At 40.5% G+C, this 144,179-nt stretch overlaps 1 pseudogene; it reads left to right on the top strand.

The window, feature by feature from the left end:
• Window positions 1–77,468: 77,468 nt before the first annotated feature.
• LOC103287497 (pre-mRNA-splicing factor SYF1-like) lies at window positions 77,469–143,899 on the top strand (annotated as a pseudogene).
• The last annotated feature ends 280 nt before the right edge of the window (window positions 143,900–144,179 follow it).

Raw genomic sequence — 144,179 nt, 5'->3', positions numbered from 1 at the left:
GGCACGGAGTGGCCAGGCCCCGCAGAGAGCTACTGGCACACCGATTTGTGCACAGGGCTACTAGTTATACAATATTTGACTTTTGTGACTGGCTTATTTCACTTAGCATAATGCTCTTAAAGTTTATCCATGTTGTAGCATTTGTATAAATGTCCTTCCTTTCTTAAGGGTAAATAATATTCCATTGTATGGATACACCCCATTTTGCTTATCCATTCACCCATCAGTGGACATTTGGGTTACTTTTACATTTTAGCTATTGTAAATATTCTGCTATGAACATGGGTGGACAAATATCTCTTCAAGACCCTGCTTTCAATTCTTTTGAACAAAAGTGGAATTGCTGGATCATGTAGTATTTCTATGTTTAATTTTAAGGAACTGACATATTGTTTTCCAATGGTTGTCTCATTGTACACCCCACCAAGTGTACAAATCCATGTCAACACTTGTTATTTGCTATTAGTATTTTTAATATAGTAGCCATCCTAATAGATGTAAAGTGGTGTGATTTTTTTATGATTTTGATTTTCATTTCCCTAATAAATAGTTATGTTGAGCACCTTTTCATGTGCTTATTGGCCATTTTTATTGTTTATACAGCCATATCTTCTTTGAAGAAATATTTATTCGAGTCCTTTACCCATTTTTGAATCAGGTTATTTGCTCTTTAGTTTTTGAGTTTTAGGAATTCTTGACATATTTGGAATATTAATTGTTTATCATATATATACATATATATATTGCAAATATTTATTTCCATTTTCTTAATTGCATTTTATTCTGTTAATATATTTAATGCACAATTATTTTTAATTTTCATGAAGTCAAATATGTCTATTTTTTTTTTGCCATGCCTTTGTTATTACACTCAAGGAATCATTAACAAATTTAATGCTGTAAAGGTTCTAAACCATGTTTTTTCCTAAAAGTTTCATAGTTTAAATTCTTTTATGTTTAGATTTTTGACCCATTTTAGCTAATTTTTTTATATGGTGTTAGGTAAGGGTCCAACTTCATTCATTCTTTTGCATGTGGGTAATCAGTTTTCCCAGCCCATTTGTTGAAAATAAAAATGACCTTTCTCCATTGAATGATCTTGGCATCCTTGTTGAAAATCATTTAAACACATATGCAAGGATTTATTTCTGGGCTCTCTATTCTGATCCATTTGTCTATGTGCATGTCCTTATCCTAGTACCACACTGTCTTAATAGCATATTGTGTAACTTTATAGTAAGTATTGACATCGGGGAATGTTAGTCCTACTTTTTTCTTCTTTTTATTTAAGATTATTTTGACTATCCACTGTTCTTTGAGATTATATATAAATTTTTGAATGGGTTTTTGTGGGGTTTTTTTGCAAAACAAAAAATAAAAAGTCATTGGGATCTTGAATTTTGGTAGGAGTTGCATTGAAGTTGTAGATCGCTATGGGTAATATTGACATCTTAATATTATGTTTTTTCAGTTTATGAACATGAGATGTTTTTCCATTTAATTATGTCTTCTTTAATTTCATCCAGCAATGTTTTGTAGCTTTTATTATTAAAGTCTTTCACCTCCTTGGTTAACTCCTAAGCATTTTATTCTTTTTAATGCTACTATAAATAAAATTATTTTCCTAATTTTCTTTCCAACTGTTCATTGTTAGTATCTACATGTGCAATTAATTTTGCATGTTGATTTTGTATTCTGCTACTTTGCTGAATTTGCTTATTAGTTCTAACAGGTTTTTTAGTGACATCTTTAGGGGTGTGTGTGTGTGTGTGTGTGTGTAAAATCTATGAACAGAGATATTTTTACTTCTTCCTTTCCCATTTGGATGCCTTTTATTACTTTTTTTTCCTAATTACTCTGGCTAAAATATTCAGCACTGTATTGAATGGAAGTGTGAAAGCCAGCATCCTTCCCTTGTTCCTGATTTTTGAGAAAAGGCTTTCAGTCTTTCACCTCAGATGTTTTTATATATGGCTTTTAATTATGTTGAGGTACTTTCCTCCTATTTCTAGTTTGCTGAGTGTTTTTATCATGAAAGAATGTTGAATTTTGTGAAATGCTTTTTCCGTATCAATTCTGTTACTGTGGTGTAATACATTGATCAATTTTCATTTCAACCATGTTTGCATTCCCAGAATAAATCCCACTTGGTCATGGTGCATCAGTCTTTTAAAATGCTGCTGAACTTGATTTTCCAGTATTTTATTGAGAAATTTTGCATCAAAATTTATAAGGAAATTTGTCTCTAGTTTTCTTATAGTGCCTTTGCCTGGTGTTGATATCAGGGAAATGCTGGCCTCATAGAGTGAGTTAAGAAGTGTTCCCTCCTCTTCATTTTTTTTGAAAAGTGGGACTAATTAGTGTTAGTTCTTTAAAGGTTAAATTTCACCAGTGAAGCCATAAGGTCCAGGGCTTTTCTTTGTTGGGAGATTTGTGATTACTAATTCAGTCTCCATACTTGTTATAAATCTGTTACATAGACTAGGTTTTCTACCCTTTTTCATGATCCAGTCTTGACAGATTTTGTATTTCTAGGATTTGTCCATTTCATCCAAGTTATCTAATTTGTTGATGTACGAAAGTTTATAACACTCTGTTCTTTTTTTTTAAATATATTTTATTGATTTTTTACAGAGAGGAAGGGAGAGTGATAGAGAGTTAGAAACATCGATGAGAGAGAAGCATCGATCAGCTGCCTCCTGCACACCTCCCAATGGGGATGTGCCCACAACCAAGGTATATGCCCTTGACCGGAATCAAACCCGGGACCCCTCCAGTCCACAGGCCAATGCTCTATTCACTGAGCCAAACCGGTCAGGGCTATAACACTCTCTTCTAATACTTTTTAAATTCTGTAGCATTGGTAATAATGCCCCCACTTTTATTTCTGACTTTAGTTATTTAATCCTTCTCTTTTTTTTTCAGTCATCTAACTAAAGTTTTGTCAATTTGTTTATCTTTTCCAAGAACTAACTTTTGATTTATCTTGCTGTTCTCTATTTATCTGTGTTCTAATCCTAATTTAACTCTAAATCTACACATATCAGGTGACTCACTCAGCTTCTTGTCATACTTAAGTTTGACAAATGGCCTTCTACAGAGGACAGCACCTCAATATGTCCCTAGAAACTCTCCCCAGAATGGCATCAGCCCATATTCAACCACAAGAAGCTCTTTCAATGTGGAACTCCAGATATATTGATGTCTACAGCTGTAGGAGCAAGACTGGTATGGGAAAGAGTAAAGGGAATGTGTTAAGGTAATAGTGATGGGTGGCAAGAAACTGTTCTATACATTTTCCTATCACTTCAGTAGCTCATCAAAGAGAGGAAAATGTTAGCACATCTGAGAGTGGTACTAGATCTTGAAAAGCAACAGCTCTCCCTATCTCCATTTATCAGAGCCCTCTCCTGAGATGCTTACCAGCCAATTTAGAAATGAGGAACGTCCGGGAAGCAGGCCTTCCCTTCACCAGGGATCTTGGTGCCAGTGGCATGGGAAAGGCCACTATGGAGGTAAAAAAAATTTCTCTTTGCCAGCCACTCCCCCACCATGCTATTAGGACTACAGCCATAGTCAATAAAGTGTTTCTAATTGTTCTCTTCTTTCCCCTTCATTCACCCAAAAGAGTCAAAGGGGGGCGAAAAAGTGATTTGATAAAATTATTTTACACCTTACAACCAGATTTTATTTCTCTTCCTTTTCTTTGATACAGCCCACACCCCTTGGGCAATAAAGGTCAGAAAGTTGCCTCAATAACAGCTCCTGGCATTTCTCAGAGTCCAAATCAGCTGATTCCAAATGAGGGGTCTGATTTCCACTCTGCCTAGTACAAAGCTGCTCTATGAATCTTCCACTGTCATGTTCCTGCATGCAGTTCAGTCATTTTATAAAAGCAGATTCTTGAGAGCAGTATCACACTGCTGAAAAAAATATATTTTTATCTCTATGTTGCTCTGCGATGACTCAGAAAAGATATAAGACATAGGCAAGAAGATACCAAAATCACGTTTCCAGAGACATGGTGTTGGCCTGTTATGCAAGCCAAGGAAAAGTCTCTATCCACTTTATCCACAGGGTGGTGCTAGCCTCAAAAAAATTACCCAAAAAGGAAATGAAAACAGTTTCACTTTCCTCTCACTAAAGATAAAATTTAACACTGTGGTCAAGAAATCACTCACCTAAGGGGACTATACATTAATTCTGCGAATAAGCACCTAAAAAATTTGACTTCATGCTAATCTTCAGCCTCACTCTACTTGGCAGTGGTAATAAAAGGAGCCAAATCACCGTTCTCTTCAACTCACTGATTGTATTTTTACCAATCCTTGGGGCAGAAGAGTGACTCCCGCTGTGCTGTTATATGTGTGCAGTCCTGGCACAGAACCTTACTATGCCTGACAGGGAGCTGGTCAACTAACCATCTAGGGCTCCTCAGCAGGTTCTTGTAAGTGCTGCTGGCAGTAGGAGAAGATGCGAGCAGCAGACATCTCACTGGTGTTGCTGAATAAAAGAAGGCTGGTTCAATGTGATGCCTTCCAAGTCGATAGGCAGAAAAGACTAGAAAGTCTGTTTTGAGCTTCTCAACCCAAAAATATGCTTTCAACCTGTCATACGACCAAGTCTCACCAGCTGCCTCTTCTTTTCATGGGATCTAAATCTTCCATTTAAAGGTTTTTAGAGCTCAGGAGAATCTTGTTAAATATGCTAAATAGTGCTTAGGCGATGTAGAAGATGCCAAATAGAACCAATTACTGGGTGTATAAACAAATGATTTTTTTTAAAACATGGTACCTGTCAACACCAAAAAGTTCCCTCAACTTTGGAAAGGGAGAGCTGACAAAAGTCCTCTATAAATCAGCCCTTACCAGATGCTGATACTGATAACAATACAACCATGAGCACAATGATACTGGTCCAAAGGGTTTTCAGACCTGGCCCTAGACACTGGCAGCTTGCTGGTTTGGGAGGCAGGACAAAGTGTCACTTGCAATATACCCAAATATCCCTTTCTGGCCTGCCATAGATTTCTGACCCTTTTACATGTTTAAAATCCTCAACTTTAGTGAAGAATTGCTAAGAATATTATCTATATATCTTCATTCATAAAATATACTTTTTAACAGAGAAGGAAGGAAAGACCCTAGGAAAAATTCCCATTAGAATAAATGAGTTCATTAGTTTGGTTAATTCACCTTTAGAATAGCAAGAAGCTGGATTCTGAGAAGATGGTGTATGGGAAAATTAAGTGCCAACAAAGGCCAAAAAGTTTGGCAGTCCTAAGTTCTAAAGTCAATAAATAAATTGAGGTACAAGCAAGGATAAGTGTGCAAGAATTTTTCCATTTATCACAGATCATACTTAGCACAGTGATGGCTTATAGGCTCCATCAAATTCACAGTTACATTTTGTTTGGCTCATACAGTTCTGTTTTGTTTCTTAATTTGCATTCGTTGCAAATATTTAAAATTCTGGAGATGCCATCTAAAAGTCTAGATTTTGGACTTCTCTTCAAAAAAATGAAAAATTTTGTCACCACTGGACAGAATTTTCATGTGACATTAATTACTCAAAGCTGAGAAATAGCAGCTAAGTCACCAGAGTATATAGTCACTTGTTCACCATAGTTCCCATCACCCTTACTGTGTCCTACTTGGTCTGCCATCAGTGCCACCACCATTCCCCTGTAAGTCCTTACTGATCTTGATTTCTAAGGGCCACATAGAGACAGAATCCTTAAAAGGAAGATGATGATGCCAACAGTGTGGGGAGGTACCAGAAGACAGACAACTTTCTGAAAAGGACATGGTCATACTTGACAGAACTAAAGAAAACACCTAGAAAAGTTAATATAGCATAGCTCACACGGGGGTAAATAGAAAACATGAGGGACTCGGAGCAGTGAAAAGAGGAGAGACAACTGGAAAACCATCTGATGTGATGAGAAAGCTTTCCTGAATCTCAGCTTTCAATTTATGAGGAGGCAAACCACAAGACTTACTAACAAGTCATATGAAATGGTCCAAGGCTCCCTGTGCGGCAAGGGTACAGCCTATGTGTTCCTTTCCCACAGCTCGTAGATGAGGAGTGATGGAACTGAGCTGCAATAAAGGAGGCGTGACTTAGGCTGAACATCAGGAACAAGTCATGTTCTAGGATTATACACATTAAATTCTTAGACAATTGCACAGAACTAGAAATCATTTGTGCTTAAACAGTTGGTGCCTGAGTCTGAGTTTACAGAGGTGACTAAGTGACGACACGAAGAGGTGAGTGCCACTGAAAGAAAAGTGTGTTGTTACTCACAGTCCCGTAGGAATGAGAGTCATGGAACACCAGGCAGGGCCACTGGGAAGCACCACAGCGGAGCAGGAGGCGGAAGCAGGAGAGAGGAGACAGCATGGTCTACAGCTTGTTAGTCATGGAAGAGGAAAGGCGGGGAAGGAAAAGTAGCTTAGGATTGGCAAGTTTGAATAATGTTGGCAGCCTTTGGGTTATAAGAGGTGATCTCTAGTTGTCTGGTACCTGGCCCTGGGTGATTAGGAAGGGGAAATGTTGCTTTGGTGAGAGTTAAAGGAGTTGATTGGGGATAGGTTGGAGAATTTGTAATATAATTTTTGCACACCTGCAAAAACCGGATTGCATGGGAGCTATAAAAAAAACTCTGGCCATTAGTTTGACCCTGTGATTGATTAGTGAGTGCTAAATAGGCAAATACAGAAAACAGTTAAAACATTAATAGAGTTTAAGAAGCCTCAGTCCAGTCCCTCCATTTTATAAATAAGGACACTGATATTTAAAGATGCAGTATCATTTGTCCAAAATCCACAGAAGCTTGTTAGCAGTGCTTCATGGAATAGAATTCCCAAGCATTACTCCCAACTCTCTGACTTATCCGCTACCATCTATTGACTGATGCTGATATGCATATGGACTTATGCAATTCTTTTCATGTTTTTAAGAATCTAAATCAGGGACTGGCCAACTTTTTCTGTAAAGGATCAGCCAGTAAATATCTTAGGCTTGTGGATCATACAGTATCTGTTACAACTACTCAGCTCTGCCATTGCTGCTATAGACAATGCATAAACAAATGGGTGTATCTGTGTTCCAATAAAACTTTATTTATAGACACTAAAGTTGGAATTTCACATTGACTTTCATTTGTTATGAAATACTATTTTTTTAAAAAATGTTTTTCAACCATTTACAAATGTAAAACTGTTCTTACTTTGCATGCTATAAAAAATAGACAGCAGGCTGAGTTTTGCCCATAAGCCATAGTTACTTATCCTTGGGCTAAATAAAGTCTGCATACTTCCTATGAAATCTCAGATGTTTGAACCAGATGACAGTTCACCACTCTAGGTCTTAGTTTCTCCATTGATAAAATGAGTAACTCAACTTGCAGACTACTGACCTTGGGGTTTTGCCAAGGGTAAACAAAAATAAGTTCTGAAAGGGAATCTGTGGACTCTCCCTATTAAGAAACATCTCTCTCAGATAGCTCCAGGATCCAAAGTAATCCAGGAATTACATTGTGAAGAATATTAGATACACAGAATTTTAAAGTAAAAAGAAATATCCATGGAGTAAATTTAGGAAACAGGATTAAATGAATTTCTCTACTCCAGGACTTCTCAAACCTATGTATTAGGACTATCCACAGGAGGGGTCTTCCAAAAGCCAACTCTCAGACAAAAATTTGAGTGTAGGCAGTTTTGGTCAGAGGCAAAAACAGGGAACACAAGCGACACAGGGAAAATTGAGATAGGGAAATGTGAACAGTCATATAGCTTATGTTAAGGAACAAGCTACTATGTGAGTAACTGGAGCTCAATTCTACCGGTAATTCTCTGAGAAACTATAATGTGGCTTCAAAATTACTCCACAGAGGATGACCTCTCAGTGGTTGAGAGCTGTCTTGAGGGCACAAATAATCCCACACTTACGTTGCACCTGCAGGAGCCCAGAGAAGCTCCCATAGTGCTGAAGGAAGTCCTTGGGTAAAGAAGAGAGCTTACGGTGGGAAGCTACCAATGTGCCAGAAACATCTACCAAGGCTATATTCAAAGAGGTGATGAAGAGAGAAAGTATGAGTGTCCACATGTTGGCTACAGAGGTAATGGGGATGTCAACATTCTCTACTTCATTTGCCCTCAAAACACTTTCTACCAGGAAGCATCCCAACTCACTTGACTCTAGAATTCCTTTATCTATGAAGCACCTGTCCTTGGAGAGAGACTGCTCTGAGGTAAATAGAATAGTGCCAGCGACTGAGTAATCTCAACACAATTAGAGGATCTCTTCAGGCATTAATTTCTAAAATCAATATGGCAAAGCATACACTAAGTACCAAAAAGCCTCTGTCATCCCTGGGGCAGAAAGCAGGCCAATGCATTTCACACAGTGCCAGGCATGAGGTCAACTCCAACATGAAAAAAAAAAAAAACACAAAAAAAAACCAACAGCAAAGAACAATTCACCTCCAAATGAGGTTGCCATCTGAAGTGATGTAAGTCTGAGGGGGAACAGAATGTTCAAAGTGTGGTTGGAAGCATGACAAGGCATCACCATCTGCCATCTGAGTTCCATCTCCCTACTCCTTTAACCATCTGTACACCTGCTCAGGCATGTCACATGGAGGAAGGGGTGGTCATGCCATCATCAATGCAGTAGCAATGAAAGCAAAAGCTCAAGACTTGCTCGAAGGCCTCCAACACCATTACTTCCTTAAATTTGGGATCTACTTCCATAAAGAAACATATGGAAAAGCGATTCATAAGCCTAAAGCTTAAATCTACACAGGGCTGGAGTTTCTGTGTGATCTGGAATCTTTAGACTACCAGGTCATACATAGAAAATCAGCAAATTGTTGGAATAACATAACAAATGTTAAGCAGAACCTAATCTGGAATCCATTACGTACATTCTCATTTTGAACATTGATCAATGCAAGCATAACCTCTTCATCTTCTTTTTTCCATTCATATTTCATCTCTGGACCCACTATCCTCAGGAAAGATAAAAATAAATCCGCCAAAAACTAATGATGGAGAAGTGCTTGTAAGTGCTCAAAGCAATCAGTTTTCCTAGAGAGCCTTGCACAAAAGAATGAGGTTTGGGCTACTCCAGCTCTTTAGATCCTCCACCACAGAGACTGTTCTCTGTGGCACATCCAAGGAGGAATAGGCCTCGTTCAGGATCCATTCTGTATGAAAGCAGAGTTACTTGGTCAATCTTCAATAGGCAACAGGATTTTTATTCTGAATGTTAAGTAAGGTCCTCTCAGTTCAGGTGTCTCTCCTTAAGAATAATTGAAAGGGTTCTTTTACCTTAAGGATTTAAGATAGCAAAAGACACAATGTTAATAAGAAGTCACTGAATACATTGCATGCAGTAAAATATATAGTATTCCCTTTTCTAATTAGTTGGGTTAAGCATATGAACCTATAGGGAGGCAATACAACATAGCAGTTAGATGTACAAGCTCGGAGGTCAGACTGCTTGGGTGCCCCTGGCTTCACTGCTTATTAGCTGTGTGACACAGTTAAAGTCATGAAACTCTCTGAGACTCAGCTCCTTTGTACATAAATGAGGAGTGATAACTCATGTAAATAAAATGCATGTAAATAAAAATACATGTAAAGTATTTACAATGGAATCTAGAGCATAATAGGAGTTTTTAAATGTTAGCTATTTGTGGTAGGCTGAAAATGGCCCCACAAAAGATATCCATGTCCAAAATCCCAGAACTTATAAATGTTACCTTACCTGGAACAAGCATTTTTGGAGATGTTATTAAGTTAAGGAGCTTGAGACAGGGAGAATATCTGGATTATCTGAGGAGTCCCTAAATGCAACCCAGGCATCCTTATCAAAGAAGGCAGAGGGAGATTTCTCTCTCTCTCTCTCTCTCTCTCTCTTTCTCTCTCTCTCTCTCTCTCTCTCTCTCTCTCTCTCTCTCTCTCTCACACACACACACACACACACACACACACACACACACAGGCACAGATAAAGCCAATTTGAAGATGAAGCAGAGAGAGATCTAAAGGAGCTGGCCTTGAAGACTGGAGTGATGTGGTCAAAAGACAAAGAATGTCGGCAGCCACCAGGAACTGGAAGAGAAGAGGATTGTCCCCAGAGCTTCTGGAGGGAGTGCAGCCCTGCCCACACCTTGATTTCAGCCCAGTGATAAAGATTTCACTCTTCTGGCCTCCAGAACTGTGAGAGAATAAATTCCTGTTGTTCTAAGCCACCAAGTTTGTGGCAATTTGTTAGAGCAGCCATAGTAAACTAACACGCTATTTTTAGACATGGATATTAATTCTCTATTGCTGCATAACCTAACTTAGTGGCTTAAAACTACAAGCATGTATTTTGTCTCAGTTTCTGTGGGTCAGGAATCTTGGCACAACTCAGCTAGGCATCCCTGCTTCAGAGGCTCTTAAAAAGCTGCGACCAAGGTGTGGGCTGTGGTCTCATCATTACACTTGAGTGAGAAAAACATGCAGGACTTGCATTCAGGGTTGCATGAGCCTCTCGGCCTTGGATTCTCACCGAATGTTGGGCAGAAGCTGCCCTCGGTTCCTCGTCCCACGTGCTTCTCCATAGGGCAGCCCACGCAGCTGCTGACTTCCTAGAGCGAGCAGGAGAGAGACGGAGAGAGGGAGAAGATAGAAGCCAACGTCTTTTTTAACCTCCTCTCAGACGTGATAGCCCACCCTGTTTTCTTCTTTGTCTTGGTTAGAAGTGATTCTCTAGGCCCAAGACCATTAACTAACCAGAATAATTACTGCACACAATCTTCTTATTTGATAGTTCTCCTGGCTTTTCTTCATAATCAGCTGAATTTTTAAAAAAATATTGAACTAATCTCACTCACATTGATCTGCTTATTGTAAAATGCAGGACTGTTAAAAAAAAAAAATCCCAGTCTTTCAATCTGCAAATGCTTAACTCAGACTTTAAAATAAAGAAGTATCAACAATACTCATGTAACGTTACACCTGTTTCCATGTGTTTTTGTATAACCACTCCAACTCGAAACAAAATGTTGGCTATGTAGCTGCCTAGAAATGGCTTCTATCTGTCACTGTTGTGATGAGAGGACTTTTCTAGATTTCCCTGCCTTTGGCCCAATGAGAATAACTTGCAGCTTACAACATCTCTTCTCATTCTCTTTTTTAAAACATATTTTTTATTGATTTTTAGAGAGAGAGGAAGGGAGAAGAGGAGAGAGAGAAACTTCGATGTGAGAGCAAAACAGCCATCTGCTGCCTCCTGCACACCCACTACTGGGGATCAAGCCCACAACCGTGGCACGTGCCCTGACCGGGAATCAGACTAGCAAACTTTCAGCACACAGGAGAAGGCCCAACCAACTGAGCCGCACCAGCCAGGGCTCATCTCATTCCCAATGGTTATGCTCTATGTCTCAGGGTCACACGTGTCTCTCTCCACCCCAGGATCTATGCTTCAAAACTTTCAGCAACATTTTATTGTTTGAATGTTCATACCACTTAGATCAAATTTCATAGAACCTTTGAGCAGAAAATATCTTAACTCTGTCTAATCAAACTCTGTAAGAGAAAAGCTCAGAGTGATTTCTCTCTGACACTCTCTTTTACTCTCAGAGTCAGGGTCAGAGTTGAGTCTAGAGCCTATTATCTCATTCCTGATGAAATTAGTGTGTGTGTGTGTGTGTGTGTGTGTGTGTGTGTGTTCATGTGCGTGCATGCACTGTTCATTAGGCACTGCTTTTAGATACTCTGATTAGTTCTCAAGTACACAAAATGTACTCAGGAAATGTTTGTAAGCAACATCAAACCCCAAGCCAGAACAAAAAATACATATCCGAAAGAAACAACACTGTGATGAGGATTCTGAAAGGAAGTGCAGTTAATGTGTGAACTTAGCCCCACGTGGAACACTATCTAATTCTTTCCTTGGCTTCATGTCCTAATATCAAAGGCCAGTCAAGATGCAGAAACCCCATAGTAATTTGAATAGGAAAGTTTTAACATGGAGAATTATGAACTATTTCCAGGGGATCAGCTACCAAACAGGGATGAAAGCGAACTCTAAAGATCACCCTAGGTCTGAGTGAGAGAACCCAAAGAAGGAAGGGGCCCCTCCCCAAGGCTGGTTAGCAGACCTGGTTAGAGGCTGTGGGGTAGCCTATGGGATGCAAGAGAAGTTGCTGGACTGCCTGAGGCCATAGCTGTTCTTCAGTCAGAGGGCCAAGGCTGGGGTGCAGGGAACCACCCCTGGGTGCCAATGGCAGCCGCCAGCAGAGGCGGCTGTGACAGTCACTGGGAAGCTGTCAGAGGCACCCACAGGCCTCACCTGGAAGCCACTCATAGGGATGCTGCTTACCTCACAGAGAAGCTGCCTGCCGTTGGGACCACAGAAACATGCTGGCCCATCAGTCTTTTCCCCCAGTTCCTGACACAAAAATTTCTGAAACCCTTGAAAATTTGCTGAGTGACAGGAGTAAAAGGATATCGTTTGTTACTCATAATAAGCCCACTGCAGCCATACCTGAGTGTATGCTAACACGGGGGCTCTTGTTGGGCTCCTGGAGAGCTCAGGTTCCTTGTGGAGCCTCTGTGGCAGAACCCTTTTTCTTTTCAGCATTCCAGGGGCAAGCTGCTTTCCTCGGCTCATGGCCGCTTCCTCTATCTTCAAAGCCAGCAGTGTACGGCCCTCTTTCCTCTTCTCTGACCACTGCTCCTGTCCCCACAGTTTCTGCTTGATTATCCCTCTTGCCTCCCTTTTTCAAGGACTCTTGTGATTATGTTGGTCCCACCACGATAATCTCCCCACCTGAAGGTTGCTAATTTAATCATATTTTCAAAATCTTTTGCTATGGAAGGCAACATAGTCACAGGTTCTAGAGATGAATGTACGTATATCTTCAGGAGACCATTGTTCTGTCTATCATACAGTCCTTCCTAAACTTTAAGTCTCTTGAGTGTAACCTGGCTTTTGCTTCATGTATATTTTCTCATATAAAAGGGTCTCTAAACTTTCCTACCTAGTTCTCAAAATGCCATAATGGGTCACCAGATACCTTTCGTTTCTCTTCAGGTCCACTATTCTTAATCTTTCTAAGAAATTTTTATTTAACCAACTTCCTCCTTGTAATTCCTTTTTATTAAACAATAAAATAGATAATACTTTAGGTTATAAATTTACTAGACATAATGACTCAAGAGCCTCCCACATACCACTAAATTACTCTATCAACCTTTCTGTATGTTCTTGAATTGTCTTGAACTGTCAAGAATTGGAGAGATTTCTGGATTACTAAACAGAAGGGAAAATGGCCTATTTAGTGTAAGAACATGTGCATGCCCACACACAAAAAAGTCCTGCCCCACAACCCTGAAACTGCTTATTTTATTTCCATCTCTGTTCCAAGTTCTCTTTACTCTCATTCTGCTTCTCAATATATATATGGCAGTAGAGGAAATGGAAAGCATAATTAATTCTATGGTATTTAAAGATTCTCTAAGCAAAGATATTTTTAGACCATGTCAAAATGGGATTAGGAAACAACAGTGAGATACTACACACCTATTAGAATGGTTAACATATAAACGCTGACAACACTAAATGCCGGTGAAGACGTCGAGCAACAGGTCCTCTCGGTCATTGGTGGTAGGAATGCCAAATGGTACAGCCACTTTGAAGGCAGTTGGCAGTTTCTTACAAAACTAAATCTGCTCTTACTAGATGATGTGGTTATCTACCTAGAAAATCCAAAGCATTCATCAGGGCAGGGTAAGCTGCCCTCACAAATAAATGACAAAATTTCAGTTGCTTGAAGGACAAGAAGTTTATTTGGGTTTAGAGGAAGTGCTGTTGGTCAGCAGGTAACTCTCTAGGATGACGTACAGCAACTCAGGGTACATCCACATTGTGGTCCACCACCCCAGGGACAATATTATATGCGTGGAAATACTGGCAACACATAAAGAAGTGTTGGTCTCCAAAATATTCCAAAAATGACTACAAACCAATAAAAGTCTTTCAGAGAGCTAAATGGAACCTCCTTAGAAAACAATTCAGAGACTATTATATCTAAATCAGGTTCATTTGGAGGTACACCCCCCCCACCTTAAAAGTCTTACCAAATATATTCACCAACACAGTTGCTTTCAAGAGTTTTGACAAGAGTCTCTGTAAGACATAGCTAATGGAGGTATAAATTAGTGACATTTAAAAGGCGCATGGCTTTTGACCCCGCTATGACACATCTAAGAATCTATTTTATGTGAATATTAACCCAAGGACATAAAGAGAATCACTACTGGTCTCTGCCTGAAACATATTCTCTTCAGGCATTTGTTGCCTCTGTCCCGTCACCTCCTTAACTTCCCTAGACCACCTTGTTTAATATTGCAACACCTTTCCCCACTCTATTTTTCTTTGTAGCACTTACCCTCATCTGATATTCTATATAATTTAATTATTTTTATGGCCCGACTTGTCCCAGTGGCACGTACACTCCATTTTTTGCTGTCATTGTTCATTGCTTGTATTTCCAGTGACAAAATAATTCCTGGAACAGTGGGTGCTCAGTAAGTATATGTTTAATAAAAGGGTACTTTTCAACATTGTTTATAATAGTGAAAAAACTTAGAAACAACCTTAATGTTAGCTAAATAAATAACAGTAACTCTATTACTAAAAAAAAAAAAAAAAAAAGGTTACCATTTAAAATATGTTGTATGTCTATGTACAACAGCTGATAAGCATATCCATGACATCTTTAGAATAACAAAAAGCAATTGTTGAACAATAAATGGAAGAATGCTTCATCCATCTACATTGGTTACCTCTGGAGGATGAAACTGGAGAGGAGGAAGAAGGGTAAAGGAATGGCTCTAACCATGTCACTGCCTTCTGCCACATGCTGCGCTTTATTCAGGCCAAAAGACCTCAAGAACATCACTTCACCTTGACTCGAACCCAGTGCCACCCTCAGACTCAGGCCCCTGAGTCCAGAACTGTGTCTGTCATTTGGATGGCCCCTTTCTGACCATCATCTGGTTGTGCCCTTTCCAAGGGGCAAGGGGTTCATGAGAACGTGCCAATCTGATGCCCATACTCACCCCTATCTAGACAAGAGTCTAGGTGCCCAGAACCTCAGAATTCCTTGCCCAACCAATAGCCTGGAACTCATTTCAAAGCCTGCCTGGACTTTTTCCCAGAACAGTCCTCCTGAGCAAGGGCTGGGCCAACAGTGTCCTCTCCCCTAGACCTGAATGGCTGCCAAGAGGCAGCTGCCAGGATTTAGTGGACAAAGCTTGGATGTGTGGGCTGGGGAATCCCCAGGACTCCTCTTGTTACAGAACAAAGCCAGGGCTGTGAAGACAAGGGGGTGAAACACAGCCTGGGACCTTCATTTGTCCTTTTGCTCCAGGTCCCACGAATGTTAGAGGTAGGCCTGCCTGAACCTGACCACATCAACCTTCTCTACCAAAACCCTAGTCTTGCCAATGCTGGAAATTCTTTCCAACCTCATCCTTTGGATTGGACTTTACTGAACAGAAACCAACTGCTTTCTGAAGGCTGCGCTGCAATCACTGACCAGGACACAAACAACATATGTCATCCTGTCTCAGACATCACCAGGACCTAATGGCTCTGCCAGTCTAAAAGCCAGTTGATTCAACCATGGCCAGTTAATTCAACCATGCCTGTCACTGACTGTCATCCTTCACCACTTTCCAAAATGTAAGCCCTTCTGGTCATGTGTCTTTTCTTCTATTTTCACCCCATTCGGTTCTGTGTCTCTGCCCCCAAATCTACCTACCATCCTTTCCATTATTGACAAATCCTTTAGCCCTTCTCATGTTACTCTCTAGGATCCTCGTTCTTTGTAAGCTATCCTTGATTTTCTACCTTTCCCCCAGACACTCCCTCTACTTGCTTGTTTCCACCTCCCAATCCTAAATTACTCATTGCCTCACTGCTCATATGATAAGAGGGATAAAAATCCCATTTTTCTTGCTCAATATTGCTGCCTTCAGATTACTACCCCTCCTGCTTTGTAGAAAAACACCTCCTTTAAGGGTTATAGCACCTATCTGTAACTCCCACTCTTTCCATTGTCATTGTTATTATTGACTTTCCAGTTACTAGTCACATTTATTACGTATTTGGGCACCTGGCTCATGTTTATTGCCCTCCTTTCTTCTCTAGATCTGCCATCATTCCAGGTTCCAGATGAACCTGATGTCCAAGTGCACTACCTAGCTGACCACAGTCCTTTGACTCTCCACTCTATTTCATCAATTTACTCTTATTCCAAATCCAGTTCTTTGCTATTTTCTAAAACTATTCTACCTCTTAAAGTAAAATCCTGATATCTACCCCCAAAGTGCATCTTCCTACCCTTTCTTACTCTTTATTCTCACTATCCCTCTTCTTATACCTTATCAACACCTCCAAACATTTAATCTCACATTCCCCCCCGGCTGCCAGCTCCTGTCTATTGACTGGGTTTCTAGTCATACTCCAGTTATCACTACAAACAAAAATCTGATTGTATCACTCTGCTACTTAAAATTCCTCAAGTGTTCTGGTTAAGTTTTAAAATTTTCAAATTCCTTAAAATATGACTTTTATAATTTGGCCTTGATTGACCCCTCCAACCTTATTCCCCACTCAACACGCACCCTTCACTCCAGCTTTGCTGTCGTAGTTTCAGTTCATTTTTCACCTACCTGGAATGCCTTTCTCCCCTATCATCCCTAGGATAACTCAATCTTAAAAACAGTTTAATTTTTTTAATTAAAATCTTACTTTTGATAATTATATAGTCACACGTAGTTGTAAGACATAATAAGGAGATAAGAGATAATCCATGTACCCTTTACCTGGTTTTCCTAATGGTATCATCTTAGAAAACCATAGTATAATACCAGAGCCTATTGATATTGATATAGTCAAGATATAGAAGAGTTCCATCACAAGGATTCCTCATATTTTCCTATAATAGCCATTCACTTCCTTCCTACCCATATACCCTTCTTAACCCCCAGCAACCACTAATCTCTTCTCCCTTTCTATAATTTTATTTCAAGATTGTTATTTAAACTATGTTGTAAGTGTATAACCTTTGGAAATTGACTTTTTTTCATTCAGCATAATTCTCTGGTAAATCACCCATGTTGTTGCATATATCAACAGTTCAATTTTTTATTGCTGATAATACTCCATGGAATGAATGCACCATGGTTTGTTCAATCACTTACTTATTAAAACCATCTGGATTGTTCAGAGTTTTTTGTGTTGTTTTTTTTTTATGAATAAAGTTACTATAAATATTCATTTAAAGATTTTTGAATGAAAATAACATTTCTATTCTTTGGGATAAAAATTTGAGAAAATATAATGGCTGGACCATATGGTTGCTGCATGTTTAGTTTTTGTTTTAGGAAGCTGCCAAAACATTTTCCAGAATGGCTATGATTTTTCACATTCCTACAAGCAATGTATGAATAATTCAATCCAGTTTCTCTGCATCCTCACCAGCACTAGGTGTTTTTGTTTTTGTGGCTGTTGTTGTTTTAGGTGTGGAGTGATAGCCCATTGTGGTTATAATTTACATTTTCCTAATGGCTATTAATATTGAACATCCCATGTGTTTACTTTCCACCTGTATATCCTCTTTTGTGAAATATCTTTTCATGGATTTTTCTCATTGGATTTTTTAAGTAGTTGAGTTTTAAGCGATTTTTATATTTTTTAGGTATTGGTCCTTTGTCAGATATGTGGTTTGCAAATATTTTCTCCCAGTCAGTAGCTTGCCAATGAATTTATTTTTAATTTTTGTCAAAAATAAATTGGGCATGCCTGTCCAGTGTGGCTCAATAGATTGAATGTCATCCTATGCACCAAGTGATCACTGTTCAATTCACAGTCAAGGCACATGCCCAGGGTTGCCAGCTCAATCCCTGGTAGGAACCATGCAGGAAGCAGCTGATCAATATTGCTCTCTCATCAATGTCTCTCTCTCTCTCTCTCTCTCTCTCTCTCTCTCTCTCTCTCTCTCTCTCGTCAATCCTATATAATAAAAGCCTAATATGCTAAGTGCCCAGTCAGCTGGTCAGCCGTTCAACCAATCAAAGTATAATATGTTAATGATATGCTAAGGCCGCTCAACAGCTACTATGAAGTGCACTGACTACCAGGGGGCAGACACTCAATGCAGGAGCTGCCCCCTGGTGATCAGTGTGCTCCCACAGGGGGAGTGCTGCTCAACCAGAAGCCAGGATCACGGCTGGTGAGCGCAGTGGTGGTGGCGGGAGCCTCTACCGCCTCCATGGCAGCACTAAGGATGTCCGACCACCAGCTTAGGCCCATTCCCCCATGCACCGGGCCTCTAGTAAAAACATATTTAAAAAAATAAGTTGGGCATATCCGTGTGTATCTATTTTTAGGTTCTCAACTCTATTCTATTCCATTGATTATGTGTCTATCCCTCCACCAATAACACACAATCTTGATTACTGTAACTCAATAAGTCTTGAAATCAGGTAGACTGGTTCCTCCAACTATTTTTGCTTTTTTCAAAATTGTTTTATTGATCTAGTTCTTTTGCCTTACCTCATAAATTTTAGAATAGTCTAATCTATATCTACATAAACATCTTACTGGTATATTGATATGGAGTACATTAAATCTGCATATCAATTTAGGGAGATTGCATCTTTACACTCTTGAGTCTTCCAATCAACGAAGACAGTATATCACTCCATGTAGGTAATCTTCTTTGATTTCTTTCATCAGCATGTTATAGTTTTCGCACACATGTCCTGGACCTGTTTTGTTAGATATATATCTTCAGTATTTTATTTTTTGAGTGATTATAAACAGTAATAGTATTTTATAGATGCCTGTCTACTTGTCTGTCTCCATTAAACTGCAAACTTGGTAATAATGCAGACACTGTCTTACTTGATGTTGAATCCCTACACTAGAATAGTATCTGACATATAAATGTCAATAAATATATATGGAAAGCTATCATTTTGCCACCAAAAATTTTGAGGAGCTTGTTAGTAACTTTCATAGGGAAATTCACACTCAGTTTATTATTGAAAACTCTGCAGTCAGGCTTACTAAGGCCTACAAGGCACTACCCTATATAAATACTTTCTTCAACCAAAGTAGTCATCTTGTCTCCAGAACCCACCTACTTGCCTGAAGAAGAAGCCAAGTGGAAAAGTTATTTGGCTCTTTGTGTTTGACATCATTTTAACTCTTCACCCCCAATGTCAATTAGATCTCAATTGGGGATATTATGTATATAGTATCTACACACACACACACACACACACAGTGGTTGCTGCTAATATTTCACTATTCTAAGAAGTGGGATTTGGGATATCAGTATTATAAAGTGGATTTCATCACTAATTCAATTCTCTTAGAACTGAGAAGCTTAAAGAGAAAGTATGAAAAGGATATTATGCCTTATTTCCACCTTTTCTAGTTTTTCCTAACCACCCTGACATCGTTTTTCATTTTATTTGTGAATTGGAATGATCTGGACATATACTGACTTTTTTATTTCTACTAGTAAGTATACCGTTATCTCCAGTACCTTCATATCTACAAGGTACATGCAAGTCAGATCTGTGTGTTTTGTCATTAACATATGGCATAGTTCCTTGCGTCTCTTCTAAACACTTGTTGTTGAAGAAAAAGAAAAATTAAAATTTGGAGTGTTTTAAGAGGATCTAATATTAAGCCACAAATTAAGAGAATTGGCTTCTCTGTCTTGCTCAGTTCCTTACTCGCTGTAACATAGTAACTAGATACAGTCACCTAACCCCTAGTCTTTACTCTCTTCGTCATTACAATGGGAATAACACTTGATTATATGTAGAGACCTGAAAAGATAATTGAGGTTGGTGGTGATTATGTTCAAGTAGTGCTTAATAGAATTGTTTTTGTCTGGGCACTTGTTACAGATAGCACAAATGACCAGTCTCACAGGTAACAGGCTGAGAAATGAGTTCAAGAGTTCAGGAATGAGCTGCTAGATCCACATTCATTTATCTTGTCCCATGCCTCACTATATGGCAGCTGCCCCATGGGACAAACCTCTGATTTGGGTGTCTGGCTCAGCCAGTGCTGATGTTCCATTCAATAATTCTCTGCTAATGCAGCTATGTGTGCAAACTCACTTTTGCTCCAATTGATTTCTCTATGAAATGTCTCAAACACAAATATTTTGGAAGTGAATACAGCACAGGTTCTGCTTGCAGAGTCATTTTTTGAAAAATAAAAAAGTCAAGTTAATTGTGGTTGCATAAAGGGTTCCCAGCATTAACAATCAATGGGAGAGAGTCCACAGAGCTGCAATGGGAGAAGGTGAGAGGGACAGAGCAGCAAACAACTTAAGAAAGCTGCTTTTGCTGCCAGAAAAAAGGTCTCCAGCTTACTTGGTGCAGCATAGTGAGTCCTAATGGACCCCAAAAACTTCTTCCATAAGGTCATAAAATGGACCACACAACCAAGAAAGTCAGCAAAGTCATCCCAAATGCAGACTTATCTTTGAGCCTATTTTCAATGGAGCCTAAAGGTGGAGCTTGGGATTCTAGAGAAATGCTGTTATAACTCAGTAGAAAATAATTTTAGCAGTTTCTGTAGGAGGAAAGGAGGAAAGAGAAGCAGATGAATCAGACTAGCTTGGGTGTATAAAGGTACCAGTAAGGGTAGTAATGATCTGGGATAAAGTGGAGAGAAGAAAGAGCCAAATGGAAAGTTATTTGGCTCTCTGTGTTTAACATAATTTTAACTCTTGACACCCAATGTCAAATATGTCTCAATTGGGGCTGTTGTGTATATAGTATCTACACACACACACACACACACACACACACACACACACACACACACAGTGGTTGCTGCTAATATTTCACTATTCTAAGAAGTACAATTTGGAATATCGGTATTGTAAAGTGGATTTCATCACTAATTCAACTCTCTTAGAACTGAGAAGCTTAAAGAGAAAGTATGAACAACTGATGTACATTTATGAGCAAGAGGCTTTTATCCTAGTAAAAAGGTTACAGTTTCTTATTGGAGGCAAATTTTCTGATATAGAATTTTTATGTTAACCCTCGCCTAAGGATATTTTTCCATTGATTTTTAGAGAGAGTGGAAGGGAGAGACAGAGACAGAGAGAGAGAGAGAGAGAGAGAGAGAGAGAGATCGATTTGTTGCCTCCCTGACCAGGTCCTGTGATCAAACCTGAAACTGAGGTACGTCCCCTTGACTGGAATTGACCCCAGGACCCTTCAGTCTGTGAGCTGATGCTCTATCAACAGAGCAAAACCAATGAGGGCTATGTTTTTGATAAAAATATCTCAGATAAGAATTCACTTTTCTTTTGCACCATGTAAAGTCTCATGGGATTCACCCCATTGTCTTCTGGGGTATATCAACATTCTTTATTGCTTTTCCCTCAAGTTGAAGAAAAATCTTTAAACTCTTATAAACTGCTTTGTTTTCTGCCCTCTGACCCCCACGGTAAGAGGAACTACTTCACATTTGCAGGCTCCCCTCTTCCCAGGGTATGGGACATAACGTTCAGAAGACTTAAAATAAGGCCATACTTACTGATGATCTCCTTCTGCCCCTGTAGCTGAATCCTAGCAACTGATCAGTTAACATGTACCTCAGTTCTGATGACCTATCCCTTCCTGTCTTCTTCTGTGCTAGTCTTAGTCACTGCTTGGAACTCAGAAGGTTAAGCCGTGATGCTGGGCACTACCCTAGACTTCCTCTTCCTCACCTCCCAACTGAATAATCATCAGATTCTAACAACTTTACCTCCTAAATAGCTCTTAACTCCAATTTTCACTAACCTCAGTATGGGCCACCATCAATTCATACCTGCATTATTATTATCATGACCTCTGAATTCCTTTCCAAGCCTCCAAATTTTCTGCTCTCACATTATTCTCCACGTTGCAACCAGAGTAATTATTCTAACGTCTATTTTCAACTTAAAGCTTTGTAATAACTTCCTCTTACTCCCTAAATAAAGTCAAAACTCCTTAACAGGAATAAAGAGCTCATCCTGGCATAACCCCATTTACCACACTGACTTTGTATTGCTCACTCCTCCACCCACACTCACCTCCAATCTAGAATCCAGACACATTCAACTACTTTCAGTTCCCCCAAACAAGCCATTCTCTTTCTCATTTCCTGGCCTATGTTCATACATGGAACATTACCCTTTGCCTACTCATCCTTCAGGTCCCTGTTTAGATGATACCTCCTCCAGAAATCCTTTCCTGACTCCCCAAAATGAGTTATATTCCCTTCCCAGTGTTGTCATAGAAACCTGTACTTTACCCTATTATAGAAGTTCTTGTGCTGAAGTATAACTGCCCACTTACTAATCTCTATTTTCTCTTGGATTGTAAGCCCCAGGAGGTCAGGGTATGAATAGGTCTTATCATCTCTGCATTCTCACATCTGGTACATAGCCTGGCACATCCATGCTCCACAATAAATGTTGGCTGAGTGAACTAATGCACACCCAGGCCCTGGGAATGAGGTCCTGCCACTTACTCCCTTACACTCTCCAGGATAGTAATCTTGCCCTTAAATCTCCAGTCCTGTAGCTGGATTCTACTTAAAATTCTTCCAAGTCTTTTCACTGTTCTTAAAATAAAGTCTAAAAACCATAATATGATCTAAGCACCCTACTCCATCTAGCCTCTATTTCATTACCATTTGCAATGATCCCAGCCTCCTGGTGTTAACATTCTTGTGAAGTATGCCCTGTGTTGCATCAATATTAGTCTGGGAGGCCAATAGCATATAGTAAAGGTGATGACATCTCACTTTTGAGACTAGATCATAAAAATCATTACATCCTCTGCCTCTCTCTAACTCTTTTGGGGTCACTTACTCTGGAAAAAGTTAGCTGCCCTGTTGTGAGCCACTCTATGGACCCTGTGGTGAGAAAACAAGGTCCCTGGCCTACAACCAGGGGAGAACTGAAGAATGCAGCCAACAGCCATATGCGAAAGCCTGCTTGGAAGCAAATGCTCCAACCCCAGTCAATCCTTCAGATGACTGCTGCCACAACCAATATTTTTATTACAACCTCATGAGAGATTATGAGCCAGAATCATCATCTCAGCTGCTCCTGGATACCTGACTCACAAAAACTATAAGATCATAAATGTTTGTTGTTTTAACCCACTACATTCTAAAGTCTGTTAAGTAGCAATAGACAACTAATATAACACTCTGGCTTCCACCATTGCCCACTGCTCCTTGCTAGACTTCTCTCACTTCCAGAGCCATGGTAGGTTCCCTCTTACCGGTGGGTCTTCTCCCATGCTGCTCCTTTCCTCTCATTACCACAATTGCTGCATATATCAGCTTAAATAGCATTTCCTTAGGAGCCTTTTCTGTCCCCCAGACCAGGTTTGGCCATCTTTCTTATGCTTTCAGAACATCTGGCAATGGTCCTTCTTAGCATTTCTTACATCTATTATATCACTTAGTAACTATTTGTGGATTTGCCAAATATTTGCCAAATGCTGTACTATGTAAGGGGCAAAACAAGTATGATTCTGCCCTCATAAAGTTTGTAATATAGAGTAATTATTTAATTATTCATACCTAATCATATACTTGAATAATACATCCTATCTAATAAAAGAGTAATATGCAAATCATCACTCTGCTACACTCACAAGCCACGCCCACCAGCCAATCAGAAGTGATATGCAAATACACTCAACCAAGATGGCTGCAGCCTCAGAGAGTGGCCATGGTCAGAACTGGGCGATTGGAGCCAAAGATCAGAGGGGAAGATTGGAGCCAGCTGGGGTCCCCCGCAAGCGATCAGAGCCAGCTGGGGTCCCCTGCAGGCGATCTGAGCCAGGTGGGGGTCCCTGCCCAGGGCCCGAGCCTCAAACAGAGGCTTTAGGCCTTGGCTGGGGGTGGAGCCGGGCGATCAGAGATATCTGGGGATCCCTGCCCAGAGCCCGAGCCTTGGCCAGAGGCTTGAGGCCTTGGCTGGGGGTGGAGCGAGGCGATCAGAGCCAGCTGGGGGTCCCTGCCCAGAGCCCAGGCCTCTGCCAGAGGCTTTCAGCCTTGGCCATGGGTGGAGCTGGGCGATTGAGCCAGCTGGGGTCCCTGCCCAGGGCCTGAGCCTCAAACAGAGGCTTTAGGCCTTGGCTGGGGGTGGAGCCAGGCGAGCGTAGCCAGCTGGGGTTCCCTGCAGGCGATCAGAGCCAGCTGGGGGTCCCTGCCCAGGGCCCGAGCCTTGGCCAGAGGCTTGCAGCCTTAGCTGGGGGTGGAGCCAGGCGATTGAGCCAGCTGGGGGGTCCCTGCCCAGGGCCCGAGCCTTGGCCAGAGGCTTTCGGCCTTGGCTGGGAGTGGAGCCTGGCCATCGGAGCCAGCTGGGGTCCCCTGTGGGCTATTGGAGTGAGCTGGGGGTCCCCTGCCAAGGGCTGGAGGCTTTAGGCCTTGGCAGGGGCAGAGTCAGAGATCAGAGGAGATAGGTGTGAACTACAGAGGAAACACCTTTTCTGACTGCTCATTGGCTAAGCTCCCTGTATGCCACTGGTAATATTCTTAGTAACTTGGGTATAAGAATCCAAAAGGTGATCTAGGGTTTTTCCACCACACTCGTGGGGAAAAAAATGAAGGTCCACTGCTGGAGGGCTAAGAAATGTCATAACCTGCCCTACACGGTTTGGCTCAGTGGATAATGCCTAGGTTTGCCAACCGCAGAGTCCAGGTTAGATTCTGATTAAGGGCATGCACCTAAGTTGCAGGCTCCTCCCTGGCTGGGGCCCAGGTCAGGGCTCATGCAGGAGGCAACCAATCAAAGTATTCCTCTCACTTTGATGTTTCTCTCTGTCTTTCCCTTTCTCTTCCACATTCTCTAAAAGTCAATGGAAACATATACTCAGGTAAGGATAAAAAAGAAAGAAAGAAAGAAAGAAAGAAAGAAAGAAAGAAAGAAAGAAAGAAAGAAAGAAAGAAAGAAAGAAAGAAAGAAAGAAATGTCATATCCTATGAAAGACACATCTTGAAAATGCCTAAGAAAGTTGTCATTTTTTTCTTGGTGAAGGGACTGGAGTCCGTGTTGATGAAAACACCTTGGTGGCTGTGGTGACTGGCAGTGGCTGCAGCAGCGGGGTGATGGGGCTGGTGCCTTTCCCTGATCAGCCTGGTTGTCTCCCACAAAGGCAAGCCATCAGTAGGACATCCCCTGAGGGCTCCCAGTATGTGAGAGGTGGCAGGCTGGGCTGAGGAGATCCCCCCCCACAGTGCACGAATTTCTTGCACCGGGCCCCTAGTTTGATATTTATAATTACTTGTTAATTTCTGTCTTTTCCCCTGGTATAAAATCCCATGGGGACTCTGGCTCCATGTTCCCAGGGTTGCCCTAGTACCTGGCCATGCATTATTCACTTAGAGCCTGGTTACGATAGAGCCATGACAGTAATCATCAGAGGACTGTACAGCAAGCCACAAGTAGAACTGTTAGTAAATCACAACACAAAAAAAAAAATCATTCTCGCTTACTTTCCTAACAGATTCTTGTCACACCTTTCATGTGCTCATCTTCCTTTTATTTCCCCCCTCTCTCTAGGGACATCAAGTGTCCTTACAGCCTAAAGGGCTGTAATAGCAGAAGCAGATTAAGTCAATGGACCAAAGGTTAGGGCCCATCTTTGCCACTAAATAGTTGTAAAATTTAAGGTAAGTTCCTCACCCTTCTTGCATCCTCTCTTCTTTATTTGGGAAATAGATGAGTCAGATAAAATGAGCACTAACGCCCTTTCAGAGCACTGAGCTCCTATTTGAGATTCTTCCAAATGAAATCATTAGAATCAGCCAATACACTGCATCTGTATAGAACATTTAATTTTTGCCAATGGGCTTTCCTATGTATTATTTTACCTGACTTTCACAACGAACTAATGATGATGTTATTAACCCCATATCACAGTTAAGGACATGGATACCTAGAGACATCTGAGAGCTTACAATCTGAGGGATTTCTTCCTTGATCCCATGATATTTTTTCTAAGTATTATATTAATGCTTCGAAAGGCACTATACATTTCCCTAGGTAAGACTTTGTTTCATGTGGACATTGGACACTAGAGTCCTCAAAATCCCAGACAGCTTGGCGAGCATAATGTGACCAGTGATATAATAAGAGTCTACATACTTAGAACATTGAGTGAGCTCAAGGAGAAAACACTTTGACTATCATGCTGCTTTAGGGATTAATTTATATTTGCCTTTTGGGTTTAGAAAAATAAAATTTCTTCCAATGTCACGATGAAACACTGACTCACTCCAAGAGGCTGTTGCTCCTTTGCCTCTTCTCCTGGTTTTGCCTCCCCAGCCACCCCTAGTGTTCTGTTCTTAGACCTTCTCTGCTCATTCTACCTCATCTTCCTGGTTGAGTCCATGTACTCCCACTATTCAATGACAATCCATAGACTGCCAACTCCCAGATATTTATATCAAGTTCCAACTTCTCCAAGCCCCAGATTCATGTTACTAATCACCTACCAGACAGACAGCTCCATCAGGGTGCGTCATGGCCGCACCCATAAACATCACCAAGAGGGCCTCATGAGCAGCGATTTTCAAGTGGTGTGCTGCAAGAATTTTTAAAACATGCAATAACTGACTATTTAGTCAGGGACACTGACCTCTTTTCCCTTAGATTGTCAAATAAAAAATAACAACAGCCACCACAATAACCATCCAGTGTGAATGAATCAAAATGATACCTATTTTTCTTTTGTCAGATAGACAAAAAATACAACCACTGGTGTGCTGCAGAATTTTAGTGATTAGTCTATGTGTGTCATGAGATGAAAAAGTTGAAAGTCACTAGCTTAAATGACTTCACTGTGGCTCTCCTCTATGACTGTCACCACAGGCTGAGGATTCTTCTGGCCAGTGGGACCTACCCACCCAGAGTCCATGCCCCCACATCTGAAACATGCTCCAGGTACCCAAGACCCACTTCCAAAGTGTTCAAAGTCCTCTTTCCCAGGTTGATTCTCGTGAGGGCAAGCTGTACCACTTTGTAGACATCCCTAGGTTTGAGGGTGGCTTCTTGTTGGGAGTGTGGACAGAACTTGCAGGCTGGAGGGGCCACACACAGTGTGTAACAGGAACAGAGGTGGAAAGAGAAGGGGGTGAGCTATGGGCCTGTGCATTCTTACATAGCCACATTCCAGCATGGAGCTCAGAGGAGTCCAAGAATTCTACGTTTGGACATATGCAGGTATATAAGAGAATATAACATTTTATTTAATAATGTGTTAGCTTGATTTATAACTTTTAAATATTTAGACATATGGAATGTAAACCTCCATTCATACCCCTTAATAAAGCCCCAAAGATACAAGCAGAGGGTCTGGCCACCATATACTTAAACTCATCTAAAATCAAACCAACCTTTGCCTCTCCACCTGTCTTGCTTAGGTTGCTTGAAAAGTTCCGCCTAAAATAAGAACTTACTTGCAAGTAGTTTACATGAGAGGTGATTGATCCCTAAGGAGCAGGAATGTAGGAGTGGAAAGGGCAAGACAGGTGGGGGAAGCCAACATAAAAGTGTGTTATTGAGGTTCCACTATGAGCATCAGGGCTTGATTCTGGCAGACACTTCTAGAAAAGAACAGAATGCCTCCCAAAGGAGAGAAGTGGAAGCATTTATCCTTTGAATCCCTTCCACATTGATTTGTGATTGTATTCTGAGTGTTACTCCCTCAAAATTTACGTGCCTGGACTCAGGGAGCACCAGGGCAGAAAGTGAAGACTAGAGAACTGCAGGAGGCAAGATCCTCTCAGCACAAGAGAAGCTGCCCTGTAATGGTCTATCCCAACCAAGGTCAAGAACAGAGGGGCCCTGACCAGTGTGACTCAGTTGGTTCGGTGTCATCCTGTGCACCAAATGGTCACTGGTTCCATTCCAGGTCAGGGCACAGGCCCAGGTTGCAGACTTACTCCCCAGTAGGGGGCATGTGGGACACAGCTGATTGATGTTTCTCTCTCACATCGATGATTCTCTCTCTTTTCCCCTCTTCCTTTCTCTCTCTCTAAAGTCAATAAAAACATATTTTTAAAAAGAAGGGAAACCAGGAATATTGAATATGCTTGCTATACCACCCTACCTTCTTTCCCCCCTCCAAGCCTAAACTTCTGTCCTTCTCCCGTAGTCTATTTTTATTAATAACTAGAGGTCCGGTGCATGAAATTTGTGTATTGGGGGGGGGAGGGGTCCCTCAGCCCAGCCTATGCCCTCTCGCAGTCCAGGACCCCTCGGGGGATGTCCTACTGCCAGCTTACTTGGGGATTGGGCCTAAGCCGGCAGTCGGACATCTCTCTTGCAGTCTGGGATCCCTCTCACAGTCTGGGACCCCTCACTCCTTACCGCCCACCTGCTTGCTGTTTCTTACTGCTTGGCTCGCTGCTCCTTAGTGCTTCCATGGAGGCAGGAGAGGCTCCCACCACCACTGCTGTGCTTGCCAGCAGTGAACCCGGCTTCTGGCTGAGTGGCACTCGCCCTGTGGGAGCACATTGACCACCAGGGACAGCTTCTGCATTGAGCATCTGCCCCCTGGTGGTCAGTGTGCATCATAGCGACCAGTCATTCCACCAGTCATTCTGCTGTTCAGTCAATTTGCATATTAGGGTTTTATTATAAAGGATTCCACTAGCCAAAGAGTCTGCCAAGGAGAGAATTCTGGAGTCACCCTCACTTCCCCTCTCTCATCCTACTCACCCCATCAGTCACAATAGCTTGACAATTCTACCTCTGAAATATCTCTCAGCTAGAGCCCCTTCCTCTGCATTCCTCTCCACTTAATTTAATTAAGCCCCAGCCCAACTGCAAGAGCCTCATACCCAGATCTACTGGTGGAGGACACCATGGCAGCGGCCTCCTGTAGGCAGCATTAACGGACTTTTTCTAGGGCCTCCCTCTGACCCATCTCTCCCCACTCTGGCCTCATCTATGCACCTCTATGTGTACTATCATGTAACTACTCTGTTTTAGCATTTCACTATCCCCCAATGCTACAGAAGCAAATCAGAATTCCACACCTTGCCTACAAATACCCTTTCTCTTTCCAAATTGCCCCCATCCTCAGCTCTTCTCCCAGAGGCCCATCACACACACACACACACACACACACACACACACACACACACACACCTTATGCTCCAGTCACACCCAACTTCTCACTTTTCTCCAAGCCAACCTTGTCCTTTCATGCCTCCACATTATTATTCATGCTCTTTCCTCAGTCTAGAAATCACTTCTGCAGCTGCCACCCCCTCAGACCTACACATCTGCTAAATCCTTGGGCATCTGTCAGGACCCAACTGAAATGTTACCTCCTCTGATTCCTCCAGGCTGATTCAGTGCTCCTAGTCCTGCTGGGGCACTTAAATCATTTCATAATGATGTGCTTCATGACTCTCTCCATCTTTGGAAGTTCTTTCAAGTCAGAAAATTAGGTTTTATTCATCTTTGTATTCTTAGCACCCAGCACAATGGTTGGCACAAAACAAAGTGACCTGATTGTTAGAATGAACAATTCTAAGTAAAACAAGACAACTCCTTTACACACCTCTAGTTTAAGAGACACTCAAAAGGTGAATTCAGAAGGCAAACAGTGCTGAGCAGAGTTGATGCCCATAAAGGCTGAAGAGGTGAAGTCGGCTGGTGTTCAGCAAGCTGAGTCATTGTTGTTTCTTATGGAAGCAGCAAACAAGCATTAATGTGGTACTTAACACATGAGCAGGGAGTAACAGCAAAGAATGAAATGGGATAGGTAGGGCTAATGATAGGAAAATTACCTAGCACAGCCTTATATTTAGGAGGAAGAGAAAAACAGTAAAATATTTAGAATTAGCTCTACCTCAGTTTAATCCTTATGACAAGGTATGCCCTTTACACTTAATTTAAAGCCTTGCTTTACAGAACATTTTGCAATTTGTGAGTGTAATGTAAAATTAGCTAATTTCTGTTTGAATCCAAATTAACAAGTATATGCCTTTATAAAAAGGATCTATCTGTGAAGTATTTGGAATTACAAATATGGGGGGTGGGGTCTTGGCAGAGGGATAGTCCCAACTCAAGAGGGCCAAGGACCTAAGCACTAGAAAGAGCAGCCAAAATAGTAATTGCCATCCAGAAAATTCCCACCAGCTGCCAAGAGAAGTAAATGCAGAACAGCAAGTAGAGACTGGAGAACATTTAGAGTTGGAGATATGGGTAATGGAACAAGGAAGTAGGGCAACATCACAGCATAGTGTCCCAGCATTGCAGTATGGTAAGAATGTGTGGGGGTTTTTTACAACCGTAAATGAAAATAATTGTCAAATAAATAAAATCAGCTACATAATTGTAAACATTATCCTCATCTGTTCTGTAAAAGTGTAATCTACACTTTATCAATATAGAAAATAAAAACAAAGAGCAAGAATGAGACCCTGTTCAGGGAAAGAGCTACCCCTACCTCCCATGTCCAAGTAATCTTTGCTTATTTCCCAGCTAACTTGTTCTATGATATATATCACTGAAGGAATGATTCCATCCCTTCTATCTCTGTTCCCTGTGACTGGAAGATGGATGGCACTGCTGTGAACATAAGGAGAAACACAGTTGATTCCATCTTTAACAAAATGATGCTTTGCTTTTTTATGAGACAAGTGGTATGAGACATAAGGAAAATGGAAATTTCAATGATGATTGAATCTTCCACTCTGCTGGGAATCAGACATTCATTTCCTACCACTTTCAACTGCTTTGTTCCCCTACCTAGGAAACTTCAAAGCCAATTGCGGTACATCAAGTTAGTTATTTAGCTGTATGTTATAAGCAGCATGACTTTTCATATTAGTTACTACACGTTGAGTCATCTCTACACGTTTGAAATTAAAATCAGGTCACAGAGGAAGTAAAAAGGCCATCCACATGTGTTTCTGTGCTAAAGGGTAAAATCCAGTTCACTCTCCTCACTTAAGTCAGTCAGTAATTAAATGCAGCAAAACAAAATGGTATCACAAAGATAGGAGATTCACATAATCAGCAGTACCTGCCTGTTTGGACATAGGTATGAAAGAAGGCAGGCTTTAGCTGAAGAATAAGGGATTTATGTGAACTATAAGTTAAAAATTCTGAATGTAAGAGTTGTTAAATATGGAAATGAATGGCTAAAAAATATGAGATAGTCCTAGATGGGTTTAAAAATAGAAGTGGTATTCACAAGCTGGGATTGCTTGGTTTTTATGTGGCTAATGAAGTGTAAGGGAAAGCTAGCATCAGGTTCAAGCTTATGTCTGCATAGAGGACTAGGCAATAAGAACTATTCTAAACTCTATGAGGGCACAGTCTTAGCTTCATGTGTATCCTCTTACCCTTGAAGGCCCTAACATATGGTACTATCCTATATAATAAAGAGGTAATATGCAAATTGACCATCACTCCAAACACAAGATGGCTTCCCCCATGTGGTCAAAGATGGCCAACTGGGGAGGGCAGTTGTGGGCAATCAGGCCAGCGGGAGAGGGCAGTTGGGAGGGCAGTTGGGGTGATCAGGCCTGCAGGGGAGGGCAGTTGGGGGGGACCAGGCCTGAAGGGGAGGGCAGTTGGGGGGGACCAGGCCTGAAGGGGAGGGCAGTTGGGGGGGACCAGGCCTGCAAGGGAGGGCAGTTGGGGGCGACCAGGCTGGCAGGGGAGGGCAGTTAGGGGCAATCAGGTCAGCAGGGTAGGGCAGATAGGGGCAATCGGGCCAGCAGGGGAGCAGTTAGATGTCATTCAGACTGGCAGGGGAGTGGTTAGGGGGTGATCAGGCTGGCAGGCAGAAGTGGTTAGGGGCAATCAGGCAGGTAGGCAGGCAGGCAAGCGGTTGGGAGCCAGCAGTCCCGAATTATGACAGGGATGTCCCAGATTAGAGAGGGTGCAGGCTGGGCTGAGGGACGCGCCCCCCCCCCTCCCCACCCCACCCCCGTGCACAAATTTCATGCACCAGGCCTCTAGTTCATTATATAAATTAACATTCCTCTTTCATTCTGATTATTGTGTGTTTTTTCTTGGAACAGAGTTTCTAGAGATGCATGTGTCCCCATAGCGGAGTAGAACACTATTTCTTACACTGCCATTCTCCTCTTCCCATTCTACAAACTATTCCCCAGGTATAGATGACTTCACAACCACAAAGTACATAATTGAGCTTTTATGGAAGTTTATTCTTTTATGGTCAGCATACTAGTACTGGTAAATAAAGGGAATATTTATCTTTACAAGTAAACTCAGTAGTGCCCAGCTCAGATAATATAATGGAAACAAATCCCAGATTCTGAATTAATGTTGCATAACAAATTACCACTTAGCTGCACTCAACACCACATATTTATTATCTCATTTTCCATGGATCAGGAGTCTGGGTACAACTTAGCTGGGTCGTCCGCTCAGGGTCTCACAAGGCTGCAATCAAGATATTAGCTGGGCTACAGTCTCATCAAAGGCTCAACTGGGGAAGAATCTACTTCCAAGTTTACTCCAATCATTGGCAGAATGAGTCTCCTTGCAGTTATGACTCAGGCCCCAGCTTTTCGCTGACTGCTGTCCTCAGGCCCTAGGGGCCACCTGCCACTCCTCGCTACATGGGTTTACCAAGCCTAGCTGCTTACTTCATCAAGTTCTCAAGGAGAGTCTCCAGTCTACTAAAATAGAGTCTTAGATATTATAACAGAATCACCGAAGTGACATCCCATTACCATTGTCATATTCTATTGATTAGAAGCAAGTCACAGTTCCCACCGAAATCAAAGAGCAGACATTCCAAAAAGATGTGAACATCAGGTGGTAGGGATAACTATGGGTCACCTCAGGGTCTGTCTGCCACAACTTCTGTAGTGACATCTTGACAACAAGGGCTACATGACCACTGAAGAGGTCACCAGGCTGCAAGTCCTGGCATTCTCTAGGAACCACAACCTACTCCTCTACAAGCAAATAGAGTTACCATGTGACCCAGCAAGTCCGCTCCCAGTTATATTCCCTGAGAGAACTGAAAGCATGTCCACACAAAATCTTATACATAAACACTCATAGCAGCATTATTCAGAATAGCCAAAAAGCAGAAATTCGCAGAATGTCCTTCAACTGATGAGTAGATGAATAAAAGGTAGGATAGCCATACAATGGGATATTATTCAGAAATAAAAAGAAATTAGACATGTTACAGCATGGACAAACTTCAAATACATTATACCTGGAGAAACAAATCCACTCACAATATACCACATATTGTATAATTCCACTTATATGAAATGTCCAGAATAGGCAAATCCATAAAGACTAAAAGTAGATTAGTAGTTACCAGGGGCTTGAAGGGAGGGGAGATGGAGAATAACTGCTAATGGATTTCTTTATGGGATAATAAAATGTTCTAAGTTAAGATTGCAATAATGATTACACAATTCTGTAAAAATCCTACAAACTTTAAGTGGGTAAATATTGTGGTGTGTGAATTACATATCAATAAAGCTATCTGTGTGTGTGCGTATATATATATATATATATATATATATATATATATATGACTAAGTGACCGTCTGACTGTCCGACTGGTAGCTATGACATGCAATGACCACCAGGGAGGCAGATGCTCAACACAGACCAGAGAAGAGGGAGCCCAATTCCAAGGTGCATCACCTAAGAACAACCCTCTCGCAATCTGGGATCCCTCTGGAGATGTCAGAGAGGCAGTTTTGTCCCAATCCCCACAGGCCAGACTGAGGGACCCGACCTGCCGGAGGGACCCTGCTCACTCCGCAGCTGCCCCAGGTGCAGCTGGCCAGGGAGGGGCCATGGGAGGTTGGCTCCAGAGTGTGTCAGGCCTGTCTTGCCCAGTCCCACCCCGCTGGCCACCTTCTAATTAATTTCCTTTCAATGTGCACGAATCCATGCACCAGGGCACTAGTTTTAAAGAAAAAGGCCCAGAAGAGTGTCATTTAAATAAGCAACCTAAGATGTATTAGTTAGATAATAAAATATCAAAATATTGGCATTTCTCAGACACTATAAATATTCAAATTAGGACCATTTCAGAAAATCTATGCTGTAATAAGAGCTTTCCAAAGTACAGGTATAAAAAGTGAAAACAATGCACACAGATGGCAAGTGGTTTCCCAACAGCCCAACAAAAGTAGTGCGGTTTTTCCAGTCTGTGCCAGAATCTGCCTCCACATTCTTTGATGTAGATCTTTTCTTTCTCCCTTATTAACTCAAATACTGAAAAGACACTAGTATAGCTCTGACCTGGTGACTCAGTTGGTTGGCGCATTATCCCATAAACTGAAAGGTTTCGGGTTTGATTCCCTATCAGAGCACATACTTGATCCCAGGTTGGGGTGAATATGAGAAGGTAACCAATCAATGTTTCTCTCTCGCATCTATGTCTCTCTCTCTCTCTCTCTCTCTCTCTCTCTCTCTCTCTCTCTTCTTCTTCCTCTCTCTCAAATCAATAAGAATGGCATTGGGTGAGGATTTAAAAAATAATAATTTTAAAAATAAAATGAAAAGGAAGGACACTCATATAGCTTAAGAAAAATAGTAATTTCCCAAAGATATTTTACTGTGTTTCAGAATATGAAAATTTAAGAGTGTAAATATATCAAAACACCAAGTTTTACACCTCATATATATATAATTTTTGTTAATTATACCTCAAAAAATGAAAAACAGAAAAGAAAATCCAAGGGAATAAATGAAGAAACAGTGCTAAGGTTGTCCTCTCCTCACACAAAACAATAGGCACCAGCTCCAGGTACCTGTGTGCAGGAAGCATACCATAGTCCCCCTATCTGCGGGGGATACATCCCAAGACCCCCAGTTGATTCCTGAAACCAATAATAGTTCCAAACCCAATATACTATCTTTTTTCCTATACATACATACACCTATGATAAAGTTTAATTTATAAATTAGGCACAGTAATAGATTAACAACAATAACTAATAATAACATAGAACAATTATAACAATACTAGAGGCCTGGTGCACAAAATTCGTGCATGGAGGGGGGTCCCTCAGCCCAGCCTGCACCCTTTCCAATCCAGGACCCCTTGGGGGATGTCCAACTGCTGGTTTAGGACAGTCTGACATCCCTCTCACAATCCTGGACCGCTGGCTCCTAATCGCTCACCTGCCTGCCTGCCTGGTCGCCCTCACTGCCTCTGCGTGCCAGCCTGATTGCCCCTAACTGCCCCCCTGCCAGCCTGGTTGCTCCTAACTGCCCCGCTCGCTGGCCTGGTTTCCTCTTACTGCCCCCCTGCCTGCCTGGTCGCCCCCAACTGCCTCCCCCAGCGGCCTAGTCACCCCTCACTGCCCCCCCTGCCAGCCTAATTGCCCCCAACTGCACCCCCTGCTGGCCTGGTCGCCCCCAACTGCCCCTCCTGCCAGCCTGGTCACCCCTCACTAACCCCCCTGCCAGCCTGGTCATAGACAGCCATCTTGTGAGAGCATGAGGGTTAATTTGCATATTACCTCTTGATTATATAGGATGCTGTAACAAAAGTTATATGAATATAGTGTCTCTCTCTCAAAATACATCATTGTACTGTATGTACTCACCCTTCTTGTGATGATATGAGATGATACAGTGCCTATGAGATGAGATGTGTTTGCAGTTAGAAGTGTGACAGCAAAATTAGCACAGATTTCTTTTGCCTTCCTCACAATTTCACAGATAGAAGATTCCTTCTTACCATAGATCTTAGCAACTTCAGATATGTTTGTTTTTTCTTTCCTTATCAAGTGGAGAACTTTCACCTTTTCACTTAAAGGATGACCTTTATGGCTTCTCTTTGGCATATCTGAATTGCCAGCATCACTACTCTTGCACTTTGGGATCATTAAGTAAAACAAGGGTTACTTGAACAAGTATGGCAATACCGTGGCACTCAATCTGATAACCTAGTTGGCTACTATGTGACTAGCAGGCGGAGAGCAGATTCAATCTGGAGATGCTGAACGGAAGGATGATTCATGTTTGGGGTAGGACAGAGCGGGATGGCACGAGATTTCACTGTGCTACTCAGAACAGCATGCAATTTAAAATGTACAAATTGTTTATTCTGGAATTTTCCATTTAATATTTTCAGACTGTGATTGACCGTGGGCAATTCAAACTGCAGAAAGTGAAGCTGCAGATGACAGGGACAATAATACCTGCTTTTCAAGGTGCCAGTTCCAGCAGGGATCTAGAAAACTTACAGTGCCAGAAACCTTAGTCAGCCGGCACACCTGCTCATACCCCCTTAGAGATAAGTTTAAACTGATACCAATTTAGAGGTGTATTTAACACACTTATGGACTTGTACATTCACAAGCTCCCTCTCCATGGAGCTGAGCTAACACTTCCATCTGCCCTTTTGTCCAGATCCACATGGGAAAAGACCTCCTGAGAAGCTGTAGTTAACCAGAGGCTTTATATATTTGAGTGGCCAAACTGCTGTAGATGTGCTACAGTCTCACAAAGCAGTGATATTATCCTAACTTCCTCACTGTCTCACACCGTTATCCCCTTATGGAAGCAGGAAGAAAATGAAAGGATGTTATATCTCCTGAAGCCATCTAGCCTTTCAAAGATAACAATACAGCTTTTCATGCGAAGCTGTTACCTAATACCTAGGTAGTTTTCTAAGGTTGTTCCAGAGAAAACGATACAAGTTTTTCTGAGCTGCATTAAATCCTTCAGGAAACATCACCATTTTAGAATGGATTCAGCCCTATGTCAAGACTCCACAACACTTGACGATTCCCAGCAGTCATCTAAACATGGGCTTTCAACCATCTTCTTAGCCCTTCAGGGAGAAATTAAAGGGCATGTCATTCTGCCCCCGCCCCCCCGTCCCCCCCCCCCCCGCCCTGTCTCCAGCAAGGACTGCACCACAGCCACCTCTGATATGTCCTCATCCATTTTCTAAAAAACTTATAGTAAAGGGGCTTTCTCCAATCATGTACCCATGATGCCAATCTATACATTTACCATCTAGAATTGAATCCTTTGGCTTTTCTTTCAGACCCAGCAAGGTCCCTCAGTGCCATCACTTGGTTGTGTGAAAACTCTCCTCCAACCTCTAGGTGGGAAGTGAAAGAGTGAGTATCGACCCATGAACCAAGAGTGCACCAGTTCAATTCCCTGTCAGGACATATGCTCAGAGGCTGTGGGCTTGATCCCCAGGAGGGGGTGTGCAGGAAGCAGCTGATCTATGTTGATGCTTGTCTCCCATCAATGTTTCTACCTCTCTCCCCCTTCCTTCCTCTCTCTCTCAAAATTAAAAAACAACAGCACATATTTTTTTTAAAAAGTATTTTTTCCAGATTTCACTAAAAATCACTTGGAATTTTGACAATGTTCAGGTGTTTTTAAAATTCCGGGAGATAAAACCAAATATTTATGGGGTCCTTTTCATAATTCTATATCATGATCTTACTATTTAACCTCATATGCATACCCAGAAAAAAAGAGACATTTCCCTGGTGTCGACTATCTCCTCCTGAAAAAGCTTGCTGCCCCAGCATTGACACGTGGCGGGGAACAATGGGGACAGGGGAGAAGCTGAGGCCAAGAGAAAGCATCTAAGAAAGTTTGAAAACCAGAACCACAAAGCACAGCTCTACAGAGCACCCTGAAGTGATCACTGTGACCCCTGCACCCCGAAGGCCCTGTTCCCTCCACTCCTGGCTGCAAGCTCCAGGGATGCTGGCCTTCAACAGTCTCAGGGAATCTCACCCCCAACATGCTGTCCCCACTTCCGCTTTATTGTTCCTCTCAAGCTGGCTGCTTAGAAAAATTTGTTTGTTCTTCTACTTCCTTTGTCAATGCTTCCCCCAGCAGCCAAAACAAACACTCAGCAAAGCGGCAACACACCAATCCCAGAACCAGAAAAAAAGAAAGAGGAAGAAAACGAAAACCTCACTGCACACATGTGGCACAGGAACACAAGAGCTGGATTTCTGGGAGAAAAGAAAACAGCTCTGTATCCCAGTTTTTCTCCCCTCCTCCCCCACCCCCATCTCCCATCCCCATCCCACACCAAGAAAGCCAGAGGGTTTCTTCAGCCCGGGAGTTTTGCCAGAGGGTCAAGGACACTAGCTGCTCCAAACTCACAGCCCTTCCGGCCCTGCTCCACCATTCACATTTGTTCCCGTGGGGCTGGGCGGTGGGGCTCAAGGTCAGCCACACGAGAGCGTGTGTGTTCCGGCGCTGGGAGCGTAGCTCTTCGCTTCCAGAAGCCTGGCTCATCCAAGGTCTGCCCTTTCCTCACAATGGCTCCACTGACGGCGCTTCAGAAACGGGGATGTGCCGTTTGGGAAGGAACACGCCGTGCCAGGAAAAGGCCCTTACTGAGAGGAAGTTGACTTCAATGCTGGTCAGTGGCCATCACCAGTCTCTCTTCAGCCCACCTGGGGGAGGTTGGGCAGATCACTGGAACCAGGAGGCTTTTCCTATAATTTGGGAAACCAAATCCTGACATGACAAAAAACAAAGCCAGGGCTCAGTGACATCTGGAAGTCCCTTCTGGCTCCAGTATCAATGGCTTCATAACCTAGACCAGGGATGGCAAACTAAACTAAGTTGGTAACACAAATAGATGATACCAGCTGGAGGAGGCATTGCTATGTCTAAAGGGACAACCACTATTTAGCTCCAACCAAGTTTGGGCATTCAAGACTGTGGGCTTGATTTTGCCAGAAATTCTGTATTTCAGCCCTGGCCAGGTAGCTCTGTTGGTTAGAGCGTCATCCCAATACACCAAGGTTGAGGGTTTGATCCCAGGTCAGGACACATACAAGAATCAACCCATGAATGCATAAATAAGTGGAACAACAAGTCCATGTTTCTCTCTCTCTCTCTCTCTCTCTCTCTCTCTCTCCCTCTCTCTTTCTAAAATAAAAAAAAAAACAATCAATAAAAATTTTTAAAAAGAAATTCTGTATTTCAAGAAAAAGTAGAAGTATGATTTTGTGTGTATAAAATCTTCTGATTTCAAAATTCTACACCTAATTTTAAGACTTCACAATTCTGTGAAAGCCAAACAAAACATCTTCTAGCCATTTCTACTCCCACAGTTTTTAAACTTCAGTCTCAAAAGTCTCTCAACTAGAAATGATCCAGTTGGGGGTGATGTGGGAGGGTCGCCTCATATCAACTAACCAAGTGCCTACTTGCAATATACTTTGAGGCATATATTTCCCCTGCCCAGTACTTGCTTTTGCCCTTAACAATTATTGCATGACATAATGGGAGTGTACTTACTATACATGTAAATGTGGCAACAGCAAAAGATTGACAATTACTAGAAAAGAAGTGCTTATATTCATTTGGACTGTACTGTTTTGCACAGTGTTTTCATGATCTCTTTCACATAATCAACTCTTTTCTTAAAGGAAAGAAAGAAAATCGAAATTAATAGCTCAGATTAATTAAGTCACTTGCCCAAGGTCAAATAACTGACAAGTGATAAACATGGAATTTGATCCAAAGTCTTCCAACTTGGGTCTCTTGAGAGGCCCCTTAGTACCCATCTGCATCAAACCTCTAGAAAGCATGTCCCCTTCTTCCAGAGCCTGGCCTGGCCTTGCTGTCCTGGTGTTCTTCCCAACCCTGATGTCATTCCTCATCATCCAAAACTTTTGGACCTAATGACACAACCACCCTGACCACAGCTGATTGGAATAATATGTACCATCGCCAGACCATTACCTGTAGTAAGGACAGTGGCTTCCCCAAATGAAATGAATGTTCCCACTATGAATCATCCTATATAATAAAAGCCTAATATGCAAATTGTCCCCTCCACTGGGAGTTCAACCAGGAGTTCAACCGCTCGCTATGATGTGTGGTGACCACCACGGGGCGGCACAGAACATGGTGGGCATCGGCAATGCGGTGCTGGCAGCAGGTGGCAGTAGAGGCACTGCCGGCCCCAACGGGCCCTGATAAGAGTGGGACCACGGTGGGATGGTGGAGCAGGTGAGCGGGCGGCGCCAAGCCAAGGCGGGTGCGAGCGGGGTCCTATCACCCTGCCGATCGCCCCACAGACGGCAACCAGTAGCAGTGGCATGGCCACCACCTGGCTCCCAGGTGCTGAGGGAGCAGGGTGGGGGCCCAATGCCTCAGGCAGAAGGGGGCACGCAGGGGCCCAAGGGCCCAGGTGCTGCCCAGGGCCCAGAGGTCAGCTGGGACCTACCCTTCCCCACCAGACACTCGCGCTTTGATCACTAGCCAGGCCTAGGGACCGCACCCATGCACAAATTTCGTGCACCAGGCCTCCAGTCTTTTATAAGAAAGGATGCAGGAAAGAAAGGAGAAAATGCCCTCTATCTTTGGCGGATTGAAGAGTAGGAACATATTTTGGATATAAGGAGGAAGTCAAGGATTTTACCACTGGGGTAAGGTGAATTGGCCTTTCCATATGATGTGGCTCAGGCTGAAAAGGAAGACAGAGACAAACTCCCCATACAAGGCCTGGCCAATGGGCTCTGAATCTGGGAAAGCTATTTTGAGGTTTTAAGTTTGCTTTTTCTTCAATGTAAACCCATCTGGTATCCTCAAGCTTTCAGTAAAAATTTTAAATGCCAAAATCATGCCTTATTTGCATTGCTTACATTTTAAAGAATCACAAAAGGAGCAACTGTCCACACTTGGAATGAAGTAATTCGGGGAAAATGGAAAACATAATGCTGCATATCTTCTGATTGCCCCTCTGGATCTGCTCTCCATCCTTCTCTAACCCATTCTCTACCCTGAGGCTGAGCTGTACAAACTAAATCTATGGGCTTCCTTGCTCTTAGGCTTCTGGCTGGGTTTGTTCAAGGAGGAAATTAGAGGTAGGGAAGGAGGAGTCTGAGATTAAGGTATTTATTCCCCCAGTTCCCTCACCATAGGGTTAAGATTTACTGGCTGCATCCCTTGATCCAAGGTCCCAGCATCTGCCAAAATGGTCTCCATTTGGCACATTTTGGTACATTCTGATAACAGGCCCCCTTCCTTGCCTCTTTATTATGGAAATGGCAATGGGAATCCAGATTCCAGACCTGGGCTGCTATACCTTATTGACCCTTTTGTAAGTTGGTCTTTTATTAAACTCTCTTCAAATAGCCCAGTGGAGTGTTTACCTGCTTCCGGCTGGGAACCTGATTAACACGACCACTTCGTTTTAGTTGTTGTTAAGTGATCAGATCGAGGAATAATTTCCATAGATAAAATCATATAGACCTTAAGAATCCACTTCAGTAACTGTTGTCCATGAGCACACCTCAAGTAACCAAGACCCTGATGCAAATAAATGAAATTTTCATCACCCAAAAAGTACTCTCATGTTCCTTTCAGAGCCACTTCTCCCAACCCCAAAGAGGCAACCCCTGGATTAAACCACTTTTCACAAAATGGAAAGAGGAAAACCAAGTACAAGTTTGGGCTGACTAAAACTAAATGGAACAAACAGAAAGGACTCATAGAATTAATAACTATTTGTATTACTTATTAGTAATAAGTACTTATTGGTAATATAATACCAGAAAAATGGGAGAGGGAAAGTTGATAAATGACTTGACTTTCTAAAATCATCTAAAAAAAAAAAAAAGGAGATATATGTAGTACTTTAAACAATAAAAAAATAATTAAAAATAAATAAATAAATAAATAAATAAATAAAATCATCTGGAATACAAGGCTCAGAGTTATTTTTAGTTTGGCATAGTAGGTTCGGGTAAACCTGAGGGCTGGAGGGCTTTATTTAATGTATACACATATTACACATTGTTTACCACAGGACTTTGTCATCCTGAAGATAGATGATTGAACTAGAGAAAGGTGCCTGGTATCTCTAATTATCAGTGATCTGGTCTGGCATGGGGCTTCTAACCAATGAAGGCACCCCAACCATGGAAAGATCCTGGAGGATCATTTCAAATAAACACTCTTTCTTGGAAATTTTAAAGGGAAATTTCAGTGCAACTCACTAGATAGAAGAATGGCACAGAGACTTTAGGTAGTGGAAACTATAACGACTAAACAGAAGCCATGAGTTAAGCAGTAGAGAAAGAGGTTATGTGGTAGAGGAGCCATATTAGAAAATGGCTTAACCACAATGGTTAAGCACCAGGCCAAGAGCATTGGTTAAGAGCAATGGTTAAGCACCAGGCCATGCCTATTTCTAAGGATATGAAATATAGAAATTGCTTCAGAGTAACACGGGATACTGATGGATCATGAGAGCTATTGCTACTGTTTTATCCTGAACAACACCCCCATTCTCTGTGAGGCTTGGATGGGTGGGGGCTAAGATTTTTTTTATATATAATAATCTCCCAATAATTGAGGAAACTTGAGTTTAATCTCTATTCCTAACCAACTGAAAGAGCCTAGCAAACTACAAGGAAGATTTATAAGATTAAGAGAGATCTAAGACATAGGCCCAGGAGTCTTCAAATCTGTTTGGGAGAAACTAGTGTTATTTCCCTAATGTCTTCAAATAAGTCTGAATGGGGAAAACTCCAATAAAGAGATTGCTGAATCATTGGTTGGTTTTGATTTCTAGCCATGACCCCCTCGCAAACAGGAACACTCGGCAGCCTATGCAAGGAGTTGCATGGGGTTCATGGAGAGGACCTGAACCTATGCCTGAGTCTAGAGTGTGGGTAGTGGTACTAATAATTTTAAAGGGGGTAACACACAAGACTTTGAAGAGAGAAGGTGACACAGGCTAGAAACAAGATTTGAAGGGGAGACATAAACTGCCTTGAATGAATAAACGGTCATTCATTCAAACATTGACAAACACTGTGCTATGAGATACGAAACAAAACAAAACGATATGATTCTGCTCTTAGGGAGCTCATAGAGTAATCTGATAATTCTGCACTGATTTTACTATTAGCAACCACTGCAGCAAGGAAGCCCACAGATGTAGTTTGTACAGCTCAGCCTCTGGGTAGTTATCAGGGTAGAAAAGGATGGAGAGCAGATCTAGAGGGGCAATCAGAGGATATCCTATCTAATAATAGAGTAACATGTAAATTACCATCACTCTGCTACACCCACATTGGGCGGCGGGAGGCTGGGGGGCAGGACTCCGGGTGGCCTATCCGGCCATTGAGAGGCACGGATCCACTGCCACTGAGGGGGGCTACCCTGCAGTTGAGAGGCACAGGGGGCGGGAGTCCCGCCCCCTGTGCCTCTCAACGACCAGATCCGCTGCCGCTGAGGGAGCCTGCCACGGACACCCAGCTGCACCTCTCAACAGCAGGGTAGCCAGATGTCCGAGGCAGCCCGCCTCAGTGGCCATTGAGAGGCGCAGGGGGCGGGAGTCCCGCCCCCTGCGCCTCTCAACAGCAGGGTAGCGCCCCTCAGTGGCCATGGACCATCAAAAGTGGGGGAGCTGGGTGCCTGTCTGCTCCAGCACCAGGCCTTTCAGAAGCCTCCGCCGAGCCGGAGGCTTCTGAAAGACCTGGTGCACCAGCGGACAGGCACCCAGCTCCACCACGAAAAGCGAAAGCGTGTAGGGGACCCTACACGTGCATGATTCAATCATGCACTGGGCCTCTAGTATAGCATAATGTGTGTGTGTGTGTGTGAATTAGATAAACCATTCAACAGTTACACATGCTATGTAAGTACTCAGCAAATTCGAGTAGTTATTAATGCAATTATTATCTTATTATAGACCATTTTGATTTTTGTTGTTCCTTTGTCCCCCTCTCCTTGAGAGAATTCCCCTCTGGCAGATATTACTGGCTAGTTACCTGGTAGCCATCTCCCTCTTCCTTGTAGGCTAACAGAAGTCTTAATTTTTTTCTGAGGCAGAAACATATCAGGATTGATCCTCCAAAACAAAGCCTTCCTAGTCATCCTCTTAACCTTTGTAACTTTTCAGTTTCCCAAGATCCTTTGCAGTCAGTAGTTACCATGTAACTCAAGTCTAGCCAGTGATATGGCAGAGCATGTCTGCTGAGAGCAATCTTTTTCTTCCTGGATAAAAGAGAAACTTGAGAGAAAAAGACTTTTGCTCTGTCCCCTTACAGGTATTAGGGGTTGATATCAGGAGCTGCTATAGGTACTTTATGACCATGAGATGAGAAGCACAAAGAAGGATGACCCATGAGGTAAAAGGCTGGGAAGATCCTGGATCTCTGATGACATTTTTAATACTCTGAACAACCCCCTACCTCCAGGATCCTTGTTAAGTAAATAACAAATACCCTTTCATTTCAAGCCTTCTTTAATAGGTTATTTGGTCATTTACAGCTGATAACAAATTTTCATGATTTTTAAGAGATAATTTCCCTGCATTGATAACATCTTTTATCTAGTGCTGCACAGTCCAATCCAGGAAGCACTAAACACGTGACTATTGAGCAACTGAAATGGGCTTGGTTCAAACTGATGTGTCCTATAAGTATAAAATATATGCCTGGTTTCAAAAACTTAGCACGTAAGAAAAAGAAAAATATTTTGTAAATGGTTTGGTATTAATTAAATAATATTTTAATATATTTGATTAAATGAAATATAATTAAAATTAATTTTATCTGTTTCTTTCTGCTTTTATAATGTAACTACAAGAAAAGTTAAAAATATGCATTTGACATATTCCTATTGGACAGCATTATCTAGAATACAAAGGCAGAGCCACTAAATGTTTAGTTGTGTTAGGAAAGTAGAAGAGGAAACTACAGATAACTGGCGGTAGTGACTCGCTCCATGAGATGGCACCATTTGAAATGTCTTTGTATTCTCTGTATTTCTAGATTAACTTTTATTTGTATGTATTTGGAGAACAACAACAACAAAATCAAAACTTGTACTTCATAATGTACATAACAGGTTTGTCTCACTTTGGTTCTTTCTATAACTTCACCAACATTTACAGTATTGTTCCTCTTAGTATTGTTCCTCTTCTCCATCTTGATGCTACATTAGGCTTCCAGTTCAGAATTACACCAATGAAGAAGTGCAGGGTCTTCCCATCTCCATCTCCCAACTCTCCTCCTTGGTCTCCTGACTCTCTCTGCATTCCTGAAGACTGGTGGTATCCTACCCTAGGCCTGACCCCACATCAAGTTCCAAGTTTATTTCATCAGAATTTTATCTCTTCACTGCAGCTGATTTCAGTTAAGTATACAAAAGAGATAACCAACTCAGGGTGCCTCTAGGCACTAAAATTTCCTTCAGGAATGTTTGCATTTTGCATTTTTAAAAGATCTCCATTTAACCCTCCTGATTTATTCATTGTTCATGTCATAGCTAAAATGAATCCAAGCAGTAGAGTGGAAATGGTTTGGTGGAGCAGGTCATGTCCATTAGCTGAGATGAGATTAGCTCTTACCAATAGGCCTATGTATGCATGATGCTGTTCCTGCCAATGAAAATGCGTGCATCCACTTAATGCCCCTCTCAGTCCATTCAGGCTGCATTCATAGACTGGGTAGCTTATAAGCAACACAGTTTTATTTCTGACCATTCTGGGGGCTGGGAAATCCGAGATCAAGGCACCAACAGATTTAATGTCTGACGAGGGCCTGCTTCCTAGTTCACAGACTTCTACCTTCCTGCTGTGTCTGCACAGGGAAGGAGGGCAGGGGAGCTCTGGGTTTTCTTTTAAAGGGCCCTAGTCCCAAAGGCCCCATCTCCAAATACCATCACAATGGCGATTAGGTTCCAACATACGAATTTGGGGTGGGGAGATGAACATTAAGACTGTAGTACCCTACAAGCCACAGGCCTATATGACAAAGGAATAGGTACTGGTCCTTTTTATATCATTTGGGTCCATGAACAATCTCCAAGCAACCCTTACCAATACACACAGAAAAATAAGTTGATTAAATGTTTATAAAATTAGTGGGGCCATGGGGAGAGTAATGAGAAAGCAACTGAAAACTAGGTTTAAGGTTTGAATAGGAAAAACATAAAATTTAATAGCTTCCTAAGAAAGACAAGGAGGGAACAAATGGGTGGGAAATTTTTCCAAAAGATATAGATAGTGTTCAATTTTAGATCGTGTGCTACTCCTATCAACAACATAAAATCAAGTTGAACATTTCAGCAGCATATACAATTCAGTTAATGAGAAAAATATGCAAGCAGTTGAGCAGCTGTCTTCTAGACACATTTTAATGTATGGATCTGGAAGTCATCCCAAATTCTGAGGCAAAACCAAATCAATCAAAAAGCCATTAGGGTTATCTTCCCATACATCAACAAGGCAGTCCTATTTTCAAAAAGGAGCATCCTTAGGATCCAAAAGAAGGTCTCTTGTGTTTTCCTTTATTGTAAGAGAAAAGCCACTGGACTTAGAATCTTGATTCAGCCATCTCACTAACTCCATTGGTACTGAATAAATCACTTCACCTTTCTAAAAATATAGTTCAAGGTCTCATCTAAGCCGAACCTTAATGATATGATTTTCCTGATAAGTCTTCTAATTTGTGCTAATAGCTATTATACATTTTTAATTGTATAATTAAAAGGATATGAGGGGAAGGATAAAGGAAAAGTAAGTTAACATTTTTATGCCTAATCTATCTAAGATCTATCTAGAAGAATCTATGCCAAAATGTTTAAAGTGTTACTATCAAATTGGTGGAACTGAGAATGAATTTGTTCTTCCCAGGTGTGAGAAAGTCTTTACTGAAGGATGGGATGATAAAAGGAATTTATTCCTGTGTAGTAAAGTATTTGGTCTTGCTCAAAGAAAACATCTGACCTATGCCCTTGGCTTCTGAAGATAATCTTTGGACACTCCAGATAGGAGTGTCTTGTCTGGAGTTATCAAGTCATACTGGATAGTCTAACAATGCAGTTTAGGCTAGGGCATGACCATGTAGTCTTTGAGGAAGGAGGAGGGGAAATGGCAAAACCAGCAATATAATTTAGAGTGGGGACTGTAGGTCATGCAGTATCAGTTGACCTGGAGATTGCGGTCCATCATGTGGGCAATGAATGAATCATACCCATGTAATGGAGGCCCAATAAGAACTCTGGACATTAAGGTCCAGATGAACTGTTCTGATGGGCAGTATTCCATGCATAGTGTCACACATTGAATCCAGCAGACTAATGTGTCCTGACTCTACAAGGAGAGGACAATGGAAACTCGCTGTGTGTAGTATCTGCCATATAAGCTCCTTCTCTTGGCTGATTTTAATCTGTATCCTTTTCTTATAATAAATCATAACTGTGAGTATAATAACTTTCAGTAAGTTCTATGAGTCCCTCTAGTGAATTATCAAATCTGGGGATGGTTTATTGGACCCTCCAAACTTGCAATTGATATCAGATGTGAGGACAGCCCTCTGCTTTTGACCTAAACTATCTGCAACATTATAGCAATACATTTTTTAAAAATTAAAATTTAAGCTGGATATTCTTTCTAAAAATCTTTGACCACTTTCCACACAGCAGACAACAGCCTCCCAAAATGCTCTTTATTTGTTCTTCCTCGTTCTCTTCTATCACTCTACTTTGTGTCTACTCTTCTCCCCCAAAGGAATTCTTATCTATTTGTAATGAGAGTCATTTTTTCTATTTCTCTTAATTTTTGACTCCTACATGTCCATTTCACTGGAATCTTATTTTTTTAAGAGTTATCTAAATCTATTCTAGTTTTTTATGTGTATATTCAAATTTTTCTATCATGAATATATATATTTTAACAAAAAGGTAACCTCCTCAAAACCTGTCCCACATATTTTCTAATCTTGACACAAATTCACACATAAAAATATAACTATCCAATCAGAACAATTAAAGGAGTTTATATTTGACAGTTTTTAAAATTCTTTTTAAATTTTGATGTTACTGCTATAGCTTACATTCCAACTTCTAATCCCCTTGCTTTTGAAATTCTCTTTAAACTTTGCCTGAGAAACTCTTCACATCTTGCCACCTCTATCTTTCTTCTCTACATCTACTGTCTTCTTTTCTACTAGTTATTCTCTGTCCTTTTCTAAGTAAATCCTGCTTTCCTATTTATCTTCTTTTCCTTCTCACAAAATGCCTCCAATATGTCTTATAAGTGAAAACCAAAACCATCTACACCCACACAGCTTACTGACTATATTAACAAGACTTAACTATTTCAATATGTTTAACAACATATTGGAACATATTCTAGGAAATCTGTCCAAAATAATAAAAGCTACAAATAACTACTCTTCATTTCAGTAACCTTCTGAAATATCAATGAATTCTTCAATAGAAAGTGTCAAAAGATAGTATATACCCTAAGACTCTTGGACTCCCTCTTCAATATCCTCACCTTGCTATGTCTACCAATCCTAGACTATTATATCATGACTCTTATCTAATCCAAACCAAGCCCCTGTAATGAAAGACCCACCTTCATCTAGGTAGGTCTTCAAAATGTCTTTACCCTCCCTCTTTTGAGGTTCTATTTTGACTATCAAGGCTAAGTTCTCCCTTATCCTGGTAAGAACAAACTCAGTTTTGTAATATCACAGATAATTTTGGTAACATTTTAGGAAACTAGCCTTTGACATATGGCCCAAGAGTAAACACAAAATAGCCAGCCATAATTTTTCCTTGTGATTAAGTATTTATATGTGTGCTTTTGGTAGACAGAGCAGCAGGACATGTGTTTCAGGATGATAGGAAAGAGAAAGAAATATACAGATGTATCCTTCTTTAAACTTTATGAGGCTTCTATGCCAACATATTACTTGACTCTTGTGCCAATGTTCTGTGGCAGACAGAGCATATATTGGGGTCCTTATTTTAAAGATGGAAACACTAGACCCATAGAGGTTAAGTAAGCTTAAGATTTGGGACACATAACATGAAACAGCTAGAGGAAAATTCTAAAGCTGGAGTCAGCAAACTGCATCCTGTAAGCTAAATCTGGCCCCATGGCCTGTTTGTGTAAATAAAATTGTATTGGAACATAGCCACATCCATTTGTTTGCACAACCGTCTATGGCTGTGTTAATGCTACAACAGCATTGTTGAGCAATGCTGACAGAAACCATATGGCTACCAAGCCTAAAATACTTATTAACTGGCCCTTCACATAAAAGTTTTACCAATCTCTGTTCTAAAGAAGACATAAAGTTAACTCCCAAATAAATGGAATAAAATGATTAAACTCTAATGGCCTTAAAGATATTAATCAGATAGTCTTTCATAGGTCAAAAGGATATTTGATCAAATGAAGCAAAAAAAGAAAAAAACAAAACTGCCAGGTTCTAAGGTTTCTAAAAATAATAGGAAAGTAGTTCTCAACCCAGATACCAAGTGCATTGATATTGCAAATTTAAATTGTGTTGGTAAAGAATGATCATTCAGCCAGCACTGCAGGCATCATCTATACAGCAACAAATAGAAACATAAATAAATATAGTAATAAAAATATTGTTGATGAAATTTGAACTTTAAAGGCTTAGAGCATCAAAAAATATTAAGTAAATTCTATAATTGCTGAATCAGCAGTAGCTGAGAAAGAAAAGCAGTCTGACATGAGCAGGCATGGATTATCAGGAAACACATCAGTAGCGTAGTGGATAACAGAGACAGCTTTCCTGGAACTCACAGAATGAGTTATGTCTGATTTTCCACTTTCCTTCTGCAGCCTGAAGTCAGGCCTCTGCATGGAAGAGCCTGCCTCCGGGCTTGCTCCTCCAGAGTCTCCTCTCCAAACAAAGTGATTCTTTTACAATAGCACATGCTCAGAACCCTCCAATGAGCTAACCAAGCTCCAAATTCAGGGCCCCCTCACTTACACTGGGCCTTTCCAAGCCCCTGGGGGAGGTCTGGCAATATATTCACGTGGTCATTTTGTTTTCTTCATTTGCATATTGGAGATATTTTAAACATACTGTCCATTTTTTAGTTCTCTGTTACAATTCTCTTTGAGTCATGTGGTGTTAGAATAGGCCCAGGCACTTTGGGATTTAGTTAAGAAGTTGAATTAGCCAAGCATTTGGTTTGAGCTAGTGGGATATGTTATTGTGGTTCACAGTTAATTCGAGGTAAAATTTTTGCTGGTATGTGAATGGTTGCCAGGAATATTTCTACTATCCTCCATACCAGCATCCATTGTGACATTAAGTATTATTATGTATGACCTCTGGGCTAGAGGTCATAGACAGGAACTTGTCTTTATCACACCAGAAATACATCGCTCAGCGGAGAAGAAAGGGTTCTATATGGAGCCTGAAGCTAGTCTGTGGAAAATTCTTACAAATCTTGCTTATGTAAGAAATAAACTTTAAAAAAGGTTTCCCAAATTTGACACAATCCTAAAAATGTATATGGCACTACCAATAATAAGTTGTGAAAGTAAAGGAAAATTTCCTATGCTATAAATAAAATATAAATTTTGACCAAACTAAAAGAAAGACTGAATTATTGTGCTATTCTTCCTATAGAAAATAACATTACAAAATAAAATTTAAAGAGGCAATCAAAGAGATTTTACCTAAAAATAATGAAGGGAAAAAATAAAGCAGAGGGGTGGCACAGTGGTTATTTTTATTTTGTGATGTGTGTGATGTAGAGGAGGGGGGAAAACTCTTTTCCTTTACCCTTCTATGTTCTGCCCCTTGGGCCCTGGAAATTAAACGGACAAAAGACAGAGTAACAAGAGAAAAAGTGCTTAGTAACAGGAGCAATGCAATGCTCACAAAAGAAACGCAGTGATGAGTTATTTCAAAGAGGTGGTTAGAACCTGGGCCTTATATGGCATCTTAACAAAGAACAATAAATTTGTAGAAAAGTGACAAGGCAAAGGAAAAAGGGATGTTGGCTCTTAGGGGTGGCAAACTCGGGGAGATAAAAATATAGGGGAAAGTAATGGAAAATAAGAGTTGTTTTAGTGAGGTTTGCTATTTTGATTCCTCTCTATCTCTGGGCTAATAAGAGTCTCTTATGTTTGAGAGTAATTTTGCTCTTCCTGGTAAGAGAGCAGGGATTCAGAGAGCTTTCCTCTCTCTCTCTCTCTCTCTCTCTCTCTCTCTCTCTCTCTCTCTCTCTCTTTTTTTCATCTGCTGTTTCTCATTGTCTTCAGCTCAAAATAATTTTTATGCCCAATGTGGGAATATACTGATCCCCTGCATTGGTATTTGTCACTATTTAAAATTGATTATTACTTGTGATTTTTAACTATCTAGGTTTGTAGCTAATTTTGTGTAGAAAGCCCTGCCCCGCCCCCCCCCAGGCCTAAAATTTCAAATCCCACAAATCCTGGATGCACCTTTAAATCCTAGAGTTAAATACAATCCTATATAATAAAAGCCTAATAGGCAGGGGCTGGGGCCAGCCAAGGCAGGTGCCAGCAGGCAGAGGGAGGGGATGGTGATGGGGGGGGGGGGGGCAGCGGCAACCAGTGGCAGCAGAGGGGTGTTTGGAGGGTGGGGCTGACCGTTCTCTTGCCAACACCATCCCCCAATTGGCCCACTGGTTGCCTCCCACAGAGAGAGGCCACGGGCAGCAGCGGCAGGGCGATGGCCCCCAATCTGCCTGCCAGTTGCCTCCTGCAGAGGGAGGCCAGACTGTGGCTTAGGCCTGCTCCCCAGTGGGCCTAAGCCATCAGTCAGACATCCCCCGAGGGCTCCCGGACTGCAAGAGGGCGCAGGCCAGGCTGAAGGACCTCTACCCCCACACCCCCCTGCCCCGCAGTGTATGGATTTTTGTGCACCAGGCCTCTAGTGACCTTATAATTAGCCTGGCTAGCCTTACAAAACAGGGTCCTGCTACTCTCTGTCTTCTCTCCAACACACCCACCCTCCCTCACTCCATTCAAGTTGTTTCAGATACTTGCTATGACTTTTCTCTTACTCTCTTCATGCCTCTGCTTAACAGAGGCCTGGTTACCATTGGTTACCATTGTAAAAGAACACTGCCCTCCACCTCCCATCACTTTCTGTCATCTTAATTTCCTTACCAATCAGCACTCGATACATTAAGAGTTATTTGTTTATCACAACTTCCCCAAGGAGAATGTAAGCTTCAATGAGGGAGAGACTGTTCACTGCTATATCCTAGGACCTAGAGCAATTCCTGGCTTATATTTGATTCTTTCAAATTATTTGTTGAGTGAATGAATACGTGAACAAAAGAGTGGATGAATGAATGGAGTTATTAATTCCTGAATTTAAAGGGATTAGTAGATCACCCCTAGGTTCATTGCAGTTTTATTTACAATAGCCAAGATATGGAAGAAACCTAAGTAGCCCATCAATAGACAATTGTATAAAGAAGATGTGGTACACATATAATGAAATATTACTAAGCCATAAAAAAGAATAAAATCTTACCATTTGCAACAGGGATGAATTAAAAGATATTATGCTAAGTGAAATAAGTCAGACAAAGATAAATACCATATGATTTTACTTATATGTGGGATCTAAAATTAATAAATGAACAAACAAAGCAGAAACAGACTTATAGATATATAGAATAAACTGATGGTTGCCAGATGGGAGGGGGGTTCGGAAGGTGAGTGAAAAACATGAAGGAAGTAAGAAGTAGAAATTGGTAGTCACAAAATAGTCATGGGAATATAAAGTACAGCCTATGGAATATAGTCCACAACAATATAATAACTATGTATGGTGCCAGGTGGATACTAGACCTAAGGGGGGGATCACTTCATAAATTATATAAATGTCTAACCACTATCTTATACACCTGAAACTAATATAAAATAATATTTAATGCCAACTCTAATTGAAAAACAATTTTAAAACAGTTTAAAAATAAAGGTATTAGTAATAAATGCAAGACCAGATTGTGGCCAGACCTTATTTTATTGCAATTTGCTATGCATGATTATATACTTTAATAAACTATAATTTATTGCAGAGCAAAGATTTAGTTCTTTTTTAGGAAACATAATTTCATATATAGAGGCCAAAGTAAACATCCTTTCAAGTATCACCGAGAACTATGTAGACTCAGTTATGACTTTCTGAGAGGGTAAACCAGGTGAGCAGTATTTTTACCAAATAACCAAGTAGCACCTGATTGAAGCCCATTCCTTTGGGTGATCACACCCATTTTACAGTATCTTAATCTTGTAGTACAAACTGCATTTGCAAATGTTCTTAAAACTATGACTTATTTCTCATGTAATTAAATGTAAGACCTCACAGCCTACAAACTGGAAGCGGTTTCAGAGATCACCAGGCCTGATGGTTCCCATGACAGCTGTGTATTTAGAGGACACAGGAAGCAGTGCGTCTGCGTTTGGTGGGGGAGCACACATAGCTACACTCCCCTTTGAATGCCATGCAGCCTTCCTGGCTCCCCAGTGCTTGGAAAATACGGAGCTTGTCTGCTCCTCTTATTTGTGTTTCACAAATAGTGAAGCTAATGTATATAAATTTAGATGGGAAATGGAGAAAAAGAATCCAATGTCATATGAGACAGAACACATAAAATCACCTGGAAAACTTTGATTCCAATAGCTAAGCTGCTAATTAATTAAATCAGAATATCTGGGTGAGACCTGTGGTATTGCTGTTTTTTATAAACGCCATATTGAGTCTAATGTGTGGCCAGGATTGAGTAACCCTGACCTAGAAAAGAATTTCAAGAAACAGATAAATTATTATTGTTCTCCTCTTAGGCACTTCCTAGTTTCTGCATCTCAAATATTGCCACAAAGCAACTTGGAGACATCCCATTCTACTGACATACTATAGCTGAGAATCTTGGGTTGTAGAGAGAAGCTTGCCCAAGGTCAAATAATTAGAGGAAGATTTAGAACCCAAACCCAGGTATATCATTTTGAGAGCTGGTGCCACTTTTACTACATCAAAACCTTCTAATTCATTGTACTTCACTCCATAAGCAAGTCTCTAGTGAACTGATAGACTCTTATTCAATCTCCTGGTCATACTAGGTCTTCTGCCATGAATCACAGACAGAACCAGCTACAGATCCGATTAAAGGGTGGGCTAGCTAAGCAGCTCCAGGATATCAATCTACAGTAATATTCCCAAACTTGCCTGGTCAGGAAATGTTAAGAATGCAGATTCGCAGGTCTCTCCACTGAAGATTCTGACTCGGTAACTCAGCACGAGACCTTGGAATATGTAAGTTTAACCAGGGTTGCAGCTCATTGATATGCTCCTCTCCAACACACCCTTGGGATAGATGATATTTTATCCTACTTAACCCTGATTTCCACATTAGGACTCTACATGAGCAGTCATCAAACTTTTCCCATATCAGGTCTGATAGAAACAGTTTAGGCGTAGCAGACCATGTGGTCTCATTATTACTCAACTTGCCTTTGTAGTGTGAAAGCAGCCATACCTAATACAGTGAATGGGAGTGGCTATATTCCAATACAACTATTTACAAAAACAGGTGAGGTGATGGATTTGGTCCATACATTATAAATTTCCTGCTTTATAACTACCAAAATGTAAGTTTATAATTATATAATTTAGACATATTTACTTACAAAAAATAAAAGCAAACAAAAATTAACAGTGACTCAAACAAATGAGGATTTATTTTATGTCACGTAACAAATTTAGACTTAAATGTTTGCTCATGCTAGTTTAGCGACTTAATATCTTGGAAGTGGCAGGTTCTGTCTTCAGAAATCTCTAGAAGAAATCTCTTTATACATTGGCTAGATTTACCTACACTAGGTTCTTGACTAAATTTACTATCTCTGAAACGAAGGGAACTCTGCCCAAAATATGTGTGTGTGTTGGGGTGAGAGGATGGTACAGAGACCTAATAACAAGGAATAAAGCTGGGTAAGTAATGCTTTTACTAACCAACTAACAGTATCTGCCACAGCCCACCTATTTGGCAGTCTAATTTACACCCACAACCTCTTTTTCTACAAATGCAGTTTATGTAAGTAAACTCACCTCCTCCTCCTCGAGAGAAAAACCACCAATTCACATCTAGCTACTATCTCCAGGTGCAAATCTAGGATCTCTAGATGATGCTCAATTTTCTTCATTTGGTCCAGAGATATCTTCTTAGAGATCTGGAAGTTTCCTCTAAAGAATAAGTTATCTGCCTCCAACACATCTAATATACAAATGGTGGGAAAAGACTAAATAAATAGTTAACATTTACTATCAGAGGCTCTGTCCTGTTAGAAAGGAATATTGATAAATGCCTGTCCTCTCAATGGAGAAATTTCCTTGGTTAGTCAATCTGACAGCTCCTAGTTCTGTCTTTCTTCCAATAGCAAAATATTCTTTAACCCTTTGCACTCGCTTGCTTTTTTCTCGATTCCTTTATTCTAATCGGGATTTAATTTTTTAAAAACCCCAGATTTTACAAAGCGCAGCAGTAGAATAAAAAACTGGAGTTTCTTTTCATACAAACTTATTTATTTGGATTTTTTTATATTTCAACTTATTGATACATTCAAAGAGTATAAAAAGAGCTGCTACCGATGCTAACCGTGTCGAGTCACACTCAACATCCGAGTGCAAAAGGTTAATCATTATTTTCAATGCCTATATCTGAGATGAGCATTCAGGAGAAAGTTCTTTTCTAATTTAAGCAACCTCGGCATGTTGTACAAGTTTAAACACCGAGCGATTGCCTTTGAGGTTCAACAATTATATGCGGTTTTTGGTGAGGCTTTCATTATTTTTAACAAAGTTTCTCTCAGAAATGTAGTTGATTCAGTCCATTTGCTTCTGGTCAATTCCTTGCATTAGTAACCACAGCTAAAGTTTTTGCCTAGACATAATCTTTGACTAAGAATTCTTCTTTCTCTGCTGCCAGATCCCCAGATCCTCTGGCGCAGAACATACACAATCAGGTCTTTGTGGTAGGACGCTCCAGTTTTGCCAGTCTTTAGGGGGCCACTTCCTCACCTGTGCTTATTTTACCTTGGGTACCAAACACAATTTTTCCAACCTTGCATGAGTATAAATTATGGGACTCCGTTCATTTAGATTGGAGGTCACAATGAGAGTAGCTTTCTTAGCAAAATCATACTTCCTTTCCTCTGCTTAGAGATTACCTATCTAGCTTAACTTTGCCTCTCCTAATAGGATTTCTTTGCTTATAGCCACTAAAGTAAGCCAACACACATAAACATCCTATGTTTTTCCTTCCATTTCCCATGCCACTGCAACCTCTGTCAACATGTGGTCTGAGTTCCAAGATATATCAGGCAACTGGTTATTTAAATGTTTTGCCATCTCCAAGGTTTCCAGCCTAAGATAATCCAGTCCACAGTGCCTACTCTGACCTACCTCTTAAAGTATGTTACTTACAGCATTCCACTTTCAAGGCCCAAATTCTATATCAGTTAGATACTATTTCCATTGTAAATTATTAAAACTCAGTTAACCATAGTTTAAACTATGGTTATTTTTTTTAATATGCTATTTAAAAAAATTTTTTTATCTCACATGATCAATCTAGATGTGAGCATTGGCATTGGTTCAAAGACATTAAGGCCTTGGATCAGCATCTCTGTGATCCTTTTCACCTTTTCCTCATGTTTACAAAATGGCTGCAGACATCATCACACCACATCCAAAGACAGGAAACAGATAGCACTGTCATGCAGAGCATTTTCCCTCAATTTCTGTTGCTTATATCAAGAAGCAAAATCCGCCCTAGCTAGTTTGGATAGAGCACCAGCCCACAGATTAAAGGGTCTCGGGTTCGATTCCAGTCAAGGGCATGTACCTTAGTTGCAGGCTTGATTCCCAGTCAGGGTGGGTGCAGGAGGCAATCAGTCAATGTGTCTCTCTCACATCAATGTTTCTCTCTGTCTCTACTCTTCCCTTCCACTCTCTCTAAAAATCAATGGAAAAATATCTGGTGGGGATTAAAAAACAGAAGAAGAGGAGCAAAATTCTTCCCAAAACCTCCCAGCAGACTCTTAGTTAAATCTCATGGGCCAGGATTGGACCATAAGCCTGATTGCCCCTCAATCTGTGGCTGGGCCTAATTCCATAAAATTAAAGAATCTCTATTGGAAAAAAATTGAGGTTCTGTTAGAAAAAAAAAAAAAAGAGGGAAGGTAATATCTTTGGGTTGTCAGCCAATAGTGTCTGCCATAGCACTGTTCCCTACAAAGTTGGCAGGAGCTTCAAGTGAAAATTTTTAAAAATAAAAATAAATTAAACCTCCTCATAAACCTTTTCTCATGCACTGCAAAATGCTCAGTGCCACTATAGACTGACCCAAAACAAGCTTATTAGTTTTCTATTGCTGCATAACAAATTACCACAAATTTAGCAGCTTAACACAACACCCATTTATTATCTCAGAGTTCTGGAGGTCAGAAGTCCAGGTGGTCTTCTCTGCATAGGGTCTCAGGATGCTGAAATCAAGGTTGGGCTCTGAAGGAGAATCCACTTACACGTTCATTCAGATGGTTGGCAGAATTCAGATCTTTATGATTATAGGACTAAGGTTTTACCTTGCTGCTGTCAGCTGGGGGTTTCTCACAAACTAAGGGCTGATATCTGGTCCTTGTATGTGGCCTCTTCCATCTTCAAAGCCAGCAATGATATATGTCAAATCCTTATCGTGCTTCCAATTTCTTCCTTTCTTTTTCTTTTTTTTTTTTTTTCCTTAGAGAGAAGAAGGGAGAGAGAAAGAAACATCAATCAGCTGCTTCCTGTACACACCCTGACCAGGGATCGAATCCGCAACCTGGATATATGCCCTGACCAAGAATTGAACCGGCGACCCTTCGGTACACAGGATGATACTCCAACCAACTGAGCCACAGTGGCCAGGGTTGTGCTTTCAGTTTTTGATTTTTTTTTTCTGCAACCATCTGGAGAAAACTGGTAAATGGTAATAGGTTAGATCAGGTTCACCCTGATAATCTCTCTATTTTACAGCCTATTGATTAATCACCTTAATTCCATCTGCAAAATTCCTTTTTGCCATGTAAAGTAGCATAATCACCAGGGCAACTCCAGAAATTCAAAGGTGATGAGGGACATCTTGGAATTCAACTTACCACACAAGCTCTTACAGCTAAAATTCTGAAAACAAATCATTTCTGATTACTGCCATCTACTAGGAATTATCAAATTATTTTATTATCCAATTTTAAAATTATTAAATTATCTCTAAAGAAGGTATCTGTTTTTGAAAATTACAAAAGAAAGCTAAAGAAAGAATAATGTTTCTGCAAACAAGAACTATTTTAACATAAAGAAGTTAGAGAATAAACATAAGTTAAAAAGGACTTGGTAACTATTTCCACATAAGTTGAATCTTTTGTCAGAGTAATACCCAGCTATGAGAAGCACAAATTATAAAATGAAAGATAATTTACAATATATTTAAAAGCTGTTTATTACATAGATAAACATCCCCTATTTTGAAGGGAAAGAGATACACAAGGTTTATGAACAGAAGATCAGATGTCTCCCTGATTCTAATTAAAGAAATGTAAACAAATATTTAAAGATTTTCAATCTAAAGTCACCAGAACAGACTGGTTCATTTCCTAATTCAGGTACTGTGGTTAGCATAGCATACAAATACAGGTGCTGAGAGAAAAAATGTGGATCACTTATCAAGTGAAGCTGGCACACGGGCTAAGACTGCCCCCTAAGATAGCATGGCATGGTGGGCTTGTCCTCTGTGTTTCATGAAGCTATAGATTTATAGGATCCAGGGGCCAAAACCACAGATCTGAGGGTTAGAGAGACAAAGTAGAAAAGGAGATGCCTGGGGGAAAATAGGAAAGTTGCCCAAAAGACCAGAGCCAAGAGGAGATGCACACTCTCTGAGTGTCTATATACCAGTATTTCCAATGGCCCTAATAGTCACCCTTTCCCCAATTCCTAAAGCAAGCGTAGAGGTTGCTTTTTCTCCACATTCCTCAGCCTGCATTTTGCCTTTGGGGGCCCTCTTTCTTTTTCATAGCTGCACTTTGAATTACTAAATCGAACTAGATTCACTGTCTGGGCTTTTCTCTCAACTATTACTTCTGTAAGAACTGATCAACATGCAAGTCATTTTCCAAATACTCCTCTTAAAAGTTATTACCATCTTCTCTCCCAATCCCCTGTAAACCCACCACACACACACACACACACACACACACACACACACACACACACACTTCCCCCTCCCAACCCAGACCTAAAAAAAAAATGCCTTTACAGCTGGTTTTTACATATAGATTCCACAATGTGGAGGGAATTTCTTGACTTAACTTTTTACAATTTTGAAAAATTCATAACCACTAACATGTTGGCAAAAAAGCTGAAAATTCATATCCCTCTTGAATTTTTTCTCACTCACAGCCCCCATGTTATCTTGCTCTGAAATTTCCAGGGATGTCCATAAGTCTGTTGCCTTGAACCTCCTGGGGGATGCTTTACAAATAGACAATATAGCTCATGTACTGTTTATTACAAGTCAGGAAGAGGTTAATGAAACTATATTGATTGTATAGCAGAGTGAAGTAAAAGGAAACTAGTGGAGGCATTTGGTATTGGGGGGCTAACCAAAATGTTTGAATCCAACAACCCAATCAGTTATCTGAGGTAAAAAGGACCAAGACACAGGACTGGCAGCCTATGGCAAGGATCAGTACTTTACCTTAGAGGGGTGTTTTACAAAACCAAAATCTCTTCCTCAGGACACACACAAAAACACATGAATTCCATTCCATTCAGCTTGGTTCCACCTAGCAGTGAGTCAGCTCTAGAGTTCTGTTTTAATTGCAAGATATATAGATTTTGTATCATTAAGACTTCCAGGTACCTTAGAGGTCAAGGGCATTTATATCTAATGTGCATGTCTCTGTAGACCATCTAGTCCTTTTTCAGGAATTCTTAAATAAAGGTTGGCGCCAGAGTTATTTATTTTCTTTACTAACCCCTGCATTAAAAGATGACCCAGAAAAATCACAGAGCAAACATATATGTAATACTGGGTAAAGGGGGGAGAGGATGTAGATTTTCAAAACTCTAAAGAAAACAAAACTAGGTGAAAACTACTGTTAGACCTAATCTAATGAGTAAAAATAGACATGAGTAAAAATGGATCAAAATGGTAGAGTTGTAGCTTTTTATTCTTATTTTAGAAGAAAAATCTTTTTGCAAACATATTTTCACAAGGAAACTCAAATACAAAAGGGATGAAAGTAAAGATCCTCTGGTTGAAATAAGACTATAAAACCCATAGCCCCATCCAATGTCTGAATTCATTGAACCTCTAAGTTGGTCCTCACATACCTCCATGGAAGCTGAAAAGATCCTTGAAGCATAGTTTGAAAATCATAGCTCAAAAACACACAACCATCTTATGAGTAAATTACCTAAACATTTGATCCCATGTAAGTTACTTAATTTTGATTGGCAACTGGGGAGTATGAGGGACAGCTAGAAGTGTTTTGCGAAGGTCTTTTCTGCTCCAATACTCATTATTTGCCCAAGTGACATGGATGCTGGAATATCAGCCACAATAGAATAGAGTAAGTGACCAGCACTTTAGCAAAGCTATATTTGGCATAAATTTAGGAAAATCTGCAGTAACACACACACACACACACACACACACACACACACACACACACACGAGTAACTTTTCCTTTACAAGACAAGAAGAAAAAAAATGAAAACTTCCCCTGATTGCCTCATTTATTATTTTATACTATTGAATAACACATGTATATTTATATGCTTATATAAAGGTCTGGGCAAAAATAGGTTTATAGTTGTGAGTAACCAAAACAGAATTTATTTTTGTATTATTATTTTTAATTGATTTTAGAGAGGGGGAGAAGGAGAGAGAAAGAAAAATTGATCCATTACCACTCTTATGAGCCCCGACTCAGGTCAAACCCCGCAACCTAAGTATGTGCCCTGACAGGTAATTGAACCCAAGACCTTTTTTGGTGTACAGAATGACAATCCAACCAACTCAGCCACCAGGGCTGTTCCACTTATTTCTGTATTCATTGTTGGCTGCTACTGTATGTGCTTTGACTCAAGATTGAGCCCACAACCTGGGCATATCGGGGCAACGCTCTAACCAACTGAGGGTGTATTATTATTTATTAATTATTGTATTATTTGTTTATAAACTGTAAGTTGACTTTTGCCCACCCCTGTATTTGCAAACCACCTCAAGTTCTTTTTGTGAAGAGATGAAAAGAGTAGCAAAGGGGGGATTCCGAGTAGCAAATCCAACTTTTCTTCCCAGTCTAAACAGTACCAGGAAGTCCAAAGAAGTTACTAGGACAAGTCAGCAATCTAGTGGAATTTGATGCAGGTTGCAATGCCTCTTTGCTTTAGAATTTAAAATCTAGAGGTAAGAAAGGTTAAGGTAATGATTAGCCTCTGACTCACTCAATGGTGGAACATGAATTGTACAGCACTTGTGCTGCAAAAAGGGCATCTGGCCCACTACTAGGTGTACCAGTTAATAATGTGGATTTTTTTCAATAGATGGAGTTACACATATGTTGATATATATGTGATTTGATATGTATGCTATTTTGTTGTATTGACAGCAAGCTTCAAAACTTCATATGTCAAATTTGCTGAAGGTGTTAACATCATAGATATTTTTACGCTTAAAAATGTCGAGTTTCATGCCAAAAAAAAGAGCATTTGAGCAAAGTTCTAATTCATTACTTTATTTTGAAGAAAAGTGCTGCTGAAAGTTATCGTATACTTCAGGAAGCTTATGGTGAACATGCTCTATGTCAAGATACTTGTGAACGCTGGTTTAAACGCTTTAAAAGTGATGCTTTCGATGTGAAAGACAAAGAACGTCAACCGAAAAAGTTGGAAGACCAACAATTACAAGCATTATTTGATGAAGATGCATGTCAAACTCAAAAACAACTTGCAGAAAGATTAAACGTTGCTCAGCACAAAATTTCCGATTGTTTATAAGCAATGGGAAAGATTTTAAAGGAAGGAAAATGGGTGCCACATCAACTGAACGAAAGACAAATGGAAAACCAAAAAGTCATCAGTAAAATGTTGCTTCAATGGCACGAAAGAAAGTCTTTTTTTCATCGAATTGTGACTGGCGATGAAAGATGGATTTATTTCGATAATCCCAATGCACAAAATCATGGGTTGATCCAGGTCAACCATCAACATCAACTGCAAGGTCAAATCACTTCGGAAAGAAGACAATGCTCTGGGTTTGGTGGGATCAGGAAGGTATGGTGTATTATGAGCTTCTAAAACCAGGTGAAACCATTAATACTGATCACTACCAACAACAAATAATCAATTTGAACCATGCTTTGATGGTGAAATGACCAGAATGTGCCAGAAGACATGGCAAAGTAATTTTGCTTCATGATGATGCACCATCACACACTTCAAAACCAGTTAAAGACATGTTAAAAGATCTTGCCTGAGAAGTATTAACCCACCCACCATATACACCAGACCTTGCTCCTTCAGATTAGCACTTGTTCCGATCGATGGCGCACTCACTTTCTGAGCAGCACTTCAAAACGTACGAAGAAGTGGAAAATTGGATCTCTGAATGGTTTGCCTCAAAACAAGAAAAGTTCTATTGGGATGGTATCCACAAATTACCTGAAATATGGGGAAATGTGTAGCTAGCGATGGACATTACTTTGAATAAAGCACTTTTGATGTTGCTCTTGAAATTATCGTGTTTTCTTTTATTTCAAAATCCACCATTATTAACCAGTACACCTAGTAACAATCTCAGGCTCCAGATTTGCTGTTCTATTCGGCCTTTCCTGACAGAGGAACTGTGAACAGAGAAAAAGCAGTTTTCTTCACTAACTACTCAGCATAAAGAGCAATGTGCCTTAAGACTGAAGCAAGTTTAAAGACCCAACTTATGTGTAGACCCACAAAGAAAAGAACATAAACCCAAGAGCTTTACATTCTGATGTTTTAACCCTTTTTAAGTAATGTCAACAATTGCCAAGCATGTTTCCAAAGTGTAGCGTTTCCTTCCCATGATTTATCATCTGGGGGCAGATGATAAATGTGATAAATATACTCAAAACATCATTATTTAAACACCTTTAAATACACTTAAAGAAGTATGTGAAGTATTCCATGGGAAAGTATAGCATTGTTGCTAAGTTCATGGTCTCTGAAATTAGACCTCCTTGGTTTAAGTTCTAGCTTCATCCCACCTCCCTATATAGCTGTAGTAAAGAACTACAACTCTCTAAACCATAGTTTTCTGAGCTGAAAAATGAGACTAATGATAATAGTAACCACCTCACAGGGTTGTGGTGAGGATTAAATGAGATGATCTGTGCAACAACCTACCAATAAATCAATGTAACGAACTCAATAAATCAACTGTTTTTATCCTCACTTCATTCCTGATATTGTCATTCTAAATTGATGGTGGAAAGAGAGACTTGTGAAAGTGCTTGGGTCTTAATACACTTGCACTCTGAATCTATTTTGACTTCCTCGTGTTAATGGCAACAGAACAACTCTTTATTTTACTCCTGGTATTAGAAAGCACTCAGCAACAAATTGCCTTAGAGATTGCATGGAGAAAGTGTGCATGTATGCAAGAATATTTGAGAGAAGGAATAAAAAAGAGAAATAAAAATCAAAGGGATACAAAACAATTGAAAAGTGGCAATGTATTTAGGATGGTCTTCCAATTATCCATAAGGATCATTAAATAAGGGAAAGAAGAGTCAGCTGGCTAGCACAGCCCCAGATTACAGTCACCCTGCCTCTCCACAGGTTTGAAGTACTCTAGGATCGCAAATTAATGTGTCACCCTTACCTGATTAGCACAAGGTCTGAACCACGCTACCAACAACATTGACCCAGGTTTACTTGGATCTCCATAAGGCCAGCTAACTCATCTAGGCAGTCTAGAGTCTAGGTAGGGAATAGATGCATTAAGATTTTTTTTTAAGGGATGGGGAGGGGTTATTGTTTGGGAAGAGTAAAAAAGAGTAAATAGAAATTGAAACTCCTATTCCTGAACCTCAGTCAATGGTAAATAGTTGGCTGCTGATTACTGTCCTTGATTTTAACTTTTTTTCTTTTCTAGTGAAAAAAGGTGTCCCCTGATGAAGAAATGACTTGTAATATAAGGAAATACTTGATTAATAACCATCATTCTGTCTCCAGCTGTGTAGCCGACTCATCTTAAAAAACCCTTGGGAGGTTCTACTTGAAGCTGTGGTTTATTTCAAAGGAAACCAAAAAGTGGGGGTGGAGGAGTGAGAGACTATAGGAAAATCTCTTCCCTATGTCTTTAGACTCTTCTAAAAGGCAGCACAAAAAAGAAAATACACAAGTAAATAGGTTCAAGCATGATAAGAATCATGGTTTCTAAAGAATAGTGAAAGGTCAATTGTTTGAGAGTCAAACCTATTTCTGATGTTTACTTCAGCTGTGACTCATTATGAGGCATTGGTGAGGGTTACAGAAACGTTCAGTTCTCGGTTTCCCCATCTGTAAAATGAAGATTTGAGTAATTGGCCAATCCGCATTGCATCTGATGTGCTTTCAGAGACTCAGAATGAAAATTATGAACATGTATTAATACAAAGACAAGGGATTCCCTGCTGAGAAAGAATAGAGGAGAGAGAAAAATAAACATTTACCTTTGGATGCTAATTGGTTGTCCCAGATTGAAGGGATTTATTAAACATTTTTGGGAAGAAAATTTTGGTGATAAAAAGAGAGGATTTCTATAAGAAGAGACAGACAAAATTGTAGAGATTTAGTTACTCTCATTTACTTGGTAGAATTAAAATGCTTCCTCTTCATCCTGTAAGGGAAATCCTTGAGAAGTTTGCGGACTGTCACCATCTGTTCAGCAAAACATGCATCAACATAATATTTTCCACATGTTACTTTTTTTTAATTTTGAAAACAAATTAATCTTTTCCTAGCCAAAATGTTTTACTGTAACTATTGTCAAAGGAAATTCGGTAGAAAGTCTCTGTTTTGATTCTACTCCCTCTCCCTACCCACTCCCACCATCAAACCATTTGCAGTTTCTATGGCAATGTATGGCTTACAGCTGAGAAGAAACTAATAATTGGCTCCTTTTCAAATCAGAACAAGTCTATATTTCCTAAGTTTGTAAAATACCGGCCCTGAAACCCTTATTTGCAAAGTCATCTCTCTCCATTTCCATCATCAAATCTCCATAGTGACTTCCACCAACAACTTGCTCAAGGCCCAGAAGACCATCAGAACCTGGATGTTCACTCTTGGCTGTGCCATGGTCAACCATTCCTTTCCCTGCTATCCTCCTCCCACCACCACTCTTCTAACTGATGCACTCAGCAACCAGGCCTGGAAGTCAACACTGTGGGCCAACTACAACTTACCAAGTCCGCTCTGCACCCAGCACTGTGGGCCAACTACTGCTAACCAAGCCCAGCTCTGCACCCAGGCACAAAAGGACATGAATAAACAGCGATAGACATAGTACTTCCTGCCCACAAAGTGCTCACAAACTTGTTGAAAAGAAGACAGAATCATTAGAGGATAAGATGGTAAAAACATTCAATGTGACAAGGTAAAAATGATGATGACAACAATGATAATGGTGATGATGAGGATGATTGGGTAAGGTCTCAAATATAACTTATTTATTTCATCTGTATCTTCTCTTCCAAGTTTCCAAACATTGGTTGGACAGAAGGAAATTAACTTTTAATCTTGTCTGGTTTAAATTTTAGTCTGACCCAATAATTCTGATAGTCCTATTTGGTAATATTCAGCTGTTAGACACGCATTTTCCAAAAACGGTAAAATCTTAGAAAACAGTTATCCTGCTCATTTAGGTGGTATTGTGTAACTCTAAACTAAGGTGACCAGATGTCCCGCTTTTGGCAGGACAGTCCCGATTTTTAACAATTTGTCCCGCGTCCCACGGCGTTTTAAAAAAGTCCCGATTTTTGGAAAGAATGCACGACAAGCTAGGGAACAGCGGGAGAATGGGAAGGGAATATACGGTTTTCGTCGGCTATGTGGCTATTTAGCCAGGATATGAGTTTTATATTATTTTTGTTGATTTTATAATGTTAAACTTTAATAATAACAAATAATTGTTGAGAACTGATTATCGAGAACTGCTTATCAAAGTTCGCATTGTTGATCAGTTGTTAGAATTCGACCACCATTGTTTGGACTTAATGAACAATGGCATTTCTGGGGATTGGCAACGACGAAAACATTTTGTAACTGTCTCTCAGATGATACACATTGTACTGCTAGTTTAACTAGTAAGCTCGTTAAACAAGTGATGTCATTACAAATCAGCTATTCAGATAATTTAGGTAAGTAATTTATTTATTTATTTCATAAATACATAAATTTTCTTGAATTTAGCAGACAGTACTCATATTATTCATATTTTATAGTGGCGGCAAAAAGTCTAGCGCCGGCCTTGAAAGTGACACTTATGACTTACGTTACGGCAAATTCAGAGGAAAAATAATACAAGTTAGTATTGTTATTATTTAGAAAGAAATATAGGATTAAAATAATTTTTAAAATATAGTTACTTTATAACAATCAAATTAATTTAATTTGTAAACTAACAATAAAATATGTTCATGTAATTATGTACCTACTTACTGTGTTTTTAAGCAATATGTATATAATAATTTATAATATAATTTTAAATTATTTTTTTTAGATTTTTAACATAATGAGTAAGAAAAGAGGATGCAAATTCAACGATGATCTAAGAAGTGAATTTCCTTTTATTAAAAAAACCAAAAGCGATTACAATATAGACCAAATTTTTAATCAAGAATCTCCCCCACGCCCAGTGCCGAAACCGGTTTGGCTCAGTGGATAGAGCGTCGGCCTGCGGACTCAAGGGTCCCAGGTTCGATTCCGGTCAAGGGCATGCACCTTGGTTGCGGGCACATCCCCAGTAGAAGGTGTGCAAGAGGCAGGTAATCGATGTTTCTCTCTCATTGATGTTTCTAACTCTCTATCCCTCTCTGTAAAAAATCAATAAAATATATATTTTTAAGAAAGAACCCCCGCCCCGGTCAATGGTGTCCCGCTTTACCAATGTTAAAATCTGGTCACCTTACTCTAAACATATTTTGGAACATCTATGACCTTTGAAAATATTTGTGTCACTCTAGAAAATAGATGTATTGATATTTAACTGCAATTGTCATTCAAAAATTAGATTTAGCCCTAACTGGTTTGGCTCGGTAGATAGAGCATTGGCCTGCGGACTGAAGGGTCCCAGCTTAGACTCCAGTCAAGGGCATGTACCTTGGTTGCGGGCACCTCCCCAGTGGGAGGTGTGTAGGAGGCAGCTGATCGATGTTTCTCTCCCATCGATGTTTCTAACTCTCTATCCCTCTCTTCCTCTCTGTAAAAAATCAATAAGATATATTTTTTGAAAAACTAGATTTATTTCTATCTAGCTTCAGTATGCATAAAGAAAACAGTAGTATGTTTATAATAGGTATATAGAGCAGGCACTATTATTATTTTTAAACAAGTAAACTGAGACCCAAAAAGATCAGCAATACTTTGGAATAATTGTTATGGACTGAACTGTGTCCCCCAAAATTCATGTTGATGTCCTAACACCCAGTAACTCAAAATGTGACGATATTTGGAGATAGAGTCTTTAAAGAGGTAATGAAATTAAAATGAGGTCATTCAGATATCACAGTGTCCTAATAAGAAGAGAAAATTTGGACACAGACTGGCATTGCCAGTAGGCAATGATAAGACACAGGGGGAAGATTGCCATTTACAAGCCAAAGAGAGAAACCACAAACAAAACCATCTCAGATGTACAAACCACCTAGATCTCAGACTGCTGGCCTCCAAAATTGTGTTTAAGCCACCCAGTTTGTTGTAATTTGTCATGGCAGCTCTGGCAAACTAATACAATGGGAAACCTCTAAAAACATCTTCCTGTGAACAGTACAACCAAAAGACATGGTTTCTGTCTGTTTTTTAACTGCTATTAGCTATTTTGCACACTTCAACCATGTCTGTGTCTGGCACAATACATGTTCAAAAATATTTGTTGAATTAATAAATGAACTTTATTATTTTACTTAATGCAAGATATTACTTTAATACATTTTATCAATCCAAATAGAAAATCAAACTGAAAATGTAACTTCTTCCAGTTATAAAAATAGTTACAGCGATGTAAAGTACAGCATAGGGAATATAGTAAATAATACTGTAATAACTATGTGATTGTCAGATGGGTACTAGACTTATTGGGGTGATCACTTTATAAGTTATATAAATATCTAATCATTATGCTGTATACCTGAAACTAATATAATATTGTATATCAACTGTAACTGAAAAATGCATTTTAAAAATCATAAAGAAAGCCCTTGCTGGGTAGCACAGTTGGTTGGAGCATCGTCTGGATATGCCAAGAAGCAACTAATGAATGCATAGATAAGTGGAACAACAAATCAATGTATTTCTCTCTCTCTCTCTCTCTCTCTCTCTCTCAAATAAATACATAATAAATAAATAAAAATCATTTAAAAAGTTACTTCCTCATTTTAAAAATTCTACATTTATATTCAAGGTAATTTATAATAATTGTTCAATAAAAATGTTAATGTCAAAATAGCAGCATGCCACAAAAGTCATCATTTCTACAAATGTTAATAAGTTACTTCCTTGAGATAAAAGACTCAAATTATAGAGAGGTGACTGATGAAAGTATTTTATTTGAATTTTCATGTCTATTTCTATAGCCAGAGTCCTCCTAAGAATCAATGCCTTGCTTTACTTCTATCATCTCATTGATCTCTTCCAAATCTTTCTGAAGTTGTTAGAAGTACACGTATCTCCAATTGATAAATGGAGAAAGTTAACTGGCAAGTCAAAGAATATTTTTCAATATTAGAGAGCAGGCTCATAAGGAAGGTAGTTAAACAGGATGAAGACAGTTAAATATATGCACTTGGGAGAGAGGGAAGGATAGTCTTTGAGGGGAGCATAGTCTTTGAGCCCCTGCCTCAATGAGTTTGATCATATCTAGAGCTCAGAAGTGACCATGAGAATGTAAACTCCACAGGAATTTGGAGAAAGCTTAGAGAGGACTTTGGGTTTCTATACTTTAGATAATCCTACCTAGTGCTTGGACCTCTGAATGACAATATTAGTAATAATGACAACAGCATTGGTGTGTGTGTGTGTGTGTGTGTGTGTGTGTGTGTGTGTGTGTGTGTGTTGGTGGTGGAGGGAAGTGGACATTATAGCAACCTTACACAATGGTGGGAACTGGTTAAACAGTCTCTGAGGCTGGAGCTTGAAGTCCATAGGGCAGGTCATCAGGAAGAGAAGGTATAAAGTGAGCAAGTACAATCTGGAACCCACAAGTCAGGGACAGACTGAAAACTTCACTATCAGTTATAGTGGCCTCTAACTTCGATGCTGTCCAGGGCCCTTTGTCACAGAACTATATGTAGATGTGGAGGAGGAGGATCCCAGGGAAGATGGCTGGTGTCCTGTGCCAATGAGGCAAACCAACAGGTAGCCATAATGTCTGTCAGCGCAAGCTACAAGAGCACCTGCCCCGACTTTCCTAAGCATCAAACCCAAAATGGTTGCTGTTTCATTTTCAACTTCCAAATCTATTGCAAACATGTCTCTTATGGCCCACCCAAATCAGACACATTCAGTGAAGGAATTTCTAGGAAACAAAATTCAACCTAGCCAAGTTGACATATTACAAGGCCACCACACAAATAAATCTCACTATCATCTGAGCTAGGTATTTCATATTCATTTGCAATTAGGAAAAAAATGAAGCTTGGATGAGGGTAGATAACTGGAGTTACAGAGCTAATAAGTGGTAGAGCCAAAATTCCAAATGCCTCTACTTTGTCTAATTAGGCATATTAACTATCAAGGGTCTAAATGGAAATAGTGATTTAATAGGTATCCCCCAAAAAACCTCTAATATTGTTAATTTTTATGATCATAAGCCCTTACAAATGTAAAACACTTTGTAGTTTTCCATATGTTTTCTTATAAACTTCTCCTCTGAATTCTCAGAACAATGCTGTGAAAAAAGTAGGTGAGTTTATCTACATTGTACAGATGAGGAAACTAATTCTTATTTATACTTTCCTAAAACCCACAGCCAGTGGAAGAACCAACTCTGGAATCCAAGTCTCCTAATTTAGCCCATTATCCAGAGCCCTTTTAAATTAAAGTAGCTGGCCAGAGTTGACAAATTATCCAAGAAGGAGAGGAAAGGTGATAAAAGACCATAAACAGTAGTAGATCTGGTGGCGATTGTGCCGCAGATCTCCTCCTAGCCTAGCAAGTGAATTTACTCACCTCATCCTACCCTCATCCCTGTGAGAACTGGAACAATTCCCTGTTATCTGACCTGGTTTTCCATGTCCAACCACTAGGTTCTGAGTCTTCCTGGGTTCTGAGGATAGCATCTAGGCACTGAGTTCATCCATTTAAGGAGAAAAAGGTTGTTATGTGTGAAAGGAATAGAAGATCTCATCTTGTTTTATAAAAACAACACAACACAAACAAACAAAAAAACGAAGTTATCTCTTCTCTAGACTTCAAGAGAAGTTTATTTTCAGTTGTAGCTAGAATTTATTCATTCCTTCTATCATGGGCAAACACTCTTGGACACAACATGAATCAATGTAGATTCCACCCTCAAGGAACTTACAGGAAATAAATCGGTGAGGCATGAAGATAAATCTATGTACCTTGAGATGCCATGAGAAAAAGTATAAATCAAGTGCTATGGGGGTTCAGTTAGAGATAATTACTTCTGGTTAGGGATAAAAAGGGAAGGTTTTATGGAGCTAGAACTTGAAGATAGTGTCTAAATAAAGCAGCTATGAAAACAGAGCTGTTTAAATTGGCTGGAGCATAGGGCATGTGAGGTGAACAAAGTGGGAAATAGAGTTAGAAGGGTAGATTGGGAGTAGTAGAAAATAAAGTTAGAAGGGTAATTGAAGCCAGATTGTGGTAGGCCTTGAAAGTATTGATAAGGAATTCAAAATCTATGTGTGGACAACTGAAGTTCTGAGAATTTGGGGGCAACTTGAGACACTTGTGTTAACTATAGTTTGCAAAGTTTGAAGAAAAGCAAATCTCAACTAATTTACATTTAACCCTCTTCAATCCTAATTAAATGTCATGGAATAAATAGAGATTTACTCATTCCTTTTAATCAAAGATAATTTCTTTACTCTAGCAATTATCCTTCCTAACTAGTCTCTTATCCTCGATGAGGGGTTTGACTAGAGAAGTCAGAAAAGTCAAGGAAGGAAAATGTCCTTTTGTTGACTAGATCCAATGCTCAGCTCAACTTGTTCAAGGCCCAAGAGAATATGGTTTCTTTGTCTGCAATTCTTGTCTTCTGTCATCTGGCGGACCTTCGTTGGAAAATCCCTAGCCCATCTGCAAGTTCTAGTACAGAAAAAATAAAAACAGGCAAATCGGTACCTAAATTCGTGATGGCGAGAACCCATTACGAGAATGGTTGCCTCTGAAAGTATCTCCACAGGAGTCACATCACGTCTTTTCATTTCAATGATGAGGAAAATGAATACACTTAGGCCAGCCGGCTCATGAAATTATCCATCCCTGCATCATCCAGCAGTCATATGATAATGTCCCACGCTCTGGTGACTGTACAATGCTCACATGAAACTTCGTTCTCATGGGAGAAAAGAAATCAAGTCATGATACTGGCACCGTTTCTTAGAGATTTCACAGCATGAGACTGTGAAAGAATAGGGAAAATAAAATACACAAATATATATTGTTTTAATATGTTAAGTTAATATTATAATTTCACTTTATTATTATATTATTCTTAATTAAAATAATTCCAGCTTTTTCCTGAAAAGTGAGAAAATTACCCACTCTCAATAACATGTTCCAAAGACCAATGGGTAAATATGTAATTATCTTAGTTGCTCATTTTTTCTAGAAAAATATAGAGATTATAACAGAAACTCACTGTCCCCTTCCAGTCAGTTACAATGTAAGTAGATGATGATATCTAGCATTTATTTAACTATACATTTTCATACAGTTAGTTACTGATTTTGGCTAGAACTACTTTATAAATTATATTTGTCCTTTTGACGGGTATGAAAAGTCAGAACCAGAACACCAAGTGCTGGAGAATTCCCCTAGAGAGGAAGGAAAAGTTTACAAATAGAGGGCCAGCCAGACCAGCAGCAGGCAGGAGCTGGGGAGGGTAATGGTCCTCCCCTCTAACAATTCACCTTTTAAGTTTTTATTTAGTCTTTACTGTTATTCTCCTAATATGAATACTATTCTCTATCCATGAAGCCCTCTTATCATGTAGGTAAAACTTATTGGGTTCAAAGAAAATCAATGAAAAAAACAAATCTCACTTTAACAAAACTGTTGAAAACACATTCCTTTAAGGTTAAAATTAAACAGCCTCATCTGACTTTTTTTTTTTTTCCCTGTGACAGCCAACACTGGGTCTGTCCCAAGCCTTCCCCAGCTGCCCTGCACATGGACAGCCGTCCACAGAGGCCTCTGAGGGGCAAGTAACAAGCCGAATGAAAATGGAACAAATGACCCACCGGCCTCACCACTTTGTTTCCAGGAGCAACTGGTGTCCACTTCCAAATCTCTGAGGCTAGAAACGATGGGAATTAGTAGGGAGAACTATGTGGTCCAGAAAAAAAAAAATATGTGTGGACCTGAATGGCTTGTCATTATTAAGTTTCCCCACCGGGTCAACATACCGCCTCCCCAGTTTACCAGGCTTCGCCTAACCTCAGCCACAGTTAAGTCTATGGACAAACAGGAGGGCCTTTCAGGGGGGGATTCATTCATGTGTGGATGCAGGCAGGCTTAGAACCCTGCAATAGCGCTGTCACTATCCTGCAGCGCACACCGCAGAGCGGCCAGGGAGCGCTCCCTCGGCGGGCACGACATTTCCTCTGGAATTTACAGAGCAGAACCCTTACACACACCTCCCCGTAAGACCCAGATTACATAACGTCTCCATCACCCTCCTGACAGCTACAATTATGAGTCAATCCTGGTTTAAATATGAAACCGGAAGCTCCGTGTTTCCCCGCTGACTATGTGGCAGGCTAAGTCGAGCTCTCGAGGGCCGTCAGTTGGGCGATTTGAGCTGCTCCCACAGTCACTAATTTAGCCTGAGACCAAATGACGGGGTAATTAGAAGCAGCGCTGCAGAGGCACACTCCAGGACCAGATGTTCTCCTTATTTAACCATTGCCCACAAAGGGAACAGAAATAGCGCCCCCCACCCCCAATTCATTGTTCCTTCTCTTTATCTTCCCCAGCTGATTTCCATCGTCTGATCTTCCAATCCCACGAAATAAAATGAAAGTCCCAACACGGGAAGATGACACGTTATCGAACACATGCCTGTAAGTTGTAATGGGCCCTGTAGTCTCTTCTTTGTACTTCTCCATGCCTCCCAGCTCCAAAGGCTAAGTTGCCCTGGCAACTTCACATGACTAACAGCTTCAACAGCCCCACCTAGCTGTGAGGACTCAGATTTGAGTCAACATGCCCCCTCCCGCCCCTCAACCCGGCACTTAGTAGTCCAGAGACTAAGTCAATAGCATTGCTTTTTGGTGTTTTAGGAGCCAAAGACTGGCTGAATGAGGCATCCCCTCCCCACTTTATTGCCCAAAAGATTGGGTAAATAAAAGTCTCCACCCTAACTTCTAGAGAGCCCTGCCTAGGAAGGCCATGGCCCATATGGTAAATAAAGGAAAGGTCTTTTCTTCGTTTTTCCAGCTACTGGACAAATAAGAGAGAGAGAGAGAGAAAGGAAACTTGAGCTAATAATTTAAATCATCCCAAAATGGAGCAGTATGTGATATAGCTAACCCTATGTTATCAAATTAGGTGAACTAGCTTTCATACGTCCTTTGGGATCCAGGGTCTGGTCACTGTCTAAACTGCAGAGTTCCCCAGCATTAAATACATAAATACAGAAACTTTGAAGACCATTTTGGAAATCCAAAGGATAAAGATGCTGTTGTAATTTCACCGGGTGTCATCCTAGACAAGCCACCTCTACCTCTGACGTAATTTCTTGTTGTTGTTGTTGTTGTTGTTAATCCTCACCCAATGATATTTTTCCATTGATTTTTAGAAAGAGTGGAAGGGAGGGGGAGAGACAGAGAGAGAGAAGGGCACTTCATCTGCAGGTTGACACTCTATCCATTGAGCCAAACTGGCTAGGGCTGAAATAATTTCTTAACCTGCAGTAAGTAGGAAATGATAGTCCTTGCTTTCTTCTCCTCAGATATTTGTCTGCAAACTTCACCCTCACCAACAATTTCTAGGCATGTGCACTTCTGGGTTTTTTTAAATAAAAGGTATTACCAAATCCTCAGTATTTCCAAATGAATAGGTATAGTTCTTTAAACATTAAATCTAAATATATAAAACATGATAGTTCACAAAGGATTTTGACTTTAAGAACCTCCCATTCTGGACTTCAGTGATCTATTTTGGATCATTAATTATTTGCTAGAGTCAGGTAGGTTGATTCAAGCCAGTGCCTTTCAATGACCAATCTGAAATGAGGATAAAGCTACTCTTAAAAAAAAAAAACACTGTAAATCCGAAGGAAACAGAAATACTTAATATTTTGGAGGAAACTTGGCAGTTCTGTGAAGCAATGGCACTGCTATTGATACTGTTGTGCTACTTTTGTTCTATCTAAGAATCACTTCACATGCAAGATTGGATGTGGGTTACGCCCACCTGGTTAAAGAGACAGGAATGTGACAGTCTGAAGTCTCAACTTTCAAGGGTTAATATCCACAGCAAGGCAAAGTGATGCCCAGAATGACAGCAAACAGAGCCACATGACAAGAAATGAAATTGTTGTGGGCAGCTCTGTATTGGGCATACTGTACCCGGACACAAATAAGGAATCACTGGGGTTCCATCTTGAAGATGGACTTTCTATTACTCACCTGTTCATTGTGTGTTGGGGGGTAGGGGGAGTTAAGGGATATGACAGGAACATCTACTCTTATGTCAATGTCACTTATGTGATATTTCCTGCAGATACATGAAGATGTATTTGAAGTAGGATGTTCTCAACTATCTATATTTATGAGCTTCCTGGTCGGAATGCAAAAGTGTACTGGCTTTTATGGAGTAGGGAAATATGCATGTATTCAATGCCTCAGAGGGAAACACTCAAGTTAAGCCCAAAATAACAAGAACCTTGGAGACATTTAGATCCACATATAAGAACCAGTGATGCACACCACGCAGAGCAATTACTCTCCCTGTCCTGCTTCCATGGGACAAGTGAAGAGTGACGAAGGATGGACTACTCACACTGCTTGCAAATAGAAAACATGAGTCACACTTGCCGCTTTTAACCGTCCACTTGCTGGGAAAGAATGACTCCTCCACCTGAGGGCCCCACTCTGCCTTGGGTCATTTCGGGAGACATTTGCAGCATGTTTGTGCTCTCAAAAATGATGTCCTACTCTTTCCTTCAGACTTCTCCTGAACTTCTGCCCAGCCAAGGCTGCCCCATACCCACCTTGCTTCCCCTATTTCTTGTGTAGATTTATAAGTGACAAAAAAAAAAAAAAAAAACAACAGCCAGCAAGTTAGTATTAATTCTTTACATTCCTGGTTTTATTCATTTGTTGTACATATTTGTTGTCCACTTATGATGGGCCAGGGACTGCACAGGGGTAGGTATACAGGAATAAGGAAGGCAGGTTCGTGTTCTCAAGAAGGCATATTCTAGTGGAGCCAGGCAGACTATTAGCCCTCGCAATAAGTGGTACAAAGTCAACAAAACAGGCACCCATACAATCTTATACAGAGGTTCCCACACATCTTCCACATGTGCCAGTAGATAGGTTGCTCACCTCCAATTTTGAAAGAATTTCACAACCATCCAGGGCTTTATGGGATCAGTTCTCTGGCATTTTATTTTATTTACTAGGGGCCCAGTGCACAAATTCGTGCACCTTGAAAGGAACCGTGGGCCTCGAGGCTGCGGTAGGCACAAGGGCGTGTCTCGGCCCATCCTCCACACCCCCGCCTGGCCCCTCCCTCAGCAGCCCCCGGTCCTGTCTGCCGGCAGCCCCACTACTGCCACCACTCGCACTCGCTCATGGCACCAGCCCCGCTCGCACCCACTGACGGCACGGAACGATTGGGGCCAGTGACTGGGGCCAGCACCAGCAGCAGGTGCGAGATGTGCGAGAGCAAAGAATTTTCAGTAACCACCAGAGGCTCGCCCCAATGACAGCAGCTGGAGCCCCACCTTGGCCTGGCGCCCCCGTTCACCTGCTCCACCATCCCACCGCAGCTGACACCCACCATGTTGTGCACATGCTCCCTGGTGGTCAGCTCATGTCATAGCAACCGGTTGTTCAATTGTTCAGTTGTTCCGCCATTTGGCCTATTTGCATATTAGCCTTTTATTATATAGAATTTTATTTTATTTTGTTTTATTTTATTTTATTTTGTTTTATTTTTATTATTTTATTTTTTTTTTTTGTTTGTTTGTTTAATCTTCACCCCAGTATATTTTTCCATGGATTTTTAGGGAGAGTGGGAGCGAGGGGGAAAGACAGAGAAAAACGTCAATGTGAGAGAAACACATCAATTGGTTGCCTCCTGTACAAGCCCTGACCAGGGCCCAGACCAGGGAGGAGCCTGCAACCAAGGTACATGCTTTCGACTGGAATTGAACCCAGCACCCTTTGGTCCACAGGCCATTGCTCTATCCACTGAGCCAAACTGGCTAAGGCTTCTCTAGCCTTTTAATATTCGTTTTAATAATTGAAAAACATTAAGCTCAGAAAGAATATGTAGGGTTTGGAGGAGGAACCACACAGTTGTCCCAAAGGAGGAAGTAGGGAAATCTTAGAGAATCATCTGAACATTGAAATAGCTGTCCCATCCTAGTCCTTCAACATTTGCTGGTTACATCATTTTTACAGCTCTGGCTGTGACCATTTCTGGGGCCCACTCCACCTCTGAGAAAATGGAAAATGAGGGGCAGTGACCTCAGGAACAGCTTCCTCCTCCAAAGGCAGTTTCTTGTCCGCCCAAACCTTTCCAGCAGGGCAGGTGGCGTTAAGTCCTACCAAGGAGCCTTTCAAAGCAGCAGCACGTCCGGCCTGGAGGTCAGCCTGGATCTCGTCCAGACGGGGTTCCACCCACGGTGAAAACCAATCTGTTTGTGGGTCCGCGTTTACGGCGTTACAGCACGTCTGCGAGAGAGGGAGCTCGAGGGCCCGCCGGCTCTCTAAGGAGCCCGCCCCACCAAGGTGCACGCCCGCCCTCGCCGGGAGACAGAGGAAAGCTTGACGGCCCTTCCCTCCTCCCGGGCCCGCAGTGAAACGCGCTTTAATTGCATCAAAGGGCTCTTCTCAATGGGGTTTCAGAGCCGCGAGCGCGGCGTCCCGGGCGAGGGCTCCTTTCCGGCCGGCCGGCATTCCTGCGCCCCGCGCGGGGACGGGGCTGGGGCTCCGGGGGGAGGGCCGGAGGCTCATTTCCATTCCGCTCGCATAACAGCCTCCGTTGTGCGGGCCCGGCCTGCCCAGGGCGGCCGCGGCGGCCGGCGAACAAAGCGCCATTCATCGCGGGCCGGCTTCCTCCGGCCGCTCGCCGCCGCAGCTGGCGGGCCCGGCACGCCATCCGCCGCCCGCCCTCCGCCCGCCGCCGGCCGCGGGCCCGGGCGCGCGGCCCGCCGGGCGCACAGAAACCGATTCAGGAGGCCGCGCTGGCCCGGCGACCCGCGCTTCTTTCTCCGCGGGCCCCACGGGGAGGGTCGCCCGGAGCCCGCCTTCACTTCGGGGCGGGGGGTGGGCGGACACTGGGTCTTTTCAGCGTGCCAACCCTCCGCGTCCTCGCGGCGGGTGGGGAACGGAGATGTCCGTCTCCCGGGCCCGCGCCCGCCCCGGCCCCTGGGGAGGGTACGGCCCGAGCTCCCAAGTTGTGAGAGGACTTTGTTTCTCCTCCGCGGCCTCTGAAATCCCGACGAAAGGGTCACTTCCTGACTTTTGTGTCTCTGCAGCCCAGCGCCTTGAGAGTTCTTACCCCCTTGTGACTGCGGACATCATTGCAAGCCTTTCTCCGCAACTTTTTTTCAGGACGCACACATTCCTCTAGGTCGAAGCCTGGGACTCTGGCTTCGCAACAAAGACCACTGTTCTTCCTCCCCCATCCCACTCCTGGGAAAAAAAGCACAGAAAAGAAAATGGACTTGTTCCGCAGCCCAGTTCTCAGCCTTCAAGCACAGTTCCTCTGCCGCACACATTGCCAACTACAGGTTAATGCAAGGGGAGCTCTCACGTCAAACAAAAGGGGTGCAGGCAGCTGCGGGGCTGCATCCCTTCCCCACAACCTGAAGTAGAAGCCAGCTGCAGACCCACATCCCTGGGGCGCGGGTTAAACGGAGCGGGGAGGGAGGGGAATGGCGGAATAAAAAAAAAAAAAAACACAAAACACACCAAATATAGGAAGACTTATCAACCCTAATCCTCTCATTTCACAGATAAGAAACAGATAAGATCTGAGAGGGGAAATGACTTGCCCACTCTCAGAAGGAAGCTGGTTCATTTTAGGGCATCTTAACAATTGTCCTCAAGCAAACTTTCAAAGTAAACTTAAAAAGTAATTTTTGACCAAAAATAATAATAATAATAATTCTAAGAAAAAATATTGCTCAAAAAATATTTTATGTTTTTCTTTTTTCTCCGTGTCAGAAAGGGCCGCCCCTAATATTGGTGGGGAAAGGGGAGACCCCAGGTTTGAAATGAGGATTAGAAGAGAATCTTAAAGGGTGTTCCCAAGGAATGCTCCCAGTTTCTTTTACTTCCTGCGTTTTGATCACTGCTGACCTTCCTTCTCAAAGTAAAGTATTGCATCCTTGATGTGGTGAGAAAAAAAAAAAACACACAACAAAATAAAAACTGGTCACTCACCACTTTAAGACTCTTCCTCTTGCTGGAAGAAAACTCCGGAATCTTAAAATGGAGAGAGGGTTACTTTGCAGTGGTTGTTTGTGAAGGTGCAAATGAACCAGTGTACACAGAGAGGAAGGAGAGAGAGTGCTCGCTCGGTACCAGGCACATTGCTAAGCACTGGACATGCATTACTTCATTTAATCTTCACCATAATTTAGGAGGTTTACTATTAATCTCCCACTTTACGGAAAAAGACATCAAGGTGGAAGGTTAACTTTATCAAGACCGCACGGATATTAAGTGACCAAGCCAGGCAGTCTGACACCTAGGCCTGATGTCTTTCACACGAGGCTTTACTGAAACTTCATGCACAAACACATGGGAACACACCCTGGGCCCAGAGGTCTGGAGTTGGGAGCCAGGGTTGCTTTAGCCAGACATAGGTCTTGGTGCTGCTGAAAGAGCCACTATGGCGCGCCTGAATAGGAGGGAGAATCTGCTCCATTCGCCCGCCTGGAGAGAAAGAGGGCCCTTCTGAGGACTTGATAGTTTAACGCTGAAACTCCCAGAATGCAAAATAGTGTGAGTTAATAGTCATTACCTATTTTGAGCTGCTTTGTGATTTTCTGTTTGTTTGGTTTAATTTTTTAAGCAATGCTCTGTAAACTACAATAGTGTCCCAGTTTGCTGTGTCAAACAAAACTTGGGCTCAAGTTCAGATTTGCCATTTCCAAGATATGAGACTTTGGGAAATATTTAAGCACTATAAATCTCAGTTTCCTTATCTCTAAACTGGTGAAAATAAGAATATCTACCTCATCGGCTTGTTGTGAGGATTAAATGAGATTTTCCATGTAAATGTTTATTACATATTTGTCCTACAGTAGCATTTATATCAATTCATGTAGACTAGGCTACATTTATGGGGTTTTTTATCTCAATTATAACAACATAGATTTATTTCTCACTCACTCTATATGTCCATCCCAAGTTAGCTGGAAGTTCTGTTCCATGTCTTCTCACTGGTGAAGTATCTGCTATCTCAAACCCTGCCAGTTGTCAGGAGAGGACAGGAGAGGATTGGAGGTAATTATACTGGTAATGAAATGCTCGGCCTGGAAGTAACACATATCACTTTTCTAACTCGTCAGCCAGAACTAATACACTCCCTCCCATCTCACACCCCAACTATAATAAGGCCAGGAAGTACAATTCTACCATGTGCCCAGTATGAGGAAGGTAGGGAGCTGAAAACGCATGGTGACCAGCATTAATGACTACTGCCACACTCCATAAACAACTGCTACTCTTATTCTTTAGGATGGCAAATAGCAGTTGTTGTTTTGTGACTTCCAAATTTATAGCTAGTCCATGAGACCTCAGAGCAGCTTTAACGCAGCTATAATCTCAGGAGTCATGTTTTGACAAGATTCAACATTAGCTTCTGGCTGCACCAGCCTACAAAGGTCGGGACTCCACCTTCCCATAAGAGGAAATGGAAAACACTTGCACAGAATGCTCCCCTTTGGTATGCTCAACTTGGAGTTCAGAGTGGGAGAGGGCAGAAAACATACAATTACAGAAAACACAAGTTTCTACCACGGAACTAATAGGAAAGATGCTGTAGTGACAGCACGCATCACTGGCTTTCTCTCTCCCTCCCGCATCAGATTTCCTCAGCTGTGTCTTAGGAAAATGATTCCTAACCTCTCCTCAACATTCCCCAAGTCATTTCAAATGAACTTGCCTTTGTTCTCTGAACAATGCAAACCTCATCTGGAGTTCATTAGTCACATACCTTGCTGATTGACCTACAGAGGAACACTTATCTACTCCTCTCTCTGACTTCTGCTTATATTCAGTTTCAAATTCTTCTCTTTTTTTTTTTATCTGGCCATTCCCCTATTGTTGGGCATTTTAGATTGTTACTAATTTGTCAATATTATAAATATGAAAAATAGCACTACACTAAATATTCTGGTACATAAAATCTCCATCTGCATATATAATAATCTCCTGATGCTGAAATCTCTAGGTAAAAGTATGTGAATTTCATTCCAAAAAGGCAATCTGACCCATGTGGTAGCCTTTACCTCTACTTGCAGAAACATCAAACATAGGGTGTGGCTGCTGTGTGGGACTGCTAATTACCTGATCCCAGCAATTCCCTGGCCCATGGGCATTATGGGCAACAAGGGGGCCAAATTCTTTGAAAATAGTATATCCTTTTTCAGGATGACATATATACCTCAAAATTTCCCCACTAAAAAAAAACATGTAGCTTATAAAAGTGACCTGATTTAAAATAATGATCATAGGACTCTGTGGCAATGGAAAAGTGTGCTTATGCAGGCACTACAATGGCAACCATATTTTTTAAAATGATGATGAAGAGGACTGTTGAGGACTGCATAAAAAAGTATTCATGTATGGAGATAATAGGGACAAGTTTTTCCTTTAATCTTCCAGAATTTTAGAATATGGTTATATTGCTTTATAAGAATCTTAACAACCTTAAGTAGAGCAAAGGACACATCTGATGAGAATGCTCCCTGGGAAAGCTGTGTAGCAGCTGCTCCTTCAGAAGTTCCTGGCCATTGTTGCACTTGAGCCAGCCCCAGTCGCCTGGATGTGGAGGCCACATTTGGGTTCCCCAGGGCTTTCTTGTAGCTGCTTCCTCCCCTTCAAACAGGGAACCACCCAAGTGGCAAAGCAAACAATGCAGTGTTGGGCATCACCAGACCTGACTGGGAGTTCTCCTGAAGGCTCAAGACCTCCTCTGAGTTAAGGGAGCGGAGGCGGGGGGTTGAGTTCAGAACAAAATGGTTTTTTCAGAGCAAGAAACCATTTAAAAGAAACAGGAAATGAGTCCCTCAAACCCAAACCATGTAGAAAGACAGGCCACATCATTTAAACAAACCAACAATAATACACGTCTATATAAATGCCCTGTTTCTCCCACATTCCTGAAAAATTATTTGAAGTCCAATAGGGAAAATCTATTTATTTTACAAACATTTCTTCAGCACCTATGTGGCTCAGGCGCTGGGATCATCTTAAGGTTTCAAATGAAATATCATCTCAGCCTACCAGGATATACTTTCCACACTCGGAAAGAGATAGACAGGCAATAACTATCCAGGTCTGCCCATGGGATGAATTTGATAAAAGAGGCAGCTGAAAGGGCCCACTAGCTTTGGCAAATTGCAGAAAAAAAATTCCCAGGGTAGGGGATGAGAGACAGATGCAAGGAGGTGAGAGGTAAGATGGTAGAGACGGAAGACTTTTCTACTTAGAAGCTTCCCTGGAAGGAAAAAATGAAAAGACAGGAGGATAGCTGGTAGCTTCAGTTGGAATTCAGTATCAAGAGAGGGTAATTTCCCAGGTGGGAGAGGCCTGAATATGTTTATAGAGTAAAAGGAAGAATTCAGCTTAGAGGAGGAAGTTGAAGACACAAGATAGGGGAGATGGGCGGGGATGGCATGGGGTACATATGTAACTAGTACTATCTCTTTCTCTTGGAATGTTTGCCCTATCAACTACAAGTTGCCAAACATTCCTCCCTGTAGAAAGAGCTTGTGTTTTCTAGCTTTTCTCCTGGCATGATGCTAGCAGGGTATTAGATCTAAGATTCTACCTTAGGTAAATCTGGCACTTTTTAAGCAACAGTGATCTTATAAGATGTATAGATTTTGTCTACTCCAAAAGGCATCAAATTAATAGCTACCAGATACTTTCCTTTGCCTTTCCTTTGCCTTCCTCAAGACGTTACCTAAACATGACCTCAAATGTACATGAACCAAGAAACAAAGATGTGCTGCAGATCACTGCATTCAGAGAAACCCAATGGTCCATAGTAAGAAGAAGAAAATAGGGAAGCAGTTATCTTAGGGAATATTATATTTGTTTCAGTTACACTGCCTTTTAACCCATTTTAAATTACTTATTCTTTCAAAACTCATTGGTTTATCACAGATGTGCATCTAGTGATGAAATGGCTGAAATAAAAAGGATAAAAATATTTCTTGTCCTAGCTGGTTTGGCTCAGTAGATAGAGAGTCGGCCTGTGGACCAAAGGGTCCTGGGTTCGATTCCGCTCAAGGGCACGTAACTCAGTTGCAGGCTCCTTCCCGGCCCTGCTTGGGGCACGTGATGTGTTTCTCTCACATCAATATTTCTCTCTATCTTTCCTTCTTTCTTCCACTCTCTCAAAATCAATGGAAAAATATCTTCAGGTGAGAATTTAAAAAAAAAAAAGGATAAAAATATTGATAGAAATAATGCTTTTGCTATTACTTACTTGGTTTTATCCCTTCAATTAATCAGACTAATTCTAATTCTTTAAAAATAGATATTTTAGTAGAAAAGACAATAATGAAATAATCTTTTGCAAGAAGTGTTTTCAAATAAAAAGCTTTCCACAGCATTCTAGTGGTCAAAAGAAATTACAGTGTACAAGGTCCTAGTCAACTTGAATAGCAAATCTTGTTTTATCTGTTCTCCATCTTTTAGAGATAATGTTACAGTCTAAAAACAACCACTTCCTGTTGCTGAGATCAGACTACCTTTTAGTACTAACATGAAGATATTTGTTATTTTGCTTTCACTCAAAACCAGCACCCAAGCTAGCAGTATCTGGTATGGATACAGAAAAGATGTCTTTATTTAAAACACTAGAGGCCTGGTGCATGAAAATTCATGCAATGGAGGGGGGACCCTCAGCCCAGCCTGCCCCCTCTCACAGTCTGGGAGCCCTCAGGGGTGAGAGGCGACCTGGCAATCAGGGGAAGGCAATGCCCCCATCACACCTCTGCTGCTGCCACTGCTGGCAGCGCAAGCCTCGGCCGGCCCTGGTTACCTGAGCCTTGGGCAGCCCTGGGCAGCTGGGCAGCCACCATCCGAGCCTTGCCTGTGCCTGGGGCTGGCCCTGGGCAGCTGGGGGGCTAAGGGAACTGGGGGACTCTGGAGGCAGGTGCACGGAGCAGCCGGACCCACCTGGGGGCAGGCCCAGCCATACCACACACCTAGCGGGCTGAGGGGACTGGGGGCTACCATCTTGTGGCTGTGGGTACCGCCATCTTTGAGGGCATGGCAGTCAGTTAGCATATTCCCTCCTTATTGGCTGTGGGTGCCGCCATCTTTGTGAGGTATGATGGTCAATTAGCATATTCCCTCTTTATTAGATAGGATAACTAGAGGTCCAGTGCAGAAATTCATGCAGTGGGGGGAGAAAGGGTCCCTCAGCCAGGCCTGCGCCCTCTCGCAGACTGGGAGCCCGTGGAATATGTCCTCCTGCCAGCTTAGGCCTGCTCCCTGCAGCAGCGCTAAGGAGTAGCCAGCCGAGTGATAAGGAGCAGCGAGCAGATGGGCGGGTGGTAAGGAGCGAGGGCTCCCAGTCTGGGAGAGGGATGTCCGACTGCCGGCTTAGGCTCGCTCCCCATCCGGCAGTCGGACATCCCTCTCGCAGTCTGGGAGCCCTCACTCCTTACCACTGCTCACTGCTCCTTATCACTCGGCTGGCTGCTCCTCAGCACTGCCACAGAGGCGGGAGAGGCTCCTGCCACCACCGCTGTGCTCACCAGCCGTGAGCCCAGCTTCTGGCTGAACGGTGCTCCTTCTGTGGGAGCACACTGACCACCAGGGGGCAGCTCCTGTATTGAGCGACTGCCCCCTGGTGGTCAGTGTGCGTCATAGTGACTGGTCGTTCTGCCAGTCATTCTCCCGTTTGGTCAATTTGCATATTAGGCTTTTATTATATAGGATTGTGTTTCTGAAAGGTACGTGGAAAATAAATATTTTTTCTTTTAATTGTATTACTGCTTTAAAGCCATATTAAAGTGGACTTTTTAAACCTCCAATAAGTAAATTGTTAATTCACATGTCTCGGACATTGAAAATCCTCTCTGAGAAAACCCAGTATAACTCATAACTCATAAAAGGTATATAACTCTATGTAAGTACCTAGCCCACCTGTTTCACTGAGGACCAATCAATATTATAAAGTCAGTAGAATTGACAGTAAGGACCATTTACATTAGGTAAATAGTTATTTTACCATCTGGAAGTAACTATGGTCTAGTGCAAGGGTTGGGGTATTACAGTCCATGGGCCAAATCCCACCTCCCACCTGTTTTTGTAAATAAAGTTTTATTGGAACCCAGCCACACTCATTCATTTATGTATTGTCTATGGCTGCTTTAAGGCTATGAGGGTGGAGTTGAGTTGCTGCAACAGAGATCACATGGCTCAGAAAGCCTAGATGTTTACTATCTAGTCCTTTAAGGAAAAGTTTGCTGCCTATTTCTATTTGAAATATTACATAAACAGTTTTTCAACGTGGGTCTCAAAGAGTATCTGTACCTTTACCCCAAAAAAGAAGAGCAATGCAAAGCTTACTCAAATAAACAGTTATTTCTTAAACTTAAATTGTCTGTTCATGTCTCAACTGTAATAAAAACTGATAATGCCTTTTTGTAATACACTCCAAAAATTCCTCCAAATAATTTCTTAAAAAGCATGGTTGGCCTTTTCATACTAGTTTAGAATTTAAAGAGTCTGATCTACTACTATATATACATATTTTGGTCAAAGTGGTTTCTTCCCCCTCTTAGTGTTCAGTTCTATTTTTCAACATTTATTCTTCTATGTGAGGCTCTTCCTCTGAACAATAGATAATATCTCAGCCCACTTAGCTATTATTTCTATACTTGGATTCCTTTCAGTATATTTGGGTTGGGTTTTTTCCTAGTGTGTCTCTGGAAATGTGCTTTTCTATATTTATTCTGCACATGACTGGTTCAGTGTGCTTCATTTTACTTCCTTCCTTACTAAACTATTTTGTTAACAATGTTTATTTTTTCTTCTCATTCTTTATCCTGTTGTGGCTATTTTTAAGGTGGTGGTGATTCCCTGACACCCAAACTGCAAGGTAGAATATGTCAGATCTACTTCTCACGAGGGTCGTCAAAAGGTCACATGAATCTTTGCTTCTTTTAAGACCTTTTCCCTGAAAAATATGCCTTCTTATTAAAAGTCCTTTCTAACCAGATTCAAAACTATAAGTTTTACTGAACATCTAAGTTATTTTTCTTATATATTTTTGGAAACATTTACGGGTACGTGTTGCTACACCAATAACAATTCCAAGGATGAAAAAAAGCAGCAAACCCACTATATTAAGTTACCTAGGTTAAGTGCTATCATGTGCCATTATATTCAATATAAATATGAAACAACCATCTTTCTTTTTTTCAGTTTTTTTTTATTTCAAGAAACATGATTTTAAATATAATAATGTTACATGCAATAAACCTTAATGTTTCAAGAAAAACGATCTTAAATATAATAATGTTACATGTAATAAACATTAATATCTCAAGAAATACAATTTTAAATATGATAATGTTACATGCATTAAATACCTATTATTCAAGAAAGATGATCTTACATATAATATTACATGCAATAAACAGTAATATTTCAAGAATAAAAGGATTTTAAGTATAATAATATTACCAAAACTGTACTAACATAGTATGATATAAAAAATTGTAGGAAATATTAAAATTTTGCAAATAACAGGATTACTTCTATTATATTCTAGAATATTCCCCCCCCCGCTCTACTTTTGTTCATCAGTTTATGTTGTTCATTATATTTCACAAATGAGTGAGATCATATAATATTTATCTTTTTCCAACTGCTTATTTCACTTAGCATGATGCTTTTAAAGTCTATTTTGTCAGATATGAGTATTGCTACTCCAGCTCTTTTTTCTTTTCCATTTGCATGGAAAATTTGTTCCATCCCTTCACTTTCATCCTGTGTGTGTTTTTTGTTTTGAGGTGGCTCTCTTGTAGACAGCATATAGTTGGGTAATTTTTTTTTTTTTATCCATTCAGCTACCCTTTTGATTGGAGCATTTAATCTATTTACATTTAGGGTTATTATTGAGAGGTATTTATTTATAGCCATTTTAATTCTGTATGGCTAGGTTTCTCTCTCTGTTTCTTCTTCTCAGTAATCCCTTTAGCACTTCTTGTAATGCTGACTTGGTGGTAATAAACTCCTTTAGCCTTTTTTTTTTTTTTTCATCTGGGAAGCTTTTTATTTGACTGTCTATTTTGAATGATAGCCTTGCTGGAGATAGTAATCTTGGTCTCAGATCCTTGCTTTCCATTACCTTGAGTACTTCATGCCTTTCCTTTCTGGCCTATAGAGTTTCTGATGAGAAATCAGGTGTCAGCCTTATGGGAACTCCTTTGTAGGTAACAGTTTTCTCTTTCTGCCTTAAGATTCTCTCTTTGTCTTTAATTTTTGGCATTTTAATTATGATGTGTCTGGGCATAGGTCTGTTTGGGTTCTTCTTGTTTGGGGTTCTCTGTGCCTCCTGAACTTGTGTGACTTTTTCCTTTACCAGGTTAGGGAAGTTTTCTACCATTATTTCTTCAAACACCTTCTGTATTCCTTTCTCCCTTTTCTGGTACATCTACTATTCTAATATTATTACGTTTCACATTGTCCCACAACTCCCTTAAGCTGTTCTCCTGTTTTTTAATTGTTTTTTTCTTTTTGGTTCTCTAATTGAGTGATATTTTCAACTCTGTCTTCTAATTCACTGATTTGATCCTCAGCTTCCCTTCATCTGCTGTGTATTCCTTCCAATGTGTTCTTTGTGTTATGTCATTCTTTATCTCAGACTGTTCTTCTTTCATAGTTACTATATATTTATTTCATAGTGTTGAGCATTTTTAACATCATTATTCTGAACTCTGTTTCAGGTAAAGTTCTTATCTCTGCTTCATTTATCTCTTCTTCTGGAGAATCCTTTAGTTCTTTCATTTGGGTGTTGTTTCTTTGTCTCTTCATTTTGGCTGTCTGTTTGGGTTTGTGACTATGTATTAGGTAGATCCTCTACACCTCTCAATCTCTAGTGCAGGGCAGTTGTTAAAGGCTGTTTCTGACTAATTGGATCAGGCAAAGACTCAAAGCCTCCAGAGACCACCTCTGTCTACAGACTAATAGGATTCCAACTTGAATTGCCCCCAGGCAATCGTCCTTAGGTGTGGTGAGAGTTTTTCAACAGGGTGGGGCAGTTGCTTCTACCTGGAGGCTAATAGTTACTTTTAATCTCTTAAGTGGCCTCAGGGCAAGGTGTTTTCCAATAGGGTGTGTCAACTGTCTTCCCTCCTCACCTGCTCACGCCCACTGCCCAGGCAAGGCAGATGTCTATGTGGGAAAGATGTCCTCTGCTGTGTGAGAGAATGACACAAGAAACTTGGGGTGTCTGCTTTTTGAGCTCTATCCCCTGAGTCCCCAGTCCTGGGTCCTGCTCTCACAGCTCCAGTCTACTTCACCCTCCCTTTGCCAGAGCACAAGGTAGGGTGGCTCCACAGGGAATTGTTGTGCATTGGCCCTTTAAGAGGGTGCCCAAACTTTTAGCTGCCATTCCCTGGCAGATAGCACCCCACTGCTTTTCACAGCTAGATGTTATGTGGATACCCTCCTCAGTTTGGTGTTCTCTGCTGGGGAGCCCAGCTTTGGGATTAAATCCCAGAGTTCTCAGTGGCCACCCCCCCACCCCCGCCCAGCTTAGATATCTCTCTGGGACTTCAGTTGCTGTCTGTGGGTGCCTGGCCAGCCCTTTCACACCTCTGCCCCTCCTACCAGTCTCTATTTGGTCTCCATTTTTGGCCCTTGTGTATCAGGGTCCTCTCCTGTGAGTTTTTCATTGATTATTCAGGAAGCTTTTCCATATTTCCGTTGTAATTCCAGCTTGTTTCTGGGAGCATATTCGTGAAGCATCCTCCTACTCTGCTGCCATTTTAAATCTCCAACCATCTTTCTTTAAGATGGAAAATATGGGCTGGATTATGGCCCTTTAAAGTCATCTAGCTGAACACAAATAGCTGACAATTATGCCAAAAGAATATTGATTAACTATTTGGTGTCAACCTATTTCAAGGGTGTCATCACTAGTGACCAATCACAATCAAAGCTACCCCTTTTTTTAACATTTTTATTCTGATTTAAATGAAAATATCAAGGACTTGCTGGTTATATTGATGACAAGTTAGAAGGGATACCTAACAGGGAAATAAGCACCATGATGAAATAAACAATTAAATTAACAATGATAAGTGTAAAATACTACCTTTAAATTTTACAGAATCAATTGTTTAGTATCCTACTAGGAACTTATGTTGGTACAGTAACTCATGCTGACAAATGTGTCACAACACTGTGAATATTAACCAACATTTTAATATACGAGTACAGGGGTAGGGAACCTTTTCTGCCAAGGGCCATTGGATATTTATAACATCATTCATAGACCATACAAAATTATCAACTTAAAATTTAGCCTGCTATATTTGGTCAAACATTTAATTAACTCACCCCTAATACCTTGGCAGGGCCAGACCAAATGATTTCACAGGCCTTACATGGCCCCTGGGCCGGACATTCCCCACTCCTGGCTTACAAAAATAAAAGAATGAATCTTTAACTATGTTTATTAGACTCTGGTATTCCTATTAAGATTAGTTGTATTCTGTGATAAGACAATTCACAATATTCCTCTCCCGCCCCCAACCTCTCTCTCTTTCTCTCTCTCTCTCGACAATAGAGAAAATGTATTTTTCTGTCCTATAAATTCAGCCCTGGTCATGTTATTTACTTTGACCAAAGAAATGTGAATAGAAGTAAGATACACTTTTTGCTTATTCCAAGAGAACAAGCCTCAGGCAGAAGATCTAGTATACGTAAGCTTGGACATGTGTTCTGTTCTTTCCGCTACTGTGACCAACAATATGTGCATAATAATGGCTGCCCTATCTGCCTGGGTGCCAGAGCCAGACAACATGCAGCTCCCAGCTCACAACCCAAGATGACCACGTGGAATGTGCTGCTAAGATTTCAGAGTTGTTGATTCTATAGAATCATAACTTAACCAATTTTTTATTAGCACAGTTGAGACCACTTCTGAAATACTGTGTCTATGTTTTAAGTCCAGAGGCTGATGCCTTAAATGATAAAGAGAAAAGACTCCCATATGGAAGAAAATCAGGCTCATTAAAAACACTCCAAAGAGCAGATGTAAGAGAAGGTTTGAGTTTATTAGATGGAGTAGATTTGTAACAACAAAAGAGCTCCCCAAATGGAATGGACTAGCTTATCAAATGTTGATTCCTTTTCAACAGAAATGTTTAAAGAGTAACTAAATGGCCAGAGATCTACGGAAAAAACTAAAGCTTAGGAGTGAGATAACGTCTAATGTCCCCACAATTTCTGAGATTATAAGGCTGAAACAGATCTAACAATACTCATGTCACATGTTAACATTTCCAAGGCTATAAAAACTCATTCCCTACAGCCTTATAATATAATATATTGGATGAAAACAAGTACGCATATGATTATTTTTTTTAAATAATCATTGCCAAAAGTCAATAACTCTCCCAATGGCTTCCAGAAACCTTGCTTTCCCCACATTAAAGTCCCCAAGTAATAGCTTTCAAGCACGAGGCGGCTTCTATTGATCTTCAGCTCTCTACTGAGAGATTGTTTTATAAAGATTTCTATCGCCTCCACAGTTTTAGGAATGATGGCTTTGGTTTTATCCCTAACAGATCCTGTAATTTGAAATTAAGTACTAAACTTATTTCCTAAAGTCTCTTAAGTAACCAAATTTCTTGTTTCAAAAATTAGTGAGAATCTTGGAAAAACCTTGTGTCCCTCCCTGATAAGGAAGCCTAGGAAATGCCCATACATAGACCTTGGAACAACTTCCTAGTTTTCAAAATGAAAATTCTTGTGCTGATAGAATATCAACCTACCCCCAATGCATTTTAGAAAGATGAATGATCCCAGCATTTTTACTTCCTCTAAGATGCTGATAGTAAAAGAAAGAGAAAAAAAAAGTGCTGCAAGACTGCACGGTCTTTTGAGAGCACAATTTGTTAGTAATACTTAAGCACATTGAAAGCATTAAGAAATATTTAAAATTTTGCTAAATCGTAGAATCTGTCATTTATATTGGCATAATTCTATTTATTTCACAATATTTCATTTTCCTCTGGTGTCTAGCAATACTCTCTAAAAACAATAAAAGGAGAAACATAGCAAAAGTAATAGAAGACTAAACTCTTTGTACTCTGTCTGACAATATCCTGGGAACATTTGTAAGATAAATTATCCAAACACTTTATCTCAATTTGCTGTATACTAGTATACAAAAACACCTCAAGTATCAAAGATTGATCATCCTTTGTTGTAGCAGACAAAAGTTCCATAAGGAGCCAAGTATAGGATAGGACTTTCTAAGGAAGCAGGAGAAGATAGACCTTAGATGTGGTCAGATTGACAAAGGTCATCACTAAAACAATATAGAGCAATGGTTAAGAACCAGACTCAAGAATCAAGCAGACTTGGGTTTTCATCTTTGCTTCATTGTGACTAGCCATGTCAGCTTGGGCTAGTTATTTAACCTCTCTAAATGTCAGGTTCCTTATCAACTAGTATAAAGAACTTGATCTTATCTATAAGAGGGAGATAATAATAGCATATAACTTAGAGTTAGCGTTATCTATGCCTCCCTCAGCATGGCCAGGGGTGAACCTGAGGTAGGGCAGTGAAGGTTTAAAGAAGACAGACAAGAAAATAAAGCTGGGGCTAGGTGGGACACTGCTCTCAGATGGAGAGACAGTGCCATAGCCTACAAGCTAAGTCTTTATTTTATAGCCAGATTCCACGAGGCAAAGTAAAGGCATGGTCAAGATGTTTACAATGTTCTCAAGGGTTTCAAATCTACTTAATTACATGCACCTGAACTCTATAAAGCTTTGTTTTGGCAGCACTTGCTGCACCTTCCGAAGCCTATATCACTTAGCCACCTGGGACCACAGGTTTGGACCATAAGGTCAATCTTACAGCTATAGTCTTTGGCTATGATTATGTTGGGAGTGCTTTGCCCTCAAGCTGGGACTTGCACGTGGCTTTGCCATGAGAGGACTGTGCCCTCTCATTAGTCCAAGGCTTGAACCTGTCCAAACACTTTAGCCACTCTCCACAGTTATTCTGTGAGTGAAGTGAGACAATACATTATCTTAGTGCCTCATAGTAACTGTATAGATTACTTATTGTTATATAGCAAGCCACTCTAAGACTTAGGGGCTTAAAGTTTGCTCATGATTCTATGGATTGGCAATTTGAGCTGGGCTCATCTGGATAGTTTTTATTCTCCAAATGGCAATGGCTGAACTCACTCATGAGTTTGCAGTCAATTGCCACATTGGCTTGAGTTGGCTGATCCTGAAAGGCCTCTACTCACATGTCTGGGGACTCAGCTGGAATAATTGCATAAGCCAGGATAGCTGGGATGGCCTTTTTCCAAATGCTTTCTCCCTCCTACATTATTTCATCTTAAATGTTAGCCTGGGCTTGGCTCAATGCATACATGCTTTATCCAGGTTCAATGCATACATGCTTTATCAAGGTTCAATGTATACATGCTTTATCAAGGTTCAATGTATACATGCTTTATCAAGCCTCAGCTTGTATCATGTTTGCTGACATCCTACTGGGCAAAGCAAATCACCTGGTCAGGTCCAGAGTCATTGTAGGAGCATGCTGGACAATTAGTAGAAACCAAGTTTCACAGCTCATTGAGGGCCATCCCTTTCTACACTGCTGCAAAATACTAGTAAACTAGTATAACTGTGTAAATCCTGGCTATCTTCAACATTGCCACCACCATCACATCATCATCATCTAGTTAAGACATTTTAATTTGAAATGAGTTATTTTTGAAGGACTAAATTATGAGTTTCATATTTCCAAGGTCAGCAATTTGGCAGGCAAACACACAGTTCACATTTATTGAGCACCTATGTACACCTGATTCTTTCCTAAATGCCCGGGATATAGCAGTGAACAAGGCCCTGCCTCAAGGAATTTATGTTTTAGTAGGCAGAAAAGATGATTTCAGAAAGAATGGTAAACATGTAGAATGTTCAGGAAGAATGGACCATATCAGGGTCTATATCAGGGCTTTTATATTGAACTTTTGCACCTACTGAGAAATGTCTCCTATCAAATATATCCTGTGAAATCTGCTAGTCTTAATCAGCCAAGATTAAAGGAGATAGAAGATCAGAAAACAGCACAGTGCATAATGAACTGTGCATATTCAGTAATCCCTGAATACAACAACATTTTCTTTTTATTCCTTTGGGGAACTTAATCCCCTCTACCCTGGCATATGATTTTAACTTTAGCATAAATAGAGTGTCCTATTCTTAGGCTAGATGGATTCAGAAGGAGCATCCATGCTCCAGTTTAGAGCTATTTGAAGGGATTCATTCATAAAACAATGTGATCAAATTCAGTGTTTCTTGAAACTCCCCTAGGCAATTTCTCACAATAAAAGATTTGAAGTCCAGGGCCCTAAAATTTGGGATGTTTTTGGACCATTATCCCAGAGTAAATCAGTGGATTATCTGATTTAGAAGTAGAGAATCCCTGGAAATTATAAAGGTATCCAAGGACTGAGTAGGCACCATGAAGGATAAACCCATAGATGCAAGGCAATGAGAAGACTGTAGCAATGGGTCAGGTGTCGAGAGGAGACAACAGAGCATCAGGAGCCCAGGATTAATTGATTATAGACAGGACTCTACTTAGATGTGGGGGGAAACTCCAACATAAAATTTACTATTAATGTTAAAATTGAGGGTAAACGTAAGGTTAAATACATAAAGGAAAGTCTATCCTATATAATAAAAGGGTAATATGCAAATCGACCAAACAGTGGAACAACCAGTCGCTATGATGCACACTGACCACCAGGGGGCAGACACTCAATGCAGGAGCTGCCCCCTGGTGGTCAGTGTGCTTCCACAGGGGGAGCACTGCTCAGCCACAAGCTGGGCTGACAGTTGCGCCAGCGGCGGTGGTGGGAGCCTCTCCCACCTCCACATCAGCGCTAAGGATGTCCCACTGTTGTCAGTCGGACATCCCCCGAGGGCTCCTGGACTGCAAAAGGGCACAGTCCGGGCTGAGGGACCAACCACACACAGTGCACAAATGTTGTGCACCGGGCCTCTAGTTCTATACATAAAGGAATAAGATTGGAAGCTTATTGAAGACATGAGCAATAGTCATTTTAGCTGACCATTGGTTGGGGACTTATTATGTGCTAAACACATAATCCTGGTCCAGATTTTAGGAACATATAGATTAATAGAGTATGAATATATTGTAATCTTCAGGTGGACTGACCAACCAAAGGAAACTATCAGAAGCAAAAGCTGGGTCAGTCAAGAATCAGAATACAGGAACTGGTTGATGTCATACCACAAAATGTGCTGTTTTGACATGGTCTGGAGTCAGTTCCTCTGGTTGGAGCCTTCCTTGACCACAAGTAATTAGTCATTACTTCCTCCGTTTCCACAGTTCTCTGTTCTTACCTCGAATGTAGAATGTATCCTGTTCTACCTCTTTGTGTCTGGTTTTCCCTGCATTGTATCCCCACCTTCTAGCACAAAGTTGGGCACATAACAGGCATCAAATACATGTGTATTAATTATACGCTTTATTAAATGAATAAAAGAGTGAAGAAACCTGCCTTATTTGGAGCCTTCCTTTAAGGCCATAGGCCTTGCCCTGCTGGGTTAGAAAAAGCTGTGGTTAGAAACAGGTTTTGAGTTAAAAAATGAAACATACCATTCACTCACCCCACAACATTCTTTTTTCATCTCTTCAATGTATAACTTGATGTAATGCTACAGAACATCATAACTAAATTGATGACTATTCAAATTTAATGGTTATAATTTTCAAGAAAACTATGGAATAGAAATATTTTTATTATAGTAACTGTTTTTTTTGTTTACCACATGCTTCTTAAAGGTAAAAGTAAAAACAAAAACATATTTAAGGCAAAATAAAAGATAACATGCTAGGAAAGTTGAAGCACAGTAAGTCTCATATTTCAGTACAATGTTTTTCACATACACTACAAAGATAATATTTTTCACCTGGCCAGTGTGGCTCGGTGGTTGAGCACCAACCTATGAACCAGGAGGTCATGGTTCAATTCCCAGTCAGGGCATATGCTCAAGTTTTGGTCTGATCAATGTTTCCCTCTCAACATTGATGTTTCTATCTCTCTCTCTCCCTCTCCCTTCCTCTCTGAAATCAATGCAAATATATATTTTTTAAAATATGGGATTTTTCTCTCTTACATACACAAATGCTGTGTTACTTTAGTCTCATTAGCAGGTGCCTTTCAGCTACTTCCTTTTTCTAAAACAAGAAGTATTGAGTCAGCGATTTGGCCAGAGGAAAAGAACTTTAAGCAATGACTATTAATACTGAAGACTTCCTAATGTTGGCAAAATCTGTTTCCCCTTTAGAAGACAGAGAGCAAGCTACTGAAAGTCAGTATCACTCATAGAGTCAGAGATTTAGGAAAAACTGCTGAAAGTCTTGGTTTAGTGAAAATTTAGATCATATATTTTTGGGCACATCTTTATGTTGGCTATTAACATAGGCACTTACATTTCAGGGTAAAAGCTAACAAAAAATTAAAATGAATTCATGTATTGTGATAAGTTCTTGTATAAAGTTATTATTTGACCCCAACAACCCTGAGAGTGAAGCTGGGAGTAGAGTTCTGGTCTTTCTGACTTAAAGGACATGTTTTTTTACTGTTACTTTATACTGTATCCAGCTGACATCCCTAATTCAGGATACACACACTTGAAACATAAATGAAATCTCTATTTGAAAGAACTGTGTTTCACACATTTCTCATTTCTCTTGCTGAGAGAAGCAGAGAAAGAATGTCAGTTTCCCCAGACATCCCGGCCATAAAATCCAGTGACTGAGACTGAACATCAGACAACCTATTACAGACTTCCTCATTCTGCTTACATTATAAGGTGTTGGTTCGTCTTTGAAAGACAAAGGCATTTAAACTATCTCGCTGACAACCCATTCTGGCCCAAACCACCACATTCACTTGAAACAAGAAGTGTGTGCAGTGGCTCAGGGTGACCCAGTTAAGAGCAGTCCCATTTAAAGCTATTAAGTGTGGTTTCTTTTTCAGTGAGGTCATCCTGTTTAATCCCTCTGGACCGAAACAGCGTGTAAAGTACTCTCTCTAACAGTTTATCTCAGTCCATTTCTTGGTGGACTAAAGGGCTCAACTAATCAAGTAGGAAAAAGGAAGAGGTTGGTAGTGAGGGGGAGGATAGGTAAAAGAATGCGAGCAGTAAAATACTGGGACGTGGAGAAACTACGCAAGGGATTGCAAAAGGACACAGAACGTGGTTGGGAGTGCATACAAGCAGGAAGTGTGAAGACTCCTCATCCACTTCCTCACCATTTAGTAAATTTGCCCTTGCTTAGTCCAACTCTAAAAAAAAAGAAAAGAAAAGGGGAAAAAAAGATACAAGAAGGATCACATTCAGAGCATTTGTTCTTTTTCAAAAAAAAAAGATATTTTATTGATTTTTTTTACAGAGAGGAAGGGAGAGGGAGAGAGAGTTAGAAACATCAATGAGAGGGAAACATCAATCAGCTGCATCCTGCACACCTCCTACTGGGGATGTGCCCGAAACCAAGGTACATGCCCTTGACCGCAATCAAACCTGGGACCCTTCAGTCCACAGGCCGACGCTCTATCCACTGAGCCAAACCGGTTAGGGCAGAGCATTTGTTCTTATGTTCCATCAGGGGGAAATGGATGACTATAATTGTCCTGAGCAGTTTCATCTTGTTTATAAAGCATCATAGTGGTGTTGTTGCCAGCGGAAATAGGGTTCTTCCTCAGGGTCACGAGAAAAGCATTTGGGGGAACCCCTGCATGAGAGGATGAGGTGTCGTGTTATTGTCAGAGCAATAGCAAACTGTCCCCAGGTGCCTGGTGTCTCATCCATCAGGGGGAGGTAAGTACATGTACAGTAGAAACCAGATGGCTCAGCTCCATCCTGCTGTGGGAATAAGTCCAGTCTCTGGGGCTGCAAGCCTGCACTTGTCTTCACCAAGCCCAGAAGGACTAGGACCCAGAGATGCAGAACTTCTCTGTATCTCATTTCCCCATCTGCATGCCCCCACCAAGACTGCACCTGGGCCCCTACCTGCCAGGCTACAAGGCCGCTGTGGAGAGAGAATGTGGGTGAACACGAACTAGGCCTTTGTTCAGCTTTGATTATATTACCTTGAGCTTGGGAGAGAGCAGGCCTTCTTTCAAACTAACCAATCTCTTCCCTAATCTTTTGTGGGCTTGTGCTAGGTCCACCCCTATCCAATGTGGTCTTTTCCCCAGATTTTCCAGGCTAGACTCTACCCTTTATGTCACCACTTTGGCTCCTACTGTGCATCCTGCATCATATGGTTTCTACTGTACCTGTACTTACCTCCCCCTGTGCCATCTTGGCTTCTAAGGCCCGTGAGCCCAGCTGAAGAATGTCTCCGTTACCGGTGTTTTCTCCTACCAGTAATCTGTGGGAATGGACTGGTTGTTCCCTGGGGAGATTCTTCCTGCCCACTGGGGTATTAAGACCCTTTGGTGGAGGAGGCAGTGGTTCCCTGGGGAGCCTGTGAATGCTACAGCTTCCTAGTAAATCAGGCTTAATATCTGCCTCAGCTTCTAGCTTATTAGGCTTAATGTCTGATTTCATGTGCTCCCTTCCTTAACTAACTAGCTACCTATGCTAACCATGCCTTCTTGGAAACCTGTATGAAAGAAAAAGGTATATTCTTCATCAAAAATTTCTCCATTGAGAAATTCCTGGATCAGAAACTTTGAGTGGAGTGAAGATGACACCAGCAATCTTTGTTTTAACAAGCTCTTCAGATAAAGTTAGAGAAGCAATGACTTATAAGCCTTTCTCTCTCCCATACATCCCCAGCATAAAAAGATAAAGCCATATGAGTTTTCTTCAATTTAGACAATGAGATATTACAAGGATAAAATAGGTCTGTATTTACTTATTACTACAGTGAAACATAAAATGTAGAATAGTGTGAAGGAGATATTATCATTTATGTAGCAAAAGTATCATCTGTCCATCTGCTCTGTTTGTAAACAGAAAATTTCTGGAAGAACTGTAAACAATATTTACATCCAGGGATTGAGATATTTAAGGCTGGGAGAGATGAGGGAGACATTTACTTGTTACATTTATCATCTTTTATACTTTTGTTTATCATAAGAATTCCTTCTTTTTATACTACTAATTTTTGTTTTCACAGTTGATTCTGATGATCAATTGGGATTAGGAACCACTACAGAGAACTGGTTGTTAGTTACCAGTAGTTTAGTAGCCATGAAGTGACTGTTTAAACATTTGTTCATTGACCCTGTGGATTTTCTCAAGTTCACTGTTTTCTAAAGCTTCTTTGAAGTCCCACTCCAAAAAGTATGTGCATTCAAGGGACTATATCAGAGTTCTTATTTTTTTAAATATATTTTTATTTCAGAGAGGAAGGAAGAGGGAGAGAGATAGAAACATCAGTGATGAGAGAGAATCATTGATTGGCTGCCTCCTGAATATACCCCCACTAGGGATCAAGCCCACAACCCGTCTGGGCATGTGCTCTGACCAGGAATCAAACGACCTCCTGGTTCATAGATCGACACTCAACCACTGAACCACACTGGCCGGGTTATTCAGAATTTTAAGGAGGATGAAGCTTGTGGTTTGAAAGAGCCCCCAATTCCAATTCATAGTCCACGAATGACTTCTTTTCGGAGTCACTAATTTTATAGTTAACTTCCCAGGGCTATTTATTTATATGTTAATGGGTCAATTCTTTTTTTTTTTTTTTTTAATTAATGGGACAATTCTTTCAGCCAAAATTCAGTTTCTAATTGTGGGACTAAGATATGGTGGGGAAGATATTTTGGGATAAGGAAGCCTTCCTGGATTTTCCCCAAATATGTCACACTCATGAGTGCATATCTCACGGAAACACTGGGCATTCTCCCCTGCTCAAAACTTTGCTAAAGATTTGCTAAATACAATGAAGGAGAAAAGGGGGACATATGTAATACATTCATAAAGCACTATAAAAAATAAAGATTTGCTAAATATCTTTCCGAACCTTCCCAGAAGGTCACTTGAAATTCCATTTACATGGCCAGCCCTGCCTCATAAGGCAAGAGAAGGAAACTATGCCTCCTATCACCTCTTCATTTTTAATGGTATTGACTCTTAAAACCCAGAGGAATGCTAGCTTCCATAAGCTTCTCTCCACAGAGTGATATTTTAAGTCTGGAATGCTAAGAACCAACAACCTTCATTTTGCCCCTGCGGACAGGACATGGTTTACCTGACCTAGAATAGGCAGCTCTGTTTTTCTGATGGAAATCTTGGAAACCAACATGGAAAATATAATGACGGTAGCCTCACAAAACAAGGAAATATTCACCCACAAATATTTCCTTAGAGCCCACACTATCACAAATGCTTTGCTTCCATTTTGAATGGTCACTTTCCTTTCCCTATGACACGTCAAAAATACCAATTTCTGAAACCCCTCTAACTCTACTATCAATACTAAGCTCCACTGTCAATATTGGTCTACCCACCATCACCTAAACCAATCTCCAAACATCTTTGCTATCACAAAAACTAGAAATGACATCATTATTACAAACATAAACACTATTCCTATAAGTGAACTACAAAGACACTGCTAAACAAATATTTTGGTTTAGCACAATTTGACTGGGATCATGTAGACTCAGACTAAATAATCTTCCTTAGGGTGAAAAGATAACAGCCTGAAAGTCCAATCACATTTTTCACAAGTCTCACCATAGAGCAGCTGAATGTTAATGATTCCAGCCATTAAAATTCCAGCCTGAGATCTAGAGGATGGCTCTGATGCCATTTCACCAAGAAAAGCTGCAGTCATTTATTAGAAGCCTAAAGGTTGACCACAGCCTCAGAGTAGAATTCAATTAAAATTCTGGCGCTCAAAAACTGTAACCTTGAGCTGTCTAATAGGAATTTAACAAATATCTTAAAGCGGTTTTTATTTTACACAAGTCTCATAGGTTGCAAATAACAGAAGTCCACTTGAACCACCTTAATTAAAAGAGGAGTTGTTATAAGGGTATCTCATGGATCCTAAGGGTGGGGAGAAAAAGACTTATAAGGACTAGAGTCAGACACCAGAAAATTCTAAAAAGCTAAGGCAGTTCGATTCTCTCTCTCTTTCTCTCTCTCTCCCCTTCCACCCCTCCTTCCTCCATCCATTTATCTTTCTTCTTTTTCCCTCTCCCTCCCTCCTCCTGGTTTCTTATCTCTGCCTTTCTCTGAGGCTTCCCCATCTTATCTCTCAGCTGAAGCACTTTCTTTGCTTCTCAATGCATGAGTTACGAAAGACCACCTCTCAGTCAGCACAAACAGACCAAAAGCTCCATTGCAAACTCCCAGGGAACAATCAGATTGGCCCAACACGGGTGAACTCTCTTTCTGATTCAGTCAATGGAGCTATATAGGGGCAGAGTTCTATAATATGAACATGGCTTCTGGGGCTCCACTCCCTGAGGGGGCCGGGAAGATATTTGTTATCCCTCTCACTGAAAAATGTTTTTAAATCTAAAGGTCAACAAATTAACAAATGGAAAAACCATCAAGCCAACCGTTGGGAATTCTTTCTCTCCCTGGTTTGTTTTCACTACTATGAGAACTTATAAAATATCCTTTAGTGTTCTTTCTCAAGGGGAAAATACATATATACTAACAAAATAATTTTTTTTGGTGTAATCAAACCGTCAGTAAACTGGGAGGGTTCAGGGGATTCAGGCTCCACCACTGACCAGCAATGTGTACCCTTGCATGGTTCACTGCTGTTCCCTGGGTCTCCTCCTCCAAGCCAATCTCTTGAGGCCCCTTCTGGCTCTAACATTCTAACGCTTCTGAGATGTTTACATCTACCCTTATAATAACTACTTGCAGACAAGGGCTGTCTGAACTGTGGGATGCCTTTTTTTTTTTTTTTTTTTTTTGTTGTTGTTGTTTAATCCTCACCCGAGGATATTTCTTTCATTGATTTTTTTTTTTAGAGAGAGTGGAAGGGAGGGAGAGAGACAGAGAAAGAGAAACATTGATGTGAGAAAGATGCATCAATTGGCTATCTCCCGCATGTGCCCTGAATAAGGCCTGGGATCAAGCCTGCAATTAAAGTACACACCCTTGACTGGAATCAAACCCGAGATCCTTCAGTTCTTGGGCAGACGCTCTAACCACTGAGGAACCGTCTAAGGCTGTGGGGTGCCTTTTGAAGGAATATTCATTCAGGCCAGAGATCCAGCAAGCCTGCATCTCGTTAGATTTTGTCATTGGTGTTTTGGAACTCTAGAGATTAGGATTCCTGGGGTAAATTGCTTGGATATTGTTAGCTTCATTTAGTCTTGGTACCAATTATGGGAGTTTCTAAAAGAACTGGAATATCAAAAGTGAGTTAATTTATCTTATGTTCACCAACAAAATTAGTCTCCAAGGCATTCAAACTCACTCCTGCTAAACTGGGCAGTTTTAGTGTCACTTAAATTTCAGTGTGCATTCAAAATAACCCAAATAACAATGCACATGGCCTTATTAAGCTCTGCTCTGGGAATTCAGGCAGGAGTGACAGTATAAGAGCTTTAAACACAGAAAGAGAACATCTTGAAGCCTGCTAACTCATTTCCTGTGCTGGAAATCAATAAGCTTGTGACCACCACCAACACTATCAAAAAGCAGATGCTCAGCAGACCAGCCGCACCTTAGATTTCACATCCTTTCCCATTAGAACTGCTGAGTGTGGCTTTTGAACCAGGCCGGATCAATCAGCTACACCAGAAGATAATTCTTGTCTTCTTAAGCACAAATTTCCGCTCTAGAAGAAAATGGGTTCCTATTTTTAAAGTTTAATACTAAATTAGGAAGTGTTATATCCATCGTGCCCACCATACTTTTTTCCCTTGCATATATTCTACTTTGCAATTAAAGATATTTAGAAGAGTCAGGGATTTTATTACTGGAATCTCTCCCCAAGTTTAATCAAATGTGCAAGGAAAAAAGAAGCTGGAATTTTTCAGGAATTTGTACATAGGCTATAAAATTTTATTCAATTGACTTGTAATTTTCCCTCATTATCTCAAAGTATTTTCACATTTATCATTGATCTACAATCAGCATGTGATATAAACAGGGTTCATTATCAACTTTATTCTTAATGAAAAATTTTAAGCATAGAAGGGACAAGAGACTTCTCCAAATTTTTAACAATTTAATAATAGGGTAGAACTCAGGGTTTCTGAACCTGGATTATTACCCAAACTTATAATGCCTAATTAAGAATCCTATACCAACATGATCTATATAACTGACTGTAGATGTTTTCCTTAAACAACTAGTTTATATTCTTTAGAAGGCAAGTTACCAATATCATACAGATAAAATAATAGCCAATTTGACTCTGTTTCACTGTCTCTCTGTATATATATATTTTGCATATACATATACACTAACTGACCATATTCCAGAATTGCAGTTCTAAAAAGTGTGAGATCAGAAGTTTAAATATGAAAAGGGAACAAGATTTACCACAGCAGATGTGCCATGCATATTGCAATCCCATCTCAGGACTGAAACCCTCATGAGACACCCTGGTGAAGTTTTTCGGCTTGAGAAAAAGCAATACAGAATTTTAATAGTTTGAAAGGCAGTAAAGTAATATCCCTAAGGTGAAAAACTGTCCTAGCTTCTCATTGTATTCAGGGTTTCTTTGTGAAAATTTAGGAAGTCTCAAATAATGAGCAGGAGGCTGACTTTTACTCTGTGGTTTATAACAGTTAGATTATTATCATCATTATCATATATATTTTTGCCAAACACCCATCACATGAACTCTGATTCATAGCAGCATTTGACACTGTTATCACATTCCCGGAGATGCCATTTACCCAATACCCTACCTATTGCCAAGGCCTGAGTATGAAAATGAGTAGGCCTCTCCGTAAGAACCTCCCCCTTCCATTCAGACTTTCCTATTCTCCCCTTCCCTAGGAGGCGATCTGTACCAGACTGACCCAGATAAACTGGCATATACCTATGAACTTAAATTTGTCAAAACACACTGCGGGGAGAGGAAATTCACCCTTTGTCTCAGCCATCTACCAGAACAGCCCTCTGGCCTCTTTCCCACTCCATTAAACACCTCCACATGCTCTGTACTGCCATAAAATTAACATTTTATTGTATCAAAAATAAAGGTATGTGTGTCAGATCAGATATAAAAGGTCAAATAGTACCCAAAGTCTTATAATTAAAAATATTAGTAGTCATCTGCCTCACCTCTGCCCAGAGGCAACCACTTTCCCCTCTTTCAATTATTTCTTCCGCTTCTTACTTCATATTTCTGCATAATTCTCTTATACTGTTATTTCTTAGTTTTTTTTATTCCTTTACATATGCTCTATTGGCTTCCTCAGAAGACAGAATCTAACTCTTTTTTACAAACCCATTACCAAGCACGCGCAGACACACACACACACACACACACACACACACACACACACACACACACACACACACGTATTTCCCATACTCTCAATATTGAGTTTTTTATTAAATTAATATTTAATGTTTATATTATTATAATTGTACAAATTTCATTCACACATAAGACATGTAATGTACTTTGATCACAGTTTCTTCTTTGTAAAACTTTTGTTTTTCTTAGGGTGAATAATTGTCACTGTTTTGGTTCTCTATGTACCTATCACTAAGCAATGCCCACCTCTCTGACAATTATAAAACTCCTCTCAACTTATAAGCAAACACATAAGATAATTCCTAATATTTTTTTCTACTCTTCCCCAAGGATCCTCCCTTTTCTGACGCCCTCTCCTCCCTTGCTCCAGTCTGGGCCATCTGCTCTCTAGGTCTACTGTACACTTGTCATCCTGGACTTTCCATCACCATCATTCTGGAAATTTCCTTTATTTTTCTTCTGTGTTGAGTTCCATTCTACTGAATCCTATGCCTTTCTCTTCTTGGTTTTATTCCCTCTTTTTGATAGAGCACATCTTTTAGTAAGCTGACCAGAAAGGTTACATGACAAGTAAAGGACAAATGCATGTCTAAAATGTCTTTATTCTACCTACACATTTGGTTGATAGTTTGGATAAAGAAATCTAGTCTGGAAATAATTTTTATGCAGAAATTTATAAGATTGTGCCATTGTTTTCTAACTTCCAGTGCTATTGTTGAGAAGGTTGATGTTATTCTAATTTCCAATTGTTCAGCGTTTGTTGTTTTGTTTTGTGGAATTTTTTTTCTGTTTCCTTCATTGAAAAGTCTAGATTTTTTTTTCTTTAACTTTGAAGTCCAGAAATGTCACAATGACATTTGACATTTAACATTGGCTTGGTATGGGGTTTTTTACTAGTACATTCACTGTTCTAGGCATCTGGTAGACCCTTTCAACCTTCAGTTCTGGAAAGTTCTTTTGTATTATTTATTTGATAATTCTTTCCTATTCATTTTCTCCATTCTCTTTGTAAAACTTATTTTGGTTGAGGTGGATGTCCTGGACAGAACCTCTAATAGTTGTATCTTTTCTCTCTCATGTTTTTCACTTCTTTCTCTGAGCGATTTCTTCATCTTTACCCCCTAATCCTTATTTTGAATGTTTTTAGTTCTGCTCTTTTATCTTTAATTTACAAACAATTTTCCTTGTCCTTTGCATATTTCACAGTACAATTTTTCTATCTTTCTGAGAATTTTTTTCAGAAATTTCTGAATCTAATGCTTCTTTTATAGATCCCAATTTTTAGCTCTACCCACACTCACTTCCAGTGTAGCTTGCCTGCAATGACTGAGTTTTTCTCAAATTGGTCAGCAGAAATTCTCTTGTTTTATTTTAACCCTACTTCCTACAGACACTTACTTTTTGCCCCCACCCCTTCCTAAGTCATAATGTCTTCTAAACCTTGATGACATCTTTTTTGTACTTCACATCTCTTTTACCTTTGTCATTTCTTTAGTGCCATGTTAGTGGAGTTTGGGGAAATTGCTCATGTGTTCCATCTGCCATGTTGACTACATGTCCCCCACTTCTCTTTCCACCATACTTTATTAATTTATTTGTCTAATATTCTTTCAGTATAAGTATATACTTGTAGATAGTAAGAAAACAAGGATGTATAACATATATTCTTAGTTTGAAGGGAGCTTATACATAAGTTGATAGACAAAATACACAAACATTAACAAATTCTAAAACAATTTAATACAAACTTTTAAAAATGTGATAAAGGCCTAATTTAGTGCTATATCTGAGTAAGTGAAAGAGAGTGAGATAGCTAACTAATGCAGGCATTCAGAATGAAGAACAACCTCCTTGGTCTAGCATGTAAGAGTAGGCTTCGTTAAGAAAGTAGTACTTAAAATTTATAGAATTTGGAAAGCCATTGAGAATGAGGGCATTCCAAGTGAGATCAACAGGAACACAAAGAAAGCATGGGGACTGGGGAATGAAATGGGCAAAAGCAAACGGTTCATACAAGAACTATAACTAGGTTGAATTCCTGGGTAAAGGTTAAAAAAAATAACGAAGTGGGTGGATGGACTTATAGCTCTACAGGAAGTGGTAGTGAACTTTTAGAAAGAGAAAAGGTAACTGTGGAATAAAAGATTCTCTGGGACAGCAAATATGCTAAAGTTTGTAACTGCATACGATTGCAGAGTGCTACCAAGCAAAGGGGCAATGCCTATTATTTAAAAAAGGAGAGGAATACAAGAGGAAATAATCCAAGTTGGAACATCACACATTTGTAAGGAATGTAATCAATTTATGTTTGCAGAAATGTTTTTGGCTATTTTATGACAGAAAAAAATGTATTATACGAATATTGTAAATAGATGGCATGCTAATGTCTTCTACAATGAACTAAAATCTGGATAGATCATCAAGCTGAATGCTAACAAGTTTCGTTTCTTTCATTTTTTCCTTGTTCTCCCAGACAAAACTGGTATGGCCCTTCTTCCCACCCGGGACTTTTCCAGAACCCTTCAATGTTCATAGCTTAATATTCATTCTTCCATTTTCTTCTTTTAGTTTTCTTGTTTGTTTTGTTTTGAAAGTTACTAAGAAATCCTTTATGTCAAACTCTCTTAGCAACTGTCTAAAGGTGTGGAAACCTGTCTTTTCTCTGGAAATGTTGAGAGTAACCAGGTATTTTCCTAGTGAACTTATAAGAAAGCTGCATTTTTTCAAAGGCTTGTAGTAAGGAACCCTAATTCTAGGAAGTGACCAAGTTCTATGACCCTTGTCAGAGACATGCTCTAGGAGCACAGCTCTTTGATTGGCAGTAACAGATTCAGTTGCCCAAAATCAGGCTCAACACCATAGTCAGAGATGGGTCCCAGAAAGTCAAATGGACTGACACTTTCTTCACATACCAATAAAAAACTGTGTACTAAGTTATACCTTTATTCACAGAAAAAGCCAACTGCCTTTAATTAATGTCAGTGTATTTTCATGTGTCATGCTGGATACCTTTTATTTGTCCCTCCAGATCTTCTCTCCATTCTTCTCCACTCTGCTCTCTGCCTTGCTAGGCTGATCTAGGAGGACCACATCAACAAGACTTCTGGGCACTCTAGCTTCCCATTGGGTTCAGCCAATGAGAGTCTTAGCAGAAGAGATCAGGGTGGGTATCCCCCTGGGTCCCTTTCTGTGAGGTGGTCTTGGGTTGGATATGTCCCTCAATCCAGGATCAAAGTTACTGATCCTGGGGAACCATAGTTACCTCCCCTCATCCTTTCAGATCTAGGTATAATAACACTTCATCCGCTGCTACTAGCCTCAGATTGCTGCACTTAGTCTTGTGGCTCCCATATACTCTACCTCCCAACTATGCTGTTATAAACAGTCTCTTTGTAAATAAACTCTCCTGGAATCATCCTAATTTGGGTATGCCATCTGTTTCTTGCTAGGAACTGACAGTGGTAATCACTCAAGAAATAAGTCATGTTTAATAAAAGATTTTATCTAAAAGGTCTATAGTTGAAAAGAGGTGAAGCTAATACGGCAGGTGAAAATAATTCAGTCTTGAAGTCAAATAAAGGTTGACTCAAATCTTAGACCATCCTTCTCTAAACTGTTTATCCTTGGACAAGATACTCAAACTTTCAGAGCCTTAGTTGTTTAATCTTTAAAATCATATAATATGGTACCTACATCATAGAATTGATATGAAGATTAAATGAGAGTATCTTTTTTTAAAGATAATTTTAAATAAGATTAAATAAGTCCAAATAAGGCAAATTCTCATTTTTAAGAGCAATCATAATAAAATCATAAATATTCATTAGTTAATAACTAATTCTTCTTCTGCAAGAGGCTTAATCCAGAGGATGGATTTGAATTATATTTTAAAAAATAGGTACCTGAACATTATGTTGGTAAGATTAGATAGGATATATCCAGGATGATTTTCCTCACACAGGATATAAGATTTGTTACTTTATATTTTCTTTTGTTGTTGTTGGGTTTTTTTTTAATTTAAATAAATCTTTATTGTTCAGATTATCACAGATGTTCCTCTTTTTTTCCCCCCTAGCTCCCCTCCACCTGATTCCCCACCCCCACCCCATGCTCTTACCCTCCACCAATGTCCTCATCCATAGGTATAAGATTTTTATCCAATCTCTTCCCACACCCCTCACATTCCCTTCCCCTCAAAGAATTGTCAGTCCACCCCCTTTCTATGCCCCTGATTCTATTCTATTCACCAGTTTATTCTGTTCATCAGATTTTTTATTGACTTGATTTTTAGATTCACTTGTTGATAGGTATGCATTTTTTGTCACTTTGTTGTTCATAATTTTTATCTTTACCTTTTTCTTCTTCTTCCTCTTCTTAAAGAATACCCTGCAGCATTTCATATAATCCTGGTTTGGTGGTGATGAAATCCTTTAGCTTTTTCTTGTCTGTGAAGCTCTTTATCTGACCTTCAATTCTAAATGATAGCTTTGCTGGGTAGAGTAATCTTGGTTGTAGGTTCTTGTTGTTCATCATTTTGAATATTTCTTGCCACTCCCTTTGGCCTGCATAGTTTCTGTTGAGAAATCAGCTGACAGTCATATGGGTACTCCCTTGTAGGTAACTAACTGTTTTTCTGTTGCTGCTTTCAAGATTCTCTCTTTGTCTTTTGCCCTTGGCATTTTAATTATGATGTGTCTTGGTGTAGTCCTCTTTGGATTCCTCTTGTTTGGGGTTCTCTGCACTTCCTGGGCTTGTAAGTCTATTTCTTTCACCAGGTAGGGGAAGTTTTCTGTCATTATTTCTTCTAATAGGTTTTCAATATTTTCCTCTCTCTCTTCTTCTGGCACCCCCATAATTCAGATGTTGGTACGCTTGAAGTTGTCCCAGAGGCTCCTTACACTATCTTCATATTTTTGGATTCTTTTTTCTTTTTGTTTTTCTGGTTGGATGTTTTTTGCTTCTTTGTAATTCAAATCTTTGGTTTGATTCTTGGGATCCTCTAGTCTACTGTTGAATTTCTGTATATTATTCTTTATTTCAGACAGTGTATGCTTAATTTCTGACTGGTCCTTTCCATTTTTTTGGCATTCTCATTAAGATCCTTGAAGGCCTCACTAAGTTCCTCAGAGATCTCACTAAGTTTCTCAGAGGTTTCTAGAAGATTTTTGAGTAACTTTATAACTGTGGTTTTGAACTGTATATCCAGTAGTTTGCTTTCCTCCATTTCTTTCATTCATGACATGTTTCTTTGTCTCTGCATTTTGGCTGCTTCCCTGTATTGATGGAGTGGCTTTGTGTGGTAGGTGTCCTATAAGGCCCAGTGGCTCAGCCTCCCCAATCACCTGAGGTGGACACTCTTGGTACACCCCTTTGTGGGCTGGGTGCACAGTCTTGTTGTAGTTAATCCTTGATTGTTGTTGGTATCACTGGGAGGAATTCACCTCCAGGTCAATTGGCTGTGAGGACCCGCTGTGTCTATAATGGAAGAACTGCTGTGCTGGAGACAACCTTATGGGGCAGGACTTGCTTCAGTGGGGCTTTGGTGCTCACTGAGTCTGCCTCTTGAGTGTGTCTCTTATGGATGTGAGGAGTTGAAATCTGGTGTCGTCTCACACTAACCACTAGGTACACTGGCTCCTGGATCTCCAAGGAGGTGCAAAGTCAGCTACTGTCTGAGGCCACCTAGCAGGAGCTACAGCGAGATCTGCATATTTCTCCTCTTTGGAGTTTGGAAGTTTTGGAGCTCTCTGACCCAGCTGCAGTTTGTTAGGTTAGGCTGGGAAAGGACAGGCCATTCATATACAAAAGCCGCTGCTCACAGCTTGGGTGGGGTTGTAAATTGGGTGGGGCGGGGTCTCAGGGAATCACCAGGATGTAGCAAACAGCGATGGTTGCCAGTCAGCTGTCTCTGTGTCTCCAAGTCCCACGTCCTGTGCCCCCGCTTAGTAACAATGATCCCTGCGAGCACCTCTGCGAGAAAGCCACCCTCACTTTCCAACCCAATGCCACATAGTCCAGTTTCTCCCCATAGGAGTCTGGGTCCCCAGAGTCTTGCTGGAAAGTGGAGTTCAGAGCTGTTGGGAGCTTGTATCTCCCTTCCAATTGAAAAAAACAGCGCACCCGGTTGCCAGCCCAATTCGCACCTCCGTACCTTAGCTTTTCCGCGCCTCTGCAACTCCTACCCAGTCTCAATGAGCTTTTTTCTTTCCTTCTAGTTGTAGAACTTCTACTCAGTCAGCTTTCCCGTGGTTCTGGATGATAGTCATTTTGTCTTTTAGTTGTAGTTTTGGTGTGGTTGTGAGAGGCAGCACATACAGGTGTATACCTTATGCCGCCATCTTGTTTTCCAGTTACTTTATATTTTCCATCAGTGTTCTAGTTGCAGTCTTCTAAAAGGAAAATTACCTTGAGATTTTGGCAGAGAATCAAGATCAGAAGTCACTTTATTTGTTGTCAAATACAGTGACCACTTTGTCCAGAAATCTTCCTCAGGATGGCCATACACAAGATCTACTGCACAAATCTGTAGCTTCATTCAAAAGCAAAACAAGAGCCACCAGGCTCCTATCAGTGCCATGAATTAATCACTAGCTTTAATTACACATTACAGAGGCCTCTATAATTGGAGAGTTAATTTAATGAACTTTTCCAAGTTAAAGTAATTTCCACTTCCTTGAACTTAATTGTGGTGAATGGAGTTTTTTCAGGAAAACGTCATTACCTGTTTGATTATTCTAAACCTTCCAGACCAACTACTTTTGATCATGCTTGTCTCCCATCCAGGAAGCAAAATCCTGCATGGATTTGAAATCGGAAAGATGCTGACAGTACATCCATGAAGCAGATGTACTTTTGTTTTACAAAGTTTACATATGTTAATAGATTTAAATTGGTCTATGAACAAAGTCAATTGCCATTTCTTGATTATTTATCTAAATTAAAGGATGGCTTAACTTAATTCCTACCATGTGTGCCCTCTGGCAATAAAAGTTGCTGAAGATTTCAGTCCTTTTCTTTTCAAGGGCTTGAGGAGGAATGACTACCGACTATCTGCCAATATTTAGCTGTACTTCCTAAGGGGCAGTTTATTTTGGAGCCTATAATGATCTAATTAAGAAAACCATGGATCTGATGTAACTTCCCCTAGTCAGCTCCAGCACCTCTCCTAGAAAGACCACAAACAAACTGCAAACAAAAGAAACAAAACTGAGTAGGATTTCACCACTAGGCACAGTCCCAAACCAAGACATTCAATTTTAAGGATCTTGACATCATGGCCAAAATAGACAAAGTAAATGTGGTTAGCTTGGCTGGGCATGAATTATGGGGATAAAATGGCAGCAGAATACACTATCCCCTGCCCCCAGAATCAAGGAATTGGGGTGCTTGGGAATTGAACCATGACCTCCTGATTCATAGGTCAACACTCAACAACTAAGCCACGCTGGCGGGGCTTGAGGTGATTTAAAGACAAGAAAAGGAGGTTTCTGAATCTTTACCAGTATTGACATAAACATATTTGAAAATAAACATTCAATGGACATTACAAGTAGCTCTCTTTTAGCACCCTTTTGATAGAAGATTTTCAATATGAAAAAATACAAGAGCAAGGGCCTAGCCGGTTTGGCTCAGTGGATAGAACATTGTCCTGTGAACTGAAGCGTCTTGGGTTCGATTCCAGTCTAGGGCACATGCCCAGGTTGAGGGCTTGATCCCCAGTAAGGGGCATGCAGGAGGCAACTGATCAATGATTCTCTCTCATCATTGATGTTTCTATCTCTCTCTCCTTCTCCCTTCCTCTCTGAAATCAATAAAAATACATTTTTAAAAAATATGAGAGCAAGGAAATTTTCTCACTTATTTCAAATATAGCCCCAAGGCTGGGTTAGCACAATAGGAGGGTGTAGGCTCTAAAGTAGTTGGCCTGGATTTCTTAACTCAAGATAGACATATGCTAGCTCTACTTACTCTTGTCCTCTATCCTAATAGATAAAGTGAGAAGAGCATGTCACAACACCAGAATAATTCTAACCCCATTTCTGCCTCTAACTCCCTTTGTAGTTTGGGGCAGGTAACATCATTACTGAGTCTCAAAGGTAAAGTGAGGTTGTTCAGTGCAGTGAGATAGGGTATATTACATGCATTTTAGAAATTCTAAAGTGCTTCACAAATTATAGGGGAATAATGAAAGACTTCACTCTGTTTTCATTTCTTGAAAGTGTCCAATTATTAATAGTTCAGTAGAGAACAGAAGTGCAAATTTTCTCACTGACATTCTTATATTTAATAATATTGGTAATGATAGGTATAAGTCAATGCAAGTATCCATTTTACAGAATAAAAATATTTTATGTTAACATTTTAAAATTCAGTTTATAAACTTTTTTTATGAATCGCCTTCATGGAAAAAAGGATCTTACCAATGACTTAGGTAAAATCAAGAGTGACAAATCCATAAGGAATAACTATGAAAAACTGTGATATAACAGTAAATACTTTAAAGAATAATTTTGTATCTGATTGCTAGAATAGTGCATGCTCATTGGAGGGCATTTGAAAATTATTTTTAAAATTAGCGTTTTTAGTATTATAGTCCCTTTTATCCCCTAGTCCAGTGATCAGCAAACTGCGGCTCGCGAGCTACATGCGACTCACGAGCTACATGCGACTCACGAGCCTCGGTTTGCCGCTCTGTTGACTAATGAGTTTGCCGACCACTGACCTAGACTCTTGATTCCAATAATTACAGGCTGTTGTTGTTCCTTGTGATTAAGCCCCTATCCCAGTGGTCGGCAAACTCACTAGTTAACAGAGCGGCAAAACGAGGCTCGCGAGCCGCATGTGGCTCGCGAGCCGCAGTTTGCCGACCACTGCCCTAGTCAAATGTATATATGTACTACTCCCTACACAATTTTCTCCCCTTCACCAAAGGTGAAAACAGATGGATAATCAACCTCTCCCAATAGTTTAAGCGAAGGTACTGGATTCAGTGGGCCAGATCTATTCTGTTATAGCAGTTTTCTTCATATGCTCTACTTTTGGACAGAGCAAACAAAAGGTGAAGGTAAGAGTTGTGTGAGCAGAATTCAAGCTGTCCCTCAAGATTCTCAGGCCCTGGTGTGCACACGTGTTCTCCCAGGTAGCTAATCAAACACTGGCCCAGGTGTTGCTGTGAAAAAATTTGCAGATGTAATTAAAGTCATAAATCAGCTGATCTTTATTTAGGGAGATTATCCTTAGTAGGCCTGCGCTAATCAGGTGAACCCATTAACGGGATGCAATTCTTCGGGCAGAAAGAGATTTGAAGTGTGAGAGAGAAGCCTCTAGGAACTGAGAACAGCCCCCAGAGCACAGCTGGCAAGTAAACAGGAATTTCAGTCCTACAACTGCAAGGAACAGGATTCAGCCGACAACCTGAATGAGCTGAGAAGCAAATTCTTCTCCAGGACCCCAGGAAAGAACACAGCCTGGCCAGCACCTTGATTTTGGCCTTCTACGAACCTGAGCAGAGAAACTAGTCATGGCCGAGCTCAGACTTCTCACCTGCAGAACCGTAAGTTAATAAGTGGGTATTGTTTTAAGCTGCTATGTTTGCAGTAATTTGTTGTGCAACAATAGAAAACTAATGTAAAAGTTTTATTCCTAAAGGTCTCCAATTTCCTTTGTTAAGGAAAGCAGTTCATTCTTTTCTATTGCTGCTGTAGTATTCTTTGGTGTGGATGTACCACCATTTGTTTCATTTGTTAAGGAATATCTGAGCTGTTTCCAGTTGGGGGCTATTCTGAGTAAAGTTGCTATGAACAATTGTGTATAGGTCTGCTTGGGGAAGTAAACATCTGGTGCTACTTTTAAGCTCAGCACAAGAAACATGTAAGGAACCATTAACTCAGGGATGCTTCAGTTCTACATCTCTGACCCTACATTTGAGTTCTGATCCTTGAGAATCAAGGGCCCTGGGTGTCAGGAGCAGTCACCAAGTGCCCTGGCTGAGTTCCTCAGCCTGCTTCTCCACCAAATTCCAGGCTGTGCTCCATAGTGCCTGCTTTGAACTTTGTTGGCAATCCTATAGGTATAAAAGGGCTAAAGATATATATCCAGGGACCACAGCAGTTACATTTAAGCTAGCTAGCAGATGAAAAGGCAGCAAATAAACAGAACAGGAACCATGTGATCTCCACACCATGATCTCCACTGTGGATGCTAATTTCAGGACACATACAAATCCAATGCTCTTAGCAATGTTACGGAGACTTCCCACAAGTTTTCATTGTATGTGTCCACCCCCAAAGAAACATTAGAAAAGTATTTTATAGTCACTAGCACCGTATTTCGCACTCAGGGGTAGAAGAGCATAACAATTTCACAGCCTTCTTAAAATATAAACAGTAGAGGAGAATAAGTTGGTCAAGTTACCTCAAAATTCAGTGAGTCAAAGATAGAGTGTCTGAAATTCTCAGCCGGTGCACTTCATATCAGCAGCTAGTTCTTCTCATTTGAAATAGATGTAGAAACAGAGACACTAGAAATACATTCCACCACGATGAATACTTACATAGTTTTTGCTTAAGCTTAACTTTTCATGTTTTTAGGGGAAGGTTTTAAATATTGTTTAATCTAGTTGCTTGTTTGATTGAATGTGATTTGTTTGTGGGTTTTTTTTCCCCATGTCAAGAGCGACAATAAGGAGACAAAATAGGAAAGGGGAGGAAGAGATACTGACTTGGGTGACTGTACCGAGATGACTCATTCCAAATTTATAATGCCTCAAAACTCCTCTCTTTGTTGATAAGATTATCAAATTTCAAATGTCTACATGTTTTAGAAATGATAAGTTCAAGAATGTTGCTGGTCATAGAAGCTAGGGCTTTGAAGTAACCCAAACTGAGGAAAGAGAAGTTGTTTATAGAAACTGGCTCTATAAGATGTATCATTTGAGAATAGAAAGATATATGTACAAATAGATAAAAGTGGCCTATGTAAGGCTAACATACTAAAAGAATTACTGGAGAAGATAAAATTGGTTGTTGTTTTTTTTTTTTTAAATCCAGTTCATTGTACTAAGAGCACTTTTGATGGAAAACAATGTCCATTTGACCACTTCCCTGATCGCTGAAACCCTGCCTGCCTGTGAAGTGCTTTCTTCTATTTCAAGTCAACAATAATGGTCACTACCTCTCAAAACTCCAACCTCATTCCAGCATTGACTCTCCCTCAGAGACTCAGCTCATGCCTATCCACCCTCAGGTGTATGTGTCCTCATGCTACCAGGCTACAGAGCTTGTTCCCATTCATCCAGTACTGGATCCCTGAACCACTTCCCACTCTCAACCCCTTGAGTGATGGCAACAGATTGATACTGGCAGGAGAAAACTTGCAATGAGGAGTCCTTTGACCTCTTTAGTCACTCTGAAAAAATTGGAGCACTCAGAGTGAGTGGAACTCTGGAACTTCCATATCGATGGTTAATCAGAATCCAGCCACACCCAAGGCCCCAGGGAATGACTGTTTCCTTTTGGAGTGATTTTTTCTCATGTTCCTTTGAGCTCACCCGCCCCATGTAGCTTCTAATGGATTTAGCACCTGCTGTGAGTGACAGGTTATAGAGACTTTATAACCCAAGGGGCCAGTGCTGTGGTTTTGAGATTGTCCTTTATTCGTTGTAGAACCATTCCACAAGTGACTTTAGGAAAAGTACTCTTTGGCCTGCAGAGTGGGGGAAGGCCGATGCATTTAATAATAATAATAACAATAATAATGATGGTGATGATGATGATGATGATGATGTCTGGGATTCCCCAAGGAGTAATCCTTATACTCCACTGGAGCAGGCAGCTTTTATAAATTTCCCACCAGAGCCAATTCTAGTCGCTGAGATTGGGTCTCACAAAGGGAGATCAGTAATTGGTAGCACCTGGCTGGGATGAAGGGCTTCCAGTGTGTGTGTGTGTGTGTGTGTGTGTGTGTGTGAGTGTGTGTGTATCTGCGTGTGTGTGTATGTGTCTAGGGCAGTGGTTGGCAAACTCATTAGTCAACAGAGCCAAATATCAACAGTACAACGATTGAAATTTCCTTTGAGAGCCAAATTTTTTAAACTTAAACTTCTTCTAACACCACTTCTTCAAAATAGACTCGCCCAGGCCATGGTATTTTGTGGAAGAGCCACACTCAAGGGGCCAAAGAGCCGCATGTGGCTCGCAAGCCGCAGTTTGCCGACCACGGGTCTAGGGGAAACGCAGCAGTTTCTCAGAGGTAAAAGTTTCTCCATCATAGTGACTTTGTGACCATTTGTTCTTTCTTTTTAAAAAATCTTTATTATTGAAAGTATTACAGATGTCCCCTTTTCTCCCCCAGTGATCCCTTCTACCCCACCCTCGCTGCCCCCACCCCCTTCCCCAGGCCTTCCTCACACTATTGCCTGTGTCCATGGGTTATGCTTATATCCATACAAGTTCTTTGGTTGACCTCTTCTCACCCACCCCCACCTTCCCTCTGAGATTCAACAGTCTGTTCCATGTTTCTATGTCTCTGTGGAACCATTTTTCTTAATTTTTCTTCTCTGTTTGCCAGGGTTTGGTAGTTTTCTGTAGAAAAGACTCTCATCAAGTGATATGTTATAATGGAAAGAGTAAGTCTCATTTCTGATCTCTCTTTGTCTCTAAATAACTGTGTGACCTTGAGCTAATAACTTAATTTAGTTACTTCATCTGTAAAATGGGAAGTCCTCCCTAGGCCACATGATCTCCGGAGGATTTATATCTCTACTAGAGGCCCGGCGCATGAAATTTGTGTGTGGGTATGGTCCCTAGGCCTGGCCTGCGATCAGGGCCATCTTTTCCTGCTGCCCAAGGCCGGCCCCACTCCCGCCGCCACCTACCCCCGGTTCCCCGTTCGCCAGCAGGTGATCAGTGCCTGACGCCTGGGGGAAAGGAGTGAGAGGTGGGCTGTTCCCGTCTGCTTGCTGGCACCGCCCCCCTGTGGGTGGCTGTCAGGCGATTGGAGCCTGCCAGCAGGGAAAGGGACCAAGAGGTGGTCAGTGCACCTCATAGTGACTGGTCCAGCGGTCGTTCTGGTCATTCTGCCATTAGGGTCAATTTGCATATTACCCTTTTATTATATAGGATAGAGGCCTGGTGCATGGGTGTGGGCCAGCTGGCCTGCCCTGAAGGGGGCCCCGGATCAGGGTGGGGGAATCTCTGCTCGGGGGCAGGGCCAGCCTGGACGAGGGGCCACCAGGGGTTTGCAGGCTGGCCACGCCCCCAGCTTTGTCAGGAAGGACGTCCAGAAGACTCTGGTCTATCCAGTCTAATTATCGTATTATCCTTTTATTAGTATAGAGGAGCTATTTATCTGCCATATTGCCTAAATATATGACAATCCTAAGAAATCTCTTTTGGCTATGAAAATACTCACTTTGGGGATGTGCACAAATTAGTCAAATACTTATTGAAAATGTTTAGTTTACTATTTAGTTATACATTATTATTGAAAATCATATGTAAAATAATGTATTAATGTTTAAATGCTATATTTGTCCACTATCACTTCATAAAACAATGTTATTCCTCACCAGTGTCATTTTGTGACTAACCCAACACTTCTTCAGACACATCATTGTCAATTCCTTCTAAGTTGTTTGAGAGCTAAACACTTCTTTTTAATACACAATTTACTAGGAATTCCAAAATGATTACCATAAACCATATTTTTATTTTTTTTAAATTTCTTTATTGATTAAGGTGTTACATATGTGTCCTAATTCCCCCCATTACCCTCATCCCCCCATATTTTTAATATCTTTTTATTTTTTAATTACAGTTGACATACAATACTATATTAGTTTCAGGTGTACAACATGGTGATTGGACATTTATATACCTTAGGAAATGATCAGCTGGATAAGTCTGGTACTATTCATACTGAAGCCCTTTAAAAAGTAACCACCCCACTGGTTTTTCACAGACAAGGAAGGTAGAAAAAGAAAAGTTCATCCTCAGTGTTTTGTACTCTCAGTTTTTCCTCTGAAGTCAGTTTTCCAACAACAATCTAGGCCTTGTCTTTTTCTTCTGATTTTTGTCCTTTACATGGAAGGGGGAAATGCTGGTGCCTATAATAGTGGCTGGTAGCTGCAGCCTTTAATTTGCTCTCCTGGTCACTGGAGAAAATGTTGCCAGTTCAGAGGGGCCCTTCCCAAGATACTAGGGCATTCCTACCAGGAGTTGACTATGGAAACTTTTTCTAATCAGGCAGGAAATGAAAAGAAACCTGTCTTTATTGGGCTCAAAATAAGAATGAGTGTATATAGAAGAGTCCCAGAAAAGAAAAAAAGCAAGAAAAATAAACTCAACTTTCCACCACCAACACCAACACCTTTTTGTGTCCCCAAAAGAAACCTACAGGCAAGCTGTTCTCAGTGGATGTTAAATATTCAAAATTCGAGGAGGGAAGTGTAATGAATGATTAGAACAAAAAAGTAGGAGCAGACTGTTGTGTTTTCTCTTCACTCTGCAACACACAAAAGTTATGTGACCAATTGTTCAAATGTCTCCTTTACCTATCTCAGCTGGGGGGATGGGAATAAACAGGCTTTAGCTCCAAAGATAAAATAAGTCAGTTCTAAGAGAATGAGTCACCTTAGTAGATGCCAACTCTTATTTCCATCAGAATGGAAAGCTCAGTATGACGGGAGGGCATCCTCAGCAGACAATCCTTGGGATTCATTGTTCCTAAGCCTTGGGAGTCACAGGGGAAATCCCACTGATAAATGCCTGCTCCTACCCTAGACACTGGCTACAGAATTTCATCAGACCTCTGTTCCCTCTTTCAGGAAAAAAAAAAAAAAAGTTTCCCAGTATCCTTATTAGGAGAATTCTGAATAGAATTGTTTAAGGAGAAGGTTCATATTGACATCGTGTTCAAGATGGCCAACTCCTTCCCCATATAAAAAGCTGAAAAGAATTCTGATAAAAAGAGCATCTCTGCCTGTGAGCAAACCAGATGGCTGCACACCCCTTCATCGAGTCTGTTAGTTTTCACATCGCCGCCTTGAGAGTTTCTCCCTAGGAAAACACGTTAGCCATGAGACTTTTTGACTGAGTTAGGAATCTGTTTCAAAACAAGGCCCATCCACACTAACTCCTGGGTCTGCCCAACATAATTGTGTGCTACATTTTCTTCAGGATATTTTTCCTGGCAGATTGACTACCCTTCTGGATAACTAAATATATCACTTATGGTCAACAAAGTGAAAACATTGAGGCCTTTTTGTGGAGAATTCAGACCAAAGCTCGGTGCTTGCCTGAATTCTCTGGATCTATGCAATATGTTGGGGCTGAGTGAACTCTAGAGGGTTGGAACACTCATATTTGAAAAACGTCTCACATTTTACTTGAAGGTTTATTTGTAGAGCTCCTCGTTAAAGCATAAGTATAAAGAACATCGAAGGGAAGCTTCCTGTTTCACTGGGAAGTGGGGATTGAATAATTTATAATCTCACATAATCCTACTTCCTCTAAGTAACTGTCATATCCCAAAGAGACATGATAATTAAGTCCAATCTTGAAACTGACACAGTTGGTGCTAGGGTAGGTGTCCATTGTCCAATATACTGTGTGAATACATTAAAAAAACATTTAGTATCTCTGCAAATATAGAATGACTAACAATAGCTTGAATTGATCAAAATAAGCATTAGGGTGGACTAAACTATTCTTTATATAGGCATAGAGTTCTCAGCATGGGGTAAAGAGTGGCCTTCCTAAAAATTCTATGGAAAAAAAGTTGTCATCTGCATATGTGCCTTCTAAGGGAGGGTCCATATCTACTCTCATATTCTCAAAAAGACACCTGACAAAAACTGGTAAGAACCAGAAGTATTAGTCTGGATTATAAACCCTGTACAAAAGTAACATATCTTATCCTCATGACTTGGTTTTACCAGTTCAGTCTTTGAAATGATTCATTATCCTCTCCCCAAATCCTAACTCTGCCATAGGCCTAACAACCATGTGCTACATAAGTTCAAGTAAACTAGCATAACTGTGTATAAAATATTGGTAAACAGATTTTCTTCTCCTGGTTACTCTTTCTTTAAAAAAATATCTTTAATAATATGATTAAATTAACCATTAATGAGCACAAGATATATCTTGTAAAACAACTTCAAAATAAAATGAATGTTAATAATATAGTTTGATACCCTTCTCACCAGTTCTAATTTAACCTTAATCCTCACTATGAACTATAATCTGTCTCATAAAAGGCCTAATCTTATTTAGTATCAAAGCACAAATTTTGTATTATTTGTGGAAACTAATTTTAAAAGTAAGTGTTGTCCTTGCCAGTTTGGCTCAGTGAATAGAACGTCAGCCTGTGGACTGAAGGGTCCCGGGTTTGATTCCAGTCTAGGGCACATGCCCAGGTTGTGGGCTCAATTCCCAATAGGGGGAGTGCAGGAGGCAGCCCATCAACAATTCTCTCTCATCATTGATGTTTCAATCTCTCTCTCTCTTCCTCTCCCTTCCTCTCTGAAATCAATAAAAATATATGTATTTTTAAAAATAAGTGTTACATACCCATTGTATCTACTAGATATAATCAAAGAGATCCCTTCCTCTCTGAAATCAATAAAAATATATGTATTTTTAAAAATAAGTGTTACATACCCATTGTATCTACTAGATATAATCACAGCTACCAGGCACTATTCTAGGCACCAGCATTTCCCCCCTTCCATGTCAAGGACAAAAATCAGAAGAAAAAGACAAGGCCTAGATTGTTGTTGGAAAACTGACTTCAGTTTTATATAGTAAAACTTAAATAAAACTATAAATTTAAATAGAATTTCAGCACTTTGTCAACTTGATCACTTGATCATTGCTTAATTCAATTTTAATTTCTCTATCTCAGTATATTGCTATACCAAATTTTCACAGGAACCTTTCAAATTTTTTAAAATTATTTTTCAAGACCAATTTTACTGAGATGTAATTCACATATCACTTTAAAGTGTACAATTCAGTGTGGGATTTCTTTGTATGTTCTCAGGGTTATACAACCATCACAGCTATCTAATTTCAGAACATTTTTGTCACCCCAAAAAGAAACATCATATTCATTAGCAGTTGCTCCCCATTTCTCCCTTCTCTAGCCTCTGGCAACCACTAATCTACTCTCTGTTTCTATTGATTTGCCTACTCTGAACATTTCATGTAAGTGGAATCATATGATATGTGGTCTTTCATGTTTGGCTTCTTTTAGCATAATGTGTTCAAGGTTCATCCAATGTAGTAGCATCTAGCACTTCATTCTTAGAGGCTAGCACTTTCCATTTTTAAAGGAGATTTTGTTTTAGCTATTACTAAATATACACAGTATTATAGTGATGTCTGTCAGGTATTGTTTTGTTGAACAGGTCTGTGACACAGTGAATAGCAAGATGTAGTGGTAAGAGGCATGACACGGTGCCAAGCTGACTCTAACAGGAGCTCAGAAAGGGCACTGAGCCATCGGGTCTCTTCACAGAGGAGCCGAGTGCTGATGTCAGGAAGGTGAGAAGAGAGAAGAAGTAACTGTCACTGTGGGGCTTTTTAGGGCATGGGGACATGGCTGTTCATCCTTCCAAGTGTTTTCATGCCTTTAAGTGGGCTGCCAAAAATTCTAGTGTTGTGCAGAGAACACAAGAAAATTGAGAACCACTATTTTATTTACCCTGGTTTTCTCTGTTTGACTAAATGGTAATTGGCATAAACATAAAATGAATCCTTTTTTGGGTAAAAGCAAAATGCTCTAGTTTTGGCTTGATAAGAGGTTTGCTTATATTTTAGCAAAAGGTCATGGTTTGCTAGGTCATGACCCCACATGGTCTATTTATCATGACTTTTACTTTCTTCCTCCCTATATCTCCAAGATATAGGCTGAGGAAGGACAATATATACAGTGCTAGGATGCCACTGAAATGGTAAAAGGGCTACCCTCCCTTCTTCCTATCACAGAGAGCCCCTTCCACTTAATTTTTTAAGCACCTTTACTACCTCTTCTCTTCCTTATAGTGCATCTACTAGTCATGATTTACTTGGAGCCAGTTGTGATTTTATTTGGCTACAATTGCAGGATTCTTGACTGTATTAAGCACAATCCTAGAGTAATGGTTTCCATATAAACCATATGATTACATAGAAAGCTTATTAAAATTCAAATTTCCTTGGTTTGATTTTGATATGGTAAATCGGAGATGAAGCCAGAAATTTTCATTTTAAGTCAGCACAATTGTCCTATGTTAATGCAGAAGATCCATGGAAAAAATCTGAGAAATACTGCCCTACTGGCTTCAGTTTATACACTACCTAAGACACTATTTCAAAAATGTCCCTCTCAAATATTTGTGTATTCCATAAAACAATAAAGTTGCAGAAGAGAGCATTTTGTTTGTTTGTTTGTTTGTTTTTGCATCTCACTTAGTATGCCCTTCTGATGCCAATTTTTATCCATGTCTTTCTCCATACACAATGTGGAATCATGATTATGTTGTTGCTGTTTGAGGGAAGATGGTGACTATGGAGAAGCCTCTACATAAAGCTACTCAAGAGCAGGAAAAGAAGAAAAGGCAATTTAGCATACTTGTACTTTGAGAAAATTGATGCACTGAGGAAGTGCTCTCTGGTATTTCTATTTTGAGGAAATAAATGTTATTTGCAGCAGGAACATGCTTTTCAAGTGGGGACTATTTGTGCAACAATGTCTATGTCCTTTAAAACTTTTGCAGAAAGCATTTTTAGAATACACAGAGTATGAAATGTGTGTGTCTGGAGATATATCTTCCTCAAAGTTTCCTAACTTTGCCACCCCTTGATCTTTGGACCTGGGGTCCTTCTTCAAGTCTCTATTCAAATCTTTTAGGTAGCACATTGAGGAATTTTTAACAACATACCCACAATGGAACTCACAGCAGGTTTTTGCAATGGGTTGAGGGCATCTGGTGATAGCAACCTGACATCATCTTTCATATTCACATGTCATTGATTTTGTTGAAAATTGAAAGAATACACATAACTGTCAACTGAAATAGCCTACCTGAGTCTAAAGCATTCCTTTTTCATCAAAAAGTTATGTGTTCATTTGTTGCAGCATTAATGCTCAAAGACTTTTGACAGTGCTTCTCTTCAGAAATGTTCTCTAGTTAAGGGAGAGCACTTATCTTATTTCTGTATCTTACTTTGGGCTCTATTCTTGATATCTAGCACTAAGCTTTATCTTATTCCTGATTGAAATAGTGGTATATATGAGTACACAAAGCAAGAAGCATTGAGACAGTGTGTGAACCAACAGGCAGAAGTATATCTAAGGTTAGACACTTGATTAAATATGCTTCAGTAAGCCCCAAAAACACACAAATCAAAGTTCAGTGTTAGCAGAGAGACAGGAACTAAGCAAGGAAGCAGAAATCAGATCATGTAAATATAAGGGAAAACAAGCAGCTAACAAAGGCAAAAATAGAGGGAAGTTCAACACGAGGGGACAGCTCAGGTAAGTAAAGTGACCAGGAAATCTACCTGCGCAGAAGGCTAAGGCACCCAGTCTCAAAAGAGATGGAGAGCATTAGATGAAAAACAAAAAAAAAAAAATTCTGGAAAATCGACTGTTCAGGTCCAAGGCTTCTTAGCCATTTTCTATTGAGATTGATTCCAGAATTTACCTGTTAAATTGATGGAAAGAAAGACATAACTGGGAAGTAAGATATACCATATCTTTAAAGCTAGTACTTATAAATTCAGATGTGCATGAGAGGGTGAGAAGTGAGGTGGAAATGGGAAACAAAAGTTATAAAAGGTTTAAGTTGGGTATCATATCCTTGGAGAAGCCATCCTGGGATTCCCTGCCTGGGTTGGGAGCCCCTGCTGCTCTCACAGCATCCTTTTCTTTCATTTACTATGGCTTCTACCCTATAGGGATTGTCCATCTCCCCATCCAGGCTGCAACCACCTTGAAGTAAATATATGATGGCCTATTTATCTTTATATAACCTGTAGAGAGTGATTTTACAATAAAGGTTTATCAAATGTCAATAATGAAAGTTTGTCTTATCAAACCACAAGTTCCTTATAGAGAGGAAATACACTTTAATGACACTTCTAAGACATAATACTTCAGTGGATAGAGATGAACATTTCATCTAATGGCCTTTATTCTCTTACAACTCACTCAAATAGTATTTCATAGATGGGTACTCTACAGTCCCACCAAAAAAATCCTCACACTGACACAAGTAGCACATTCCTCATACTGACTATTTTGTAAAAAGGACTTGACTGACTTAGTGGCTAAGTTTCAAGTGTTCAAGTCTTTTGAAAACATTCCATTCAACTTTGTTTTCTACAAGAGCCCTTGGTCATTTTTCAAAGAGGCAATATTGCATAGCAATTAAGAACACAGACTCAAGAGACAGACTGCTGGAGTTGTATTCCAGCTCTTCCACTCACTATCTGGTGATTGACCTAAGGCAAGTTATGTAACCTCTCCATGTCTCATTTTTTGCCATCTGTAAAATCAGGATAAAATTTGTTGTGAGAATTAACTACATTATAAGTAATTTTTTAAGTACTTAGAACAGTGCCAGGCACATAGTAAGCTGTATATGTTATATAAGAATTAGCTACTGTTATATTTTACTTTGCCAGATACCAATGATTACTTTGATTAATAATTATAATATCCACAATATGTTTGGGTTTTCCTCAAACTATTACTGCTCTTTATTTCATATTTTTCCCCAGTTTTTGGTAAACTTTATTTTATTATAAAAATAATCAAATATGCTAAAAATGAAGTAGAAAAAGTATATGTTAATATTATTTAATCTATCATTAAATATGCTATAACTTTCTGAATTTATCTCATAAAACTCCAAAAATTTACCTAAAGAAATTAAGATGGGATATTAAGGAATGTGTATATCTTTTGTCTTAATCATTTCCTTAGAAGTTACTAAACCTGAGGTCATTATTGTTTAAATAGAATCTCTTATACTTCTGGAGAATTTCAAAATACTGCCAACATGTATTCTGGTCATCCCCACTTCCTGTGGTGGGGTTGGAAAACCATGCCAACTTTCATAGCTGCTGAGATTTACAGAGTGAATCCTCATTTGATAATCTTGCAAAAATGGATAGGCAGTACTCTCTTCCTTTTTCTAAATTCCACATATGCCAGCTTTTACAGAAAGTTAAGGAAAAAGAAGATTCCAACCAGTCCCAAGCTGGCTCTAAGCAGGTGCACACACTTCCTCAGCTCCATCTCCAGGATAGTCTGAAAACTCCCTCTCCCCTCATGATGTCCCCTAGATCTAGTTAATTTCCAGCCTGGAATCTGATCTGTTTTACTAGAGGAAGAAAGAGTTTGTCTTCAGCATCCCAGGATCTGGCTAGTGTCTCTGGAAACTAACTAATGGAAAGTGGAAAAGAATGGATCAGTAATAAAATTTTCATTTACCTAAAATGATCAAGAGCTGGGATGTAATTAAAAGTTATCATTGATAAGTTCTCCAGAATTAGCAATTTTCAAAGATTTTTTTAATAAAGGAAAACAACATACTAAAATAACACACTTGAGTGTAACTTGATTTTTCAAAGACCCAGGCTGTGCTTTATGATGGCTCCCAGGAAGAGCAGTCATTGTTTAATAGGATCCGAAAGACAATGGAACTATAAATACGTCACTGTAGCATCCTTTCAAATGCTTTTAAAATCCTCTTATTTATTTATTTATTTATTTTTTTAGTTTGGCATTTGTCACAAGTTGAAGGGAGAAACAAATTCCATTTATTTGAGGTATATATTTTTCTTACTTTTTAAACTGTTGCTTATCTTGGCCTTTTTATGTAGTATGATGTACTTAACTCCAGTTTACAGATGGGTTCAAAGGCATAGGCAAGCCAAAGATATCTCCTTTGTAAAAAGCAAAAAGAACTGTTTTTTATAAGTCCACCCAGTGCTCACTATTAGAAGTATAGAGCACATCTGAGTCAAAGTCCTCTTCCTCAGAAACCCCGTTGTTACCATGGGAAAACTGCGAAAATGCTCAAATGTGGGCATGTTATAATTAGAACCAAACGTGGGCTTTCTGGGACCTGTCATGATGTTTCTAGGAAGCTAGTTCTGCGTTGGCTTCATAAGACATCCTTTTCCTACAATCATGACTCATTTGTGACTTCCAAGCCTCACTCCTCCTCCTCCTAACTCACCCCCCACTTGTTCTGGGGTGGAAGAATGCCCAAACCCTCCAGAGACAGTGAGTAGGCGGGTGTCCAGTCCACTAACGAGAACACACTTCTAGGCATTGTGGAAGTGGGACAAAGGATGCAGCTGGGCATAGTCAGAGCTAACAATGTGATGGGTGTATGTTAATCATACATGAGGAGACTCATTTCTTTGGCAACCCCAGCCCACTCACTAATCCATCCAAGCCCTCCCGGTCCTCCCTCCTTTCTTCCTTTCAGGAAAGCATGTGCAAGTTCTCCGCAGAACGATGAATCTGCTCCTCAGGGGAATGCACGAGTCAGAAATGCTTTTAAAAAGGAGAGGGGAGCCAAAGACTTTGCATAAGTAGGCCAGCTGCAGAGCCTCAAGGGGGAGAGTAGGGGGGAGAATCCTCCTTGTGGCTGTGGCCCCAAACCTCCCGCTGCCACTGGTTTCCATTGTCTGGCCACAACCCCAAACAAGCCAGCCCACACCTCTGTGACTGTACCCACTGTCGTTCTCAGGAAAAGAGGTTTTCTGAGTCCTCCTTGGCATTTCTGTGAAGTCAAAGAAATAATTCATTGAATCACAGAACTAAAAGAGATGATCTAATCACTTCAATTTTTTTAAAAATCATGAAAATGTGATCAGTGGAGATGATCTGACCTGCCCAAGTTCACACAGCTATCGATACAAAGAGCCAGAACTAGAATTTATGAATCTTTTTATTCCTCATCCTTGGCCTTATTCACACGAGCTTGTAAAAGAAAACCTTACCGTCGATATGCTCTTCTTCCCTCGGTTCTCTTCCTATGGTTTTCTCTAAGGCTCTCCTGTCGTTTGTGTAATGTGTAACCAGCATACAGTGAGCTGAGTCTGATGACGGAGACCTATTAGTAGGACTTATTAAAAATAGATTCCTAGGACTTTCCTTGGGAGATTCTCAAATAGGTCCCAGGAATAATTTAACAAGTTTCCCAACCTAGTCTTGTGATCCAGTCAGTTCAGGGAAAACATTGTTGAGCAAAAGTAAAAAAAAAAAATAAATGTATGTTTGAAGGGCAGGGCATCCCAACAAGAATAGAACAGGGAGGATAGATAGGACCAGGAATGTTGCCTCCAAGCTGCTTTTTTAGTGGGTTAACCGCTAGACCACACTTCCTCTCTAAGAGAGGCAAGGAATTAAAATCAAAGGTTTACCACTGATTCATGCAGCCTGCTAATGCTGCTTATTGCGCCATGCTGTGACCCTGCGTTCTAGGGCTTGGAAACAGATGTGGGGAGTGAGCAGCCTGAGGTACTGAGGGCTGGGGGAGGTGGGGTGAAGGCAGATAGCCAATAAAGAACTTCCTCTGCTGCTAAATTTCAGGCAGGAGTGGAAGTCAGTCTAAATTGTTACCATGCAGATCTGGAATCATTTTTGCAATTGCCTGGCTCCAATTCCAGGTTTGTTCATTCTGCAACAAGAACTGAAAACTTGATCATGCTCCTGACCTGACTTTTGCCTCTGCCCTCATCTGAATGCATGTTATGAAGTTACACGTTTAGCCCGACAGTCATTTCATTAGGCAAGAGAGCTTGGTTACCCTCCTTGCCCCGCACCCTCCCTCCCCATGCACATTTTTTAAAAGGAAGTTCAGAAGAGTTAAGCAATTTGACCAAGGTTACACTATTCTCAATATTGTGGTTGTTTGATTAAAAGCGCAACTAAGCCATTTCAACTAAGCTTTCCAGATTCCCTCAGTATATTCTCATCATCAGGCAACTAAAACACTGGATTTCATTTCTCCTGTAAGATGAGTACTTAAGTGTGCCCTTAGACATGTAGTTAACCATGTGATGTTTATAAAAAAAAAATGCATGGTTTTGAGTACTAGCTGTTGATTCTAGAAATAGTTTTTGTGACTTCTTTACTAAACCGGAAGCTCCAGGAGGGTGGGGCAGAAAGTTCAGCTTTGGTTTTCACTAGACATTGCAAGTGTGGCAGTACTTCACTGCTGGGAGGTACAGCAGCTGGAGTTTACGTCCACAGGGGTTAAGGTTCCCAGAATCAGCAAAGAAAAATATAGGCTAGCCAGTTACACTTGAATCTCAGATTTTTAAAAGGTTAGTATAAACATGTCTCCTGCAATATGTGGGACATACTTATACTTAAAAAAAAAATCATTCATTATTTTTCTGAAATTCAAGTTTAACTGGGCATTCTGTTGACCAATCTTGCCACCCTAGCAAGGGTCCTCCCCATTAGCACTAGAGTCTCCAGGATTCTCTCAAAGATGATTGAAATGCAAACCCTTCCCTCCAGAGGCTGGGGAGAATGCAGTCTGTCCACACAACTGTCATACGACATTGTGATAAATTGTATAATAGAAATGCAAAGAGGTCCGGAATCATGAGGCAAGGGGCAACTAAGCTAACAACCATGGCCATGAAGGTTTCTTGGTATTTTGGTAACATTGAGTTTGGTCTTAAAGGACAAGCAGTTCATCAGACAGAGATATGAAGGCTTGAAAGAGTATGAACATTTCAGCATGACCGAAGCATCAGCTGTGTGTGGATAGGACCCAGGGGTCAGAGTGGATGAGCATCAAGAGGTGAGGTTAGGAAGATTGACTGGGGGTGCCTTGTAAAGTGCCTCTATGTCAAGCTGAAGAATTTGAAACTTTTCTTGATGGATAGATAGGGAAGCCAGAAAGGTGTGTGTGTGTGTGTGTGTGTGTGTGTGTGTGTGTGTGTGTGTGTGTGTGTTTAGCTGAGTGGCATAATCATTTCTGTTTTTGAAAGATAATTTTGGTGGCAGATTGGAGTGGGTGGAACTTGTCGGCAGAGAGACTAATTAGGAGGTTATTGAAATAGCCCAGGCAAGAATGAGCTTATTTCAACCAAGGCAATGATGGTGAAAATAGTGAGGGAAGCCAAAATTACAGTGACATTTAGGTGATAGAATCAATACAATTTGGTGATTAATTGTATAAGGACAGTAAGATAGAGAATAGAGTTAATGTAGTGTAAGTCTCCAGACAAGTAATGGGCATTACTTTTACTCTAATTGTCTATCTAAAGAATGGATCAGTAATACCTACTCTATTTACTTCATAAGGCTACTATGAAGACCAATTAGGATAATGTGAAAGCAATTTGTCAAGTATAAAAAGCTATAAAAAGTACCACTGTTAAAATGAATATATATCTATTTCAGTTGATACTGAACTCTTTCAGGGCAGAAATTACATTTTATCTATCTTTGGTACTCCCTAGCATACTGCCTTGAATGTATAGATAACCGGTACATGTTTGAAGCATTGAATCAAATTTGAAATTCGACCATGCCAAACCAAAATAACAAACACAATTTTTTCCATGTTGTTGGTATAATGGAATCCATTATAATGGAAGTATATAATGGATCTAGTTGGTAAAAATGCAAATATTCCAGGAGAAATACCCACTTGAGTAATGCCGATGCTGAAGGAAATCTCTTTCTCTTTGTCCGCCAAACACAGGACCATCTTAGATGCCCAGACAGGTTTTCTTCTTTATATCCCTCCTGTTAGAAAGTATTAAAATCCTAAAAAAATTATCTGCTAAAAGAAGATGATAATTTTTAAATCGAGTACCACTCAGACTTTGAATATGACTGAATCACTATTCTGAACCAAACATAAACCCCGTCATTTAGATTTTTATTATTGCAAAGTATGGGTACCGCATTTTCAAGTAAGTCCATCAGACATTTCTCTTCCTAAAATAAACCATCTCCCTCACTCTTTTTCCTTCTTCTTCTATTTTTCCTCATTAATTCTGTTGTTTTATAAGCTACTTTAACTCCAAGGATGATCTTTTTCTATTTTCCTGTAACAGTTTTTCTCTCCATGTAGAGTAAAAGCAATATCGAGAGAGACTATCATAAGCAGACGTGTCCTGTTCCAATGAGGTAGCAATTACTATATTATTAGTTTTATTGTTATTAACTATTGTTCATAGTTATTATTTATTGAGCACATATCATGGGTCATTTATTATACTAAAAGCTTTACCTAAATTATCTTATTTAAATATTAAATAGTCCTGTGAAATAGTTCCTACTGTTTCCTTTTTATTTGTGGGACCTGAGGCTTTAAGAATAAGTCATTCTAGGTCAAAGAATTGGACAGAGGCAGGATTTAAACTGGGTCTTGCTGACTCCCCCGTCATTTCTTAGCTACTGAAACAATGATTCTCAAACTCTAGCAGGCAAGAGAACCACCTGGAGCACTTGTTAGCCACAGACTCCATAGCAATTCAGAGTGATTCAGTAAAGATGGATGGGACATAGAGTTTATAGCTCTAATAAGTTCCCAGGGGGTACTGATGTTGCTGATCCAGAGACCACACTTTTAAAACAATTGGGCTAAACAACACTGCCTGATATCAGCTCATTATTGTGCTCTAGCTCTGTGACGTCATTGACATGAGTAATGAGGAATCAAACATGAAAGAGGCACTTTTTGAACTTAGGAGTTTACAGTCTAGTTGAAGAGAGAGATAAGACAACAGAATATAGTATACAAATATAATACATTCTATAACGTTACATGCACATACCTGATAAAACATTCAGAAATCTAAAAATAGAGGAACACTTTCAAACTGAAATAGCAGCTATGAAAAATATACAGCCATAACTTCATATGTAATGGTAGAAAGCTGAATGCTTTCCCCCTACGAGGAAGAACAAGGCAAGGATGTACAGTTTCATGACTGCTATTCACTATTGTACTAAAGTTTCTAGTCAGAACAATAAGGAAAGGAAAAGAAAAGGTATCCAGATTGAAAAGAAAGAAATAAAACTATATTTATTAACAGGCAATATGATTGTCTATTAATAAAAATCCTACAAAACTTACAAAAATGCTACTAAACCTAAGTTGCAGCATACAAAAATCAATCTATAGACATCTATATTTCTATATAATAGCAACAAAAACTTAAAAATTGATATTTAAAAAATACAATTTACAATAGCACAAAAACAGTTAAGGATAGATCTGACCAAACGTGTATGACCTGTACACTAAAAATTACAAAATATTGCTAAAAGAAATTATAGAAAATATAAATTAATGGAGAAAAATAACATGTTCATGTATCAAAAGATTCACTTTTGTTCATGTAAACTCTTCCCCAAATTGATCTATAATTTCAATGCAGTCTCAATCAAAATCCCAGCAGGCATTTTTGTTATCACATAGTCTAAAGTTCATATGGAAATGTAATAAATCAAAAATATCCAAAAAATCTTTTAAAAGAAGAACAAATTTCAAGGACTTGCATTATCTTTAGAGACTTATCCTAAATTGACAATAATTGAGATTGTGTGATAGTAACATAGAAATAAACAAGTATATCAATGAAACAGAATAGAGAACACAGAAATAGATCCATACATTTATGGACAACTGATTTTGGACAAAGGTGTAACGATAAGTCAGTAGAGAGGACAAAGTGTTGACAAATGGTACTTGAACAATTGGTTAGCCATATAGAAAAAATAAATAACTTCAGTCTACACTTCTCACTATATATAAAAATTAAGTAAAAATTGATCAGAGGCCAAAATATAAAACCTAAAACTCCTAAAAGAAAATATAGAAACGAATCTTTATGACAGTGGATTAGGTAAAGATTTTAGGTACAACAACAGAAGTACAATCCATAAAAGAAAAAAATAAGAAATTTGACTTTATCACAATTAAGAACTTTTGCTCTTTGAAGGACACTGGTAAGTGGATGGAAAGCCAAATCACATATCTGATAAAGGCCTTATATACTTGAATATATAAAAAACCCTCAAAACTCAATTTTTAAAATGGGTATAAGATTTGAACAGTCACATTATCCAAAAGATATATAGGTAGCAAATAAGCACATAAAAAGGTCATTACTCAACATCATCAGCCATTGGAAAATTAAAATAAAATAAAATAACAAAATTACAATGGTATATCTCTTCATGCCTATTAGAATAACTAAAATTTTAAAAGACTGACCACACCAAGTATATGGAGCAACTGTAACTCTCCTGCCTCACAGGTGGGAATGTAAATTAGGACTATCACTTTGGCAGTTTCTTAAAAAGTCAGTCAAACATTTACTACATGCCAAACCATTCCATATCTAGGTATATATATATATAACCAAGAGAAATGCCCATACAGAGACTTGTACAAACACAAATGTTCAAAACAGCTTTATTTGTAATAGTCAAAAACTCAAAATACACTGGAACTCAAATGTCCACCAAGAGATGAATGGATAATCAAAGTGTGGTACAGCCAAGTAATGAAATAGTTCTCAGCAGTACAACTGAATAACCCATTCATACATGCTACAACAGTGATGAACCTTAAAACTACTATGCAAAGAAAAAACATCTAGAGGAGCAAAAGAGTGTATACTCTGTGATTCCATATATATATATTGAACTAAAATAGTGACAGAAATTAGAACAGTTGTTGCCTTGGATCGGGGAAGGTTGAGAGGGAATTATAAAAGGCACAAGAAAACTTTTGGGTGTAAAACATATGTTGCCTATCTTGATGTCATTATGGTTTCACAAAGTGTACTTATTTCAAAACTTATCAAATGTAAATTTTAATGTTTATTTCACATCAATTTATTTTATGCCAGTTTATTTTATGTTAATTATACCTCAATAGGTCCTTTAAAAAAAGAACTTATCTGTGTTGTGTGCTTTCAGTGTCTAGGATCAAAGAGAATATAACTCTATTTTATAATCTATTTCAGGTAGTACACAATTTCTAGGTATTATTTATAAAGAAGAATTTTTTGATGTTGTAGACAAGTCCATAAGTCACAGTAGCATGGTCCCTGACTATATATAATGTCACAGAAATGCCCAACATAATTCAAAAGGCTGTGATTCTGCCCGGCCATTGTGGTTTAGTGGTTGAGTATCAACCCATGAACCAGGAGGTCACAGTTTGATTCCTGGTCAGGACACTTGCCCAGGTTGCAGACTCGATCCTCAGTAGAGGGCGTGCAGGAGGGAGCCGATCAATGATTCTTTCTTATCATTGATGTTTCTATCACTCCCTCTCCTTCTCTCTCTCTAAAATCAATATATCCTATATAATAAAAGCCTAATATTCTAAGTGTCCGGTTGTCCATCAACCAATCAAAGCATAATATGCTAATGATATGCTAAGGCCGCTCAACCACTTGCTATGGTGTGCACTGACCACCAGAGGGCAGACGCTCCGATCAGTAGGCAAGCTTGCTGCTGGGGTCCGGCCAATCGGGACTGACTGAGACGGGCTGGGCACACCCTGGAGCCCTCCCATGGTCTCTCCCAGCTGGCCAACCTCCCGCGTCCCTCCCCAGGCTGATAGTGCACCAGTGGGGTCCCCGGCCTGGCCTGCACCCTTTCGCAATCCAGGACCCCTCGAGGGATTCGGAGATCCGGGCCGGCCCGATCCCGCAGGCCAGGCCAAGGGACCCCACTGGTGCATGAATTCGTGCACTGGGCCTATACACTGAATGGCCAGATTATTATGCGTTCAGAGATCATAATAACCTGGCCATTCAGTGTGTGTGTGTGTGTGTGTGTGTGTGTATTTTTTTTTAAGGCTGTGATTCTAGTTCTGATCTTTCATTGCATAACTGGGTGGCCTCAGAAATCTCTATAATTTCTCTAGGCATAGTTTCTGCATTTCAAAAATGAAGAGATTGAATAAATGGGTATTTATTATATTATGCTGTGCTCAGAAGATGAAAAGAAGGAGGGTGATTAAAGGAGCTCTAAGCTTTAGGACCCCTTCTCTTGCTAAAGACAATATTTGTGTCCCCCAAATTTATATGTGGAAGCCTTAATCCTCATTGTGATGGTATTTGAAAGTGAGGCCTTTGGAAAATAATTAAGTTTAGCTTAGGTCATGAGGGGGGAAGTCCCCATGTTGAAATCAGTGCCCTTAAACGGAAAAGAAGAGACCAGAGCTTGCTGTCTCTCCCACACAGCAAGAAGGCAGCCATCTGCAACCCAGCAAGAGAGTCCTCACCAGAATCTGACCATGCTGCACCCTAATCTTGGACTTCCCATCCTCCAGAACTGTGGGAAGTAAATGTCAGTTGTTTAAGCTATACAGTCTCTGGTACTTTGTTATAGCAGCCTAAGCTGACTGAGACCTTTCTCCAACCAGAGTGGTTTGCTTCTATCAGTTCTATGTAGTTAAGTTTGTTCATATGACTTATATTGATTTTCAAGGATTTCAAAAGAAAATTTACAACTACTGTAATAGATGACCTCTAAAATCTCCTCAGGTGCCAAATCTAGTGATCCTAATTGGTAAGCTTAAATCAGCCAGGCATCCATTGTAAGTCTTTATAAGCAGGCAGGCATTTGTTGCAGGCATTTGTTCTCAAAGCTGCTTTATAAAATATTAAGAAACTCCCAGGGATCCTCCAGAAGTTTTATATCAAACCCTTTTTGGTATTTTATTTTGATCCAAATGGAAGTGATTCTCTTCCCTGTGTTTATAGGCAGTGTTCCCCCCGGGGGTTTGTGGCCACACACAGAGGGCAGGGAGCTCTAGACAGATACTTCCTGTGCCTCCACGTGCAGAGCCCAGCTGTTGGCCTGGTGGCTCCTGCAGTCACGTGTGCTCCTCTCTTGTGGTGGTTCTCAAGGCCTCTAGAGTTTTTCATCAGTGAGTCTAAGTAATTCAGAAAATCAGTCTCTCAGAAGCCTTTAGACAGCCATGCACTCAAATCTGCTGATTTGTGTGGGAGTCATGTTTTCTAAGAGACCCCATCTGCCTTGCAGCTCACAACTTGTCCTGCTGGTTTCTTTTTCGTCTTCAGATATTTGTACATTGTGCATGTGTTCTTTTTTCATTCCCCTAATTGCAGTGACTCAGTGTGTTTGCCCAGTGCCCACATCCTTTCCCCACAAACTTAGAGGATCGAAAGCATGGTATAGTGGAAAAGAAACCGAGACTCTACATCTGGCTTTACCATTCAACTTTTCATGTGATTTGGGAGAACATAGGTCATACCTCTGACCCTCAGTTTTCTCATCATAAACTGGGAAAATTAGCTTAATTTTTTCTAAAGTTTTTTATCTATAATCGCTGGCATGGAACATGAGTTTAGATTGTCCATAACATACACCTAATAAGTATATATTTATTTTAATGTACAGTAGAAAAATAAATGATTGTTACATAAACAAGCTTAAATTAAAGTTTAATCTAATTAGTAGTTTATATAATGGTAACAATTTTTTAAGTGAATTGATTTAAAGTAGAATATTAAGCAGATTCGAGGGGTAAGTATTACAGAAAAAATTGAGGAAGTGTTCCATACAGTGGCCGGAAGCAGTATTAAGTTCTGCCTCAATGTTTCATGGGAAAACTACATTTCCAAGCTTCCTTGATATTAGGTTAGAATTAGGGCCTGCGTTCTGGCCAATGAAATGTGAACACAAGTTATGTGTCACTTCAGGAAGCCATGGCATTATTAGGGTATAGAATGAGGTTAGTACCCTGAATAATCAGATGGATGAAAGTGTCTGCATACTTAAATAAGAGAGTTAAGCCACAGAGATTTCTGGGTTTATTATCTGAGTATAGATTACCATATCCTGACTAACACAAAGCATCATAAGATCATCATGTTCCATCTAACTCTAAAATTCTACATTCTCTTCTTCAGTTTTAACCTATCCTTTTTTCCCTGGCCCTCTAACTCCAAAGAAGTTTCTTCTAAACTAATTTGCCTATGTTTTGCCCCTCCAACTATCTCTGCTTTTAGAAGTGGCATTTATATTTAGTGATGGCTGTCGGTCTGGATAACTACATAGAACCTTCCTCACATCCAAAGAGAACCTGACAATTAGTGTCACTGGCTGTTTGTGGTGCCTTTCTGAGTAACCTTTGGTGACCATCCGTTCTTTCAGACTACTCATACATAAAGATGACGCTTTCTGCAAATACTTGTTCACTATTGACATCACCATTTCCAATGGTTATAAGCCTGTGTCCTTGGTTTGTTAAAGCCACTTCACTTACTGTTTTGGGTCACACTAGCTAGCTTCAAGCTATTGGTTCCCAAAGTCCACCAGCAATTTATATTGTTAGAAGTTGTGCTATAGAAAGCTCATCTATGAACCCTGTTCTTAGCATGAGCCCTTATCAAGCCCCAAACAGCTGGAGGAGCTGACTTACTTTAACCTTCATTATATGCCAGAACAGCCAAGCTACATGATGAAAATCACCATTTTAATCCTTGGAAGCTGATTACATTTTAGGACTTCATGTTGGTTTGCATTGTCTGGTTTTGTCATTTGATAGTCATAAATATTTGTTTTAGGAAAATGTATTTTTCAAGAAGCTTGATTTAATGTCTGGGTCAAATTACAGCCTCTTAGTTCTAATCACTGCTCTATATATCTTCAATTTATATGACCTGCCAAGTTTTTGTCTGCCTTTTCTCCTAAGGACATTAAATTTTGATTCAATTTGCTTCTCTGTTGCTTGATCAATTAGTATATCAAATGTGCTGCTCAGACAGTGAAACTAAGAGGCAGTTTTTAACAGTGTAAGTTGATGTAAATTTTTTATTATGTATAATGTTTTCCTTACTCAATATAATATAGAAACCTAGTTCTCCTGAGATTCATATATCACTGGTGACCCTTCAAATGGTCCAGGAAAGCCGTGGCTTTTCTTCTGTGAGTTTATAAATGGAATGATCATTGGTTTGTTATTTATACCCTAGAAACTTCCGAAAATAATTTTAAGATTATCTTAGAACTATTAAAAGTCATTAGCCATTAAAACACAGTATGTGTAACAATACTGATGTCTGTTGCTAATCATAAAACCATGGAATTACAGAATAGTGGAAACGGAGGAAAACAACCAACCATATGACTCATCTCCTATTTAACAGAGATGAGAAAACCTGGACACAAAGGGTGACATGTTGTTATTTTATTTTTATAACAATGTTATTGAAATGTAATGCACACTATCAAATTCACCAATTTTAAGTGTATAATTCAATAGTTTTTAGAAAGTTATACAATCAATTTTCAAACATTTTCATCATCCAAAAAGAAACAATGTGCCCATTAGCAGTCACTACCCTAAATCCCCCTCACCCTAAGCAAACACTCATCTACTTGCTACTTCCAATGATTTGCCTATTCTGGATACTATACTTAAGTGGAATCATGCAATATATGGTCTTTTGTGGTTGCTTCTTTCACTTAACAGATATTTTTGAGCTTCGTTTCTTTCTAATTTCTGAATAATATTCTATTATACTAGAGGCCTGGTGCATGAAATTCATGTACTGGGGTGTGTGTCCCTCAGCCCAGCCTGCACCCTCTAAAATCTGGGACCCCACCAGGATCAGGCCAAAACGGGCAGTTGGACATCCCTCTCACAATCCAGGACTGCTGACTCCCAACTGCTCGCCTGCCCACCTTCCTGATTGCCCCTAACCGCTTCTGCCTGCCAGCCTGATCACCCCCTAACTACTCCCCTGGCAGCCTGATTGATGCCTAAATGCTCCCCTGCCAGCCTGATTGTCCCTAACTGCCCTCCCCTGAAGGCCTGATCACCCCTAACTGCCCTCTCCTGCAGGCCTGGTCACCCCTAACTGCCCTCCCCTGCAGGCTTGATCACCCCCAACTGCCCTCCCTTGCAGGCCTGGTACCTCCCAACTGCCCTCCCCTGCTGGCCATCTTGTGGCGGCCATCTTGTGTCCACATGGGGACAGCCATCTTTGACCACATGGGGGCAGCCATCTTGTGGGTTGGAGTGACAGTCAATTTGCATATTACTTTTTTATTAGATAGGATTACTATATATATTTTGTTTACCTATTCATTCTTTGATGGACATTTGGGTTGTTTCCAAATTTTCAGGATCAGAAAAAATTTTTTTCAAAACCTTTTTCCTAATTTGAATATGTAATATATCTTGCTAAATCTCAGTCTTCCCCATTTTAAATTTTAAAAACTAGAACTTTAGATTTAAAAATTCTTTTAACTATTAACCAGTGTCACTCCAATAAGTTTAATTTAAAATTTCTTTTCAATTCTTTTAGGCATCTTTTAATAACAACTTATTTTTTTTAAAAAAAATACATTTTTATTGATTTCAGAGAGGAAGGGAGAGGGAGAGAGAGAAACATCAATGATGAGAGAGACTCTTGGATTGGCTGCCTCCTGCATGCACCCTACTGGAGATCAAGCCTGCAACCTGGCATGTGCCCTTAGCCGGAATCAAACCCAGGACCCTTCTGTCCACAGGCTGACACTCTATCTATCCACTGAGCCGAACTTGCTAAGGCACAACTTATTTTTATACTACATTTTAATTGTTCACCATATATGTTGGCAAAGATTATGCGTATACATACCTATTTCTAATGCATCTTTCTCTACAATTGTCTGTCCTAACTAGACTCTGAATTCCATAAGGGAAGAAAGGAACATGTCTGAACCTTATATCCCTGGCTCTTACTATGACATCTAGAACATCATACTCATTTATTCGGCAAAAATTTATTAGGAAGTTATTATGTAAAGGTTAATGTGCTAAGCATTGGAGTACAAAAGAAGGCAATGGAAGATATTTCCCTGTCTTCACAAAGGTGACACAGAGATCCTGACGTTTCCCTCCTACATAACATCTTACAGCACCTCACAAAATATTTAAAACACTGTTGTAGTGGCTTTTAATATGTCAACTTGGCTAAGCTGACCTATATTTCCAAGAATTCCCTTTCCTGTATGATTCCAGTTAAGAGTGGGTCATGCAAGATATTTGGAGAGGGGAAATGAGGCAGTAAGCATTTTGTAGCTCATACAGATTGCTATCTGCTGGCTTATCCTAGGCCTGAGGAAACAAGTACACCAAAAGCTCCACCTTGGCTCTTCCTAAATCTTCCTTCACCTTCTCTGGCTCCTGGGCCACGTGTGTGTGTGTTTAGTTCTGTGACAAAGGACTCTGGCACCTGCGGAACACCCATTCCACCATCAAAATCTAAAAAAAAAAAAAAAAAACAACACCTAATAGGGTCTTTATTCATCCTCATGGGCTCTCACTTGTGCTTGTGAGTTCCAAATTGTTCTTGCTTTCTACCCCTTTACATCTACCTTCCCTTGCCTGCCCTATGCACTTTAAGCCCCAGCAAAGACAAGAGCTAAGCTTCAGAGACTTCTTGACCATCTTCTGTAATTGCTTAAGGTCAAGTCCCTGTAAAATAACAGCAACAATCGCATGAGAGGGAGATCTCTCTATATGTTGCTTCTTGATTGAACCCTAAACTCTGACTGTTACAACAATTTTAAATGAATAGATAAGTCTGCAACAAAGTAAGAACTTTGCTGAAGCCACAAATAAAATACAAGTCCAGGAAGCTAAGCAAGAACAGAAGTTTTCCAACTACCCTAACATCAGACGTGGATACCAACAAAATGGGCTTGCTATGTGCCAGGCATTGTTCTAAGTACTCTATATATGTTAACTCATCTAATCTCTTATTAACCCAATGAGGTAGGTTATAATTATCCCTGTTCTGTAAACGAGGAAATTAAAATTCAAGGTGTTAAGGTCACAAAGCTGGCAAACAGCAAAGCCAGAATTGAAATCCAGGTAGTCTGGCTACAAGGCCTTCAGAAGGTAGTAGGACTAGGAACACTCTTCAATGAGATGAGGGCAGAATCATGGACTGAAGAAGCCTCAGTCTAAAACCTAAACCCAGAAACCATGGATTTAGATGGAAATTCTGAAAGAAAGCTCTCTCTGGAGAATGCCTAACTTGGAGAAATCAAGGTTTCACTTGATAATGAAACCTAAAATCTAAAAGCTTAGACTGATGAACAAGAACAGAACCAGAAACAAGGAGGCATCGATCGGACTATCAGGCCTCAGAGGGAGGATAGAGGAGGGTGGGGGGAGGGGGGAGAGATCAACCAAAGGACTTGTGTGCATGCATATGAGCCTAACCAATGGTTAAGTTCAACAGGGGGTTGGGGCATCCGTGGGGAGGGGTGTGGGATGGGAATGGGGGATGAGGACAAATATGTGACACCTTAATCAATAAAGAAATTTTAAAAAATAAAAATAAATAAATAAATAAATAAAAGCTTAGCACTGTAATTTAAAGTGCTGTAAGGGGAGAACATATTTGCAAATGGTATCACTGATAAAGGTTTAATCTCCAACATCTACAGGCAGCTTATACAACTTAATAAAAGGAAGATAAATGATCCAATAAAAAAATGGGCAACGGACCTAAATAGAATCTTTTCAAAAGAAGACAGAAGGAAGGCCAAGAGACACATGAAAACATGCTCAACGTCACTAATTATCCGAGAGATGCAAATCAAAACAACAATGCGGTACCATCTCACACCTGTCAGAATGGCTATCATCAACAAATCAACAAACGACAAGTGTTGGCGAGGATGCGGAGAAAAAGGAACCCTTGTGCACTGCTGGTGGGAATGCAGACTGGTGCAGCCACTGTGGAGAACAGTATGGAGTTTCCTCAAAAAACTGAAAATGGAACTCCCATTTGACCCTTACTTCCCACTCCTAGGAATATATCCTAAGAAACTGGGAACACCAATAAGAAAGGATATATGCACCCCTATGTTCATAGCAGCACAATTTACAATAGCTAAGATCTGGAAATAGCCTAGGTGCCCATCAGCAGATGACTGGATCAGAAAACTATGGTATATCTACACAATGGAATATTATGCTGCCATAAAAAGAAGAAATTCTTACCATTTGCAGCAACCTGGATGGAATTGGAAAACATTATGCTGAGTGAAATAAGCCAGTCAATGAAAGAAAAATACCACATGATCTCACTCATTTATGGATAAAAAAGAACATTATAAACTGATGAACAAAAAGATAGATACAGAGGCAGTAAAGTATCAAACAGTCTGTCAAATTACAGGGGGAAGGTTAGGGAGAGGTGGGGAAGATAAGAGATCAACCAAAGGACTTGTATGCAAGCATATAAGCATAACCAATGGACGCAAAACTCTGGGGGGTGAGGGCATATATGGGAGTGGGGGGGGGGGGCAATGGTAAGATATGTACACATATAATACCTTAATTAAAAAATTGAAAAAAAATAAAGTATGTAAATTCTATTAAAATAAATAAATAAATAAATAAATAAATAAATAAATAAAGTGCTGTAAGGTCCATAGGGCTCTCAGGCATCTGTTTGGCAGAAGCAATGAATAGTCCTCTTTGGGAGAATACACCCCCAACCTCAAGACTCAGAGAATTTCTATACATAAGAGAAATAACAGTTAGCAATTCATATTTTTTAAATGCACTATACTGACAAGGAAGCAAGTCACCAAGAGCAAAATTCACAGAAACAAACACACACAAAAACAGACCTGGGACAATTTCAGGCATTGGAATTATCAGATATGGACCATAAAAATATATATATTTAATATTTCAAAAAAATAAAGGAATGGGAATATAAAAAAAGAACAAAAGGCTATAAAAAAAAAAAGTAAACGTCATAACGTGGCACCAGCCTGTAACTAAGCAGCCAGGAAAAGTGGTGGTGATGGTGCAGCTCTCCCGGCCAGAGTGGCAGCTAAATGGTGCCACAGCGTCCTGAAGAAGGCCACCAAGGTGAGCTCATTGTGGAAAAGGGAACCTCCCCTATGAGGAGGAAATCGTGCAGAACCAGATCTCTGTCAAATGCTGGCTCCGACACATAGAATCCAAACAAGGAGTCCGAAGCCCGGGCTGATCAGCTGTGTGAGCAGGCACTGAAGCGGCTGTCCTGGAGCTACAAACTCTGGTACCACTCCCTGACTGCGAAGTTGTCAATTCCTGCCGCGAGAGGGCCTCTGTGTTTACGCACAAGATGCCGCATCTGTGGCTAGAATATCGCCAATTCCCCATGTACCAGGTCCGCGTCACACACACACACACACACACACACACACACACACACCTGCCACACTTCCATCTGTGCCCCCCAGGCATTGCCCCTCACACAACACTCTCCTATTTGGCCCCTGTACCTGCGCTTCCTGGGCTCGCACCTGAGCCTTGCGGGGCCACGGCGCTTCCTTAAGCTGAGCCCTGAGAGCGCGGAGGAGCGCACGGAGTATCTCAAATCGAGCAATCGGCTGGACGAGGCCACACGGTGCCTGGCCGCTGTGGTAGAGGACGAGCGCTTAGTGTCCGAGGCCCGCAAGTCCAATTACCAGCTGTGGCACGAGCTCTGCGACCTCATCTCCCATAACCCGGATCAAGTACAGCCGCTCAACATGGGGAGGAGAGCTGGGCGAGGAAGGCCTCACCCGACCAGCGGGGTACGCTTTGGTGCTTGCTGACCAACTAGTGCATCTTCAGTGGCCACTGTGAGAAGACTTGGCAGGTGTATGAGGTGTCCATCCGGTCTGGCCGCGGTCACCGCCCAGGACTTCATCCAGGTGTTGGACAGCTCCGCCCAGTTCGAGGAGAGCGGGATCACAGCTCAGCGCTGGGGCGGGAGGAGGACGACGACGTGGCCCTGAAACTGTGCCTGGCCGCAGCTGACCCTGCTCCTCTACCGCGTCTTGCTGTGCCAAAACCGCACCACTTGCCGAGTGGCACAAGCTCTTGGCTCTGCACCGGGGCTGCCCGCTCCTGGAGATCATCGAACACATACACGGGATCTATGCAGACGCAGGACCCCCTCGAGGCTGAGGGCAAACTCCACCCTCATGGGTCCGGTTTGCCAAGGGTTATGAGGAGGACAGCCTGCATCGTCCTGAAGGAGGCCACCAAGGTGAGCTTCAAGCAGATGGATGACCTGGCAAGCATGTGGTGCGAGCTGGAGCTCTGACATGAGACTTAGGACCAGGCCCTGACGCTCCTGCGGAAGGTGCCAGCACTGCCCGCCAGGCAGGCCAAGAACTTTAACAACTCGGAGCCCGGGCAAAACCCTGTGCACAAGTCACTGGAGGTGTGGTCCCTGCTCGCCCACCTGGAGGAGAGCCTTGGCACCTTTTAGTCCACCAAGGTTGGGAATGACAGCTTCTTGGACCTGAGGATCGCCTTCCCCATACTGTCACCACCTCCACCATGTTCCTGGAGGAGCACACGCGCTTCGAGGAGTGTTTCAAGTCATATGAATGGGGACATCCCGCTGTTCAAGTGGCTCAATACATCTGACATCTGGCCACCAACCTGACCAAATTCATTGCCCACTAGGGGGAGGCCGAAAGCTGGAGCAGGCGCCGGGACCCCCTGGAGCAGGCTTTGATGGCAAATTCGCAAACACCCTGTACCTGCTGTACTCACAGCTGCAGGAGGAGTGGGGTGTGACCCGGCAGACTCTCGGTGGCCGTGTACCAGTGCACCACCCGGGCGGTGGCATCCGCCCAGCAGTACAACATGAGCAATAATTATATCAAAAAGGTAGTGGATATCTATGGAGTCTCCCACTGGCGCGGCATCTACCAGAATGCCAGGGAGATTCGGTCACACAAGCACGCCTGGGAGATGTGCCTGTGGTTTGTGGATAGGGAGTGAAAACTCGGGGAGATTGACCACGCCCAAGCCATCTACAGCTTCTCCCAAATCTGAAACCCTGGATGACTGGGGCCTCCTAGCAAACGTGGACGGACTTCAAGGACCCGCAAGGTAACAAGGACACCAGGAGATGCTGCAGGTCTGCCAAAGCATGCAGGCCACGTACATCGTGCAGGTCAACTTCATGGCCTTGCACATGCTCAAGGTGTCGGGTAGCTCCACAAACACCTTAACTGACCTCGTCCAGGAGCAGAGCGGCATGGATGATATGAAGCCGCTGGAGCAATGGGCTAAGCAGCTGGCAGCGGAGGCCAAGAGCGACCAGCCCCCTTGGGCCCAGAGGAAGATCCTGTTGGTGTGGAGCGATGCTTCCTGGGAGGAGCTGGCCGAGCCAACACGGCAGGACAACCCAGAGGAGATGGAGCTGGGCAAGCCTGAGGATGAGGATGAGATGCATCTACAGCAGAGCATGCTGGCCAACCTGTTCCAAAGGAAGAGTTTTAAAAAGCACAAATATTTCTAAGGTATAGAAAATGTCATTCAAACTCAATGATCACTAATGATCACCTATGTCTTGGTTTCCAATACCAATCTCCAATAAAAGAAACCAGGGGTCCTCCTTGGAAAAATGGTTGATTCCAGGACTTGAGAACAAAATACACAAAATGAGCTTAGAGAATCTTGTAGTGCCAGAAAGTAAAAAGGTGCAAAATGTAAAATCACAATGATACAGGAGCCAACTAAAAAAGCTCCCAATGGCCAAAGTTGAAACAACTTGAGGAACAAAATAAAGTAATATTGGA

Source organism: Eptesicus fuscus, chromosome 5 (assembly GCF_027574615.1).
Source record: "Eptesicus fuscus isolate TK198812 chromosome 5, DD_ASM_mEF_20220401, whole genome shotgun sequence".
Classification (NCBI taxonomy): Eukaryota; Metazoa; Chordata; class Mammalia; order Chiroptera; family Vespertilionidae; genus Eptesicus; species Eptesicus fuscus.
The sequence above is the reverse complement of the archived record's forward strand: the minus strand, read 5'-3'. Positions and strand labels throughout refer to the sequence as shown.